At 44.9% G+C, this 144,179-nt stretch overlaps 1 protein-coding gene across 1 annotated transcript; it reads right to left on the bottom strand.

Moving 5' to 3' along the window:
* Positions 1-68,193: 68,193 nt before the first annotated feature.
* Positions 68,194-105,501, bottom strand: TMEM212 (transmembrane protein 212). The gene is made up of 4 exons (XM_073673084.1): positions 105,235-105,501; positions 78,896-78,955; positions 78,252-78,575; positions 68,194-69,481 (listed from the first exon to the last, which is right to left on the bottom strand). Exons 1-4 carry the CDS (start codon positions 105,391-105,393, stop codon positions 69,461-69,463), a joined length of 564 nt encoding a protein of 187 aa, XP_073529185.1. The 5' UTR covers positions 105,394-105,501; the 3' UTR covers positions 68,194-69,460.
* Between the last annotated feature and the right edge of the window lie 38,678 nt (positions 105,502-144,179).

Below are 144,179 nucleotides of genomic sequence, written 5' to 3'. Positions count from 1 at the left end.
CTTCCATAGTTCCTTTTGGGCAAGATGGCACCCAGACACTGTAGTAACTCGGCAACCACCCTTGACATCATCACCCAAGGCTTTTTAAGGCAACTCAGACAACTATTTGCTGTCTGAACATTCAGTAAGCATAATATTTAGTCACCATATATCTACTTCAGGAGTTTGCTTAAAGATTCAATTCACTCAACTGGCTAATCAAAGTCCTGCTTGTTATATCAACTATCTACATTTAATTCTTAGCTCAGACCTGCAGTTAACCATTTAAATGCTGTAAGCATAACAAACTGTCTTCTGATTATACTGGTGCTGTTCAGACAACTCTGCTGCAACAGTGTGCAATCTTTTCTGCAAACAAGTATTCAGTTTGTCTGTACTTGATTGCAACCCTGCAGTTACAATTTATCTGCTTTAAACATAACAAACTCTTCTCTACTAATACTGAAGTTGTTCACAGAACTCTGTTGCAGAAGTTTGTAATCGTCTCAGCAAGCAAGAATCTAGAATTTTACCTGGTCCTGACTGGCTTAGAATCTGAAAAATTGTAACGTAATGGATTTATATCTCTGTAACTGGAGCAGCTATGGTACGGCCTGTTATAAGGTATAAATCAGTGTGCAAAAACATTTTGTAAAATTATGCATCGTCATGTATCCCACTTAATATATTATTGGTTCTGTATACAATAACAATGGATAATAGTAATACAGTATGTGCTAGATGGTATTTTAGTAGTATTTGGGAAAGAACAAAGACATCACAAAGAAAGCTCTTACAAACTACAAAAAAGGTTAACTACCCTTGAAATGTTTTGTGAATATTTTTTTACTTTTTTACTTAGTCCCCCTATAGGACTTTTTGCAGTCTGATCACTGTTAAAGCATGTACGAGCATTGCAATGCTTTATAACTGTCAGTGCTGCACTGATACAAGCTTTGCTAGACCATGCAATGTGCATGATCTAGCAAGCTTGCTAGCCCTGGTGACCTGTACGTCGCCATGACAACGTCGGGTCACCATGACAATGATCGGCCCCTCGCGATGATGTCGTGGGACCACCGATCAGAGGTGATATCGATCACAGCATTTAGGGGGTTAAACTGCTGGAAGCGGTGAGAGCCAAGTTTCAGCTATGACGTTAGCTGAACACCTGGCAGTAGTCCTTCCCAACCTGGACATATGGATACATCTAAGGTCATGAAGAGATTAACCAACCAGAGCTGGATCTCTCATTTTCATCTAAATAACCACTTTTCTAGTTGAAGTTCTTCTACAAGCTTGACCTGTACACTGAATTTATGGCTGCCCTAAAGCCGTATCCAAGCTGTGGTGATGCATTTCAGATTGAGGAGGTTAGTTCATATCTTGAGAGTTTTTCCTTATGCACAGAGGAACCATGACCATGGCCTCAACATGTTTCTGCCACTTGTTGGCTCCAGAAGGCACATGTCTAAGCAATCAGAATGAGATATTCGAAAATCAGCTCTGTACATCCTGTTCTTATGGCGGGACAGGAATGTGATTGGTGGGGGACGCATGCAGCATCAGGAGAGAAGTTGTGGGGAATTGGCAAGTGACTACATTTTTTAAATTTTAGAGCATGCAGGGCCATATTCTAGAAAGTTGGGAACAACTAGAGATGAACGGATCAGGCAGAATTTGAATTCTCCTTTTTGCACAGATCCCTCTTGACCCCAGTGCATAACAAATGAGAGATGCAAAAAATAAAAATTATCCTAACTGTCACCCAACCCATCCTCTACTCATCTTCTTATTAATGCCATGAGTGCTGAAATCCCAGTTCTGCGCAAGCACATGAAAGGTCATGACGTCATGTCCTTACACCCACATGCGTACAGTCACCCCAAACCTTATCATCATCAGAGCTGGAAGTCCTATCCTAGCAGGAGAGGCCTAGAGATTTCAATGTGAGTACGCTGTGATAAGAAGATACGGTGAATACTGGATGGGTGGCAGTGAGGAGTAGAGGGGCCAGAGACGTGAGTATTAGAATTTTCCTTATTTTTAACATTTTGATGGCTCTTTATGGTTCAGACAAATGGTCATGAGCTGCCACCATTTTGCTGAATCCATACGGAAGACAATTATGTGGCACCCCAGGAGTCCGGTTGCCACAGTGGCATTGCCTCCATCACAAGGGGGTGATGCCATGCCTGAAAGCAAGGAGGGGTCCCCTAGTCAGCTTTTGCTAGCATGCAACACTTTCCTGGCTCCAGACCAGCAAGGGGAGCTCCTCCCCTTAGCAACTGGATCTGGAGGCGGGGTTAGTTAATGTGAGGAGAGCAGAGAGGAGTTGAAGTCAGGACATCAACTCGGAAGGACCTAGGGAGTGGAGCTGCACGGCAGTTCGCCCCAGAAGGAAGCGCAGAAGAACCGGACACTGGAGTCTGAGGTGGTGGGGCACCGAAAGCCCAGCAGCAGAAACCGGAGGGCAGGAGACTGCAGGTCTCCTGGCCCCATCAGACGCCCGGAGGCTCAGCAGCACGATAGGGCCCAGCACCGCCACGTGGGAGCGACACTCCAGGAAGGCCCGAGCTACCTGTCATACGGGTGAGCACAAAGACGTTTTACTCAGGGACGAGGACAGTAGCATAGCTATACGCAGCAGGGCCAAATACCACAGGTGGCGTCACGAACTGTATATAAAAACTATAAATCCCCTGTAAATATTCCTTTTTACTGACCGCCCTGGGTCACGGACCGGGTCACCACCACTGTGACATCACCCCTAGCAACGACCGGCCCGGCACCGAGTACCCCACGGCTCAGGGGGCGCGTCAATTACATTGGGCACATTCTACTTATGCAGAACAATGAATCTATCCTTTAAAAGGAAAACAGCCTTACAAATAATAACGGTGCTGCCTCTTTTGATAAATTGGACCAATAAAGTCACTGGGATTATTACTTCCTTTGTGAGCACTACATATGCAATGGCCCAGAAGCTATTAGAAAAACATTTTAGCCCACATTCATGTCTATGTGGATCTTTCCGCTCTATACAGGAAGACCTATGTAAATAAATCTTAACTGCAATCGTGGACTATGAGATCAATGATTTGAGCTGCATTTAGAAGGGTCAATCAGTCATTTATTTAATCTTATTCATATAAATGTCAAAATAATATTGAAGAAAATGTATTTTTGGTCATTAACAGTGACATTTATCTTTATTTAGTGGATATCTTTTCCTGTAGAAAACTTGTTTCCTGTGTGCAAATTCTGTTCTACTAAGCCTAAAGTTTTAGTGACCAGTTGCAATTTAGAACACATGGACTCAATTAGAGTGTAGATTATTCCAGGAATCCTATTATTTATTGCCTTTCCATGTGTTTCTTCCTTGTACAGAATGGAAGAATGGAGAAAAGTTTGTGGCTACAATACACATTTAAGAGCTACATAAGTTATCATGAAGAATGATGGATATAGTATTTCTGTTAAGAGGTAGATAGCATGCAAAAGTCTAGAGCTCCGTTAGCAATTTGCTCTTTCCGCTCTTAAATATTATCCTTGTCTTGCATTGATCAGCCCCCTAAAGTATATAACTGTAGGCCTTTATTTAAACCCTGATTTGAAGGCAATAGTGTTTGGCATAAGGAGTGTTTATAGAAGGCCAAAATATAAGACAACCTCTGTTCTCCTGTCTGACCAGCTGCTCCAGGTAGAGGGAACTTAACACTTGAAGACAACCCTCTAATCAGCACCATCGACTGCTGTTGACATCGCCCCCTGCTATAGTTTATATAGTACCTTCTCAGAAACACACAAATCTATTATTCTGAAAGGAAATCCATTCTGCTCCTTAGAATTCAAGTCATGTCTTTCAACTGTTAATTCTGCATATTAAAGAAAAACAATGCAAAGACAAGGTCGGCATATAAAGTATAGCAGATTTACTGTGAAAAGCCCAGTAGTTTACTTATAAGTGTCAAATCATTTTCCACAGTACATTACATTTATTTTTCTAGTTTTACTGCGTATAGGATATGAGATTTTTAAATTAAAAATATGGTCATTTGCTTAACATTCTACCACAGATTTAGTCCCTTTGACCACTGAATTCATTTATTTTGTGCAAATATAAGTCAAAGAAATAGCTGCACTCAGCAAAGATGCAGTTAAGGAATGGCTGGACTTTTTTGTCAGGGAGATGGGGGGGATCCCAAAACACTGGCCCATGAGTTGCACAGCCCATCCTTAGGCTTGGATCTCATGTTAGAAATTAATCACAACTGGTTTACTTATTGTTAATAGCTGCACAATTTCAACACAATTATGCAGCCACTAAAAATAATCAGGCAATTTTAACTTGATTTCTAATTTTACAATGGGAAGATGATGCGATTTGTGTCACCCATCTCTAATAATAACATAGACCCTTGTAGTAATAACCCCCCTCTGGTATAATAATAAATTATTCACCCCATTATAATTTGATACATCAATGCAGTCATCGCCCGTAGTATAGTAAATCATCCACCCCTCCCAGGTTATAGCACACCCCAACCCTGAAGTAATCCGCTACCCCTTCCCTTGTATTAAAATCACCCCCCCAATGCATAATAATTAGTGATGAGCGAGCATGCTCGTTACTCAAGATTTACGAGCATGCTCGGGTGCTCACTGAGTATCTTCAGCGGTGCTCGGTGTTATGTTTTAGTCACTCATGATTTGTGACTGTTTGACAGCTTTAATACATGTGAGGAATGCCTCAGCCCTTGTATACACAGCCTCCACCTGCAGTACATCACTCCTCAGCCCTTGCATACACAGCCTCCACCTGCAGTATATCACTCCTCGGCCCTTGCATACACAGCCTTCACCGGCAGTACATCACTCCTCGGTCCTTGCATACATAGCCTCCACCTGCACTACATTACTCCTCGGCCCTTGCATACACAGCCTCCACCTGCAGTGCATCACTCCTCGGCCCTTGCATACACAGCCTCCACCTGCAGTACATCACTCCTCAGCCCTTGCATACACAGCCTCCACCTGCAGTACATCACTCCTCAGCCCTTGTATACACAGCCTCCACCTGCAGTACATCACTCCTCAGCCCTTGCATACATAGCCTCCACCTGCACTACATCACTCCTCAGCCCTTGTATACACAGCCTCCACCTGCAGTACATCACTCCTCAGCCCTTGCATACACAGCCTCCACTTACACTACATCACTCCTCAGCCCTGTATACACAGCCTCCACCTGCAGTACTGTAGAGGGGATGGACGCCACCACCCCTTTAAGAAGGACTTTTCCCTGTTATTATTCCCACTTGCAGCAGTAGTTGTCCCTGTGTGAGTGTAATATCTAATGTAACGTTGATGCTTTTATGTGTTCTCCCTGTATTGTACAGTGCAGTAGTTGCCTAGTGACAGCAGCATGACAGAGCTGGCCAGGGGGAGGAGCATAGCAGGGAGGAGCAGAGGCAGTGAGCTTAGAGAAAGGAGACAAGAAGTCATGGAGCAGTGTCCGGGCGGCCATGCCAAGGACAAGGTGTCAGAGAAGAGCTCCAGAGAAAGGGAGCTTGTGTGAAGATGGGGATGTCCCCGCAAAGAAGGAGTCGAAGCAGTGGGGCCCTAAGCCCATGAGTAAGGACCAGTGATGGTGTAAATGCACTCAGAGAAGAGGCCAGTACACGAGACATCAAGGGTCCATGTGAGTACCAGAGCATCCGGCAGCCAGAGACCTGAGCCAGGGTTAGAAGGTGCACGGATCCGAGGACAGAGACTAGGCACTAAGCAGAGTCCTGCAGCCATAGACCCAGGCCAGGGTTAGAAGGTGCGTGGGAGAGAGAGAGTGCCAATTGCCCTCAGCAGGAGCTGAGGACAGAACAGAGGCTGTGGAAAAGGGATGTACATATATATGTCCAAGTAGCACAGCGAGAGAGAACAGGGACTGTGGAAAAGGGATAGGAGCCTTATCCGAGTATCACAGCTTCCCTAGGACAAGCGACAACCAGGACAGAGGGTGTGCTGAAGGTGAAAGTGTGCCTGCTGTGATAAGCTGAGTCGGAAGGTAGAGAAACGGCTTATTGTCCCTGCATAAGATCTGGGCCTGAGAATATCTGCTGCACCTGCCTGTACACTGCAATCTGTCAGTAAAGTTGGTTTATTTAAAAGCACTTACTCTATCCATTTATTCATGTGAAAGGTGCCGGGGTGCTCGCTGAAGGTTGCTCAGTAGACTCGCCCACGACTATCACCCCGTGCCACCTCGTTACAGTACATCACTCCACGTCCCTTGCACACACAGCATCCACCTGCAGTCCATCACTCCTCAGCCCTTATATACACAGCCTCCACCTGCAGTACATCACTCCTCAGCCTCTATTCACAGTCTCCATATGAGGTGCATCACTCCTCATCCCCTGTATATGGTCTACATCTGCAGTACATACTGCTCATCCCCTATATACACAGCCTCTGTCTGCAGTACATTACTCCTCCTCTGCTGTATACACAGCCTCCACCTGCAGTACATCACTCTTCATCCTCTGTATTCACAGTCTCCATATGAAGTACATCACTCCTCATCTCCTGTATACGGTCTACATCTGCAGTACATACTCCTCAGCCTCTATATACACAACCTCTGTCTGCAGTACATCACTCCTCATCCCCTATATGCACAGCCTACATTTGCAGTAAATCACTCCTCATCCTCTATTTGTAGCCAACATCTGCAGTACATCACTTATCAGCTGTCTATATGCAGCCTCTATTTGCGTTAGGCTGTGTGCCCACTATGCGTTTTTCAAGCATTTTCGCTGTGGAATTGGTAATACGTGCCCCATGGTCCCCAATGATAATCCGCATGTGCTGTGCATATGCTGTGGAAACTTCCGCTGCGGATTAAAATTGCGGAAAAATCTGCAGCATGTCCATTCATTTTGCGGAAACACGGCGTAATTGCCGCCATTGACTTGCGTTGAATTGCATAATATCCATATTACTACACGTACACATGCGTATATTAAGAGATTCAATGTGCGGATGTTACCCGGGTCTGGAGAAGCTGACGCCAGCGGTCACGTGACCTGTCACATGTCTAAATGACGTCATGGAAGGTCCTTTTACACCACCGTGAACCGCCCAAGACACCGGACACACCAGAGAAGGAGACCGGGGGCCATCGGAAGGTGAGTATAATTTTTTTTTTATTTTTACCATTTTTATTCTTTTTTTAACTATTAACTTGGTCACATTATATAAATGCATGCCGGTTGCATGGATTTATATAGTGTGACCAAGTTGTCAAGCAGTTTTCCAAGTGATGCTAAAATCGCTTGGAAAAGTGCTTGATAACTTGCATGCAGAAATGCATACAAAAACGCTTCACAAACGCTTCTACCTGGCAGGAAAAACGCATGTAAAATCCGCATGCGTTTTTCCTGCCAGGGAGATACAGAAAAGTTCCAAAGCTTTTCTGCTTCGTTGGCACTTAGCCTTATGCCGCACATCTATATCTTCGATCTTGCTCTCATCTCTGGCAGGCTGCACCTTGCATTACATCAGTTGCATCACAATCTATAAGATGTTAATGGCATGCAACTGCAGATGATTTATCCCCTTCCGGAAATATGACGTACAGTTACGTAATATGTTGGGTCTTTGACTTTGATGCGGGCTTTCCCGGCAGATGATGGCTGAATTATTCAGCCATCATCTGCCTCAAATAGCTGCGGGTGGACCAGTTAACATGTTAAATGCCACGGTCAATCTCTGACACGCACCAGCACGGGGTGTTTCATTCCATGCATCCATCTACCTACCTGTGACATGATCGCGGGGCGCCGATAGGTTTCCATGACAGCTGTGGGTCTGCTGAAGATCTCTGTGCTTGTCATTAGCTAGCGTTTATAGGAGATTGTGATCTTCGCTATACATAGCAGTACTGATGCACTGCTATGTATAGTACAAGCGATTGGATGATCAGAGCTTCAAGTCCCCTAAGGGGACTAACAAAAAAAACAAAAAGTAAAAAAAATGTTTTTAAAAATATGAAAAAAAAAATATATGTATAAACGTTCAAATCAGCCCCCTTTTGCCCCATTAAAAATAAAGCAATTAAAAAAAAAGCTACACGTATTTTGTATCATTGCGTTCGTAAAAGCCCGATCTATCAAAATATACAATAAATTAATCCAAGTAGCAAACCGCGTAATGAGAAAAAAATTGAAATGCCAAAATTATGGGTTTTTGGCTGCTGCAATATTGCAATAAAATGCAATAAGAGGCGATTAAAACATCATACCGACAACAAAATTGTATCAGTAAAAACGTCAACTCAGGGTGCAAAAAATAAACCCTCACACAGCCCCAGATTCTAAAAAATGAAAACAAAACATTATGGGAAAATGGCAATGCAAGGAAAATTTTGTTTTTTTACAAATTTCCAATTTTTTTTTTACCACTTCAATTGTGGAATTGCACTTTTACTGCAATTGATAAAATGACTGGTGTCATTCAAAAGTACAACTTGTCCCACAAAAAAACAAGCCCTCATATTGCTAAGTGGATGGAAAAGTAAAACAAAAATTATAGCTCTTGGAAGAGGGGGGGGGGAATAAAAAACATAAAAACAGAAATTGACTGTGGCGTGAAGGGGTTAATACAAGGTATAGCACAGCTAAAGCACCCAGCGAATGGTCAACCCTAAACAGTTGCTAGGAAACTGGCCTGGATATAAGGCTCATAATCCACTTATTGCATTCAGAATGGTCACAGGATGAGGTTGGAACTGGCAACAATTGTTTCGAGTTCTCTGACATTTCCTCTTGACTGAACATGGAGTTATATTTTGGCGAGTGCTGTTATTTCTTTGCTACATAGCTGAATTATAGAGTCTACATCTTTATCAACTGTAAATGACCATCTAGAGGGGGACAAATCATTGGTACAATCTGTGCAGAGGCCCAGGAGGAAAGGGAGGCAATTTCGACCTGCAGATCAGGTGGAATTGTGCATTATGAGGAGCTATTGGACTGCAAAGGACCCATGTATTGTTCTTGCACAGTGGCCCTCCTCTGTCTGTGTCCGCCAGCGTAACCATCAAGGAACTAAATTGGAGCTATACCATAGTTAAAAGGGTTGTAACAAAATATTGAAGAACTATATATCAAATCAGTAAGGGTGCTGGTATTAGCACCAGCTACGGCCGAATGTAAACAGTGTACAGAGCCAGAACATCACAGCTCCATTCAGTATGTAGCAGCTTCGCCGTATACTTCAGAAAAGCTCTTATTCAAGAGAATAAATGCAGTACCCAGCAGTGGCCACTACACATTGAATAGAGATCCGTATTTAATGCTTACATGCGGCTGCTTCCGGAGCTTGTAGCAGCTGATCAATGGGATATTGGGTGTCAAACCCTGACTGATCTACTATTGATGACCTCTCCTACAGATAATCTTCAAAACAAGTAGAAGTACTTTCTCCTACAGATAGATAATTAATATCTTGTGATCAGAGAACCATAAAATAATTTGGCTACACATTGCAGTCCTGAGTTCAAATCCCAAAAAGGACAGGATCTTGAAAGTGTTTGTATGTTCTTCACATGTTTGTATGGTTTTCCTTTTGGTACTTCTGTTTCCTCCCACACTCCAAATACAAGTGGGGACAGTTCTAATAATGTCTCTAAAAGCCCTCAGAATATGTTGGCCCTATATAAGCTAGCAAAATAATCACAATTTGTAGACTTTCAATCAGGTGGCGACTATTGAAAGAAGCGGATGAGAATCTAGTCGGCATAAGTCCACAAGTATGCAAGTCACATACTCATGGTCACATGCCAACTACTCAAATTGTCATGCAAAGCGAAAATGCTAACACTGTGTAGGTTGCACACTTTTAGGCTGCGTGCACAAGATGCGTTTTTCATGCGCTTCCGCTGCGGAATTTCCGCAGCGGAAACGCATCAATAACGCATGATAATCCGCACCCCATGGTCCCCAATGGCATTCCGCAATGTCAATGCACATGCTGCAGATTTTTCCGCAGCGTTTCTGCAGCGCTCATAAATCCGCAGCATGTTCATTAATTTTGCGGAAGCGCAGCGGAAGCGCCGCCATTGACTTGCATTGAGACGCATAGAATCTGTGTCTGTACATTTGTACAAGCGGATAATATGCGTTTCAATGTGCGGATGGTACCCAGGTCTGGAGGAGAGGACACTCTCATCCAAACCTGGGTACCATTGTACCTGTAAAAAAAAGAATAAAATAAAAAATAAAGTTTATATTCACCTGTCCGGTGGCCCCTGTAGCGCTTCTCCTTCCAGGACCTGAGATGACGTCGCGGTCATGTGACCGTAGCCTGTCTCGCGAGATTCCGGCAAGCCAGGAAGGAACCAGGAAGGAGCGCGACAGCACAAGCGGCGGCATCGGAGGTAAGTATAGCTTTATTTTTTTTATTTTTACGGTCACACTGTATAAATCCATGCCGTTTGCATGGATTTATACAGTGTGACCTACAGTCATGGCCAAAAGTATTGAGAATGAGACAAATAGTAATTTTTCCAAAGTTTACTGCTTCATTTTTTGTAATGGCAATTTGCATATACTCCTGAATGTCAAAGAGTGATCAGCTTAACAGCAATTACTGTACTTGCAAAGTCAATATTTGCCCAGAAAATGAACTTTAACCCCCAAAACACATTTCAACATAATTGCAGTCCTGCCTTAAAAGGAGCAGCTAACATCGTTTTAGTGATTGATCCATTAACACAGGTGTGGGTGTTGATGAGGACAGGGCTGGCGATCAATCAGTCATGATTAAGTAAGAATGACATCACTGGACACTTTAAAAGGAGGCTGGTTCTTGGTATCATTGTTTCTCTTCAGTTAACCATGGCTATCTTTAAAGAAACACGTGCAGCCATCATTGCACTGCACAAAAATGGTCTAACAGGGAAGAGTATCGCAGCTACAAAGATTGCACCTCAGTCAACAATCTATCGCATCATCAAGAACTTCAAGGAGAGAGCTTCCATTGTTGTCGAAAAGGCTCCAGGGCGCCCAAGAAAGACCAGCAAGCGCCAGGACCGTATCTTAAAACTGTTTCAGCTGCGGGATCGGACTACCAGCAGTGCCGAGCTTGCTCAGGAATGGCAGCAGGCTGGTGTGAGTGCTTCTGCACGCACTGTGAGGCGGCGACTCTTTGAGCAAGGGCTGGTTTCAAGGAGGGCAGCAAAGAAGCCACTTCTCTCCAGAAAAAACATCAGGAACCGACTGATATTCTGCAAAAGGTACAGGGAGTGGACTGCTGAGGACTGGGGCAAAGTCATTTTCTCTGATGAATACCCTTTTCGATTGTTTGGGACATCTGGAAAACAGCTTATTCGGAGAAGAAGAGGTGAGCGCTACCACCAGTCTTGTCTCATGCCAACTGTAAAGCATCCTGAAACCATTCATGTGTGGGGTTGCTTCTCAGCCAAGGGAATCGGCTCACTCACAGTCTTGCCTAAAAACACAGCCATGAATAAAGAATGGTACCAGAATGTCCTCCAAGAGCAACTTCTCCCAACCGTCCAAGAGCAGTTTGGCACCCAACAATGCCTTTTCCAGCATGATGGAGCACCTTGCCATAAAGGCTCATGGAACAAAACATAGAGATTTTGGGTCCATGGCCTGGAAACGCCCCAGATCTTAATCCCATTGAGAACTTGTGGTCAATCATCAAGAGACGGGTGGACAAACAAAAACCAACAAATTCTGGCAAAATGCAAGCATTGATTATGCAAGAATGGACTGCTATCAGTCAGGATTTGGTCCAAAAGTTGATTGAGAGCATGCCAGGGAGAATTACAGAGGTCTTGAAGAAGAAGGGGCAACACTGCGAATATTGACTTGCTGCATTAACTCATTCTAACTGTCAATATAACCTATTTGTACTCATAATACGATTGCAATTATATTTCTGTATGTGATATAAACATCAGACAAACACTAATAAAAACCAGAGGCCAGCAGATCATGTGAAAATATAATTTTGGTGTTATTCTCAAAACTTTTGGCCATGACTGTAGTTGTCAAGCACTTTCCAAGTGATGCTATCGCCTGGAAAGTGCTTGTCAGTCCGCATGCGGAAACACATGTGTTAACGCATGTGGATATGCATGTGAATCCGCATGTATTCCGCATGTATTCTGCAGGAAAAACGCATGCACAATCTGCATGCGTTTTTTCTGCCAGGGAGATGCAGAAATGCTGCAGAAATTTTCTGCTTCATTTCTACATCATGGGCACATAGCCTTAAGATTCGTCAAGCTACAGAATGAGCCCTGATCATACATTTAATTTATGTATAAGAAGGATGGTGTACAGATGTCAATATATAAAGGATAGGAAAACCTACAATAGAAAAAAGCCAAAAACAAAGGGAAAAAGCACTATTAAAAATAAATAGGAAAAATGTAAGCATCTAAAAACTAAAGATATTTTGTTAATGACCAACTGACCAACCAAATGTTAAAAACAGCATAAAGATGAAAGACACTGGAAATATTATTTATTGAAGGTATGCTTATAGTCGTTGTCATGCTGAGAAGTGAAATTCTGTCTGCAGCTTTTTAGCAAAGGCAAAAATGTCTTGATGCAAAATTGACTGATATTTGTAATTGTTCCTAATTCCTTCCACCTTGACTAAATCCCCAGCTACAGCTGCTGAAATACAACCACAATGCATATGCTGCCTCTGCTATGCTTCACTGTGGGTATGATGTTCTTTTGGTGATGAACAGTATTAGCTTTGCACAAAACATACCGTTCGGAATTATGCCAAAAAGTTCATGCTGGGTCTCATTAGACCATAACACGTTTTCCAACATGCTTTTGTCAGACTTGATGTAGATTTTGGTAATACACAGCCAAGAAGGAATGTGAGATTTATTTTATTTTTTTTTAGAAAATGTTTCTGTCTTGCCAACCTATCCCACAGGACAGGCACATGAAAAATACGGAAGCTTGTTGTCACATGCAGAACACAAACCAGTACTTGCCAGAAATTCGTTCAGCTCCTTTAATATTACTGTTGTTCTCTTGAAAGCCTCTAGGACCAATTTTCTTCTTGTCTTTTAATCAATTTTTGAGTGATGTCAAGTTATAGGTAATACCACTGTTGTGCCAAATTTAAGCCACTTCTTAATGACCATCTTCACAGTCCTCCATGGTATATCTAATGCCTTAGAAAAAATTTTGTATACTTCTGAGCCGACTGATAACTTTCAGCAATGAAATCCCTTTGCTGTGCTGATGTACAATAAAATATTTATTGTGGTACTGTGTTAGCAGGAAAAATCAATGTAAATACTTTTATGCTCAAAAATTACAAAACTATTCTAGGATTGATACCTTTATTGGCTAACCGGAAAAATTATATTCGCAAGTTCTCAGAACACAGAGGCTCCTTCTTCAGGCAGGTTTACAAATGTGGAAAGGTATCAGTCCTAGAATACTTTTGTCATTTGTGGACATAAAAGTATTTATATTGATCTTTGCTGTGTTGTAAACTGTTTATGGACCATCGTTTTGTCTGTGAAATGCAACTAAGAAAATATCAGGAAAATACTACTAGAACAGCTAAACTTAAGTCAAAATAACTTAATTTAATAATGACAGCTGTGTACTGACAACTATTTAACATGATTGTAAATGTTATTGACTTATTCAACAAAACAACATCCCCATTTATAAAAGAGTGTTCACACTTATGTACCTACATTATTTTAGGTTCGGTATTTTTATTTTCTCCCTCAAAATGATTTGCATTTGTTTCTCAATGGATTTGTACAGATTATTTAAATGTGGAAAAAACTCTGAAATAATTCTTCTTGGTATGACTTTTTTTAACGTGACAAACACCTGACATTTTAAAAGGGAGGTATAGACTTTTTTATATCCACTGTATAGCTGCTTGGAGAGAGTGATGAATAGCAAATACTGAAGAGAGTTGTCATAGAAGTATCATTGTAGATGGGTAGAAACCATGTAGGAATATTAAGCCAGGGGTGAGGTAACAAAAAAGTATGGTCAAAATGCACAACATCTTGTGTCCAGTCCAACATGAAAATTTGGTAAATTTGGTGAAATATCCTCTTTAACCAAATCAGACACCCATCTGTTTCAAGGTTTTCCCTCTCATCAGTACACAAATATGTATACTGATTGCAGTAATTGGCTCTTTGTGTGCTATGCTTAAAATTATGTCCTTGAACACCAGCCCTGCAGTCCATAACTCCTGTCCTGGTTTTATCTACATTTTTCTATCTGAGAAAACTATCTGTTCAGCTCGGGAAGCTAAACTATATGTTCTTGGAAATATTTTTCTTAGTTTATAGGGGCAATTATAAAGTTATGGTTCATTGTGGGCTATATTTTGTGAGGTATACAGTGGACTGAGAGTATACATGTGCTTTTCATGTGGTTTGTGTTTGATAACAGCCTTCAGTAAGAGATGAAAAAGATGAAATTGCCCTTACTGCAGTTTTCAACTTCTTGAAAAGTTCAAGCAGGAAAGCAGGAAGCAGTAAAACATACATTGTTGAAAGATAATGCTCACCATTACAATATACTGAAGGTAAATCATCAGAAAAATAATATGTTTGCAAAGCATTAAGATAATATTTGTTTATAATTAGTCATGAGCGAGCACGAAAATGCTCGGGTACTCGTTGCTCGGGTCGAGCAAATTGGAATATTCGGGTGCTCAACCCGAGCAACGAGCCCAATGTAAGTCTATGGGAAACTCGAGCATTTTTCAGGTGGCTCCCCCCAGCGGTCTGCAGAGGGCCTAAAAATTGCCCAAATCGAAGGGAACAGTGCTCAAATGACATGGGAACAGCATGGGGAAGACCCCTGGAAGCATCTCTGACTCCCAGATCACTGCTGTCAGCAATATGGTCAGAGTATTATGCCGCTTTTACGGACTCACAATAAAACATACAAAAACGAAACCAAAATGCATTTTCCTGGGAAATATGTTAAGGAACATCCTTTCCAGGGTAATGACTTATATATAAGGCAAAATAAATAACCAAGAACAAAAATACTCCTCCACAACTTGGGCTATGTTCACATGTAGCGTTTTTGATGCGTTTTTGCACTTTTGAATTGCTTTCAACCAAGCCAAATGCATTCACCAGGAAATGTCATTTTAACATTTTACAACCTTATCTGGCCATGTGGTGTGTGACACATCATCAGACACATGCATACAGTGCTGAAAAGACATGGGAACAGCATGGGGAAGACCTCTGGAAGCATCTCTGACTCCCAGGTCACTGCCTAAAAGTGTGCCCATCATAAGTGATCCTTGGCGCATGCGAAGATGCCTTCCGCCATGCACCTGTCATTGCAGACTTGCAACAATCACCGTCCACGTCCTTGTCCCACTGCAGCGTTCAGTTGTCCCTACCTCATTCCTTGGAATGCAAGCGCAAGTATGCAGGCAGCCACCCACCCACCCACAGGCTGCAATACTATACTGCCAAATTTTTGACAGCTGCTTGCACTTGAAATGTGGCCTTTTAGTCTCGTGGAGGCGGAAGCTTTTCACAGCCTCATTCCGGCGGCGGCCGGGTGTCCATACTCGGTCCCCAGCTGCCACTATATTTCCCGGTATCGCCTCCCTCTTCCACAAGCACGGGTACCACAACATTACCCCTGCCCTCCCCAGTGCACTTACTGGGAAGGACCGCCTAACCACAAACACGTGGACGGGAGAATGTGGCCAGGGACGGTACGGAGCCAGTCCACAACTTTTTTCGCTGAGAGTTGTATTTAGCTTGGTGAAAGGACTGGCATAGAGGGAAACCGTATCTACCCTGCGTATCATTTCTCCCAGGAAGTCCTCTAAAGCTGCTTGCACTTGAAATGTGGCCTGAACATTACTGCTGCTACTTTTCTGTGGGAATTTGCTTGCCTCCTACCAGCCTGGAATATTTCCAGCAAACTATGGTACGACGCCATGGTATTAGCACTGCCCCCAGTACCAGTAGCGAAGCCATCCCCAATTTCCTTCTCAGGAATTTTATTTGGTAGACTGAGTGACTGCCCAAATACATTTTCTCACAAAGGAGCTGAAGATAGAGTGGCAGTAGGTGCAAGTTTCTCCAGCCTGTTAGATATTAGAGGGTGAACAGCAGCACATTGGATCAGTGGTTAGCACTGAAGCCTTGCAGCGCTGGGATCCTGGGTCCAAATCCCAGCAAGGACAACATCTGCAAGGACTTTGTATGTTCTACCCGTGTTTGCGTGTGTTTCCTCCTCAGTAAAAAAGCAGCCATAGAGTGTCCGGGAACCTTCCCACACACTTTTCTTAGCCAGGACTGCTTCTCGGCAGGGTTTGACGGTCCCACCAGAGAATCCTCTGGTGTGTCTTGGCTTCTACCTCAGGAGAGTTCATGATAGCGCTAACTTTGCAACTGCTATGGGGCTCTTGAACGGGTGAGAAAGGTTATCCCTCAGAATCAAATTCTCTGGTAGGCACAATGTTTTTCAATCTAAAACAGCTTCTCAATGGCAGTTGTATTTCACCACAGCCATATTCTTTAGCTCGGTGAAAGGACTGGCATAGAGGGAAACCGTATCTACCCCGGCTGTCATTTCTCCGTCACCAGATTCCGCCCATTGTCACACACGACCATGCCTGGCTGTAAGTTCAGCGGTGAGAGCCGCAGATCAGGCTGCTGTGTTACAGCTTTCAACAACTCTGCAGCGCTGGGCGGTTTGTCAATTAAGCATTAAGCATGTTATCTTCAGCACAGCCTGTTGCCGCTTGGCCAAGGCAGTGCTGCAGTGCTGTCAGCTTGTGAATGATGTGATCATTTCGGAGATGGAGGAGGAGGTACATGAACTGAACAATGTGATTACATTGAGGTTAAATTGATGACGCTGTTTTTTATACTAAAGAAAGATCCTATTGTTTTGTTATTTTACGTTATTTTTTAAGACAAATGCATTCACCGAGAAATGTCATTTTAACATTTTACAACCTTATCTGGCAATGTGGTGTGTGACACATCATCAGACACATCCTTTTTTATTTACGATGGAGGGACTCTGGAAGTCATAAAGCCTATTTTTACAGGGACATCAGGCGGCCCTTACTATTCTTAAAAGGCCAGCAGTCGGCCCTAGCTATTGTTAGAGAGCCATCAGCCGGCTATGCTTTGTTGTTCCCATTATTAACAAGTGGGTTTCCTATACTGTTATTATGTATCCAGTGACTGCAAGGGCTGCCAAAAATTTGGACGCAACCCAATACCCCTTTGAAGAGACATAGAGGAGGGTCTCAGTAAAATAAATGTTCCCATTATAAAGGAGCGGGTCTCCTATAGTGGTAATGCCCATTCTGTGACTGCAAGGGCTGCCAAAATTTGGGAAAAACCCCACTAAGAATTTAAAGACACATAGAGCAGGGCCACAGTAACAAGGTACGACATGTTTCCATTAGAAAGGAGAGGGTCTGCTATACAGTTATAGGATATGCAGTGAGTCCAACGGCTGACCAATTTTAGGAAAAACACCACTAATAATTTAAAGACACATAGAGCAGGGCCACAGTTTCAAGGTACGACATGTTCCCATTAGAAAGGAGAGGGTCTGCTATACAGTAATAGGGTATGCAGTGAGTCCAACGGCTGACCAATTTTAGGGAAGACCCCACTAAGAATTTAAAGACACACAGAGCAGGGCCACAGTAACAAGGTATGACATGTTCCCATTAGAAAGGAGAGAGTCTCCCATAGTGTTGGCCTATGCTGTGAATGCAAGGGCTGCCAAAAATTTGGAGGCACTTCAATGCCCCTTGGAAGAGACGTGGAGGAGGGCCTCATAAAAAAATGTTCCCATTAGAAAGGAGCGGGCCTCCTATACTTGTAATGCCCATGCACTAAGTATATGGGCTGACAAACATTTACCCCTGGGAGGTATACATGAACATACTGTATAAAAATAATTTTTCACTGGCATCATAAACACCGTTTAAAAAAATTATGTGGGTGTTGCATCATGGACCACGGTGTGAAAAGGTGCATGGGAATACACCTCCCAAGAAAAGACACTGGATTTGAGTTTATGTTACGCTGCTATCATACGGTGGTGTTGAGAAGTCTGGCCCAATCCAGCCTTTGTTAATTTTTATAAGAGTCTGCCTGTCAGCATTTTCAGTTGACAAGAGGATGCACTTATCAGTTATAATTCCACCAGCGGCACTAAAAACCCGCTCTGATAAAACGCTGGCGGCAGGGCAGGCCAGGACCTCCAAGGCATACAGAGCCAGTTCATTCCACGTATCCAGCTTGGATACCCAATAATTATAAGGCACAGAGGAATCACGGAGGACGTTGGTACGGTCGGCAAGGTACTCCCTCAGCATCTTCCCAAACTTTGCACTCCTTCTGAGAGTACCCCGCGCCTCAGGGCCTGTGCGATGGGAGAGTCTGAGAAAACTCTCCCAGAAATTTGACAGTGTTCCCCTGCCTCTGCTGGATTGAAGTTGTGTCTCTCTCGCCTGTACTCCTTGGTTGTCCACCGAAGTGTGCCCTCTGCCGCCAGCATTTTCAGATGGGAATTTTTTTTAACAGTTCCCCAACAAGGGCCTTCTGGTACTGCCCCAATTTTGTAGACCTGTCCACCTCAGGAATAAGAGATATAAAGTTCTCCTTGTAGCGTGGGTCTAGAAGTGTCACCAACCAGTAATGACTGTCACCCAAAATTTTGAGAACGCGAGGGTCATGGGAAAGGCAGCGTAACATAAACTCAGCCATGCGTGCCAGACTACTAACAGGCAAGACTTCCGTGTCCTCACCAAGAGGATGACTGACCATGCTTTCCTCCTCCTCCTCTCTGTCCTCTGGCCATCCACGCTGAACAGACGGTATGACAGCTGTGCAGGTAGTACCGTCTATAGTGCATGAAACTAGCTCCTGTCCTTCCTCCTCCTCCTCTTCCTCATTGTCACCCAATCCACGTTGGGATGAGATCAGGCTTGGCTGTGTGTAATCACCCTGCATGGTTCCTTGCTCCATCTCATCATGCTCCGCCTGCAATGCATCCTCTTTGATTGTGAGCAGAGAGCGTTTCAGAAGACAGAGAAGCGGGATGGTGACGCTAATTATGGCGTCATCGCCGCTCACCATCTTGGCGGAGTCCTCAAAGTTTTGGAGGATGGTACATATGTCTGACATCCATGTCCACTTCAGAGTGTCCAAGTGTGGGATCAGTTGTCTCTGGGTACTCAGCATGGTGGGAGGAAGGAGGATCAGGGTGAGGAATATGCGGTCCTGACTCACGGCTACTGAGACTTGACCGTGTGGAAGACAGGGTGATGGTGGTGGTGGCTAAGTGACTGGAAGCATTATCTGCTATCCAATCAACAACCTTTTGACACTGCTCTGGGTTCAATAGTGGTGTTCTGCGGTCCCCTAGAAATTGGGACAGGAAGGTCAGGCGAGAAGATGTGGGTGTTTGTTGTGCCACAATTTCGGCTTGCCCACGGCCTTGTCCTCGGCCTCTGCATGCACCATTACCATCACGTCCAGTTCCCCATCCCTTGCCACGTGCCTTGCCCATTTTAAATGGAGGACAGTATCTTCCACTCTCACTACAAATGACTGAGTTTGGAGCGAACTTATATGTGATCCGTGTGATAGAGAAAACAGAGTTTTAAATACCTGGCCTGTAGGTAAGTAGTTTGAACAGCAAACTGCGGTGAATTGCTTCAATGACACACTAAAGGAAATTTTTAATGGAGGCCAGAAATGGCAGTATTTTCTGACAACGTATATGTGATCCGTTTGACCGAGAAAACGCAGTTTTAAATAGCTGGATTTCTAGCACTCTAATATGGAAAGGACCTGGCTGTATTCTGCAGTGCTAACAAGCAAATGGCGCAGAAAAAATGGTGTTCTCTGGATTGCTTTTTAAGCAAATAATGAGGATTAAGATCCAAAGAAAAGTATTCCTGGCCCCTGAGACCTGGGCCTTTGTATAGAAATATCTAACAGCTGCAGAAGGCAAAATTGGAATGGAGCCTCTTGTGCTATATGCACTGCAGTCTGCTATATACACTGCCTGCCTGATAACTCTGCAGATGGATTAGTCCTCAGAAGGACTGTTTGTTAAGATGGATATGTGTAATGTACGGTTTTTCTCCCTACACTACCTAATACATGATCAAATCTCTCCCTGACACAGCAGCAGCTCTCCCTACACTGTCTGATCCGGAGTGACTGTGACGAGCATGGCGGCGCCAGGTCTGATATAGACCTGATGACTCTGTGAGGCCAGCCAATCACTGTAATGCCACAACCACCATGGCTGCAGCATTACAATGAGTGGCAGGCAATCCCTGCATGTTGATTGGCACTCTAAAGAGCACCAAACATGCAGGGAGGGGACCCGAGTTCCCACCCAAGCAACCCGTAAATACTCGGCGAGCGCCGAGCATCTCAAGCAGTGAGATGCTCGGGCGAGCACCGAGCAGTAGTGAGCATGCTCGCTCATCACTATTTATAATAAAATGTCTATTAATAGATTGTGATATTATTATGTATACTATGTAATGTGCGATGATGATCAATGATACATTAGACTAGAAACTGAAATAATAAGATAATGTATAATATCTGTAACAAAATTAAGCAGTAAAGGGGTTCTCGAGAAATTGCAATAAAGATAGAAAGGAAATGTCATTATGAATAACTTTTTAAATACCTTTAAAGAGATTGTCCCCTTTCAGAAAAGTTTCTGCTATAAGCTGTGGTTGTTTAGAACACAACCTAAACTCATTGGTTACAAGCCAAGAGATACTGTGCTAAATAATGTAAATTGTATTCTTTCTATTCATTTGGATTCTATGAATTTTTACCAATACAATTAATATCCCTTTACTTATTAATGAATGATCAAATCATTTTTTATGGCTTTTATATTGTTGTGTGATATAATAAAATAACAAATTTATATCTAAAAAAATATTTTTAATCATGATAGATTTCTAAGCCGTCTTTGTTAGAAACAAAAAAACAAATGAGTATTATTTACCCTCCCTGAGCCTAGCGCAGAATCTCCGCCGCTACCCTGGTCTCTGTTTGTTTGCAACACTGACATCTAGTCAACAGTGCTGCTGCTAATCACTGAGCTCAGCGGCTCAAACCGTTTACAGGTGAAAGCTGTAACCACGTGTGACATCAGAACTGCAGAAAAACAAAAGGGTAGTGGCTGATACTCTGCACGGGACCCTGGGAGGGTAATACTTAGGCTGTGTGCCTACTATGCATTTTTTAAGCATTTCCGCAGTGGCAATTCCACTGCAGAAACGCTTAAAAAATGCTTGGTAGAAGGTCTGCCATATTCCCCAGTGATAATCCGCATGTGCTGTGCACATGCTGCAGAAATTTCCACTGCGGATTATCATTGCGGAAAAATCTGCAGCACTACCAATTATTTTGCGGACGAGTGTCGTTTTCGCCGCCATTGACTTGCATTGGAACGCATGGAATCCGCATCACTGCATCTGTACATGTGGATTCCATGCGTTTCAATGTATGGATGGTACCCGGGTCTGTAGGAGAGGAGACTCTCCTCTGGACCTGGGTACCATAGTACCTGTAAAAAAAAGAATAAAATAAAAAATAAATATTATACTTACCTTCTGATGGCCCCCGGTGTCCTTGTCTCGGCTTGCCGGCAGCTCGCGGTGGACTCAAGGACCTGCGGTGACGTCATTTAGTCATGCGACGGGTCACGCGACCGCTGACGTCGGCAGGTCCTTTAGTCTAACGCGAGCTGCCGGCAAGCCGAAACAAGGACACCGGGGCCATCAGTAGGTAAGTATATATTTATTTTTTATTTTTTACCATTCTTTCGGTCACACTATATAAATCCATGCCGTTTGCATGGATTTATACAGTGTGACCAAGTTGTCAAGCACTTTCCAAGTGATGCTAAAATCGCTTGGAAAGCGCTTGTCAACCCGCATGCGGAAATGCATGTGAAGAATGCTTCACATCCACATGTCCCTGGCAGGTAAAACGCATGTAAAATCCGTGTTTTTTCTGCCAGGGAGATGCAGAAACGCTCAGGAAAAATCCTGAGCAACAGTCCTGTGCAACAACAGATGTACATGTGTGTCTGTGATGCCTCTTACTCGAAAGAGCCCTTTTCTTTACCCTGGGAGATGGGGGACTCGGAGTTGGGTCCTGTGATGGAGAGATGGGGTGCAGCCGTGGCCCGGACCCGACCCGTGCTCAGGGCTGTCACAGTTAAAAAAGGATGATATGGGCTTATCCAGGTTGAGTGGCTGATTTACGACTACGCCACCTGTGGCACCTGGTGAAGGCCACCAGCGCCGCTGCAGTCCGCTGAGGCATGGTGGTATGGCGACCAAAGTTATTACTACTCCCCACAGGCGGAGCAGGGCCTCAGGGCAGAGGGACAGGATGGAGGGGGTAGTTGTAGAGGAGTACGGGCTCCGCGTCATGCGGTGTGGCGCAGAATAAACAGTCCGGAGGCCATAGGGCTGAACTTCCAAGGCTTTAATCACTTTAGAGATGGCAGAAGGAAGGCGACTCCCTGCTCCCCGCGGAGTCCTGCGGTCACCGGAGACGGGGGTTCGACAACTTCCGAGTAAGTCCAGCATTCAGTCGGGACCCTACACCAGAGTGTTCCTGAACTACAGACCGAATCTTTTCCTGTCCGTGTGTGTGCAAATAGGCCGGGTCTCCCTCTGAGCTCCTCTCAGAACAAGGGCACGGGTGGCAGCTCCGCTCCGTCCGATACCCGGTGGGATCTTCTGGGCCTACCGGGCTTTCCCGACCAGGACGTGGAGTAACAAGGTCGGGTGTCGGGGGCCGGTACCCCTCTTGCAGCCGGACTCCCTCTGAATATATCAGCATGGCGAGGACAGGTGGCGTACACTGCTCCGTCAGCATCCTGCCTGGGATCCATTTGCTGTGGAGCCACACTCTTAAGCTCCAGGCCTTCTTAGTCCTGGTCCTTGACCGGGTTGAGACATTCCTTGTCTACAACCTACCCCTCGTCCCAAGGCCGGGGCACGAGGGCTGTGTCTCCATCCGGTGCGGGCCCACACAGGATCCACGTTAGGGTGGGAGATCACAGTCCACTCAGCAATTGACAGCATAGAGACAGTCAAAGAGCCATTGAAGGCAGTCAAAGAACCAAAACCAAAGATGGCTTTCTATTAAATATGAAATTTAAAGTGTAACTAACTTGTAAGTCCTCCAACCACACCCACTAACTGGTTCCCCTAACTCTTGGTTCCCCAGTCTCCCTGTAACCAGGAGGGCAGCAGCTAGTGCATACTAGCCCCCTCTGGTGGAGAAATTTGGTGTTGCATGCAAAGGTTGGGTCACGACTATCACACTGTTCTTACCTCAGAGGAGGAACACTACACTCCATTAGAGAAGTGCAGCATCCCTGTGGTGGTCGAACCCTCAGGGGCGCCACATTCCCCCCTGGTAAAACACAGCATATCCGCAGGCTGCAAAAGAAGTAACACCCAGGAAATTTTCTTTTTATATCAACATGAACTATCTTCCCTATATGGGAGGCACATCTTCTTAAACGTTGCATAACAGGTTACACAATACAAAAATATGAAAGTATAAAATTATAAAATTATAAAAGTACTAGCATTCTTCCAGAGACATTTTTGTGCAGACAGGCGGGTTAAGGTGCAAAGGCGCAGAGTCAGTTCAGAAGTGCGAGCTGAGGTGTTGAGGTAGAAAGGTATACACGGTTTTGCATAAAACCAATATGGAGCACCTGAAAAGATGCAAACTATATACAAGGAAAGTCTGCCGCCTGCCATAGTCCACAGGGACCAATGTCTCTGGTAACGGGTAGTAAATCAACTAAAATTATAAAACAACTTAATCTCAACTATAACAGCAGCCAGGGGCTGCTTAGTCCATATATTCCCACCGGGGAAAGGGCTCATTCCTCCCAACAGAGGCTGACCGGCCCTGCACAGGCGGGTGCGCGGGGGCATCACTCCTGGAGACTCTGTGAACATCCAGGGCGTACCATCCCCGCACCCCACTGTGGCTGGTGAAGGACACTACATCACCCGGGGTGAGGTTCCGGCCAGGGTGTCCCTTTTTTGAGCCGGGGCTCGAAGTCGCGACGGTTGAAGAAGACATCCTGCCTCAGCCCAGGACTCCTGATGAAGCCCCATCCTGCCTCCTGGTGGAAGCGGACCAACTGCCCTTCTTCACGGGGACTCGGGTGGAATGCCTCCCTTTGGCGGGCTCTGGACTTCGCAGCTTTGGCCTGAACTTGGAGCTGCTCGCACCGTGCCTCCCGTTCTTGCTGCTCCCGGTTCAGTTGGAGGATTTGTTGGAGGCACTGCTCTCTTCTCTTCGGCCTGGGGCTCCCGGGGGGGAGCCTTCTAGGTTGCCCCCCTGGTTGTCCCAGGCCCTCTCCTCCGCCGGGCAGGTAACTGTGGGGCCCGGAAGCAGCGTTAGGGGGCGCTGCGGCAGGCCCGAGTCCACGGGCTTTTCCTGGTTTGGGCCCATAGATTCCCATGCAGGCCCGGGGTCTTCCGGTAACGGAGGTGGGAGACCACGGAGGTCTCCGGAGATGGCGGCAGCCTGGAGCTCCGGGGCCAGAGCCTGCTCCCAGGTCACTGTGCCAGGCAGCAGGCACTCAGACCAGAAGTCCAGGAGGGGCTCTATTTCCTCAGCGGCCGGGGTAAGGGGTTCTGACTCACCCGTCTCTGGGCCGCAGGCGCCCTCCGAAGCCTCCTCTTCCTGGTCTGCTGCTCCTTGGCGGAGGGCTTCTTTCTCCCGCCGTTGCTCCTCCTGCTGCCGCGCAGCCGCCTCCATGCACCTTCGGGCCAGATTGCTCGGTCCATCGCTGGGAATTTGGGGCGCTCGCAAGTGCGGGTTTCTACTGGCTCTGTCTCCACCGGTACTGGCAGCCGGGCCAGCTGCAGAAGGCTCCTTTTGAGTTCCCTCCGCAGCGTCCATGTCTGCTTCCAGTGGTGGCGATGCTGAGACTGCAATGGCCGCACCTTGTTCCTTCTCTTCTTCCTCCTCTTTCAGGTTTGTTCCTGGGCGGCGTGTTGACAGGCCCGCCTTCGTTCAGCCCATCCGGTTTGACGGGCATTACCCCGCGGACATTCTCTTATGGAAGGGGCAGTCCACATTTTTGGCGCCATACGGGAGCCCAGCCCACGATGGGAGGTGTTCAAAGCCAGTCTTTTCACAGTATTATGGTGCCTGTTCTTCTTGGGCGGGCGCCATTTTAAGTGTAAAAACGACAGTTCAAGGTGTAAGGCACACAGTACACGGTAGCAATGGGCAACTCCTTCCTTTGCTGCGTGCACGCAATCCTGCCGACTACGCCAGGTCTGTGACGCTTCTTACTCGAAAAAGCCCTTTTCTTTACCCTGGGAGATGGGGGACTCGGAGTCGGCTCCTGTGATGGAGAGATGGGGTGCAGCCGTGGCCCGGACCCAACCCGTGCTCAGGGCCGTCACAGTTAAAAAATGATGGTATGGGCTTATCCGGGTTGAGTGGCTGATTTACGACTACGCCACCTGTGGCACCTGGTGAAGGCCACCAGCACCGCTGCCGTCCGCTGAGGCATGGTGTTATGGCAGTTATTACTACTCCCCACTGGCGGAGCAGGGCCTCAGGGCAGAGGGACAGGATGGAGGGGGTAGTAGTAGAGAAGTACGGGCTCCACGTCGTGCGGTGTGGCACAGAATAAACAGTCCGGAGGCCATAGGGGTGAACTTCTAAGGCTTTACTCACTTTAGAGATGGCAGAAGGAAGGCGATTCCCTGCTCCCCGCGGAGTCCTGCGGTCACCGGAGACGGGGGTCCGACAACCTCCGAGTAAGTCCAGCATTCAGTCGGGACGCTACACCAGGGTGTTCCTGAAAGACCGAATCCTTTCCTGTCCGTGTGTGTGCAAATAGGCTGGGTCTCCCTCTGAGCTCCTCTCAGAACAAGGGCATGGGTGGCAGCTCCGCTCCGTCCGATACCCCGTGGGATCCTCTGGGCCTACCGGGCTTTCCCGACCAGGACGTGGAGTAACAAGGTCGGGTGTCGGGGGCCGGTACCCCTCTTGCAGCCGGACTCCCTCTGAATATATCAGCATGGCGAGGACAGGCGGCGTACACCGCTCCGTCTGCATCCTGCCTGGGATCCATTTGCTGTGGAGCCACACTCTTAAGCTCCAGGCCTTCTTAGTCCTGGTCCTTGACCGGGTTGAGACATTCCTTGTCTACAACCTACCCCTCGTCCCAAGGCCGGGGCACGAGGGCTGTGTCTCCATCCGGTGCGGGCCCACACAGGATCCACGTTAGGGTGGGAGATCACAGTCCACATAGAAATTGACAGCATAGAGACAGTCAAAGAGCGATTGAAGGAGGTCAAAGAACCAAAACCAAAGATGGCTTTCTATTAAATATAAAATTTAAAGTGTAACTAACTTTTAAGTCCTCCACTCACACCCACTAACTGGTTCCCCTAACTCTTGGTTCCCCAGTCTCCCTGTAACCAGGAGGGCAGCACCTAGTGCATACTAGCCCCCTCTGGTGGAGAAATCTGGTGTTGCATGCAAAGGTTGGGTCACGACTTTCACACTGTTCTTACCTCAGAGGAGGAACACTACACTCCATTAGAGAAGTGCAGCATCCCTGTGGCGGTCGAACCCTCAGGGGCGCCACATGTCAGCTTATGTATGAGGACATGTGTACAAGGTAATGTATATGCTTCTAGTACTTGAAAAAGGGGCCTGAGAGTCCTGAAACGCTCTGTATGTTAAGGCTTTGAATAAGGCTATGTGCCCACGATGCAGAAAGGCTCTGGATTTTTCCTGAGCATTTCTGCATCTCCCTGGCAGAAAAAATGCGGATTGTACATGCGGATTGTACATGCGGATTGAACATGCGTTTTTCCTGCCAGGGACATGCAGATGTGAAGCGTTCTTCACATGCATTTCCGCATGTGGGTTGACAAGCGCTTTCTAAGCGATTTTAGCATCACTTGGAAAGTGCTTGTCAACTTGGTCACACTATATAAATCCATGCATGGATTTATATAGTGTTACCGAAAGAATGGTTAAAAATTTAAAAATAAATCTATACTTACCTTCCGATGGCCCCCGCAGTCTTGCTTCGCTCCGTTCTCCCTTGCCGGCAGGCCTTCTACCATGCGTTTTTTAAGTGTTTTCTGCAGCGTTTTTGCCTTCGGAAACGCTTAAAAAACGCATCGTGCCCACACAGCCTAAAGATAGTTTTCTTCACCTGACTTTGGTGTTATCTAATGGATTTGAGCACTCATTCCTCAGATGTCCAAAGTCTTATGAAAGTACTAGTATACCCTCGGCAACTAATGTACCCGGCATGTACAGCTGTTTTTATATGATGCCATGTTTAACTACTATTGCAAAATGAAATTTGTGGCTGGTATTTTTATTATATTTTGGTATTTTTTATACTATACAGTGCTAAATTAAATTTAATAAGTAATACAGGGGCAGCACAGTGGCTCAATGGTTAGCACTGCAGCCTTGCAGCACTGAGGTCCTGGGTTCAAATCCCACCAAGGACAACATCTGCAAGGAGTTTGTATGTTCTCCCCGTGTTTGCATGGGTTTCCTCCAGGTTCTCCAGTTTCCTTCCACACTCCAAAGACATACTGATAGGGGATGTAGATTGTGAGCCCCAATGGGGACAGTGATGATAATGTCTGTAGAGTGCTGTGGAATTAATGGCTCTATATAAGTGAGTAAAATAAATAAATAAATAATATCTATCCAGCACAGCATAGTTTAGGATCCTAGCATCCTCCTGTACTACCATTTTTCTATGTTTCTGTCTCAACTCGGTAGCAAGTAGATCTCCTGATACTCTCAAGTTACGTACGATGGTAGAGCTCTATCTCTATAAGATTGCACTCTATAAGATTGCAAACCCGAGGTCTAAATAATTTCCTCATCTTTTCAAACCCTAAAAGGATAAAAAAATATTGTGATGTTGGTCTTCTTTGCAGAATTTTAACCATGAAAAGGACTGCACATTGGAGGCATGTTCTGTCTTTCCCTTAAAACAATCTGGGAGTACAAAGCCCCACTAGATAAAAAGGCTCCAATAGATCTGATGTTAAAGCAGTACTCCCATCAAAGTTTTTATCCTCTTAATATATTGCAATCATAATATCAAACAACACTGTGTATTTACAATTGCTCATTTTGCCCTTCAACTCAATTAATTCTTCTCTTTTCTATGCTCTATGTGGAAACAGGAAGTCTCTTTTCCCTGCATGAATAATCCCCCTCTTCAACTCCTGACCCAGCTGCTCCCTCCTCCCCTCTTCCAGGGTCTTTTGCAGAGAAGACTCAAGCAGGGAAAAGAGACTTCCTGTTTCTACTTAGATCTTAGAAGGACTCAGCTAGTCTGTTTTTAATAATGTGATGTCATAGATCTAATGAAAAAAAGACACATTAACTGGGTTGAAGAGCAAATGAGCAATTGTAAGTACAGAGTGCTATATAATATGATGACTGCAATATAATAATAGGATAAAAATGTTGATGGGGTGCTTCTTTAAGTCACAATAATTTTATGAGACATAAAAATTACCAGTGCACTGAGACTGTACCGCTCTCTTTATCACAATAATGCACCAAGAGACAAGTAAGATGGCTGGGCATGCAATATTTGCCAAATTGGTGCTAAACAAACTTGATCACTGGTTCAAAGTGAATGTGGCCCTTTAAAACAGAGAAAGTAATTCTTTTGTTGTATACAACGCATGCTGTACCTTGTAACGTTAGTGGAATGCCTAAAGGGGTTTTCCCACCAATGAAAGTTAATTTTAATTAATAGACCTTGGAATAATAATAACTTCCACAATTGGATGTGTTTAAATAAAATGTTCCTGTGCCGAGATAATCTTATAAATGTGCCCCTGCTGTGTACTGTGTAATGGCCGTGTCTGACGGTGCTGGAACATGGTGTGATCATACCACAGCTCCTGGGTAGGGGAGGAGGCAAAAGAGAGGATACAGACAGGAGAGCATGAGGTCACAACTGATTTCTTTTGTGAGGTAATATATTTCCCTGCCTGTTTTTAAACAATCTTTTACCTCACAGAAAGAATCAGCTGTGACCTCCTGCTGTAATATCTGTATACTCTTTTCCTTCCTCCCCTGCCCAGGAGATGTGGTATGATCAGACCATGTTCCAGCTCGTTCAGACACCGCCATTACACAGTACACAGCAGGGGCACAATTATCAGATTATCTCAGCACAGGAACATTTTAAACACATCCAATTGTGTAAATTATTATTATTCAAAGATCTATTGATTAAAATTAACTTTTGTTCATGGGAAAACCCCTTTAAAAGAAAGCTGCCAGCAGTTTTGAGCCTTACTTGATGGTCTTGACCATACGTGGTCTTATCTTTTTCTTGAGCCTGGGCATTCCCTTCTACATGTTCATGAAACAGGAAGATAGCACAGTATATGTTGCACAGGCAGAGAGTGGTACAGTACTTATAGTGCAGACAGAGAGCAGTATAGTGTATGTAGTATTGGTAGGGAACAATGCTGAACAATAAGTACAAGTACATTTAGGATAGCGAGAGAGCAGTGCAGTGCATGCTGTGCAGGTAGAGAACAGTACAGAACATGTAGCACAAATATCTAGCTATGTAGTGCAAATAGTGAGTTGTACAGTATATGTAATAAAAAGAAGAAATAGTCAGCTCACCAATAAGGGTGTGTAGTTCCCAATGCAGACCAGAGCCTCGCACGGATCAGGGCAGAGCAGCCACAGGCAAAGAGCAGAAGGATCCAGCGATGCAGGCTGTTAGTCTTGTATTAATAAAATATTGCTTTTATTTAATCCATTAAAAGAGCAAATTTAGAGCATGGTCTGAGACCATGACTAAGACGAAAGTTGAAATGCATAAGCCCTCTTTCTAAGTACCTGCACACATTTGTAACCTAGTGTGCTAACATGTGGACTAAATTTGTTAAAAGGCTCGGATGCCGCACACAGCGCGCAGAGAGTATGTCAGAGGTTTAATTCAAGATTTGGGTTCTCCACACAGGGAGTGTAAATTTAAGTAGCACAACAATAAAACAGTAAAATCGGACAATAAACGATTGTGGTTTAACTATAACACGGAAAGGATGAACAATACGGCGCAGTCCCAAAAGTTCAGGCTGAATAAGAGAAGGTAGATTACTGGAGGCTTGCACTTATCTGTCCTTTAGCGATAACTACGTCCGTCTTCAGACACTCACTCCGGAGGGTGTGCGTCTTCTGGCGGCAGTGGGTGGTCTCGGGTCTCACCCACTGGGCCCCCAGTCCTTTGACCACACGACAGCGGTCACGACTCCTTTAAAAGCCGTAGCAAGCTCCTCCGACGTACAACAAACTGCGTTAGGATCACTAATCCCGGGTGCGTACTCACCCGTAGGTCACCGTCAGATGTCTAGAAAACTGTGGTGATGCAGGTAACTGAACGATCACTTTCTGTAGGCCCGGTACAGACCGCACGTCCTTTGTTTTTGCGGCAAGCTGTGCCACCCATTCGTCCATCACCGCAGACAGGTCAGCACATCTCTATTTCACCGAGGACAGGGCAGCACGTCTCTCTCTCGTTGTCGGCAGGTCCAACTGTTACTCCCCAACTGCCGGTCTGCTCTCCACAACCGTCTCTTTCGCGCGAGCCCAGACACCTGATTTCCTCTCTTCCGTCCCTCTCCTCTGTCCCCCAGCACTGTCCAGGAAGTCCCCCGTGCACTCTTAATCCCGTCCCCTGGCACACTGGGCAGGACCCTGGCAGTTCTGGCGCCGGAGCTCCGCACCTGGCCCAGGCAAGTCTTCCTTCTTACAAACAGAGCAGAACATGTCAAATATCTAGCAATGCAGTACATATAGCATGATAGTAAACTGTACGGTATATGTAGTACATGTACAGAACAGTACAGAATGTGCAGTACAAGTCAGCACAGTACATGTATCACAGATAGTGAGCTGTACAGTAAAGATAGTAAGCAGTACAGATAGAGAACAGTACAGAACATGCAGTACAAGTATCTAGCAGTACAGTATATGTAACACAGTTAGTGAACAGTACAGTACATGTGATACAGGTATAAAACAGTACAGAACATGTAGTACAAATATCTAGCAGTATATGTAGTACAGATAGTGAGCAGTACAGGTACAGAACAGTACAGAGCATGTACAAGTATCTAGCAGTACAGTACATGTAACACAGTTAGTGAGCAATACAGTACAGTACATGTAGTACAAGTAGAGAACTGTGAAGAACATGGAGTCCAAGTATTTAGCGGTGCAGTACAAGTAGTAGAAGTGGAGAGTAGTCCAGGTGGATTGCTTTCCACCACATGCAATATAGTTAGATAGCAGTAAAGCACATTGTAGTGTAGGTGGAGAGCGATAAAGTTAAAGCTGCACAGGGAAGATCAGTACAATACTACTACAACCATAAATGAGAGGAAAGTCTTGTGTGAATGAACATATGACATGATCTCAATTGGTCTTGCAAATTCTTGCAGTTTTCTATATATCCATTCAATATATTATGTTATTTTATAACTTTACACATCTGGAGATAGTAGTGAAATGACTGAGTTTTCTCCTTTTCTGTATATTTTGTTCAGATTTGATAGCATAGTGATTTGTAAGAGGATAAAATGTATTGAAACAAGATGAAAAACGTCATTAAAAACCAGTCGGTTTAGGTAAAAGTATATGCAGAGGAAGTCTGAAAAACTAACAAGGGAATCCCACATTCTTCAATCTTTGATCTTATTCCTTTGAACTGTGTCTGATCTTGAAAACACTCTGCCTCTAAGTTCATTGTAGTGAATACTTAAAAGTCATTTTGGTTAAAAAGCTCATGAATGGTCATGAAAAAATACGATATACTGGCGAGAGAGCTTCTTACAGGCAGATGTGTATTCTGCTGCAGATGTGCAATACTGAGGTCATCATCGGCAATGTCTGAATAAGTTATGTAAAGTGCGACATTACTGACAGGTAATAATCGCTGACTTCATCATTCTGCGATTCACTGTACTAAAGTCATATGGTTCAGGAAAGTCCTGAGGTATATTTAGAACAACATATGTATTTAGTATCAGAAATCTGGGTTGGATGATAGAAATATTATAGTCTAGAATATATAAATGGAATTGTAGAATTATTAAAGGTATATAATTTCTAGCCTGATATTAAAGGGAACCTGCCACCTTAAAAAATGCTATTAACCTGCAGATATGGCGTTAATCTGCAGGTTAATAGCGTTGTGAACCTGCCTTTCACCGGCTTCAGTCATGGGGGTGACGCGCCCCTGGGCCTTCTGTGTCGTGCGGCATCGCGCGCACGGGGGCTTACCCGGAGCCGGATCAGATGGGGGTAGTAGTCTCGTGGCGGTGACCCGGTCCGTGCCCAGGGAGTCAAACTAAGAGGCGAGTCTATTAGCAGTAGATGTTAGAAGGTGTGTCGACTACGCCACCCGTTGATTTGCGGTCACAAGGCCGCCGCTGCAGAACAATCCGCTGAGGCCGGTGGTATGTGTGCAGCAGGGATGGTATAACCCCAACGGGAGGGGTATGGCCTCAGGGCAGCAGGTGCAGATGATGGAGGTTGTGATGGTGCGGTAAGGAGGCACAGAGACGTGGGATGCAGGTTCAGGGTTTTTTACTCACTGGTGTTGCTTTAGTCACTCTGGCCTTGAGTGACCACCCGAGCCGTGCTGCGTCCACCAGGTGCGGGACTCGGCCAACTCCCAGGCAGTCCAGAGCGTGGTCCTGAGCTTCCCTCTCTCTCTCTTTCTGCTGGCCATCCCCACCAGGGATCCACCTTTGTCCGGCTCCCTCGGGTCTCTTGGTGGTTAAACCTTCTCTGGCTTCCCTGACCCTACTCGTGGTGTGCCTTCCTGGTGGATATGGTGAGGGTCGTGGCAAAACTTGACCACGCCTCCGGTTCCTGATTAAGGATGTTTTGCCTTCGTCAGTTTGGGATCCGGTGCCCTCTTCTGCCAACCCTTCACCCTTTTGGCTTAATTCTGGGATCTCAGGGTTCCCTCTGTCTCTGCCTCTCTGGGTCCTTCTTCCGCCTCTCTTCATGCTTCAGGCCTGGCCCTGGAGCTGGGCCCAGCCGGAGCCACAGCTCCCTGTCAGCCCTCCTGGCTGAGCTCCTCTCTGCTCTGCTTCTCAGGCTGACTGACTAAAAAGACTCTGTCTCTAAGATGGTGCCCACCTTATATACTCCCTCTATGTGTGAGCCCAGGTGACCAGCACCCAATGGGCTCCTAGCTTTACCCAGAGTACTCCCCCTATCTGCCCCTACACTACTGGGATGTTCCACCCCCCTCCCACTCCAGCCGGGGACAGACGCTGTCGTACCTGCACATTTACTTGGTGGGAGTACCGTAGTTCTGTCCCCCGGAAATGGGATGTATGTAGTGCATGCAGCCTACTGAGCTCAGTCCCACACTCCATCCTTACCCGGGAGTGGAATACCACACCTCTGGCGTGAGGTGCAATACCCCTGTAGCAGCCGAGTCCTCAGGGTGCTACATTCCCCCCTGGTAAATCACAGCACGTCCTCGGGCTGTAAAAGAATAAACATACCAAAAACATACAATTTTTTTTCAAAACATACAAGAACATATTAAACAGTATAAACATTATCATACTCTCGCAATAAAAACTTCTTCATATTAAACTCTTTCGGATCAATATTCTTGAGCTTCTGGCCACTGTGCAAATTGTGACCAGGTAAAAGTGCAACAGTCACTTGAAGAAAAACAGTTCTTCTATAAAACCAGTAGGGGGCGCTTTAGGAAGCGCAACTATTTACAAGGGGTATGGCCGCGCTCAGTCCTCGGCCAGTGGGGAAAAGGGATGGCTGCTCACAGTCCTCAGCCTGGTAAGGGATAGGGACACACGGGTAACAGTTTGCTGGTCCCAACGGGAACTATACTTTACTTATCAGCAGTACTTGTAACAGTTCTTGTACCCTTACGGGTAACTATGTACAGTTCCACTTTACCGTACTTCAGTAACGGCATCCTCCTGCTCCATCTCGCGGGTGATCTTCAAACCCGTCCGGGTTCTCTTGTTCCTCCTCACACCGCAGCTCTCTCTCGGTCAGTCGGTGTACATGGAGAGCATATGGCCCCTTGGCACATTGATGCCGGGTGAAGGTGACCTCATCACCCAGGTACAGATCTCGTCCTCTGTGTCCCTCCGGCAGGTGGGATTCGACATCTCTGCGGGTCACGAGGACGTCGCCGGGGGTGCGGTGATCCCGGATGAAGCCCCAACCGTGCTGCAGTTGGAATTTAATTACAGTCCCGGTGGCACGGGGACCGTGGGCTGCACGGGGGTTCCGTCGGGTCCGGCTCTTCTGTTCTGCACTCTGCACTTGCAGCCGCTCCTCACGGACCCGCCTTTCTCGCCGCTCCCGGTCGAAGACCTCCAGCTGTTGCCAGCAGCACTCTGCTCGCTGGGCTGCGACCGCCCGGGTCTCTTGGGTGAAGCCGATGAGGTTTTCCCCGGTGGGGTCCCATTCAAATTGGGCCTCCTCCAGCGGGAGCGGGACGATCTTGACAGGCGCCGGAGCCGGAATCAGGGGCTCATCCAGGGGCCTTTCCTTCCGGAGTCGGGGATGGTAGTACTCCGGTGGCCACTCAAAGGGCTGCCCATCCGGGCAAGTATGTTGGGCGAACAAGTCTTCACCCAGGGGTAGGACTTTGTGGGTTGAGGGCGCGGTGGTGGCAGCGGCGCCCGGGTTCACCAGGCCTTGCGACCAGGCCGGTGGCACCCTGAAGGTAAAGGGCACAGCGGGGACGGCGGCGCCTGGGGGTACTCGACCTTGCGACCAGGCCGGTGACGTCTCCTGCTTGGTCGCGCTCGGAGTTGAGGCGCGTGACATCACAGGGGGCGTGGTCGCGGCTCCTGCTTGAGGCCTAGTTTGGAGCGGTGGCGGTGCAGCGACGGGCATGGCAGGGGGAATTTCGGGCTCTGCGACGGGGAGCTGGGGCAGGCTCACGGTTTCTCGGCTTGGGGTAGTGACGTCCCCTTTACCTGCCTCCGTTTCTTCAGCTCCTTCCTCTGCGTCGTCTCCGGCCTTCATTCCTCCTGCACCATCCTCAGAGGCGGTCAGACTCCTCGTCTCGGGTGGGGTGCTCCGCTGGCGGGCTCCAGCCTGCTGGGCCATCTCCCTGCTCCACTCATCCAGCGTTTCTTGCTGCACCTGGGCCATCCTCCGTGCGAGGCCCTCCAGCGCGGTCTGTGCACGCTCCCGGTCTCGGGGGAGCTGTGCCAGGATCCCCACCAGGTCTTGTGGGGTGGTAGCTTGCAACAGGCTCCTGACCACAGGGTCGGTGCTGCCTGACTCTCCCTCCATCTCCGGGTACGGCTTCTCCAGACTCCTCCAGGCTGCACCCATCCTCACTCTTTTGTTCTGTATCCGCCCCCTTTCTGGGTGGTCCTGGGGCAACTTGGTGATTGTCAGTTCCAGGGGCAGACCCACCACGCTGATGGACATCTCTACCATTGCAGTCTCTGCTGGTGGGGGCGGTTTCCGCTTTTGGCGCCATTCCTGGACCTGGCCCACGATGGGAGGTGGCCTCTTGCCACCCTCTGGCACGCCCATAATGGCGTCCGCTCTGCCAGGGCGGGAAACTGTCCAAGATCGCGGGAATCGTCTCCTTATGGCGGGAAACTCCGTGGATGGCGGGAAAAGGCTGCAGATGGCGGGCAAACGGCAGGAAACGACTCCGGACGACGTCCGATGGCGGGGACCCTCCGGAATCGGCGGGAGACTTCTTTTTACGGTAAATATGAACTTTTCTTCAGGCACGCAGTACCCGGTGATTGCGGGCACGTGATCCTGCCGACTACGCCAAAGTTGACGCGCCCCTGGGCCTTCTGTGTCGTGCGGCATCGCGCGCACGGGGGCTTACCCGGAGCCGGATCAGATGGGGGTAGTAGTCTCGTGGCGGTGACCCGGTCCGTGCCCAGGGAGTCAAACTAAGAGGCGAGTCTATTAGCAGTAGATGTTAGAAGGTGTGTCGACTACGCCACCCGTTGATTTGCGGTCACACGGCCGCCGCTGCAGAACAGTCCGCTGAGGCCGGTGGTATGTGTGCAGCAGGGATGGTATAACCCCCAACGGGAGGGGTATGGCCTCAGGGCAGCAGGTGCAGATGATGGAGGTTGTGATGGTGCGGTAAGGAGGCACAGAGATGTGGGATGCAGGTTCAGGGTTTTTTACTCACTGGTGTTGCTTTAGTCACTCTGGCCTTGAGTGACCACCCGAGCCGTGCTGCGTCCACCAGGTGCGGGACTCGGCCAACTCCCAGGCAGTCCAGAGCGTGGTCCTGAGCTTCCCTCTCTCTCTCTTTCTGCTGGCCATCCCCACCAGGGATCCACCTTTGTCCGGCTCCCTCGGGTCTCTTGGTGGTTAAACCTTCTCTGGCTTCCCTGACCCTACTCGTGGTGTGCCTTCCTGGTGGATATGGTGAGGGTCGTGGCAAAACTTGACCACGACCTCCGGTTCCTGATTAAGGATGTTTTGCCTCCGTCAGTTTGGGATCCGGTGCCCTCTTCTGCCAACCCTTCACCCTTTTGGCTTAATTCTGGGATCTCAGGGTTCCCTCTGTCTCTGCCTCTCTGGGTCCTTCTTCCTCCTCTCTTCATGCTTCAGGCCTGGCCCTGGAGCTGGGCCCAGCCGGAGCCACAGCTCCCTGTCAGCCCTCCTGGCTGAGCTCCTCTCTGCTCTGCTTCTCAGGCTGACTGACTAAAAAGACCCTGTCTCTAAGATGGTGCCCACCTTATATACTCCCTCTATGTGTGAGCCCAGGTGACCAGCACCCAATGGGCTCCTAGCTTTACCCAGAGTACTCCCCCTATCTGCCCCTACACTACTGGGATGTTCCACCCCCCTCCCACTCCAGCCGGGGACAGACGCTGTCGTACCTGCACATTTACTTGGTGGGAGTACCGTAGTTCTGTCCCCCGGAAATGGGATGTATGTAGTGCATGCAGCCTACTGAGCTCAGTCCCACACTCCATCCTTACCCGGGAGTGGAATACCACACCTCTGGCGTGAGGTGCAATACCCCTGTAGCAGCCGAGTCCTCAGGGTGCTACAGGGGCGACACCGGAACGGGTTTATCCAACGCTCTGTGTACAGAGAGCTGCAGCTGTAACAGTGCCCCCGACACTGACTGACAGCAGTCAGTCTGATGCTGAGCTGCTGTCAGTCAGTGCTGGGGACACAGTTACGGACACCGAGCTCTATACACAGACCGGTGACTGAAGTTGTGCAGGCGCCGCCTCCGCGACTGAAACCAGAATGCTGCTGGTGGGGGAATAAAGTTCATTTATTCATGGGTCTAAATGCTTGTGCCGAGCAGGTTCACAGCGCTATCAGCCTGCAGATTAACCTTACATCTGCAGGATAAAAGCGTTTTTTTAGGTGACAAGTTCTCTTTAAGGCAAAATTTACCTATTATATGTAGAGCACAAAGTAACACAACCACAAGAGAGACCAAGCATTTAGGAGGTGGACCAACAAATGACATTTATCACTTATCCACACCGCAGATCTCAAAGCCTCATTCATAGCTGCTTTCAGGATTGATCAGAGAGTGTCAGGATCTCTGTTGCCTTCTACAGTTTGACCACTAGTAAAAGCTATTGTTCACTTTAATAATTGTGCTGCAGTTTCACTCCTTACCACTGGAGGCTGCTGTTGTGTTTTACTGTTGCCCTTTACCAAGATGGTGGATTCTGAATCTATGGAATCCATCTTATTTCCTGTTTAGGCCTACTTAAAGCCGCATGGATCTCTCAATCATTGCTTGAGTATTGTGTCTAGCTGTTAGCCAAGTTTCAGTCTCCAGCTTCTGATCATTCTTACCCAGACTATTCTAATTTATCTACGGATTGTTTCCTACAACTCCTTGCTATTTCCAACTTCTACTACCGCTTGCTGTTCCTGCTTGTGCTCCTTCAGCCACTGGTTTCCAGCAGTACTACAACAGTATCGTAACAGAGAGTCATGTTTATGCACGTATGCAGCTGCTCCATTCATTGTCTATGGGGTCAATGAACATAGCCAAGCACTGCACTATCATCTCGGCCAGTCAAGACAATGAATTTAGCATGAACTTGCCATTCCATTCAATCCAGACTGCAGTTGGAAGGACTGCGGACTACGGACTCCTGTTGAAAATCTTATTGGGTTCTTAACATTGGGATCCAGAGTGATGAGACATTTATCACCTATTGAGTAAATAGGTGAAAAATGTCACTCATGGCAAAAATCCCTTTAAACAGTTATATCATTTGGCTGTATGTGTGTTGCCTGGTCATGGTGGATGCTCCAGTAGCAAAAGATGCTCTTCACTATCCACTGGCAGCTATCACTCATAACTTTTACTTCCAAATTCACTGATATATTATTTGAAATTGGGTTTTCTAAATGGGCATTCACTTTAAAGCTACTGTATAGTATACGTTGTGGAGGGAGAGCCCAGAACAAAATAGAATTAAAATCTCCTTGCTGGTCTTCACATAAGTAACTGTCCCTCACCATGCCCTTAGCTGCTTCCCAGTGTCACCCAGGCTGCACATTATTGCATGTCCTGTTAGGTAGTTGAAAATATTGTAGTTTTACAATCTAACTTAGCATCTGTTACTTTGCCACCATGATAGTCACAGTAGTGATTTGTTATTTTCTCATGTATATCATAACATTAACAATGCCTTGGTAATCAATGTTTTTCTTATTATTATTATTAAATTATCTTATTATTCTATTATTATTTGTCTTATTATTAATCTTTTATTCTGTTGAAAATATATAAAACACTAACCACTAGTAACCGCTATTGTTCACTTTAATAATTGTGCTGCAGTTTCACTCCTTACCACTGGTGGCTGCTGTTGTGTTTTGCAGTTGCCCTTTACCAAGATGGTGGATTCTGAATTTATGGAATCCATCTTGTTTCCTGTTTGAGAGATCCATGCGGCTTTAAGTAGGCCCAATCATTGCTTGAGTATTGTGTCTAGCTGTTAGCCTAGTTTCAGTCTCCAGCTTCTGAACATTCTTTTCCCAGACTATTCTAATTTATCTACGGATTGTTTACTACAACTCCTTGCTATTTCCAAGAACTTCTACTACCGCTTGCTGTTCCTGCTTGTGCTCCTTCAGCCACTGGTTTCCAGCAGTATTATGCCAGTATCATAACAGAGAGTCATGTTTATGCACATATGCAGCTGCTCCATTCATTGTCTATATGGGATCAATGGACATAGCCAAGCCCTGCACTGTCATCTCGGCCAGTCAAGACAATGAATTTAGCATGAACTTGCCATTCCATTCAATCCAGACTGCAGTTGGAAGGACTGCCGACTCTGGACCCCTGTTGAAAATCTTATTGGGTTCTTAACATTGGGATCCAGAGTGATGAGACATTTATCACCTATTGCGTGAATAGGTGAAAAATGTCACTCATGGCAAAAATCCCTTTAAACAGTTATATCAATTGGCTGTATGTGTTGCCTGGACATGGTGGATGCTCCAGTAGCAAAAGATGCTCTTCACTATCCACTGGCAGCTATCACTCATAACTTTTACTTCCAAATTCACTGATATATTATTTGAAATTGGGTTTTCTAATGGTGATCTACCCAAAAACTTTCCATTGTAAATAGTTTGCACTTCTTAAAGTGCTTCTTGTTGGTTTTATATAAAAAGACCACCGAACAAAAACCCATTTGGCGCGGCCGAAGACGTGGTCCAACAGCTGGATCACCTATGCCCTGCAGCCATATCCAGGGCCTACGTTGAGGGTTTTCGGACGGGTCCCTCATGTTGCTCATGTTGCACCTTCTCCAGTGAGATGGACACCCGGTTATGGATCTCACTGTAGATTTAAGAAAAATGTTTTATATATGTGAAGAATATTTTATTGAAGAAGGTTTTATAATGTTTTGTAAGCTGATAAGAAAAATGTAACGTTTAAGAAAAGAGCCTCCCATAAAGGGAAGAAAAAGTTGTGTGTTATTCTTCTAAGTGACGCATCTAAAAATTTTGTATGTCTAAAACATCTGTGTTTTTGCTCTGTTCCAGCCCGCGGATGTGCTGTGTTTTACCAGGGAGGTATGTGGCGCCCCTGCGGGTTCAGTCGCCACAGAGGTACTGCATCTCACCCAGAGGTGTGGTGCCCCACTCTCAGGTAAGGAGGGAATACTGCCCGGGACCCACCTACCGGCATCCAACACGCAATGTACATCCTTTTAACAGCGAAGACTATTCATTTCAGCTGCTAAATACCACCATGTAAACAACCAAAACGCCATTGCAGACCAGCTGGCGGGGCAAGATGCACGTGTACAAAGCTGAGCCCTGTCCCTGGTTGGAAGGGGGGGAACCAAGAGAAGGGGAACCATGTAGTGGGTGTGGGTGGAGGAAGTAGTTCAGGGGAGCACCTTCAGTAGGAGTTTAAGAAGGGAACCATCTAGAAGAAATTAGGTCAGTCTGTGGAGAGAGTTCAGAGGAGAGAGAGTTGGGAGCAGGAGCTCTGGAGGAGGAGTGGAGAAAGGAGCAGGGCCTACTCTGAGAGGCCCAGGAGGAAAGATTGAGAGAAGAGGACGGGAGAAGAGGGAAGGCTCCAGAGACAGAGGGGATCCCAGGGGCATGGCGAGTGTGGAAGCCACCCGTGCGCCCGAATGTACACGGATGTGGAGGGATCAGGCCGCAGAGGGGACCGGCCCCTAAACTAGTGGAGAAGAATCAGGTTCAGCTAGATAACCGGAGGCTACTGTACTTTCAAAGTGCAGCTGCCCACTACCACAATTATATCGCCGAAAAGGTGGCCGCATAGGGTCCAGGGGACTGCAGGTCTCCCGACAAGATCCGAGGCTACCAGCTTGGGACACTGATTGTGAGGGGCAGGAGGGTGAGAGCCAGCGCAGGAAGGCGACCGAGGAAGGAACATAGAACGGGGTCCCATTTAAGTACTCCTGAAATACCTGAGAGCTGCTGAACCCCTTTCTTTGTGAACGCAGGACGACGTGGGCAGTTATAAGCTGGCAGTTGTAACCTGGAGCAGCGTGATAACTGTGAGTAAAATCTGAAGACTGCACCCCACTGTGTCCTAGAATTATTGCTGCGCCATCACCAGCCCTGCACTACACAGCACCAGCAACATCTACCTCATAACATCACTATATCCTGCCCTGGAGCTAAGCTCTGCCTGTGGAGAGCTGAACCAACTCTGCTGCGTCACCATCAGCTCCAGAGGATCTGCACCGCAGCGGTGGCCCCAAATAGCCGCATACCACAGGTGGCGTCACGAACATTATCTCTATAAAAACTTTATTCCCCTTTTACCTTTTCCTTTAATTGACCGCCCTGGGTCACGGACCGGGTCACTGCCACCGTGACATCCCCCAGCATCGACCAGCCCAGCTACTGAGTACCCCACGGCCCAGGGGGTGCGTCAACTGTATAGTATAAGTTGTGGAGGGAGAGCCCAGAACAAAATAAAATTAAGATCTCCTTGCTGGTCTTCACAGAAGTAACTGTCCCTCACCATGCCCTTAGCTGCTCCCCAGTTTCACCCAGGCTGCACATTATTGCATGTCCTGTTAGGTAGTTGAAAATACTATAGCTTTACAATCTCACTATCGCTGACTGGTCAGCCCGCATCACGTGACCCCCAGGCTGTAGCCGCCGCTGACATCTGCTGTTAACACATCAACTTCTGGACTTCCTTGATTCCCTCAGGCGTGACCCAGTGGCATGCACCCCCTGTTACGTGCAGTGAAGCACTGCCCACAGCCCAGTATCCAGCGCACGCTTTCCTTCTCTCCTCTGCTTTCATTGGCCGCCAGAGCGTGCTGTATACTGGTCTGTGACGTGCGGTGAAACGGCGCCCACAGCCCAGTCAATCAGGGGGGTGCGAGCTACTGGGTCACGCCTGGGGGAAACAAGGAAGTCCGGAAGTTAATGTGACATCAGCGGATGTCAGTGGTGTCTGCAGCCGGGGTCTCATAATGCTGGGGAAGCGGTGTGGGCCCCAATGGCGAGTGAGCCCCTCTGATGGTCCAGGGCCTGTGATGGCCATCAGACAAGCCGGCGGCCCTGCACAGCTGAACCGGACAGAGGCCAAGGGGCAGGTGAATGAAGCTTGTCGACAGATTCTCCAATCCACATATTAAATATATTTCTAATGTGTCTTGTGTGTATGTCAGTGTGTATGACTGTGTATATATATATTTATGTCTGTTTTATGTGTTTTTAAGAATATGTTCAAATGTGTGTATGTGTACTTATCTGTGTATCTGTTTGTGTATGTACATATCTGTATACCATGTGCATGTCTGCTTACCATGTGTTTGCATGTCTGCTTACCGAGTGCGTGCATGTCTGCGTACCAAGTGCGTGCATGCCTGCGTACCATATGCGTGCATGTCTGTGTACCGTGTGTGTGCATGTCTGCGTACTGTGTGTGCGCATGTCTGCATACTGTGTGTGCATGTCTGCGTACTGTGTGTGTGTGCATGTCTGCGTTCTGTGTGTGTGCGCATGTCTGCGTACTGTGTGTGTGCGCATATCTGCGTACTGTGTGTGTGCGCGTGTCTGTACTGTGTGTGCGCATGTCTGTACTGTGTGTGTGCATGTCTGCATACTGTGTGTGTGTGCGTGTCTGCGTACTGTGTGTGTGCATTTCTGCGTACTGTGTGTGTGCGCATGTCTGCGTACTGTGTGCGCATGTCTGCGTACTGTGTGTGTGCGCGTCTCTGCGTACTGTGTGTGTGCATGTCTGCGTACTGTGTGTGTGCGCATGTCTGTATACTGTGTGTGCGCGCGTGTCTGCGTACTGTGTGTGCGTGTCTGCATACTGTGTGTGCATGTCTGCGTACTGTGTGTGTGCGTGTCTGTGTAATGTGTGTCTGTGTGCGTGTCTGCGTATTGTGTGTGTGTGTGTGCATGTCTGCATATATGAAGGATGAGGGGACAGCCTGGGCCCTGTGTACTATACCTATATTTCTCTCCCGTATCTGTGCATCATGAATGTTGGTATGTATTAAAGGGCCCACTGAGACTCTTTCGCCCGGGGTCCACGAAAGCCTGGAGTCGGCCCTGGTTGATAGCAATGATGGAGGAGGGAACGTCATGTGACACTCTCTCTCCCATCATTCCTCCTCTGCGTCTGATGCAGCGGCGTGTTGACGCTCCACGCTCTGTCAGACAGTGGAGCTGGCTGCTGCTGAGGTGATGACAGAAAAGCGCTGCAGAGACTGAAGCAGCGGGGAACGAGGAGCGGTAAGTATGTATTTATTTATAAATCAATGAGTACTGATAAAACTGGAGGACTGGGGGCTGCATTTTACCCTATGGTGGGGGGAAGCTGCCTTTTACTCTATGGGGGGCTGCATTATACTGCGTACAGGACCATGGGGTGCATTATACTGTGTTGAGGACCATTGAGAGTGCATTATACTGCGTGGAGGACCATGGGGAGTGCATTATACTGTGTGGAGGACCATGGGTAGTTCATTATACTGTGTGGAGGACCATGGCGAATGCATTATACTGCATACAGGACCATGGAGAGAGCATTATACTGTGTAGACGACCATGGCGAGTGCATTATACTGTGTGGAGGACCATGGCGAGTGCATTATACTGTATGGAGGACCATGGCGAGTGCATTATACTGTGTGGAGGACCATGGCGAGTGTCTTATACTGTGTTGAGGACCATGACGAGTGTCTTATACCGTGTGGAGGACCATGATGCGTGTCTTATACCATGTGGAGGACCATGGCGAGTGTCTTATACCATGTGGAGGACCATGGCGAGTGCATTATATTGTGTGGAGGACCATGGCGAGTGCATTATACTGCATACAGGACCATGGAGAGAGCATTATACTGCGTGGAGGACCATGGTGAGTACATTATACTGCGTGGAGGACCATGGCGAGTGCATTATACTGTGTGGAAGACCATGGCGAGTGCATTATACTGTGTGGAAGACCATGGCGAGTGCATTATACTGTGTGGAGGGCCATGGCGAGTGTCTTATAGTGTGTTGAGGACCATGGCGAGTGTCTTATACTGTGTGGAGGACCATGGCGAGTGTCTTATACTGTGTGGAGGACCATGGCGAGTGCATTATACTGTGTGGAGGACCATGGCGAGTGTCTTATAGTGTGTGGAGGACCATGGCGAGTGCATTATACTGAGTGGAGGACCATGGTGAGTGCATTATACTGAGTGGAGGACCATGGTGAGTGCATTATACTGTATGGAGGATCATGGCGAGTGCATTATACTGTATGGAGGATCATGGCGAGTGCATTATACTGTATGGAGGATCATGGCGAGTGCATTATACTGTGTGGAGGACCATGGCGAGTGCATTATACTCTGTGAAGTGTGGAGAGGTGTGGGGCCATTATATTGTATGGAGGGCTGTGTGGGGGTCACAGTTGGGGGATCATACTGTGTTGGGGTCACCATACTTTGCCTTGGGAGTTGAGGTGGGGTACAATAGGGTCATTATACTGTGAATGTGGAGGAATTCACCATGGGAGTATCATACTGTGTTTGGGGGACACTTTTGTTGGCATTACACTTTATGGGGCAATGAAAAAGGAATCTAGGACTTCAGCAGGAGGAAAATTACTATGTAAAGGCTGGAAAGTTGTGAGATCTGCTTTTCTGTGACCTCGACAATTATTTACTCTTTTTTTGGGGGGGGGAGGCCCAATTAGAACTTCTGCTATGGGGCCCCATGATTCCTATGTATGCCCCTGTATGGCAACATAAGGTATTTACAAAAATACTTAGTTAAAAGGTGTAAATCGATGGGGCATTATAATGGATTGGACCACCTTCTATATAAAAAGTCCTACCTATATTGTGCCCATATACAGCTAAACCAAAAGGTGCAATTGCATCCTCAATTACTTGAAGGAAATACTGACTAGAGAACTTGAAGTGCAGTCTGGCACGTCTGCTGGATTTATGTCCTGTCAACAAAATTTTTTTACAGTGTTAAAAATGTGGTCTACTGAACTTTCTAAAAAAAAAAGACATAGAACAAAATACATAATACGGGCTCATTCAGACATCAGAGTTTGGTCCACGTTTCATCAGTTTTTTTCGGACGACGAACAAAAAAAGTTTCTCCATCTTTTCCTATCTATGAAAAATGAACACCACTGATGGCATCCAAGTGACACCTGATTTTTTTATGGCCCCGAGCACTTGCATTGTTGATTTTCATCCAGCACTCGGATAAATATTTTGGGTAGGTCTCTGCAATTTTGTGTTGACAGCTCGGTGTGCGAAAATCCACTTACATGTGAGCAGTCTCATTCACTATTATAGGTACGAATGTTTGCATCTCCCTAAGAAATTAAAAAGTAATTGTATTCATTTAACTTACATATGTCCAAATGTAAAAGAGCTAACGTATTTTCTTTCATTTACTTGCGGCAATGTCTAATTTATTGGAACTTTGCGGCACATTTACTGCTGTACCTGAATTCTGCCATGTGCCATATTTTTAAGATTATGTTCCTATAATGAGTATTTGGAGTATTTTTGATGCTGAAGAATCTCTGCAGCATTCCTGCATCTATTAGCTTAACCAGGTTACTTGCGTTTATTCATTGCGTTTGTTTTTTAGTGCATTTCTACATGTGTTTTTCTCGCATTTTTGACGCTGCGTTTTTTGTCTCTTTTTGTTATGTCATGTTATAATTAAAGCTGCTTTGTTTTTGATGCTTCTTGGCATTTTGCTTTGACAAAACGTCTTTGATACATTCGTGTTAGGCTGTGTGCTACGATGTAGATTTAATGCATTTCCGCGGTGCCATTTCCACCTCAAAAACGCATTAAAAACGCTTGTTAAGTTGTCTGCCGTGTTTCCCAATGATAATCCGCATGTGCTGTGAACATGCTGCGGAAATTTCCGCTGCGGATTATCATTGTGGAAAAATCTGCAGCACAACCATTTCTTGTGCGTAAAGGCGGCTAAATAGCCGCCATTGAATTGCACTGAACCACATAACATCCACATGTACACCGCGTGCAGAATTATTAGGCAAATGCGTATTTTGATCACTTCGATACTTTTTATACATGTTGTCCTACTCCAAGCTGCATAGGCTTGAGAGCCAACTACCAATTAAGTAAATCTGGTGATGTGCATCTCTGTAATGAGGAGGGGTGTTGTCTAATGACATCAACACCCTATATAAGGTGTGCTTAATTATTAGGCAACTTCCTTTCCTTTGGCAAAATGCGTCAGAAGAGAGATTTGACGGTCTCTGAAAAGTCCAAAATTGTGAGATGTCTAGCAGAGGGATGCAGCAGTCTTGAAATTTCCAAACTTTTGAAGCGTGATCACCGAACAATCAAGCGTTTCTTGGCAAATAGCCAACAGGGTCGCAAGAAGCGTGTTGGCCAAAAAAGGCGCAAAATAACTGCCCATGAACTGAGGAAAATCAAGCGTGAAGCTGCCAAGATGCCATTCGCCACCAGTTTTGCTATATTTCAGAGCTGCAGCGTTACTGGAGTATCAAAAAGCACAAGGTGTGCGATACTCAGGAACATGGCCAAGGTAAGGAAGGCTGAAAAACGACCACCTTTGAACAAGAAACATAAGATAAAACGTCAAGAATGGGCCAAGAAATATCTTAAGACTGATTTTTCAAAGGTTTTATGGACTGATGAAATGAGGGTGACTCTTGATGGGCCAGATGGATGGGACAGAGGCTGGACCAATAAAGGGCAGAGAGCTCCACTCCGACTCAGACGCCAGCAAGGTGGAGGTGGGATACTGGTATGGGCTGGTATCATCAAAGATGAACTTGTGGGACCTTTTCGGGTTGAAGATGGAGTGAAGCTCAACTCCCAGACCTACTGCCAGTTTCTGGAAGACAACTTCTTCAAGCAGTGGTACAGGAAGAAGTCGGTATCGTTCAAGAAAAACATGATTTTCATGCGGGACAATGCTCCATCACATGCATCCAACTACTCCACAGTGTGGCTGGCCAGTAAAGGTCTAAAAGAAGAAAAAGTAATGACATGGCCCCCTTGTTCACCTGATCTGAACCCCATAGTGAACCTGTGGGCCATCATAAAATGTGAGATCTACAGGGAGGGAAAACAGTAAACCTCTCGGAACAGTGTCTGGGAGGCTGTGGTGGCTGCTGCACGCAATGTTGATCGAAAACAGATCAAGCAACTGACAGAATCTATGGATGGAAGGCTGTTGAGTGTCATCATAAAGAAAGGTGGCTATATTGATCACTAATTTTTTGGGTGTTTGTTTTTGCATGTCAGAAATGTTTATTTCTAAATGTTGTGCACTGATGTTGGTTTATCTGGTGAAAATAAATAAGTGAGATGGGATTATATTTGGTTTTTATTAAGTTGCCTAATAATTCTGCACAGTAATAGTTACCTGCACAAACAGATATTCTCCTAAAATAGCCAAATCTAAAAAAACCCCACTCCAACTTCCAAAAATATTAAGCTTGGATATTTATGAGTCTTTTGGGTTGATTGAGAACATAGTTGTTGATCAATAATAAAAATAATCCTCTAAAATGCAACTTGCCTAATAATTCTGCACACAGTGTATACATGTATGCATGCAGATGTTATGCGGTTCAATGCGCGGATGGTACACCGATCTGGAGAAGAAGAGACTCTCATCCGACCTGGGTACCATTAGTAAAAAAAGAATTAACACTTAAAAAAAAAAAAAAAATCATTATACTTACCTCTCCGGTGGCCCCCGGTCTCCTTCTCTGGTGGCGTCCTCTGTCCTCGGCGTCCCACGGTGTTCTGAAAGTACCTGCACTGACGTCATTTAGTCATGTGATGGTCACGCGACCGCTGATGTCGGCAGTCGGGTGACCTGTCAGCTGACTAAATGACGTCAACACATTGAATGATCTGAAGAATGAAGGCACAGAACACAGGTGTAAGTATGCTCAGTACAAAGGACTTGACTGACGGATACATCTGCACCACATAGGTATGTGTCTCTTTTTGTAATAGGGATGTTAAACACAATTATAGTTGTCAGCCTTTACCACTTCAGAGTACATCAATGGGATTAGTTCAACATGTTATGGTATCACGTAGGTAAAGAAACTCCAAATGTTCTTGTCTTTTGCTCCTCCAAAGCATATCCTCGGGCAGCTGCAGATAAAGACATACAAATATGCATGGGACATACTTATATCTTTGGGTCCCATCAGTTTCCCGCTGTTACTTTAATTCTGTTCAGTCTTCATTTTTTACTGTATGTAGGTAATTAACTGAAAGAAAAGTTTATCAAAAGCGACCAGTTAATAGCTGAGTCACTGATTTACAATGTGTAGTACCTGGATCAATCATCAATTGTACTATAAATACAGGGGTAAAGGTGTTAATATCAGACAAATAAAGGGAAGTTGACGCGCCCCCCTGGGCCATATTCTTTAGGGGAATACCCGGAGCCGGATCAGATGGGGGTTGTAGTCTCCGAGTGGCTGTGACCCGGTCCGTGCCCAGGGTGTCAAGCTCAGTGTGTGTGGCAGTCCTACAGATGTTACAAAGTTCGTTATGTCGACTACGCCACCCGTTGGATTGCGGTCACTACGGCCGCCGCTGCAGCAGGGTCCGCTGAGGCTGATGGTGTTGGTGCAGCTTTAGATAGTATAACCCCCAACGGGAGGGGTATGGCCTCAGGGGGTCAGGTGCAGAGGATGGGGGTTGTGGTGGTGCAGCGTAGATGATAAGTAAAGACAGAGTCGGGTTGTGCAGTTCAGGGTGTTTACTTACTGCAGATATTCCGGTCACTCCGGCCTTCAGTGACCACCCGAGCCGTGCTGCGTCCACCAGGTCCTGGATTCAGCCAACCCCCAAGCAAGTCCGGAGCGTGTCCCTGAGCCCTCCTTCTTGTCCTTTCTTCTGGCCGTCCCCACCAGGGATCCACCTAGGTCCAGCTCCCTCGGGCCTTCTGTTGGGAGACCCTTGGCCTTGGGTTCCCTGACCCTCCTCGTGGTATGCCTTCGTGGTGGATGTGGTGGGTGACCGTGACAAACGCTGCCCACGGTCTCCGGTCTCTGGCTGGGGAGTGTTTTTGCCCCCACCAGCTTGGGTTCCGGTACCCTGTGCCGACTCTTCACCCGGGGATTTAATTTGGGTTCTTGGAGTCCTTTTCTTCTGTTTCCCCCTCTGGGTCTCTCTCTCTCCTCTCTCACTCTGGGTCTCTCTTCTCCTCCGCTCGCTGACTTTCTCTCTGCAACTGACCCTGTCCTTAGTTGGTGCCCACCTTATATACACCCTCTATGTGTGAGCTCAGGTGACCAGCACCCAATGAGCTCCTATCTTTACCCAGGCTGCTCCCCCTATCTGCCCCTACACTACTTGGGATGTACCACCCCCCTCCCACTCCAGCCAGGAACAGACTCGGTCGTACGTGCACATTTCTAAGTGGGAGTACCGTCGGCCTGTTCCTCGGAAATGGGATGTGTGTAGTGCATGCAGCCTACCGAGCTCAGTTTCACACTCCTTCCTTACCCGGGAGTGGAATATCACACCTCTGGGTTGAGGTGCAATACCCCTGTAGCAGCCGAATCCTCAGGGTGCTACATTCCCCCCTGGTAAATCACAGCACGTCCTCGGGCTGTAAGACATAAACACCAAAAACATACATTTTTTTTTTTTTTTTCATAAACATATAAAACATATAAAACATCATATAAATTAGCAGCATCAATAAAACTTTTTATAATAAACATTCTCGTCGCCTCTGGCTCCTCCTCCGGTCACTGTGCAACGTGTGACCGGGTAAAGTGCGACAGTCTCTCTGGAAAACTGGTTTTCCTATAAAACCGGTAGGGGGCGCTTTAGGACGCGCAACTATATACAGGGATATGGCCGCTCTCAGTCCTCGGCCAGTTAAGGAGGGAAAGGGAATGGCTGCTCACAGTCCTCAGCCTGTGGGATTAAGGGTAAACGGGTAAACAGTTCACTCAGCTGGTCCCAATGGGGACTATATTAGCAGTAACAGTTTCAGTTTCAGTTCACGGTTTCAGTTTACTGTGCCCCGACGGGCAACTATATACAGCTTCTGCTTCGCTGTCCTTAGCGACGGCGTCCTCCTGCTCTTGCTTTTTGGTTACCTTTGGCTCTAGTTTCAGACCCGTCCGGGTCCTCTTGTTCTTCCTCCTCACACCGCAGCTCTTCCTCCGTCAGGCGATGCACATGGAGGGCGTAGGGACCTTTGGCACACTTGTGCCGGGTGAAGGTGACCTCGTCCCCGATGTAAAGGTCACGACCTCTGTGTCCCTCCGGTAGGTGGGACTCAACGTCTCTTCTGGTCACAAAGACGTCGCTTAGGGTGTGGTGGTCTCGGATGAAGCCCCACCCATGCTGCAGGTTAAACTTTATCACAGTCCCGGTGGTGCGGGGACTATGCGCTGCACGGGGGTCTCTCCTGGTTCGGCTCTTCTGCTCGGCGCTCCTTATTTGGGCCTGTTGTTCCCGGACCCGCCTCTCTCTCCGCTCCCTCGCAAACTCCTCGAGCTGCTGTCGGCAGCACTCAGCACGCTCCGCTGCAGCTGCCCTGGTTTCCTGAGTGAACCCCATTAGGTCTTCTCCGGTGGGGTCCCACTCAAATTGGGTCTCTTCAAGCGGGGGCGAGATCCTTATCACGGGCTTCGGAGCCGGAATCAGGGGTGCACACATGGCCCCAACTCTCCTCTGGTGCTCCAGTTCATAATATTTCTGGGGCCAGATGAAAGGCTGCCCGTCCGGCCACGTGTGCTGGGCAAACAAGTCCTCTCCCAGACGCGGCACCCTTGGTTTTACGGGTGCGGGCGCGGTGGTGGTGGCGCCCGGGTTGCCCAGGCCTTGCGGCCAGGCCTGGGGCACCTGGAAGGTGAAGGGCACCGTTAGGACGGCGGCACCCTGGGCTACCTGGCCTTGCGGCCAGGCCGGAGGCTCCGCGGAGGTAGGGGGCGCTGTTGGTGATGCGACGCCCGGAAATTCTAGGCCCTGCAACCAGGCTGGTGTTACTTCCTGTTTTGCCACGCTCGGGGTCGGTGCGCATGGCGTCACAGGGGTCGCGGCGGCGGCTTCCGGTTGGGGCCTAGTCTGCGTCGGTGACATGGCGTTTTCGGGCACAGCAGGGGGACTTTCGGGCTCTGCGACGGGGAGCTGGGGCAGGTAAGCGGTGTCCCGGTTTGGGGTATAGACGTCCCCTTTACCTGCCTCCATGCGTTCGGCTCCCTTCTCGGAGCCGTCTCCGGCCTTGGGTCCTCCCGCGCCATCCTCAGAGGCGGTCTGTCTCCTCATCTTGGCTGGCGTGCTCCGGGTCTTGGTTTGCTGGGCCATCTCTCGGCTCCACTCCGCCAATGTCTCTCGCTGTACCCGGGCCATCCTCCGTGCGAGGCCCTCCAGGGCAGTCTGTGCACACTCCCGGTCTCGGGGGAGCTGTGCAAGGACCTCCACTAGGCCTAGTGGGGTCGTGGTTTCCAGCAGGCTCCTGACCATCGGGTCGGTGCTGCTCTGCTTTTCTTCCAGCAGGCTCCTGGCCAGCGGGCCGGTGCTGCTCTGCTCTCTCGCCATCTCCGGGTGAGCTTCTCTGCTATTCTTCTCCAGGCTTCCTGCCTCCGGGTGCGCTCGCTCCAGACTGCTCCAGGCGGCACCCATCTTCGTTCTTTTCTTTCGTCTCCTCCCACTTCGAGGGCGGTCCCGGGGCCACTGGGTGACTGTCAGCTCCAGGGGCGGTTCTTTCACGCTGACAGACACCTCTAGCATCACAGTCTCTGTTGGTGGGGGCGGTTTCCACTTTTGGCGCCATTTTCGGTCCTGGCCCACGATGGGAGGTGGCCTCTCGCCACCCTCTGGCACGCCCATAATGGCGTCCGCTCTGGCAAGGCGGGAAATCCTTGGAAATGGCGGGAACCGCTTCCCAGTGGCGGGAAACTCTGCAGATGGCGGGAAAAAGCTGTTAATGGCGGACAACCGGCTGGAATCGACTGGTGATGGGGTCCGATGGCGGGGACCCTCCGGAACCGGCAGGAGACTTCTTTTTGAGGTAAACTCATTCTTTTCTTCAGGCACGCAGTACCCGGGTGTTGCGGGCACGTAATCCTGCCGACTACGCCAAAGTTGACGCGCCCCCTGGGCCATATTCTTTAGGGGGAATATCCGGAGCCGGATCAGATGGGGGTTGTAGTCTTCCGAGTGGCTGTGACCCGGTCCGTGCCCAGGGTGTCAAACTGAGTTGTATGTGGCAGTCCTACAGATGTTACTAAGTTCTTAATGTCGACTACGCCACCCGTTGTGTTGCGGTCACTGTGGCCGCCGCTGCAGCAGGGTCCGCTGAGGCTGGTGGTGTAGGTGCAGCTTTGGGGATATAACCCCCAACGGGTGGGGTATAGCCTCAGGGGGATCAGGTGCAGAGGATGGGAGTTGTGGTGATGCAGTGTAGACGGCAATCAGAGACAGAGTCGGGTTATGCAGTTTAGGATGTTTACTCACTGCTGATGTTCTGGTCACTCCAGCTTCGAGTGACCTCCCGAGCCGTGCTGCGTCCACCAGGTTCTGGATCCAGCCAACCCCCAAATAAGTCCGGAGCGTGACCCTGAGCTCTCCTTCTGTCCTTTCTCTGGCCGTCCCCACTATTGATCCACCCAGGTCCAGCTCCCTCGGGCCTTCTGTTGGGAGACCCTTGGCCTTGGGTTCCCTGACCCTCCTCGTGGTATGCCTTCGTGGTGGATGTGGTGGGTGACCGTGACAAACGCTGCCCACGGTCTCCGGTCTCTGGCTGGGGAGTGTTTTTGCCCCCACCAGCTTGGGTTCCGGTACCCTGTGCCGACTCTTCACCCGGGGATTTAATTTGGGTTCTTGGAGTCCTTTTCTTCTGTTTCCCCCTCTGGGTCTCTCTCTACTCTCTCACTCTGGGTCTCTCTTCTCCTCCGCTCGCTGACTTTCTCTCAGACTGACTGACTTCTCACAGACTGACCCTGTTCTTAGATGGTGCCCACCTTAAATACTCCCTCTATGTGTGAGCTCAGGTGACCAGCACCCAATGAGCTCCTAACTTTACCCAGGCTGCTCCCCCTATCTGACCCTACACTACTGGGATGTACCACCCCCCTCCCACTCCAGCCAGGAACAGACTCGGTCGTACCTGCACATTTCTAAGTGGGAGTACCGTTGGTCTGCTCCTCGGAAATGGGATGTGTGTAGTGCATGCAGCTTACTGAGCTCAGTTCCACACTCCATCCTTACCCGGGAGTGGAATACCACACCTCTGGGTTGAGGTGCAATACCCCTGTAGCAGCCGAATCCTCAGGGTGCTACAAATCCATTACTGTTTTTTTCTCCAGAATGCGGAATGCGATTCATATATCATACAGTTTTTTTCATTTATACATACAGTTGGGAAAATAAGTACGTTTTGCAAGTTTTCCCACCTACAAAGAATGGAGAGGTCTGTAATTTTTATCATAAGTATACGTCAACTGTGAGAGACAAAATTTTTATAAAAAATACAGAAAATCACATTGTATGTGTAACGGGTCCGGGTGGTGGAACCTCTGTGCCGAGGTGCAAGGAGGGACCCAGAGGGGAGTGACTAAGTATCAACCCGAACCGACCCTGTTCGGATGGCAGCAAACGACACCGTGACCAGGGAGGATCCGGGCCGAGGGATCAGGTGCTACCCTGGGGACGACCTTGTAAGAGAGCAGGTGACTCCCACGGGTCAGATGGCTGGGACTGACCGGTATGACGGATGGACACGGCAAGCGGGCAGAAGTCTCTGGTAGCTGACAGGTGGTCACGGTATGTGACAGCAGAGCAGGTAGTAGTCTCTAGGGTTACCAGGCAGGTGGTCACAGCAAGTGAGGGGAGAGCCTCCAGGCAGGCTGGCAGGAAACAGGCGGGCGCTCCCAGGTGAGCGGGCAGACCGACAAGGCAGGTAACAGGCAGGTAACTGGTGAGCGATCCCAGGTGAGCTGGCTGACGGACTCTGCAGGTAACAGATGGGTGCTCCCAGGTGAGCGGACTGACAGACTGGGCAGGTAACAGGCGTATGCTTCCAGGTGAGCGGACTGGCAGACAGGGCAGGTAACAGGCAGTTAACAGGTGAGCGCTCCAGGTGAGCAGGCTGGCAGGCTCGGCAGGTAACAGGCAGATAACGGGCTGGCAGGCAGGACGAAGAGTCAGGCGAGCAGCGGGACCTGAGGGCTGAAGCAGAGATCAGAACTGTGCAACAACTTTGCTCGGGCACCTCCATTTTGGAGGAGGTGCCCTATATATGGGAGGACCCTCGGCTATTGGCCGGGGACTCCTTAGGACGGCGCGCGCGGCCCATTTAAGAGGGGGGGGAGCGCGCGCACGTCCTAAGCACAGTGCCCGGGGGACTGCGCGTGCAGACAGCAGGCTGAGAAGGCGAGAGGGGAGCGTGGTGAGTGGGACGGCGTCTCTGCCCCGCAGGAGGCAGAGACACCAAAGCTACAGGGCTGCGCGCGCTGACAGCAAGCTGGGAAGGAGAGCGGGGAGCGAGGAGGTGAGAGGGACGGCGTCTCTGCCTGGAAGAAGGCAGAGACGCCGATGCTACAGTATGTTTTTTACATAATTAATCTGCATTTTATTGCTTGAAAGCAATATTTGATACAATAGAAAAACAGAACTTAATATCTGGTACAGAAGCCTTTGTTTGCAATTACAGAGGTCAGACGTTTCCTGTAGTTCTTGACCAAGTTTGCACACACTGCAGCAGGGATTTTGGCCCACTCCTCCATACAGATCTTCTCCAGATCTTTCAGGTCTTGGGGCTGTCGCTGAGCAACATTAAGTTTCAGCTCCCTCCAAAGACTTTCTATTCGGTTCAGGTCTGGAGACTGGCTAGGCCACTCCAGGACCTTGAAATGCTTCTTACTGAGCCACTCCTTTGTTGCCCTGGCTGTGTGTTTCAGGTCTTTGTCATGCTGGAAGACTCAGCCACAACCCATCTTCAATGCTCTTACTGAGAGAAGGAAGATTTTGGCCAAAATCTCGCGATATATGACCCCATCCATCCTTTCTTAAATACGGTGCAATCGTCCTGTCCCCTTTGCAGAAAAGCACCCCCAAAGTATGATGTTTCCCCCACCATGCTTCATGGTTGGGATGATGTTCTTTGGGTTGTACTCATCGTTCTTCTTCCTCCAAACACAGTGAGTGGAGTTGATAGCAAAAAGTTCTGTTTTGGTCTCAACTGTCCACATGACCTTCTCCCATGCCTCATCTGGATCATCCACATGGTCATTGGCGAATTTCAAAAGGGCCTGGACATGTTTTGGCATGAGCAGGGGGACCTTGTGACGCGCCCCTGGGCCTGTGTCGCGCTGCGTTGCGCACGCGGGAGCCTACCCGGAGCCGGATCAGTGGAGGGTTGTAGTCTCGTGGCGGTGACCCGGTCCGTGCCCAGGGAGTCAAACTAGACGGCAGTCTATTAGTAGTAAATAGTTGAGGACTACGCCACCCGTTGAGTGCAGCCAGGGAGCTGCTGCTGCAGGGCAGACCGCTGAGGCCGGTGGTAGGATTGTGCAGCGTGATAGTATAACCCCCAACGGGAGGGGTATGGCCTCAGGGCAGCCGACGTGGATGATGGGGGTAGCAGGAACCACTCAGAGACGGTACGGTGTAGTTCAGGGTCTTTACTGGTAACAACGACAGACCCTCCCGGAGTACTTGCTAGCAAACGGGGCCTGGTCAGTCTTTGAGCAGATGGGATCTCCCCTGGCCAGGCGTAGTTGTAGGCCTCCCAAACTGACTGTACTCTTCTGGCTACCTTGCTAGAAGCTGATGTAAGTAGCCCACGTCCCTGAGTGTACCGTGTGGTGCTCACCCGTATGGCCGGTGACTCGGGGCCTTCTAATGGCTTCCGCTCCACGATGGCGGTGCTGGTCCCACGCGTGTGACCGTGCCTTCGGGCTTCTGGGCCAGAGGACCTGAAATCCCCTGCCTGACGGATTCTGCTGCTGGGTAGGAGTTAGTCCCCACAGCCTCGGACTCCGGGTCCGGATGCCAGCTGGATCTTCCCTGGGGTGGAAACCTGTAAAGACTGCACAGTTCGGGTTAGCGCAGCAACGCTCTTAGCTAGCTCTTGGACCTGATGGTGTAGGTCTGGAGCCGGGTCATTGTCCAAAGCCTGCGCATCAGCTCCCACAGGCCCTGCTGACAAGGGCGCCGCCTCCTGGTAGTAAGTGGTAGTGGGGCGTCTGTGGGTCACAACGCCACCTGGTGCCGGTTCTCGGAGCACCCGGATGGCTCTGTCCTTGAACTGTGCAAAGTCCAGATGGGGATCCTGTAAGGCCATTGCCCGCAACTGGGTTCGGTGGGCATTGCAATATAAACCCTCTATAAATTGTTCAGTCAACAGCCTGTCCTCGTTTCCCACCCCATCAGGGTCGGTCTGCTTTATGGCCCTCAGGGCCTCTTGTAGGTTTAGTGCATAGTCCCTTATACTCTCATGCGCTCGCTGCTTGCACCCGTAGAATCTAAGCTTAATCTCGGCTGAGGTGCGGGTATCAAAGGTGTCCTTCAGCCGGGTTAGTATCCCTGCGACAGTCTTCCTCCCAGGTGGCCAGGATTTTACTTCCCTTTTGGCTGCCCCGGTTAGTTGGGCCACCAGGATGCTCACTTTTTGCTCTTCTGTGAGGGGGTACACCTGGAAGAGGCTATCCAGCTTTTCTCTAAAGTCATGCAGGGTATGTGACTCCCCTGAGTACTGGGGTAGCCAGGCTGCTCCCGGGATATAGGGCATGGTGAAGGGCATAACTGCAGCAGCGGTAGCGCTGGCGGGGGTTGGGGCAGTGAAGCTCTCCTCCGTATCCGACATCTTCCTCCCCCCTAGTGGACCGTGGCCTACCTTGCGATGATCCTCTTCTGTAGGCCGCGGCTCCGCAGTGGATCGTCAGGGTTGAGGACCTTCCGTCGCGCTCCTGTGACGTCGGCGTCTGCTGGGCTCCTTCCAGGACCTTACGCAACGTCCGGACGTGAGGCGGGGCTTCAGTTCTCGCGCGCTTTCAGAGTCCACGCCCCTCTTCTTCCCGCGCGGCGTCCCCAAGATGGCGTCCAACGGCGGGAAAACTCCACGGATGGCGGGAAGAAGGCCGAAGATGGCGCCGGATGGCGGGAAACTTCACCGCTGGTAAGTTTGAACAGTCTTTGCTTTTCAGGCACGCAGTACCCGGTGGTTGCGGGCACGAGATCCTGCCGACTACGCCAAAGTTGACGCGCCCCTGGGCCTGTGTCGCGCTGCGTTGCGCATGCGGGAGCCTACCCGGAGCCGGATCAGTGGAGGGCTGTAGTCTCGTGGCGGTGACCCGGTCCGTGCCCAGGGAGTCAAACTAGACGGCAGTCTATTAGTAGTAAATAGTTGATGACTACGCCACCCGTTGAGTGCAGCCAGGGAGCTGCTGCTGCAGGGCAGACCGCTGAGGCCGGTGGTAGGATTGTGCAGCGTGATAGTATAACCCCCAACGGGAGGGGTATGGCCTCAGGGCAGCCGACGTGGATGATGGGGGTAGCAGGAACCACTCAGAGACGGTACGGTGTAGTTCAGGGTCTTTACTGGTAACAACGATAGACCCTCCCGGAGTACTTGCTAGCAAACGGGGCCTGGTCAGTCTTTGAGCAGATGGGATCTCCCCTGGCCAGGCGTAGTTGTAGGCCTCACAAACTGACTGTACTCTTCTGGCTACCTTGCTAGAAGCTGATGTAAGTAGCCCACGTCCCTGAGTGTACCGTGTGGTGCTCACCCGTATGGCCGGTGAGTCGGGGCCTTCTATTGGCTTCCGCTCCACGATGGCGGTGCTGGTCCCACGCGTGTGACCGTGCCTTCGGGCTTCTGGGCCAGAGGACCTGAAATCCCCTGCCTGACGGATTCTGCTGCTGGGTAGAAGTTAGTCCCCACAGCCTCGGACTCCGGGTCCGGTAAAGAATCTTCTTAGTCAGGGCGAGCGCTGCAGCTGCCAGCCCCTGACTCCTTGGAACTCTCCTGTTTCCTATGCTGCTTCTTGTCTCCACTCTCCTTGTCTGACTCACCCTGCCTCAGCCCCGGGTTTATACAGGGGAAGTTCTTCCCCTCCCAAGACTGGGCAGGAGGTGTGGCATGCACAGGATCCCTGACCAAAGGACCTCCCACCTGCTCTCAGACATAACATTACATTACTGTGGAAAACCAGACCCCTGGGGTGCCACACTTGCGTACCCTGCTGAATTTTATTTCATGACGACGTAGAATGTTGCTAATGGTAATGTTTGAGACTGTGGTCCCAGCTCTTCAGGTCCTCCTGTGTAGTTCTGGGCTGATTCCTGACTTTTCTCAGTATCATCCTTATACCACGAGGTGAGATCTTGCATGGAGCCCCAGACCGAGGAAGATTGACAGTCATCTTGTGTTTCTTAAATTTTCTAATAATTGCACAAACAGTTGTTGCCTTCTCACCAAGCTGTTTGCCCTTAGACAGCTCTTTGACTTGGCTATGGTGGAAAGGTGTGATTGATTGAGTTTGTAGACAGGTGTCATTTATACATGTAATGAGTTCAAACAGGTGAAATTAATACAGGTAATGAATGGAGAGTAGGAGGGCTTCTTAAAGAAGTAGTAACAAGTCTCTGAGAGCCAGAATTCTTGCAGGTTGATAGGTGATCAAATACTTATTTCATGGAATAAATTGCAATTTAATTGTTTAAAATCATACAATGTTATTTTCTGTTTTTTTATTTTTAGATTCTGTTTCTCACAGTTGAATGGTACCTACGATAAAAATTACAGACCTCTCCATTCTTTATAAGTGGGAAAACTTTCAAAATCGGCAGTGTATCAAATACTTATTTTCCCCACTGTGTCATATCTAAGGCAGCATCACATTTCATAATGTAGGATGTGCATCAAATGTTCAACATGACGTTTTTGTTGTGAATATGATTTATGTGTCTTTATAGGAATGGAATGATTCATTTTCTAGAACAAAAGTTTTAGTCCATGTTCCCAGACACGGAAACCCTGCATTTTCCTGCCGCATTTTTTCTAAGTATTTTCCACAGGTATCCACATGAAAATAGGCAATAGTAATATTCTCGATTGTACTTTTGTTGCTTTTTTTAAATTCTTTTTTTACATTTTGGATGCATTTTTGGTACATATTTAACACAACATTTTAATGAATTTAAAGTGCACAAATACTGGGATTCCACATTTAAAAATGCAATTATATTTTGTACATATGAAACGTGGATGAGGGACGGCCACAGGACAAGGGGTACAGAAACAATCAGCAGAAACGAACAAAGATTAGATAATATAATATGAATGTTTACTAACCAGTTTATAAAACAAAGGAAAGGATGGTAGGTAAACAGTGTATAAATAACAAATACAATGACAGGAATTACTCTCAATAACACCAAATAAGAGTATACACAGGTACACTTAACAGAATTAACAGTTACATGAAAGCAAAAATACAACGCGATTAACCCTTTCTATGCATAAATAAATAAAACTACAGTGTTGTGGCAGCATTTTAGTAATCACCTACTCACAGCAGTTTTTGAAGTGTCTCTTACAGAAGAGGCCTTTTCTTCTAACTAATTGGACCTCTATAAGGCCATTTATATATGCGCATATATATTCAGTTGTAAGATGGTACCGGTACGTCCTGAGACTGAAGTTTAAAGGTCATTGCTGGGCTGAGGCCCGAATAATCAGAAACGCCGTCTTGAAGCTTTTAGGGAACGCCGATCTCTCCAACGTAGGGATTCCTTAAATTTTTAGAGAAAGGGCCCCACGTGGCCTAGCCCAAGATGCTGCGTCCTTGGTTGTCCTCACCAAGTCGCTTCATGTGAAGCTGAACAACGCGTCCCAGAGTTACCAACAACAGATCCAAAGTTGCACCGCTTTATCCAGACTTTCTCCAAGGGTCCGAAGCTTTTCTTCCCCCTGGACTCGCCATTCACTCCTCCCAATTGCCCACCAACCGCCAAAACTGTCGTGCTCCAACTCTGGCCTCTCTTTGCTGCCCTCTACTGGACAGATCATATATTACATCACAAATCTCCAACAATACAGTAAACTGTGATTAACCCTTACATTCCACTTCACTAGCATTTTGATGTCTAGGCAAAAACAGCATCAACTGAGATCTGGCCCCACTCAAAGTCGTTTTGGAGGTACCTTTGTTGACGGACGCCAGCTGTTGGACGCTCTGACCTACGCAAGCCAGCAGGTTCCAAGGACTCTATAAGGCCCTCAGTTTTTCTCTCTCTCTGTAGTTGCGGCTCTAGCTAATTATAGTAAACTGTGATTAACCCTTACACATATGTTTTTCAGGCTCCTCATAGAAGTTTTTTGGAAAAATGTACAAAAGAATATACAATTCTACAGAGTTTTTATGAAAGCACTTTGAATGAAATGTTAAATGCAGTAGATTTTCTGCACAAAAAAATGCAGCAGAAAAAAACACAACATTTATGCTATTTTGGAACATGGCATGTGAACATGGCATGTATATAATTGAATTTGCACATTTTTTCCAACACAAGTAGCACCAATATGAAACCTTTTTTAAAAAGTGTTCCCTAATTGATGCAGTAAAATATTTGATTAGGTGTAAAATACTGAATGCATGTGGAAATAGAGAGCACCAGCCAATCATCACACAATAGCATTGAATATTTAATATAATATTTAATAAAAATAAAAGCAAAATCATAAAAACAAAACAAGAATACAGAGCTTACACAAGTTTGCTTGGAATAAATCTTTTAAGGGGTTTTCCACCTAAAAATTACCTTCTTTGCCATGTTCAATATTGGTCAGTATTTTATCTCAGTAATAATAATAATGATAATAATCTTTATTTATATAGCGCCAACATATTCCGCAGCACTTTACAATTCAGAAATTCATATTCAACAGTCATAAGTAACATAGCTAAAGATAATACAATAATTAAAGCAAAAATAATGACGTCCCTGCTCGTAAGAACTTACAATCTAGAATGAGGTGGGGGTGACACAAAGTACAATAGCTTATTTACAATGATGGTCTGGCCATCTTGAGGGGATGAGGGATAGATAAAGGCTGCATGAGCTCATCACCAACCAGTATCTGTAGTGCTTTTGGGTTTGGTGAAGACTTATGTTTGGAGAAATAAGGGATGGGCTATAAGAATATAAAAGGATTTCAATTAGGGAACGTGATAGGCAGCCCTAAACAGGTGTGTTTTTAGGTAGTGCCTAAAACTGTAAGTTGTGGTTCATCCTAAATTCTTGGGGTAGAGCATTCAAAGAATAGGTGCGGCTCGGAAGAAGTCTTGAAGCTGGAAGTGGGACGTACGGATTAGTGCGGATGTTAGTAGAAAGTCGCTTGCGGAGCGTAGAGAACCGGTAGGCCGATAAACAGAAATGAGGGAAGAGATAAAGGGGGGTGCCGCACTGTGGAGAGCTTTGTGGGTGAAAACAAGCAATTTAAATTGGATCCTATAATTCATGGGCAGCCAGTGCAATGACTACCACAGAGCAGAGGAGTCTGAGTAACGATTAGCCAAATAAATGACCCTGGCTGCAGCATTAAGGATGGACTGGAGAGGGGAAAGTCAAGTGAGGGGGAGGCCAACTAATATAGAGTTACAGTAGTCAAGGCGGGAGTGGATCAGGGCAACAGTGAGGGTTTTTGTTGTTTGCAAGGTGAGAAAGGGGCGGATTCTAGAGATGTTTTTCAGGTGCAAGCGACAAGAGCGGGCAAGAGATTTTGTATATAAGAAGGTGAAGGAAAGATTGGTGTCAAACAGTATTTGTAAGGCAAAATCAGGTGAGGAACAATCAGAGGAAAAATATAATAGAAACATGTCACCACTTCTGCATTTTTCACCCACTCCTGGTTTTGGATTACAAATACCGATGTAAAATACTGACCTAATACTGAACGTGTGAACATGGCCTAAAAATTCCACATTTAGGCCTCATTCAGACTTCCATGATTTTGCTTCTCTTCATAAAAACATGGACTGTCGTTCATCAGTGTTTTGGATCCGCGTTTCATCAGTATTTCATCAGTGTAAGTTTTTACCAACAGTGCTTCATCAGTGATTTTTCAAAAAAACTGGAAAGCTTCTCCCCATTACATTTTCAACCATGGACATCATATGGACTGCACACTGATGCCATCCATGTGCTGCCTTGCTGCTATGGTTTTCAAGGATCCATAAACTTGCTTTGGTACTTTTCATTCATGACTCAAATCAAAAACGGACATGTTGGTAAAAAAATCAGGGACATGTGAACTGAACCATAGACTATAATGGTACGTATTCTATCTGTGACAAACGTGGATAGAACTCATACATGACTCACGGGTATCTGAATGAGACCTAAGTGTTGTAGTTGCTGCCTCCGTTCTGCAGAAACTGAAGTTTAATCAAATATTATATCTAACAGATCTAACAGAATAACCTCAGAAATAAAGTGCTGTGCTTTAAAATATGTGTTCATACTGTTATTTACTCTAGCGCACACTATGAAAATAGTCATCTGATTTCTGTGAGCATCACATCAACATTTAATGGGGTTGGTCACCTTTATTAATTTAAATCCATATATTTTGGGCTAAAAATAATTTTTGCTATTGTTTTTTTTTTTTTTTTTTTACAAATTTTCCCCCGATTGGCTTTTACACTCTCTTTGTTTCCCTGCACATACAAATTTAATGTAAGGCCCCCCTCTTTAATATTTAGTATTGCAAATACTGTTATGTTTTTCAGTCAATTGTGCGCAGATATAAAAGATGGCTGATCATTTGCATAGCAAATATTCATAAATAGGCTGAGTTGACATGTTCAGCTTGTAGTGTAAATCTTAATACAATACAAGTTGTGACCTAAAAATCAGTGCAATAAAACAATGTAACAATTATGTGTGCATTTATATATAATAAATATATATATATACACACACACACTATGTATATATATACACAGTATATGTGTACATATATATATATACATATATATACATATACAGTACAGACCAAAAGTTTGGACACACCTTCTCATTTAAAGATTTTTCTGTATTTTCATGACTATGAAAATTGTACATTCACACTGAAGGCATCAAAACTATGAATTACCACATGTGGAATTATATACTTAACAAAAAAGTGTGAAACAACTGAAAATATGTCTTATATTCTAGGTTCTTCAAAGTAGCCACCTTTTGCTTTGATGACTGCTTTGCACACTCTTGGCATTCTCTTGATGAGCTTCAAGAGGTAGTCACCGGAAATGGTCTTCCAACAATCTTGAAGGAGTTCCCAGAGATGCTTAGCACTTGTTGGCCCTTTTGCCTTCACTCTGCGGTCCAGCTCACCCCAAACCATCTCAATTGGGTTCAGGTCTGGTGACTGTGGAGGCCAGATCATCTGGCGTAGCCCCCCATCACTCTCCTTCTTGGTCAAATAGCCCTTACACAGCCTGGAGGTGTGTTTGGTGTCATTGTCCTGTTGAAAAATAAATGATGGTCCAGCTAAACGCAAACCGGATGGAATAGCATGCCGCTGCAAGATGCTGTGGTAGCCATGCTGGTTCAGTATGCCTTCAATTTTGAATAAATCCCCAACAGTGTCACCAGCAAAGCACCCCCACACCATCACACCTCCTTCTCCATGCTTTACGGTGGGAACCAGGCATGTAGAGTCCATCCGTTCACCTTTTCTGCATCGCACAAAGACACGGTGGTTGGAACCAAAGATCTCAAATTTGGACTCATCAGACGAAAGCACAGATTTCCACTGGTCTATTGTCCATTCCTTGTGTTCTTTAGCCCAAACAAGTCTCTTCTGCTTGTTGCCTGTCCTTAGCAGTGGTTTCCTATCAGCTATATTACCATGAAAGCCTGCTGCACAAAGTCTCCTCTTAACAGTTGTTGTAGCGATGTGTCTGCTGCTAGAACTCTGTGTGGCATTGACCTGGTCTCTAATCTGAGCTGCTGTTAACCTGCGATTTCTGAGGCTGGTGACTCGGATAAACTTAGCCTCAGAAGCAGAGGTGACTCTTGGTCTTCCTTTCCTGGGGCGGTCCTCATGTGAGCCAGTTTCTTTGTAGTGCTTGATGGTTTTTGCAACTGCACTTTGGGACACTTTCAAAGTTTTCCCAATTTTTCGCACTGACTGACCTTCATTTCTTAAAGTAATGATGGCCACTTGTTTTTCTTTACTTAGAATCTGTATTATGGCAAGAAAAAAGCAGCTAACAGTCTATTCAGTAGGACTATCAGCTGTGTATCCACCAGACTTCTGCACAACACAACTGATGGTCCCAACCCCATTTATAAGGCAAGAAATCCCACTTATTAAACCTGACAGGGCACACCTGTGTAGTGAAAACCATTTCCGGTGACTACCTCTTGAAGCTCATCAAGAGAATGCCAAGAGTGTGCAAAGCAGTCATCAAAGCAAAAGGTGGCTACTTTGAAGAACCTAGAATATAAGACATATTTTCAGTTGTTTCACACTTTTTTGTTAAGTATATAATTCCACATGTGTTAATTCATAGTTTTGATGCCTTCAGTGTGAATGTACAATTTTCATAGTCATGAAAATACAGAAAAATCTTTATATGAGGTGTGTCCAAACTTTTGGTCTGTACTGTATATGCGTGGTCAACATTGTTGGTACCCCTCGTTTAATGAAAGAAAAACCCACAATGGTCACAGAAATAACTTGAATCTGACAAAAGTAATAATAAATTAAAAATCTATGAAAATGAACAAATAAAAGTCAGTCATTGCTTTTCAACCCTGCTTCCACAAAATTTAAAAAAAAATTTAACTCATGAAATAGGCCTGGACAGAAATGATGGTACCCCTGAAAATAATGTGACAAAAGGGACATGTTAAATCAAGTTGTGTCCACTAATTATCATCACAGGTGTCTACAATCTTGTAATCAGTCACTGGGCCTGTATATAAGATAAGATAAGATAAGATATACTTTATTTTATCCCGGAGGAAATTGCGGTATCACAGCAGCAGAACACAGATCTCGAACATGACACATATAATAACATAACATTTGGAATGCTTTAGACATTGCTTTTCAGACATTTGTTAAACACCGCCATAGCTGTTGGAACTATATAGGGCTACAGATACTCACTGTGCTGTTTGGTGACATGGTGTGTACCACACTCAACATGGACCTGAGGAAGCAAATGAAAGAGTTGTCTCAGGAGATTAGAAAGAAAATTATAGACAAGCATGTTAAAGGTAAAGGTTATAAGACCATCTCCAAGCAGCTTGACGTTCCTATGACTACAGTTGCACATATTATTCAGAAATTTAAGATCCATGGGACTGTAGCCAATCTCCCTGGACATGGCCGCAGGAGGAAAATTGATGACAAATCAAAGAGACGGATAATATGAATGGTAACAAAAGAGCCCAGGATAACTTCTAAAGAGATTAAAGGTGAACTTCAAGCTCAAGGAACATCAGTGTCAGATCGCACCATCGGTCGTTGTTTGATCCAAAGTGGACTTCATGGGAGACAACCAAGGAGAGCACAATTGTTGAAAAAAAATCATAAAAAAGCCAGACTGGAATTTGCCAAGCTACATGTTGACAAGCTACAAAGCTTCTGGGAGAATGTCCTATGGACAGATGAGATAAAAATGGAAGTTAGTTTTTGGCAAGGCACATCAGCTCTATGCTCACAGATGGAAAAATGAAGCATATCAAGAAAAGTACTCTGTCCCTACTGTGAAACATGGAAGAGGCTCTGTTATGTTCTAGGGCTGCTTTGCTGCATCTGGCACAAGGTGTCTTGAATCTGTGCAGGGTACAGTGAAATCTCAAGACTATCAAGGTATTCTAGAGAGAAATGTGCTGCCCAGTGTCAGAAAGCTTTGTCTCAATTGCAGGTCATGGGTCTTGCAACAGGATAATGACCCAAAACACAGAGTTAAAAAGACCCAAGAATGGCTAAGAGGAAAACATTGGACTATTCTGAGGTGGCCTTCTATGAGCCCTGACCTAAATCCTATTGAGCATCTTTGGAAAGAGCTGAAACATGACGTCTGGAGAAGGCAACCTTCAAACACGAGACAACTGGAGTAGTTTGCTCATGAGGAGTGGGCCAAAATACCTGCCGAGAGGTGCGAAGTCTCATTGACAGTTACAGGAATCGTTTGATTGCAGTTATTGCCTCAAAAGGTTGTTCAACAAAATATTAAGTTAAGAGTACTATCATTTCTGTACAGGCCTATTTCATGAGTTTAATTTTTTTAAAAAATCAGTGGAAGCAGGGTTGAAAAGCAATGACTGACTTTCATTTGTTCATTTTCACAGAGTTTTCATTTATTATTACTTTTGTCAGATTCAAGTTATTTCTGTGACCATTGTGGGTTTTTCTTTCATTAAACGAGGAATAACAACAATTTTGACTAAGTGTTTGTGTATATATATATATATATATATATATATATATATATATATATATATGTACTTTATATATATATATATATGCTACTAAACTGTCAAAGGTGGATACAGTGGCATGTAAAAGTTTGGGCACTCCTGGTCAAAATTACTGCTATTGTGAACTGTTAAGCAAGTTGAAGATGAAATGATCTCTAAAAGGCCTAAAGTTAAAGATGACACATTTCCTTAGCATTTAAGCAAAGAAAGATATATATATTTAAAAAATTACAAAAATGAAAATGGGTAGATGCAAACCTTTTAGCACCCTGCATTGTTAGTACCTAGTAGAACCCCTTTTGAGAGTATCACAGCTTGTAAACGCTTTATGTAGCCAGACATGAATCTTTCAGTTCTTGTTTAAGGGATTTTCATCCATTCTTCCTTGGAAAATTCTTCCAGTTCTGTGAGAATCCTGGGTCGTCTTGCATACACTGCTATTTTGAGGTCTAGCCGCAGATTTTAAATGATGTTCAGATCAGGGGACTGTGAGGGCCATTGTAACAACTTCAGTTTGTGCCTTTTGAGGTAGTCTGTTGTGGATTTTGACATGTGTTTAGGATCATTATCCATTTGTAGAAGCCATCCTCTTTTCAACTTCAGTTTTTTTACTGATGGTGCTATGTTTGCATCAAGAATTTGTTGAAAATTCATTGAATCCATTCTTCCCTCTACCCATGAAATGTTTCCCGTGCCATTGGCTGCAACACAACCCTAAAGCATGATTGATCCACCTCCATGCTTAATGGTTGGCGAGATGTTCTTTTCCCGAAATTCTGTGCCGTTTTTTCTCCACACATACCTTTGATCATTGTGGCGAAAGAGTTCTATATTAACCTCATCGGTCCACAGGACTTGTTTCCAAAATGCATCAGGCTTGTTTAGCTGTTCTTTTGCATACTTCTGACACTGAATTTTATGGTGAGGACGCAGGAGAGGTTCTCTTCTCATGACTCTTCTATGAAGACCATATTTGTGCGGCTGTCTCTGAACAGTAGAACAATGTATCACAACTCCAGAGTCTGCTAAATCTTTGTGAAGGTCTTTTCCAGTCAAGCAGGGGTTCTGATTTGCCTCTTTAGCAATCCTACAAGCAGCTCTCACTGAAATTTTGCTTGGTCTTCCAGACCTTACCTTGACCTCCACAGTTCCTGTTAACTGTCATTTTTTAATTACATTTCAAACTGAGGAAAGGTCAACTTGAAAACGCTTTGCTATCGTCTTGCAGCCTACTTCTGCTTTTGGGGCCTTCACCATTTTCATTTTCAGAGAACTAGTTTATAAAGCTGGAAATTTGCAAACTGGCCTTTCCTAATAATGATAGTGAATAAGCCATAAACCTAACAGGTCTGAAACTTTGGTCAAAGTTATCTGAGCACATAAATCTTCAAGGGTGCCAAACTTTTGTATCGGCCCACTTTCCTTTTTGTAATTTTTAAAATGAAAAAATGTACAATATATATATTTTTATGCCTAAAATACAAAGGAAATGTGTCATCTTTAACTTTAGGCCTTTTAGAGATCATTTCATCTTCAACTTGGTTAACTGTTTACAATAACAGTAATTTTGACCAAGGGTGCCTACATTTTTACATGCCACAATGTCAGTACTGTTTACCTATAGATAAAAGTTTTCAATTTCATAAAGAGATGGCATTTTGGTAGAGGTTCCAACTAGAGATGAGTAAATCTGACGAGATTTAAATTGGCCAAATTTTGCGGATTTCACCGTAAAAATTGATTTGCAGTACATTTATTCTTCGTCGATTGAATGTTTCTTAATATTTTATGGGGTCTGGAGAGATCCCAGAGCATAGTAAAAAAAAGAAGAAATAATACTCACTGCTCAGCTCTCCAGCCACCACCACTGCATGCTGTCCCTTGTACATTGCCTCTTCTTACCGCTTCCACAAGCTGAAACCCCAGGCATCTTCACGCTAGGCCTAGAAGTAATTGCACATGGGTTTAGTAAGATTGCGATGCATGCTGCGACATCACAACCTTACGACTCACATGTGCAAGAACGTTCCAAGCCTAGTCGCGGATTGAAGTTCCAACTTAGAGTCTGCGTTGTAAGGACTCGGTACATGTCACCATTTCAACTTCATGACCTTATGAAACCTCCTGTGCCTGATTGAGGCCAAAAGTCCTGAAATAATATGATGAGGACTGGAGTTTCACTGCACAGAGGCAATAAGAAGAGGCTTTGAAGACCTACAGGGAAAGGCGAGCGTGAGGTAGCCATAGAGGTGAGCATTAGTCTTTTTCTGTTTTTTAACCTTTTGCCAGACCTCAGAAAAACTGTGGAACAAAGTACAAAACAATCATATTCTATAAAATATGAATTTTTTAAAAATGTTAGTAGCATTCAATTTCACTCAAATAAATGTGTTCATCTCTAGTTCCAATCTATGGGACCCCTTCCAGTTTTCCATTTGTGCATTGGTGCTCCCTGTCACATGACTGTGCAAGGATCTTCACTTTATTGAGACCGTGCAGCAGGCCTCTGTACAGCCGGGTGGCCAGGGGCTCCTTTGTCTGACTGACTGGTGGTATGAAAGCAATATGCAATCACATTATGTGATAGGAAAAATCCTTTAACCGGGAGAATAATATTCAAAATTGAGAGTCCTCGGTGCGTAATATCTTTTAATGGCTAACAAAGAGGAACTTCCAAGACTAATCAGGTCTCTTCATCAGGTATAGTATAAACAAAAGCAGGAGACACACCATTGTTGTATGCAGATCCAAATTGCTCTATTGCGACACAAACATGAGTGCATTATTCTTTCAGCTTTTAATGCTGCCAATTCTTCACGATATGTTCACATTACCAAACATTTTTTCTTCCCTAGAAAGTCAAAAGAAAATGATAGTCAATGTATAACAATTGTCTACTTTGTGATTGCTTACGGAAACAAAATATGCAAATACACACTTTGCTAATTCTAAGATGTCTGTGTAACATCCCTGGCGGTGTGCTTGCATAGTGCACCACCTCCCACTATGCAAGACCGCAATCTTACCTGTCTGTCCAGTCTGCTATTCCTGCTCCAGTTCATGATGTGTGCATGTCCCTTGACTGACTGCTTAGGGCGGCAGCCCGGTTACTTCCTGATTCTTATAGCTGCTGTCGGCGCACCCCTAATGTGTTTCCAGCCTATTGCTGTGAGTCACTGGATATTTAAACCCCCTCCACCCAGTAGGAGGTGCCTGAGCAACACCTTCACTCAGTTTGTCCTTGCAACTGAATTGCCAGGTCCTGTCCTGTTATCTCTGACTTCTAGTCTGTTTCTGCCTCTCTGGGGGCTGCATTCCCAGACCTGTTACTTGTGACTTCTAGTCTGTTTCCGCCTCTCTGGAGGCTGCATTCCCAGACCTGTTACCTGTGACTTCTAGCCTGTTTGTCTGCCATTCTGGGGGCCGTATACCCAGACTCGCTCCTGTGTCTTGTTACAGTGTCAGTTTCTGCCTGAACACTCTCCTAGCCTGTTTGTCTCTGAGTCCGTACCTTCCCTGCAGTATCTGGACCTGCACCTAACTCCTACTCGTTGTCTCTGTACTTCTGTTGTGAGTTTAGAGTCCACTTGCTACTTCATTGCAAGTACCTTGTGTGTATCTGGTTCTGCTCTGCCTTGCTCATCGCTCTGGCGGTTCCTCTCTGCTCTGCCTTGCTCACCGCTCCAGCGGTTCCTTCCTGCTCTGCCTTGCTCACCGCTCCGGCGGTTCCTTCCTGCTCTGCCTTGCTCACCGCTCCGGCGGTTCCGCTCTGCTCTGTCTTGCTCACCTCTCCGGCTGTTCCTCTCTGCTCTGCCTTGCTCACTGCTCCGGCAGTTCCTCTCTGCTCTGCCTTGCTCACCGCTCCAGCGGTTTCCCCCTGCTCTGCCTTGCTCACCGCTCCGGCGGTATCTCTCTGCTCTGCCTTGCCCACTGCTCCAGCAGTTCCTCTCTGCTCTGCTTGTCTACTGCATCTGCGGTTCTGTTCCTGAATCCCAGTCTGTACTGGACCCTATCCTGCCTGCGCTCCAACCTGCTAGTACCCCCCCGTCTGCATACCAGCCTTGCTTGCCAGTATCCTCCTGTCTGCACTCCAGCCGTGCCTGCCAATACCCACCTGTCTGTATGCCAGCCTAACCTGCTTGTTCCTGCATTCCCCGGTGTGGGTCAACAGCTGTGACCGGGGTCTGACCTGGAGTAGCACCTGGTCCCTCTGCTCGGTTCCTCCTTGGTTCACGGTGTCGTTAGCCGCCGTGCGACCTTGGTCGGATCGGGTAGATACTTAGTTACACCCCTCCAGGCACTCCTCGGTTCATGGTACAGTGGGATCACTAATCACGCTCACGCCAGTCAGTCCGGGCGTGAGCGTAACAGTCTGGAGTATTATACCTCTGCACATGCACCTGCCCCTTAAATTATGTGGGGAAAAGAAAGCGACAATTGATGACTTGGATTAATGAATGTCTAGGTGACATGAGGAATAAGAGTCACATGCCACTTGAACATCATGTAAATTGCAAACACAGGGGATGATTTAGATGCAATCTCCTTCTGTGTGAAGTGATACTCTCACATGTTAGATTGAGCGATAACAGAATCATTTGGGGAGACTAGGTGGATCTTCTGGATGGAGGGTAGACTCAATGAGCAACTTAGTTTTGTTAGTTACATTTGAGTAGTTTTTATGTCTTAAGGCCCTATGTATAGACTATCATCTTTTAGCGTATAGGTCTATACTTGACTATGCTGCTTTTGTTCTGTATAAAAGGGGTTGTCTGGTCAAAAGTGATAAGTCTGCAATCACTCTGTGTGACTGCAGACTTATGAATGCCCCCTGTTCACGCACTGTGCGCTGCGGGGATTCGCCGGTATGAGACTCGGGACCGGAGGCTATGTATGCTTTATACATACCCCCACCCTGTGGGCGTGGCCTCGCTCTCCATACACTTGTAGTTAGACGCACCCACTGGCCGTCCTCATCACTAGGCGGGGCGTGGCCTCGCTCCATACAAGTGTATTGACAGAGGCAGCTTTGAATGGCCTGGGGTATGTATAACTTACACATACATTCCGTTACCGGGTCTACAGAGTGACTGCAGATTTATCACTTTTGACCGGACAACCCCTTTTAGGAGTAAGAGATTGATCCTTACTTATTTCACCAGATATCTAGTATTCATATATTTTGGTGCACTTCGTATTATTACAGGGCATGCATATTGTTATACACTGTGTTCCAAATTATTATGCAAATAATATTTTCTCAGATTTTCCCAAATTACCTATATGAATTGCAGTCATTGTAATTTTCCAGTCAAATAACTATTAGAGTACAATTGAAAGGTTTTTGTACAAACTGCCTATGCTAACAGTATATTTTAAAAAAAATAAAACACTCAAACTGCACTCAAAATACATGTTCCAAATTATTATGCACAGCAGAGTTTTCAACCTTTTCATTTTAATAAAGAACAAAAAAATTGTCATTTTTTAAATTATAAGCATTAGCAGGTTATTACAAACTGAAATCAAACAGTTTTCAACTCAAAACTTGATTCTAGGTGATGTCACATTTGCACATAGGACCCCTTGTCCGAAAGAAGTTTCTGAACTCTCTCGTCCATTGAATTTGTCCAAAAACCTTTCAATTGTACTGTAATAGTTATTTGACTGGAAAATTACAATGACTGCAATTCATATAGGTAATTTGGGAAAATCTGAGAAAATATTATTTGCATAATAATTTGGAACACAGTGTATACTTGTATTTTTTTCCTGTGGCCTTTAATTCCTTCTTAGTGCATCAAGTTAGTAGAAGTATATCCATGTGTACATAGGTGATGCTATCCTGGAGCGCTTTTTGCATTTCAAATTATCCACTTCCCGATATTTACTTTACCTGTGGAGTGCACATGCGTTCCAACACTAAATTTTTGTTGCTTCTGGTGACATATTTCTGATTTTGTCAAATGAAACGCATGTTGCATTCTAACAGGGCATCAACATAATTTCTGGTGATGCGCTTCCGGCATTATTCCGGAAGCGCGAACACTTATGTATTTCAAGAGGGGGATTGTGTCCCAGTAATTATATCCTAGGGGAACGCCCACATTATGATTTATGTTGGGTGCATTTCCGGTGACATGCACGCAGCTTCATTCTGCTCGTGGCCTGGAGAGTGGTAGTGCTTAGAGCCCCTCCTTTCTAGTTACCCATTGAGGGATTTCCCCTTACGAAACCCTGGATGATATAAGAGGGGGGGGGGGGAATGTGTTGAGATTATCCTGCAACTATCAAGCCAAGTACTCTTTTAAGACAGGCCATTTGAGGATCCACAGGGGTGTTCTGTATTAATGAGAATTGGTTACTTATGATATATATATACATATGTACAGTGGGTACGGAAAGTATTCAGACCCCTTTACATTTTTCACTGTTTGTTTCATTGCAGCCATTTGGTAAATTCTAAAAAGTTCATTTTTTTTTCTCATCAAAGTACACTCTGCACCCCATCTTGACTGAAAAAAAACAGAAATGTAGAAAGTTTTTCAAATTTATTAAAAAAGAAAAACTGAAATATCACATGGTCATAAGTATTCAGACCCTTTGCTCAGACACTCATATTTAAGTCACATGCTGTCCATTTCCTTGTGATCCTCCTTGAGATGGTTCTACTCCTTCATTGGAGTCCAGCTGTGTTTAATTAAACTGATAGGACTTGATTTGGTAAGACACACACCTGTCTATATAAGATCTCACAGTGCATGTCAGACCAAATGAGAATCATGAGCAAAAAGGAACTGCCCAAGGAGCTCAGTGACAGAATTGTGGCAAGGCACAGATCTGACCAAGGTTACAAAAGAATTTCTGCATTACTCAATGTTCCTAAGAACACAGTGGCCGCCATAATCCTTAAATGAAAGAAGTTTGGGACCACCAGAAGTCTTCCTACACCTAGCCATCCAGGCAAACTGAGCAATTGTGGGAGAAGAGCCTTTGTGAGAGAGGTAAAGAAGAACCCCAAGATCACTATGGCTGAGCTCCAGAGATGCAGTAGGGAGATGGGAGAAAGTTCCAGAAAGTCAACTATCACTGCAGCCCTCCACCAGTCATGCCTTTAATGCAGAGTGGCCCGATGGAAGCCTCTCCTCAGTGCAAGACATATGAAAGCCCGCATAGAGTTTGCTCAAAAACATATGAAGGATTCCCAGACTATGAGAAATAAGATTCTCTGGTCTGATGAGACGGAGATAGAACTTTTTTGTAAGAGAAAACCAGGCACTGCTCATCACCTGCCCAATACAATCCCAACAGTGAAATATGGTGGTGGCAGCATCATGCTATGGGGGGTTTTTCAACTGAAGGGACAGGACGACTGGTTGCAATTGAATGAAACATGAATGCGGCCAAGTACAGAGATATACTGGATGAAAACCTCTTCCAGAGTGCTCTGGACCTCAGACTTGGCCAAAGGTTCACCTTCCAACAATACAATGACCCTAAGCACACAGCTAAAATAACAAAGGAGTGGCTTCAGAACAGCTCTGTGACCATTCTTTACTGGCCCAGCCAGAGCCCTGACCTACACCCAATTGAGCATCTCTGGAGAGACCTGAAAATGGCTGTCCACCAACATTCACCATCCAACCTGACGGAACTGGAGAGGATCTGCAGGAAGAATGGCAGAGGATCCCCAAATCCAGGTGTGAAAAACTTGTTGCATAATTCCCAAGAAGACTCATGGCTGTGCTAGCTCAAAAGGGGGCTTCTACTCAATACTGAGCGAAAGGTCTGAATACTTATGAGCATGTGATATTTCAGTTTTTCTTTTTTAATAAATCTGCAAAAATTTCTACATTTCTGTTTTTTTCAGTCAAGATGGGGTGCAGAGTGTACTTTAATGAGAAAAAAAATGAACTTTTTAGAATTTACCAAATGTCTGCAATGAAACAAAGAGTGAAAAATTTAAAGGGGTCTGAATACTTTCCATACCCACTGTATATATATATATATACAGTACAGACCAAAAGTTTGGACACACCTTCTCATTTAAAGATTTTTCTGTATTTTCTTGACTATGAAAATTGTACATTCACACTGAAGGCATCAAAACTATGAATTAACACATGTGGAATTATATACTTAACAAAAAAGTGTGAAACAACTGAAAATATGTCTTATATTCTAGGTTCTTCAAAGTAGCCACCTTTTGCTTTGATGACTGCTTTGCACACTCTTGGCATTCTCTTGATGAGCTTCAAGAGATAGTCACTGGAAATGGTCTTCCAACAATCTTGAAGGAGTTCCCAGAGATGCTTAGCACTTGTTGGCCCTTTTGCCTTCACTTTGCGGTCCAGCTCACCCCAAACCATCTCGATTGGGTTCAGGTCTGGTGACTGTGGAGGCCAGGTCATCTGGCGTAGCACCCCATCACTCTCCTTCTTGGTCAAATAGCCCTTACACAGCCTGTAGGTGTGTTTGGGGTCATTGTCCTGTTGAAAAATAAATGATGGTCCAACGAAACGCAAACTGGATGGAATAGCATGCCGCTGCAAGATGCTGTGGTAGCCATGCTGGTTCAGTATGCCTTCAATTTTGAATAAATCCCCAACAGTGTCACCAGCAAAGCACCCCCACACCATCACACCTCCTCCTCCTTGCTTCACGGTGGGAACCAGACATGTAGAGTCCATCCGTTCACCTTTTCTGCGTCGCACAAAGACACGGTGGTTGGAACCAAAGATCTCAAATTTGGACTCATAAAACCAAAGCACAGATTTCCACTGGTCTAATATCCATTCCTTGTGTTGTTTAGCCCAAACAAGTCTCTTCTGCTTGTTGCCTGTCCTTAGCAGTGGTTTCCTAGCAGCTATTTTACCATGAAGGCCTGCTGCACAAAGTCTCCTCTTAACAGTTATTGAAGAGATGTGTCTGCTGCTAGAACTCTGTGTTGCATTGACCTGGTCTCTAATCTGAGCTGCTGTTAACCTGCGATTTCTGAGGCTGGTGACTTGGATAAACTTATCCTCAGGAGCAGAGGTGACTCTCGGTCTTCCTTTCCTGGGGCGGTCCTCATGTGAGCCAGTTTCTTTGTAGTGCTTGATGGTTTTTGCAACTGCACTTGGGGACACTTTCAAAGTTTGCCCAATTTTTAGGATCGACTGACCTTCATTTCTTAAAGTAATGATGGCCACTCATTTTTCTTTACTTAGCAGCTTTTTTCTTGCCATAATACAAATTCTAACAGTCTATTCAGTAGGACTATCAGCTGTGTATCCACCTGTCTTCTGCACAACACAACTGATGGTCCCAACCCCATTTATAAGGCAAGAAATCCCACTTATTAAACCTGACAGGGCACACCTGTGAAGTGAAAACCATTTCCGGTTACTACCTCTTGAAGCTTATCAAGAGAATGCCAAGAGTGTGCAAAGCAGTCATCAAAGCAAAAGGTGGCTACTTTGAAGAACCTAGAATATAAGACATATTTTCAGTTGTTTCACACTTTTTTGTTAAGTATATAATTCCACATGTGTTAATTCATAGTTTTGATGCCTTCAGTGTGATTGTACAGTTTTCATAGTCATGAAAATACAGAAATATCTTTAAATGAGAAGGTGTGTCCAAACTTTTGGTCTATACTATATATATAGCACTTGTTCATCCATTCTGTGGGTTTATGCATTTACTGTATTTCTCTATACAGACAGCTCATATTCATTTGAACACACCCATCTAGTTGATGTGTGTGTAGTGGCTTTCATTATTTTGTATGTCCACCTATGAGTTCTCTTGGTCATCGTAGGGATGTATCATAGGGTCTCTATCCCTTGTGTGCAGCCATTATTCTGCACTCTTCTGGACACTTGGGATGTACTTCCTGGTCAGCAGGCAAGACAATTTTTAGAAAGGGTCAAATTACTAGGGTCATGGTCAGGAAGGGAATTGTCTAGGGTAAATTTAGTCCCCATTTTTGCCCCTTTGCCCCAATTTGTACTGTTATTTTGTATCCATGATGATTATGAGTGCCCATTTTTAATATACTATTTAGTAAAGATATTGTATTCAGGGTTTTTTTGTTTTTCAGTTGTACATGTATAAGGGCCCCACATACAGTATATATATCCTTGTTGGTTGTTCTCCTGAAAGTAGCAATATCTTATATGTGCTCAAAAACTGCTGTTTGAGCACACGGCAGGGCTCAAACAAGATAAAGTTCTATTTGGTGTGTAAATTTGTCTGGAATAGATTTCAGACACCATGTTGCATTTGCAGAACTCCTGGGTTATGAAAACAGCAGACACTTCAAAAAGAGACCCAATTTTTGGAAACTGTATGCCTCAAGGAATTCATGTAGGGATGTGCTGAGTATTTTGAACCCACCGTAGTATACTACCCACTGTAGTAGTATAAATACGGTCCCGAGGATTAAGGCCACCTAGTGACCACTGTGAAAAGGCATATCAACAGTTGTTATGGAATTTTTAAAAAAAAGTAAAATAAATGCAAAAATTGTTATTGCTTATGTCTTTTCCTTCTCCAAAGCCTGGAAGCACACTTTCTCTGACAACAAAGCCTTGGTTTCAGTATTTTTCTTCAGTATTTGAATTAGGACTGAAGGGACTTAAACTGCTCTTGTTACGGGTCCGGGTGGTGGAGTCTCTGTGCTTTGATGTAAGGAGGGACCAGAGGGGTGTAACTAAGTGCCTACTTGGACCGACCCAGGTCACACGGCGGCTTAGTCGACTCCGTGAACCAAGGAGGGACCAAGCAGGTAAACCAGGTGCAGGCGGGTACAGCAGGTAACCTGGCAGGTGCTCCAGGTTGGTAGGCTGACGAGCACGGCAGGTAATCTGGCAGGTGCTCTGGGTAGGCAGGCTGGCGGACACAGCGGGTAACTGGCAGGTGATCCGGGTAGGCAGGCTGGTGGGCATGGCTGATAGACAGACTGGCGGGCAGGACTGTTAGACAGACTGACGGGCAATGAGCCAGAGGGCTGAGGAGAGTGTTAGCACACAAACAACAGGAGGTGCTTAATATAGGAGCAGTCCTCCGGCCATTGGCCGGGGACTCTTTAGGACGGCCCCTTTAAGAGGGAGGGAGCATGCGCGCACGCGCCCTAAACACAGTGCCCGGGAAGCTGTGCGCAGTGCGCACCTTAGCAGCAGGGGAACAGGAAGACGCCGGACCGGGACCGCGGCGGTGAGGGGAACTGCTACAGCTCTCCTTGTTTGTAGTGTGTCAAGCATAAAAAATGGTGTTATTAAAGTGCTGTACTGCAGCACATCAAATATCAATCAATTCATAGTCACAGACTCTGCAGGTCCTGAACCTCCCTATCACTTGAATCCATGTATTATCATTCACGTACTGTGACTATCTCAATTCCACTGTCTATGTTCTTCAGTGCTGCAGTAGATCACCACACTCTCATTTAGGCTTTTCTATTCTTATATGCACACACTGACTTAGGTCTTTCTATCCTTATAGGAATCAAATTGCAAATTGTTTGAATTTTGTGAAATTAGACTTGAAGTCGATTTGCAGCGGATTGATTAGATCATCTCTACTTTAAGTACTGCAAGAAAACTAAGCTTTGCAAAAACCAGATCCAAACTACTTACATTTAAAGTGCCTGTTCGCAGAATCCTTGCTGATAGCTTGATCAACAAACCTAATGATGAGCACATAATGCAAACACTTGAGATCAGGTCTAAGATTTGTAAAGCAAGATGATACCATTCATAGTGGAGAGGTTCTTGGCATATATTCTGAAACTTGGCATAAGGAAAAGGATATTTGATTGCATGGCCAATGTAGTTGGTTGATGACATCCCGGCAAAAGTATAGTAACAGTATGGGCCAATAAGTATGGATGCAATGGCCACTGTAAACTGAACTGGAGATCCGATGATACTTAGAAGGCTCAATGTAAATGTGGATTCCCACTGCAAAACATATCAAGCATAAAGTCAACTTTTATAAAATCAGCCAACTGCTTTTCTGCATATAGACACCCAACAGAAACTTAGCTAAGGGTGTTGAGTGACAGAGTATCGGTCAGGGTGTTTCAATACAGATCTTGAGCAAGAAATTGTACCTTGCTTTGGCTTTGCCTCCCAATAACAGATATTATTTATGTAACGTTGAGGTTTTTTTTAAGCTATTGGGTATTGCAGCTTACTTTTTTAAATTGTGAATAACATAAATTACATTCTAATATGTTGGATTAGTATAAAATATTGAATTAAGTTAAATGAAAACTTACCAGCGATCTCTGAGTCCATTCACTATAAGCTAGGAGTGCAAGAATGCCAACTGACAGTGCCTGTGAGAGAAAAGGATATTTAACATATTAAGATCATCTTAACTGTCTGAATAACCTTAATAATGGTAATTGTTCACACATTATCATTATCTACAATGAATATTAGAGATGAGCAGATAAATATGCAGAGGATAGAGTTCGAGGCAAATTTCCTTAGATGTTTAGTTTTATGCGAATTCGAACACCGTGGGTTTCGATTCTCGGTTTGTAAAAATAGAAACTTGCCTGGCACAATTTTCCACAATGCTGAAGCATCAGAGATTGGGCTAACATCATTTTGCATTGCCACACAGACTTCCCCATAATACCCTACAGCTATGACATATAGCGGATTATCAAACCTTGTACAGTGGTGGTCAGAGAATGGGCCATCACAGAACAGCGGTTCCTAGGGGAGCCCAGCAAAGTCATATTCCATCTCTAAAGTCATTGGGTAAGTCTCTCTCTCATCTGCAGATTGTAAGCTCTTACTGTATGATCAGAGGGGTTCTCTCTCTCTCTCCTCTCCCCCTCGTGTATTTTCTGAGCAATTACAAGCTATCCAGTATTGAGGTTCGAGCAAATTTATTCGCCGAAAAACACATTTTTGGGGGAAATTTCTCGAAGTTGTCGAATTCGAAAAGATTTGGTCATCAAAATTCTTATTTTTTAGTCCCAATTGCAATAAAATAATAATCAAAATGTTGTTTGTATAAAGCCTACCATTAAAAATTATAGCTCGACATGCAAAAAACAAGCCCTCACACAGCTCTTTTGATGGAAGCATACAAAAGTTAAAGGTCTCAAAAATGGCAACACAAACTAATTTTTTCTTTCAAAGTTCAGATTTTTATAAATTGATTAAAATAATAATAATAATAATAATGATTAAAACAAACTATATAAGTAATCGTAATGATATGGACACTTGAGAATCATATTGCCAAGTAAGTTTTGCCGCACATTGATCATAGTGAAACAAAATTGAGAATACATCTCATCCCGCAATTATCTATGTTGACAGAAAAGTTATAGAGTTAAAGTGAAGAAGTACAAAAAATGAAAAACAAAAAGGAAGCAAACGGCAAATTTAAAATGTAAATGTGATAAATGTCAATGATAGTTGAACTCTACAGTGACAGATCAGAAGAGAGGTCTGGATACATTCCTATTCAAAGATCTGTGAAGCCATAAACCCTTGTGGAGCTAGCAAGAGATTTCTACTAATTAGTATTGCAGTAATAAGAAAATGTAATAGACTTTACATGATTTTCAGAGACCTGTAGCCTTTTGTACAGTTTATAGTCACAAATCCCAGGATATGCAAATGATGTGAAGATATGCAATCAGTATGAATACTAAATCATAGTAGTACACAGATGAACATAGAAATCATGGGACTCCATTGCAATTGTCCTAATTGGGCACCTGTACTCTCACATAATAATTATATTAACCCCTTCAAGCCACGGTCATTTTCCATTTTTTTGTTTTCGTTTTTACCTCCCCTTCTTCCAAGAGCCATAACTTTTTTATTTTTTCCCTCCAATATAGCCATATGAGGGCTTGTGTTTTGCAGGACAAGTTGTACTTTTCAATGGCACCATTGATTTTACCATATAGTGTACTGGAAAATGGGAAAAAATTCCAAGTGCGGTAGAATTGAAAGAAAAGTGCAATTCCACAATTGTCTTTTAGATTTTTTTTATTTACCATGTTCATTATATGGTAAAATTGATCTGGCAATATGATTCTCCAGGTCAGTATGAGTACGCAGATACCAAACATGTATAGTTTATTTTTTATTTTAGTGGTGAAAAAAAAATTCAGAAATTTATATGAAAAAAAAAGGTTTCCTGTTTGTCATCATTTTCGGGATCTAGGGCTGTGTGAGGGTTTATTTTTTGCGCCCTGAGCTGATGTTTTTATTGATACTATTTTGGGGTAGCTATGATTTTTTGATCGCCTCTTATTGCATTTTATTGCAATGTTGCAGCGGCCAAAATAACGTAATTCTGGCGTTTCGGTCTTTTTTCTTGTTACACTGTTTCTGATTAATTTACTTTATATTTTGATAGCTTGGATATTTTTGAACGCAGCAATACCAAATATGTGTATTTTTTTTAATTGTTTTATTTTCATTGGGGAAAAACTTGAACTTTAATGTTTTTTTATTTCATATTTTTAAAAACTATTTTTTTAACTTTATTTAATAGTCCCCTTGGGAGACTTGAAGCTGTGATCGTCTGATCGCCTCTGCTATACATGGCAGTGCTTCAGCACTTGGCATACAAAGCCATCCACAACCTGTCTCCTCCATATATCTGTGATCTAGTCTCCCGGAACATACCTGCACGCAACCTCCAATCCTCACAAGATCTCCTTCTCTACTCCCTTCTTATCTCCTCTTTCGACAATCGCATACAAGATTTCTTCCGTGCATCCCCCTACTCTGGAACTCTCTACCTCAACATATCAGACTCTCTTGCCTACCGTGGAAACCTTCAAAAGGAACCTGAAGACCCACCTCTTCCGACAAGCATACAACCTACTGTAACTACCATTCCACCATACCGTGCACGACCAGCTCTACTCTCACCTACTGTATCCTCACCCATCCCTTGTAGATTGTGACCCTTCGCGGGCAGGGTCCTCTCTCCTCCTGTACCAGTCACTGACTCATTTTTGTTCAAGATTATTGTAATTGTCTTTGCTATGTATACCTCTATCACATGTAAAGCGCCATGGAATAAATAGCGCTATAATAATAAATAACAATATCATAATGCCAGTCTTCTGCAGTCCCCTGGCTGTCATGACAATTCATCGGCACCCCCCAATCACATGACAGGGGCGACTTTGGGTGGGATTTGTGACGCACTTCCAGCTGGCTCCAATTAAATCCCACTGTTAGAGATTGACAGCAGAAATTAACTGACTAACAGCCGTGAGGGGAGTTCCGATCCACCCGCGACTGTTGAAGGCACATGACATCTGATTAAATCAGTTATCATGTGCGGGCAAAGATGTGAACCCGGCACCGTAGCATGCATCTAAGTCAGGGACACCACATATGACATAAATATACTTCATATGTTGTGAAGGGGTTAAGTGGAGAAGATGGGGTCACGGCACATAGGCTTTTTATTTATTTATTTTCGTAATTTTTTTATTTTGGATTTGGCACATAGGCTCAGTCACAGAAGGCATACCTCTCAACTTTTGAAGGCAGGGAGAGGGACATGTATTGTGACACTTCTATGGTAATCATGCTCCTATTAAAGCCTGTTAGTGTTCTAGTGTATGATACCTTTTTCATAATATAATAGTATAATAATGATATAATAATAGTATAATCCCCACAAAAATGCCCTCCACACACAGAATAATTTCCACAGTGATTTCCACCACAGTATCTCTTACACACATAGTATGATGACCTCACAGTGCCCCCAAAGTATGATGCAGCACAGTGCCCCCAAAGTGGTATGATGTCCCTACAATGAGACTCCCCACAATAAGATGATGCCATAGTGCCTCCAAAACTGTATGATGTGTTCAAAGTGCCCCCAACACAGTATAATGCTCACATAGCCACTCAACACAGTAATGATGCTCCTTCATTGTCCCCCACACAGTATGATGTCTTCACTGTTACCCCACACACAGTATAAGACTTACACAGTGAACGCCAACATAGTATGATGCCCCCACAACTCCCACCAAAAATATGATGCCCCCACACACAGTATGATGGCCCATCAGAGTCCCCCCATACATAGTAGGATGCCTCCAGAGCCTCCACTAGAAAATATAAGGCCCCAACAGCCCCTTTCAAGTACTATATGATAAAAAAACACACCTAGAGCTATTTTTCAAACAGAAATGCTTTAGGATACAACATATTGCTATTTTTCCACTTAGGAAAAAAACCTGTGAAAAAACACAACGTGTACTTTCCCATTTGAATGATTAGGGAAGCCTATTCAAAGAGTATTTGTAGTAGATTTATGTGGATTTTGGAATGGAATCTGCATGATTAAATCAGTGACTAGTAGATTCTAAAGCATTGTTTCCTAAACTCTAGTCCTCATGGCCCCCAACACGTCATGTTTTCAGGAGTACTTTAGTGTTGTACAGGGGATCAAATTATTATTAAGGCATCAAAAACTGCCACAGGTTATCTCACCTGTGCAATACTAAGGGAATCCTAAAAACATGATGCGTTGGGGGTCGTGATGATGGAGTTTGGGAAAAACTATTCTAAAGTGTCTCCAAAAACTCAAATAATAATTCACTATCTAATCCAATTGGAGTAAAATAGAACTTATAATAATAATAATCTCATTAAAATTAAAAAACACACCATACAAGAATCTGATATAAATTATATACAATGACTAAATTAAAAAGCTCCCAGAGCATGAAGTAATGGACAATGATTGTAGCCTGAACATATATGATTATAATGTGGTTAACAGTCCACCAAACATTGGTTATGGCGTAACTATAGGTTAAGCTAGCATTATTGAACTATTTTTTTCTGCTATGTGGCCCATCATTAACATAGTCTCACAAAAACTCACTAAATAACTCAATTACAAGCCTGACTAGGTGTAATTCACTACTTTAATCAACAGGAGCCGCAGCCAACAAACTTGCCGATATGTGATTACATCAAGCACATTTTATTTATGTAATATACTTCTAGCCCCTGATGTATCAAGGGGTGAATTACATTGAAGAAACGTGACCCAAAAAATTACTCCTCCACCTCAATGCTGCCATCGCAGCCTTGTTGGGATATGGTGTTCATCCACCAACCGTCCACTGCTTCATCCATCTGGACCATCCAGTGTTGCACGGCAGTCATGAATAAACAAGACTATTTTAAAATCAGTCTACATGTACAGTATGTCTGGGCCCGCTGCAACCATTTCTAATTGTGAGCACTGTTTAGGGGTGGCCGAATAGTAGGTTTATGCAAAACTCCAAGCATCTAGAGGATTCTACACCTTGAGGTTCGCAGGACTTCAGAGCCATCAGCAGTTTCAAATTTGCTGCTCTATAATGGTATTTTAGCAGCTGCTCTCTTAATGAATGATGAATTTGTCTGGCAGAAACTTTCCTTATTATGCCTTTATCTGCACAAACCCGTCTGTGCTCTGTATCAGCCACAAATCTCTTCACATGATGATTACTCTTAAGTTTTTGTGAAATATCTAATGTTTTCATACCTTGTCCAAGACATTTCACTATTTGATGCTTTTCTGTAGCAGAGAGATCCTTTTTCTTTTCCATATTGCTGTGTCCTGCTTAATAATGTGGAATGTCCTTTTTAAGTAGTGTTCTATTAATTGGGCTCACCTGGCAAACTAATTATCACAGGTGTTTGAGATTGATTTCAGTGATCCAAAGAGCCCTGAGACAGAACACTATCCATGAATGTATTTCAAAAACAAAAAATTATATCTTTATGACACAAATCAAATTTGCAAAATAATTTGGAACTCGGTGTATTGATATAGACGTGCGAATTACATGCGTTTTTGATGCATTTCTTCATTTTAAACGGACTAAAAATGCTTGTGCATTTTTTCCCTGCGGATATTCCGCATCTAATGCAAGTCTATGGGGAAATTCTGTACAGAAAACTCACCAGAGAAATTGACATGTTATGGTTTTGAAATACGCACTACAGGTCAGTTTGCGTTGAACTTAAAAAGAAACAATGTGGGCTTGAGATTTCTATAAATCCCATCCATCCACTCTGCTAGAACTGTAAGACGCTACATTTTTGATGCAGCGAAAATATGCAGCGTCAAAATCTCACCAAAAAGTCATCGTGCGCACTCAGCCTAAAATATAACATACCAACAAGAGACAAAAATTGCGATATCGCAGGTAACAAAATGCATTCAAAAACGCTGTGAAAAATTGCAAATAGCCTAAATTACTTAATAAGTGTAGAAATGGAGCTGAAAATCTGCAACATCAAAAACTCACTAAAAGCTCATCCTGGGAACGTTGCTTAAGGGTCCATTTACATTAGTCGATGTGTAACACTTAAAAATTGGCAATCAGCAACTTGTTTACTTGTAGCTTGACGTTTAATTGCCCATTTACAGAGGTGGGCCGCATTAAACAATGTGCACTGAACAATCAATAATAGATCTTTCAGTGCACATTGGCTGCCATTGTTCTTGGCAGCGCAAGTTCTGATCATTTGCTTGAAAGTACTATTATTTGTAAGACTGCTTATAAATAATTTTATCCAACATATGAGGGTTTTACTTGCTCATTGGTTGATCAGCAGCCTGATTAGGCTACAAGTTTATACTGAAATGACCATTCCTGGGAACATTCATGCATGATAATCTTTCAATGTAAATACTCCTTAATAATAGCACTCGTATGTCACTACTGCTGATAATACAGGTAAGAAAAATGAAGCACTGTCAATTATGGCAAACTTGTCTACTCTTTACTGTATGTATCACAGAAGCTTGAATTTACATGTCAGTAAGGAACATGGATCAGCTAAGTGAATATTGGCTGCAGATAAGTGCATAGTTAAACACAATATCATAGTTTAACACAAGAACATAGTTTGGTGTTTTCCTTACTAGCCTTCTATTAGTTTTTCTGCTTCTACCTGTATTCTTTATCCCCATTTAATATGTGTTCCATGGACAATACTACGAGATGTGCGTCTTGTGAGATGTATGCATGCCTTCAATAACCATTTGAGGGAGAATATGTCTGCGCTCAATGTTACCGAGTTACATGTTTGGAAGCCCAGATACTGGATCTAAATGTGAAGCTTGCAGCACTCATGAGCATTGTAAACCTGGAGAGGAGTTTAAAGCTCACTGAGCTTGCGCTGGCTGGGGCCAGTGATATGGAGGAGGGTGGAGGTGGGGAAGATCAGGACCCAGAAGTAAGTAGCTGGGTAACAGAAGAAGGGGTAGGGGAAAGAGTGTCAGGGAGCCCAATTCAGATCTGGCACAACCTAGTAAATATGCCTGTTTGGCTGATATTAGGATTGCAAGCCCAGGATTAGGATCACTACTGCAGGACTTTGCTCCCAGCAACTAGGAAAATGACTGCTGTGGTAAGGAGGGAAATAGGGGTGCAGCAAAGGCCAGCCAGATGTTGGTGGTAGGGGGCTTTATCATTAGGTGGACAGACAGAGTTGTCTGCTGTCGAGACCGCGAATGCCGAACAGTATGTTGTCTGCCGGGTGGTCGGGTTCAGAATATTGCGGATCGGATAAACAGATTAACGGGTGGGGTTGGGGAAAACCCAGCGTTCATGGTACACATTGGTACTAATGACAAAGTTAGAGGGAGGTGGAATGTCCTTAAAAATGATTACTGGAAACTCGGAGAGAAGCTGAAGTCTTGTACTTCCAAGGTGGTGTTTTCAGAAATACTGCTGGTGCCACGTGCATCACTAAAAAGACAGCGGGAGCTTAGGGAGATAAATAAGTGGCTTCGAAATTGGGGCAGGAAGGAAGGGTTTTGGTTCATGGAGAACTGGGCTGACTTCTCTGTCTGCTACAGGTTCTACGGTAGGGACCGGCAGCACCTCAATGGGGAGAGTGCAGCTGTGCTTGGGGAAAAAATGGTCATGGAGGAGCTTTTAAACTGGGATCTGGGGGGAGAGAGGGTAGTTGTGCAAACAAGGGGTAGACAGACAGAGTGAGACAGTAGGGGTCAATGAGGATTTAGGGGGGGCTGGGAAATGCAAGAAAAGTAGGGAGGTATCATGGGTGTATCAGGTGTTATAGACAGTCACTCTGGATCTAGCTGTAGAAGGTCACTGCGCTTGGCATTGCAGACACCTTTTTAATCCTTCTTCCTTTAAGACCCAGCAGCGAACTCTCACCTGCTGCTGTTTGACACAAGCTCTAGGGTCATCCAGGGTTTAGGGTCCTGCTCGGCGATAGGTGTGGAACCTATATAGGGACAGTAGGGTAGCGAGGTTGATATTAGATCTGCCAAGGGGTCTCCACTCCCCTTTTCCTTACTGTTTGGGCTTCCTCTCCCTCTTCCCTTCATGTTGCACTTAGTCTTTCCCACACCTTGCGTGACAGAAAGTGAGTTGGAGAAATAAATGCACTAATAGATTAAATGTCTGCTGGCAAATGCAATTAGTCTTGCAAACTAAATGAATGAATTGGAGACTCTTATGTCAGCCAAAGATTACGATGTGGAGGGTATTACGGAAACCTAACTGGACAACAGCCATAACTGGATGACAAATGTAGAAGGTTACAATACATTTAGGAAAGGAAAAAAAGGTGGGGGAGTGTGTATTTTCGTTAAATCCAACTTAATACCCAGCGACAATCAGTATGAGTAAAGCCTCCTAACATAGCTGAACAGGTAGAAGATGAACTGCTGCAACAAACTAAAAAGGCAGCAAATAATAATAATAAGGTCCTTATTATTGGGTATTTTAACTATCCAGACATTCAATGGGATATAGAATCTTCTGGTTGTGCTAAAAGATGCAAGTTCTTATTCACAGTTCAAGACAATTACCTCTCTCAGCTGATAGATGAACCAACCAGGGGAGGTAATCTGCTGGATCTGGTTCTGTCAAATAGACCAGATACAATTTCAGATCTACAGTTCCAGAAATCAAATAGAGAGAATACGGATGGATGATGGTTAGCGCTGCCCAGGAATCAATGTTTCAACTGATTATTCCAAAATAAATATTTATTTCCAGGCAACATACACTAGGAATTGCACTAGGGGCGCTTCCCCTTTCTTCTTTTTGTAGATCTACAGGTCCAGAAGCATTTGGGAAGCAGTGACCATAATATGGTAAGTTTCATATGTAACATTTCAATGTAGTATTTAATAAAACATTTCAAAGAAAAAATGCAAAAGCCTGCAACTTTAGGAAAGCTGATTTCAACAAATTAAGGGAAATGCTTAATCGGGTAGACTGGGAGCATGTCATGGTAACTGAGGATACCGAACGTAAATGGGGCATGTTTAAGGAAATACTACTAGAATTTTGTAGAAAACTTATTCCCTCTGGTTATAAAATGTCCAGGAATAAAAAGAAACCATTATGGATAAATAAGACAGTACAAAGTTTAATAAGACAGGAACAAAGGGCATTCAAAATCTTGAAGGCCAAGAGCAAAGAAATATCATTTCAGGAGTTTAAAGACCTAAATAATAAATGTAAAAAAGAAATCAAGCTAGCAAAATTATCTACAGAGAAACAAATCACGAACGACATTAAAATAAATCCAAAAAAAATTTATAATTACATCAATGCCAAAAAGAAAAAAACGAACGGCATCGGCCCTTTAAAAGATGATAATAAGATAATTATAGACGACAAAGAAAAGGCTGAGATATTAAACTAGCATCTGTGTTCACCAATAAACTGACTATACCAGGGATCATTCAACAAGGCAAAAATTAAAGTTCACCACCTGATATAACTAGTTTAACACAAATAGAAGTACGCCTGCATCTGATCAAATTAAACATTGACAAATCCCCTGGCCTAGATGGAATTCATCCACGGATACTGAGGGAATTGAGATCAGTAATTGACAGACCGCAGGATCTCATATTCTTAGACTCTCTTGTAACATGGGTAGCGCCACAGGGTTGGGAAATGGCTGATGTGGTACCGATATTTAAGGAAGGCAAGAAGGTAGACCAGGTAACTACCGTCCAGTAAATCTGACATCGGTAGTGTGCAAAGTTTTTGAGGGCATCATAAGAGATGACTTACAGAGTTATATAGCAGAGAATAATATAATAAATGATAATCAACATGGATTCATAAAAAATAGGTAGTGACTAACCAACATGTTGGGGTTCTATGAGGAGGTAAATACAAATCTGAATGTTGGTAATGCGGCTAATGTGATTTATCTGGACTTTGTAAAGGCATTTGATATTGTACCACAAAACAGCCTTATACTGAAGCTACAGAAGCAAGGACTGGGTAAACTATATGCAGATGGATAAGGAATTGGCTAAATGACAGGCAACAAAGAGTTGTCGTAAATAGTATGTTTTCTAAATGGGATATAGTCAGCATTGGGGACCGCAGGGATCGGTACTAGGACCGATTCTTTGTAACCTCTTTATTAATGACCTTGTGGATGGGATTGAGAGTAAAGTGTCAGTCTTTGCTGACGACACCAAACTATGTAGGATATTAAAAGCTGACCTTGACATTACAATATTGCAGAATGATCTGGATAAGATGACTGAATGGAAAACACTTGGCAGATGAGGTTTAATGTTGATAAATGTAAAGTAATGCACCTAGGACGGAGTAATCCTATTGCTGCATATAGATTAAATGGGATTATACTCGGGACTACAGAACAGGTGAAGGACTTGGGTATTCTGGTTACAAGTAAGCTGGGCAGCAGTACTCAATGTCAAGCAGCAACCGCAAAAGCAAACAAGATTTTAGGGTGTATAAAAAGAGAGATAAAATTCCGTGATTCCTCTATAAATCACTGGTGAGGCCACATCTAGAATATGGGATCAAGTTTTGAGCTCCACATTTTAAAAAGGATATTCAGAAGTTAGAGTCAGTTCAAAGGCGGGCAGCTAGATTATTACAAGGGATGGGAGGCCTCTCATATGAAGAGAGGTTGTAAAAGTTGGGCTTGTTTAGCATAAAAAAAAGACATCTCAGCGGAGATCTCATTTATATGTATAAATACATGTGTGGTCAATACAAAGAACTGGGACACGACGTATTCCTTCCAAAGACCATACTAAAGACCAAGGGACTCATTGCGGGTGGAAGAAAGGCGATTCCAGCACCTAAACAGGAAAGGGTTCTTTTCAGTCAGAGCAGTCAGACTGTGGAATGCCCTACAGCAAGAGATAGTAATGGCAGACACTATAACAGCTTTTAAAAAAGGTCTGGATAATTTCCTCGATACACATAACATTATGGGTTATAGATAATTTAGTGACAAAATGTATAATTGGTGAAGAACAGTTGAACTTGATGGACCTAGGTCTTTTGAACCTATGTAACAATGAATGGTGCTTATACAGTAAGCGTAATCTATGATATACCATAGCGCAACATAGTCTGGCAATTTGACTTTAAGGCTGAGGTCACACAAGCGTATATTTTCTCCTCAGAGAGAATCGGATCAATTATATAATCAGAGTTCCGAATGTCAGCTTAGTGTGATCTGATTCTCTTGGATGATAGAATCGTAGCACAGGTGAAGAGAAGATGGTGAACAAGATTTCTCTATGTTCTTAATTGTGTGAGTCCACGGAAATCGGATTGCACTCGGATGTCATCGGAGTGCATTCCGATGTTTTCCACGCACACATAGACTTTAGTGAGTGAGTGCCATCCGATTTGCACAGCAACTCGTAGCATGATGGGATTTTTTTCTTATGCGGAATCAGCATGAGAAAAAAAATGCTGATTAGCCCTGCTCTATACTATAATATTGGTCCAAGTGCTATACGACAAAACAGATAGCACACGGCCCAAGTATACACTCGTGTGAGCGAGCCCTATTTCTTATACCGCTTCACCTTAATTGCCAAAGAGCTTGTCATTCATTTGATTGGCACTGATTGGTTTCTTTTGTCACATCCCTTGTAGGACAAAAGGATTAAATGGTCTTGTGGCCACTTTCCCTCCATTGTGAGGCACGGCATATCCTAAACAGACTTGCACTACCCTCAGTATTATGACATCTCTCAAGACTTTTGTTATTATTGAAATTAATTTAAAATATATGTCTGCACAAATATTTTCAAGCATAATTAAAAGATGGAAACAGAATTGCAGAGATATTTGTTAATTTATATAAAACTGTAGAAGCAGATATTAGAAGTGGGGAAGTAATAAGATATTGTAAGATATTGCAAGTGATAAGCAGTATATTACGTTGTATAATTCTTCATTTTATAAGTATGATCTTTGACTTCTGGCATAAAAGTGTGGGTTTCACATTTTTCTTAGAACAGGGTGTGAGGTGTACACATTCTCAGTAATAAATCTGGATACACTTATAAATCATATGTTTACAGTTCGGTCTATACAGATATGTCAAGAATGTGCTGATTTACTGTAGAGAGTCATATATGCTGATGTACTGTGCAGAACACCGCAACCTCTTTATCAGTCCACACCAGTCACCCAGGGCACTGCAACCTCTCCTCTTCCTCCAGCTGGTATACTGTAGCACTCAACATGGTCTACAAGCTGCTGAGTTAATGCCTCCTCGGCAGAAATCTAGTAACATCAGGACAGATTTCATAACAGCTTGAACATCAGAAAAAGATTCTGTCATACTGACAGATAAAATGGCGCAGCATGCGGAGGTATGGTTTCTCGTGAAATTACAGACTACTCGGAGGAACCTTTTGGACCCGATTATAAATTAATGGGTTCCATATTGTGCAATTGGTATCTGTCATGTTATGGATTTGTCACAGCTTTAATTCTGGTTTTCTGCTTTCACTGAAAAGGAAAATGAAATTCAAGATTCAGATGTAACCTTAATATTAGGACCTACCAATATTCTTGGAACCAAAAGTAATTGGCTGGGTAAGAGAGATGCACCGAAGTGTCATGAGATAAACCAAAATAAAAAGAAAATGGTGCTACAAAATATCTCACAAATATATCAACTTTAATAAATATAAAATATTGTAACTGATTTTGTTAAGAGAAAACAGAGTAGCTCAATAGAGGGCTAAAGACAAGCCTACCAAGGCTCTAAGCATGATATAGTTAGTATGCACACATATCTATTGCAGTACAGTCCCTAGTAGTCAACATTATATATCAAGTGTAGGATGTAAACTTACATAGTGGTGATTTGGAGCTCTGTTAGGTGTGTAGCCCTGAGCTCCAACGCACCTTTCATCCAGCTTTGTCAGGGAATGTGTCCTTGCAAAGGTGGGTGAAACGTGCGCTGGGGTGCAGGATTACACACCTAACAGGGATCTACATCACCACATGTAAGTTTACATCCTACACTTTTCTCTTTTTATAATGTTGACCCCTAGAGAATGTACTGCAATAGATATGTGGGCAAAATTTTTAGATTTAAGAAAGTTATGTTAGTGAGATATTTTGTAACACCATTTTTCTTTTGGTTTATCTTCAGATGTAACCTCAGCCTTATACTGTATATACATTGTATAAGTATGTCAATTGTAGATATTGTATGTTGATCACTTTCATACTCAAGCACATTGTCATCTGAACTTTATAATATACTAAGAAACACAAAATCCAAACCGTTTTAGCATAGAAGATCACATCCCTAAGAGGGAAACAGATTCTTAAGCTGTCCCAAAATGACATTGAATATGCCAAACTCAAATTCTCTCTCCCAGAAAGGCATACATAGAAGTTCAAGAATGGAAATGATTAACAATTGCTTAAATAGAGTCTTTCATGACATGAGATGTAATAATCAGTCTTATTTTCAGAACTGACTGCAGGTAAATATTTACATGAGGTGTCTTTCTATTCCAGTTTGTTGTAAATGTGGTTTTCGGTAAAGCACATGCGATGGAAAATAAGAATATTTGCACCAATGAAAGAAAGACAAAAAAGTTCTTTATGGCTATTCAGTATATGAGTCAAAGAATCAAGGGACAAACATGAAAGACTTATCAGTTTAGTGCACTAAAGCGCCCCCTAGTGGATGTTGCCAATTACTTATACCTGAATAGGCACTAAACTGACTGTGACCTTTACCACTAACATCTGAGGTTGGTGAATGTCAGCTGATTTTATAATAATGGTCAGAAAATGTGATTAATGTCTCAGGCAGCCAATATGTTTCTATCGTTATTAGAAACAATGCATCCAGTGTGTATGGATATTATTCATGTCATTATTCCACTTCTGCTAAGTTACAATGAAAAGGGGGCATGCTGCAGGAATTTTTTTTACACCTAGCTTAACTCAATAACTATTCTGTATTCATTAAACAGCAAGCAAAGCGCTGATGAATGAGGCACAAACGAAAGTATTTCTCTGCTGTGCATATCAGTGTATCAATGTTTGAGCCCAAAAAACATGTACCACTTTTTCAGACACATACAAATATATCTGAAAAAGTGAAAGTGACTCAATCCCTTCACTGACTCCCCATTAGAGATGAGCGGTGTTCGACTAGAACTGTCCGCCAATCTCAAATTCGAGCTGTTTTGGGCGGTGTTCGAGTTGTTCGACGAACCCGAACGATTTGCAAAAAATTCGGCTGTTCGATGTTATGTTCGATAACTGTTCGTGCACCAAAAGCGTGTCCTGCATGTCTGGCGCTATTTAGAGCACCAATCATGCAGGGATTGTCTGCCACTCACTGTAATGCCACAGCCATGGTGGTTGTGGCATTACAGTGATTGCCCAAATCGATGGGAACAGTGCTCACAGTGAAACATGAAAAGCCGGCAATTCAGCAGCGGCATACACCGGTACCCGACAATTTATAACAGACAGAATAGAGCTTCACACATAGATTAGATAGATAGAAACATGTCAGTCACATATATATGAAGTACAGTGACAGTGTTGCTTACTGTACTTGTCATTTAGTGTAAAGGATTTATTAAAAAATATAATAGTGTTTTCGTGCACCGTCTCTTTAAAAAAGCCGGCCGGCAATTCAGCAGCGGTACCCGACAATTTATAACAGACAGAATAGAGCTTCACACATAGATTAGATAGATAGAAACATGTCAGTCACATATATATGAAGTACTGTGACAGTGTTGCTTACTGTACTTGTCATTTACTGCAAAGGATTTATTAAAAAAAATAATAGTGTTTTCATGCACCGTCTCTTTAAAAAAGCCGGCCGGCAATTCAGCATCTGTACCCGACAATTTATAACAGAAAGAATAGAGAATCACACATAGATTAGGTAGATAGAAACATGTCAGTCACATATATATGAAGTACTGTGACAGTTTTGCTTACTGTACTTGTCATTTACTGCAAAGGATTTATTAAAAAAAATAATAGTGTTTTCATGCACCGTCTCTTTAAAAAAGCCGGCCGGCAATTCAGCATCTGTACCCAACAATTTATAACAGACAGAATAGAGCTTCACACATAGATTAGATAGATAGAAACATGTCAGTCACATATATAATAAGTACAGTGACAGTGTTGGTTACTGTACTTGTCATTTAGTATTAAAATAAAGGATTTATTATTCAAAAAAATTGGCGTGGGGTTCCCCGTAATTTTAGTCTCTAGCGGAGGTTAAGCAGACAGCTGGGGCAGATGTTTGAAGCCTGGGAAGGGGGTAATACCCACGGAGCTTCCCAGGCTACTAATATCAGCCCCCAGCTGAATACCTAGCCTTTACTAGCTATTAAAATGGAGGACCCCCCCAAAAAAAATGACGTGGGGTCCCCCCTAATTTAATAGCTAGCAAAGGCTAGGCAGACAGCTGGGGGCTGATATTAATAGCCCAGGAAGGGAGCCATGAATATTGGCCCCCTCCCAGGCTAGAAACACCAGCCGTCAGCCGCCCCAGAAATGGCGCATCCATAGGATGTGCCAATTCTGGCACTTAGCCTCGCTCTTCCACACTGCCCTGGTGCGGTGGCAGGGGGTAATAGGGTTGGGGTTGATGTCAGCTTATAATGCCAGCTGACATCAAGCCCAGGTTAGTAATGGAGAGGCGTCTATAAGACACCCCCATTACTAACCCCATAGTCAAAGTTAAAAGAAAACACAAACACCCAGAATAAAGTCCTTTAATTAAAAATAAAGACACATTCCTTTATTGTTCTAAATTAAACCATACTTACCGTCACGCCCATTCCAGCTGAAGCCAACGATCTCCTGCAATAAAAGAAAAATAATAAAGCAACCTCATCCTTACCTTTCCATGGTTCCCACGACAGCTTCAGCTCTGCTACATTGAGATAACAGGCTGGACCGCAGCAGAACGCTGCCATCCAGCCTATCATCCCGCAGACACTGAGAAGCGCAGGCATGCTTGCGCTCTGCAGTGTCTGGCTGTGACGGCATAAAGATGAGACGAGTTCATGTCCAATGAACTCGGCGCACCTCATGCACGTCACTGACAGCGTGGGAGAATTCTCCTGCACTCAGCACTTCAGCGTGAGAATTCTCCCACGCTGTCAGTGACGTGCATGAGGTCAGCTGAGTTCATTGGACATGAATGAGCTCACCTCATGCACGTCACTGACAGCGTGGGAGAATTCTCACGCTGTAGCGCTGAGTGCAGGAGAATTTTCCCACTCTGTCAGTGACGTGCATGAGGTGAGCTGAGATCATTGGACATGACCTCGGCTCATCTGGATGCCGTCACAGAGAGACACTGAGGAGCGCAAGCATGCCTGCCCTTCTCAGTGTCTGCGGGATGACAGGCTGGATGGCAGCTTTCTGCTGCGGTCCAGCCTGTCATCTCGATGTAGCAGAGCTGAAGCTGTCGTGGGAACCATGGAAAGGTAAGGATGATGTTGCTTTATTATTTTACTTTTATTGCAGGAGATCATTGGCTTCAGCTGGAATGGGCGTGACGGTAAGTGTAGCACCCTGAGGACTCGGCTGCTACAGGGGTATTACACCTCAAGCCAGAGGTGTGGTATTCCACTCCCGGGTAAGGATGGAGTGTGGAACTGAGCTTAGTAGGCTGCATGCACTACATACATCCCATTTCCGGGGGACAGAACAACGGTACTCCCACTAAGTATATGTGCAGGTACGACAGCGTCTGTCCCTGGCTGGAGTGGGAGGGGGGTGGAACATCCCAGTAGTGTAGGGGCAGATAGGGGGAGTAGTCTGGGTTAAGCTAGGAGCCCATTGGGTGCTGGTCACCTGGGTTCACACATAGAGGGAGTATATAAGGTGGGCACCATCTTAGGACAGGGTCTTGTCTTGTAGTAGGGTAGTGGAGTGCAGAGGAGCTCAGCCAGGAGGGCTGACAGGGAGCTGTGGCTCCGGCTGGGCCCAGCTCCAGAGCAAGGCCTGCAGAGAGAGAGAGAGGAGTAAGAAGGACCCAGAGAGAAAGACAGAGGGAACCCCAAGAACCCAGAATCAGACCAGAAAGGGTGAAGGGTTGGCGGACACGGGTACCGGAACCCGAACTGGTGGAGGCCACTAATCCTCAGCCAGAAACCGGAGGTCGTGGTCAAGATTTGCCACGACCCTCACCAAATCCACCAGAAAGGCACACCAAGCATAGGGTCAGGGAACCCAGAGGAGGTTTGACCACCAAGAGACCCGAGGGAGCCGGCCAAAGGTGGATCCCTGGTGGGAACGGCCAGGAGGAAGAGAGAGAGACAGGGAAGCTCAGGACCACGCTCCGGACTGCCTGGGGGTTGGCCGAGTCCAGGACCTGGTGGACGCAGCACGGCTCGGGTGGTCACTCAAGGCCAGAGTGACTGAGAGAACACCTGTGAGTAAAAACCCTGAAACTGCACCTCAAGTCTCTGACTCTCCTTTCTATAACATAACTACACCCATCATCTACACCTGCTGCCCTGAGGCCATACCCCTCCCGTTGGGGGTTATACCATCACTGCTGCACATATACCACCGGCCTCAGCGGACTGCTCTGCAGCGGCGGCTTCAAAGCCGCACTCAACGGGTGGCGTAGTCGATCAAATTAACATCTACTGCCATAGACTGCCACTTAGTTTGACACCCTGGGCACGGACCGGGTCACCGCCACAAGGACTACTACCCCCATCGAGATCCGGCTCCGGGTATCCCTTGCACACGGCCCAGGGGGCGCGTCAACTTTTGGCGTATTCGGCAGGATCTCGTGCCCGCAACCACCGGGTACTGCGTGCCTGAAAAAGAGACTTTTAAAACTTACCATCCGTGAGGTTTTCCCGCCATCGGTGAAGATTCCCGCCATCCGGCGCCATCTTCAGCCTTCTTCCCGCAATCGGTGAAGATTCCCGCCATCCACGGAGTTTCCCGCCACTGGGAGAAGATTCCCGCCATTTCAGAAGACTTCCCGCCCTGGCAGAGCGGACGCCATTATGGGCGTGCCAGAGGGTGGCAAGAGGCCACCTCCCATCGTGGGCCAGGTCCAAGAATGGCGCCAAAAGCGGAAACCGCCCCCACCAGCAGAGACTGTGATGCTTGAGATGTCCATCAGCGTGAGGGGACTGCCCCTGGAACTGACAATCACCAAGTTGCCCCGGGACCACCCTCAGGGTGGGTGGACCAAGAACAAAAGAGAGAAGATGGGTGCAGCCTGGAGGAGTCTGGAGAGGAGTCCGGAGAAGTCGCACCCGGAGATGGAGGGAGAGGCAGGCAGCACCGACCCTGTGGTCAGGAGCCTGCTGCAAGCAACCACCCCACTAGGCCTGGTGGAGATCCTGGCACAGCTCCCCCGAGACCGGGAGTGTGCGCAGACCGCGCTGGAGGGCCTCGCACGGAGGATGGCCCAGGTGTAGCAAGAAACGCTGGATGAGTGGAGCAGGGAGATGGCCCAGCAGGCTGGAGCCCGCCAGCGGAGCACGCCACCCGAGACGAGGAGTCTGACCGCCTCTGAGGATGGTGCAGGAGGAATGAAGGCCGGAGACGACGCAGAGGAAGGAGCTGAAGAAACGGAGGATGGTAAAGGGGACGTCACTACCCCAAGCCCAGTCACCGTAAGCCTACCCCAGCTCCCCGTCACAGAGCCCGAAATTCCCCCTACCGTGCCCGTCGCTGCACCGCCACCGCTCCAAACTAGGCCTCAAGCAGGAGCCGCGACCACGCCCCCTGTGACGTCACGCGCCTCAACCCTGAGCGCGGCCAAGCAGGAGACGCCACCGGCCTGGTCGCAAGGCCGAGTGCCCCCGGGCGCCGCAGTACCAACAGCGCCCTCTACCTCCACTGAGCCACCGGCCTGGTCGCAAGGTCAAGTAACCCCGGGCGCCGCCGTCTTCACGGTGCCCTTTACGTTCAGGGTGCCCCAAGCCTGGTCGCAAGGCCTGGTAAACCTGGGCGCCGCTACCACCACCGCGCCCTCAACTTCCACTGTGCCGCACCTGGGTGAGGACTTGTTTGCCCAGCACACTTGCCCGGATGGGCAGCCCTTTGTGTGGCCACCGGAGTACCACCATCCCCGACTCCGGAAAGAAAGACCCCTGTGCGAACCCCTGATCCCGGCTCCGGCGCCCGTCAAGATGACCCCGCTCTCGTTAGAGGAGGCGCAGTTTGAGTGGGACCCCGCAGGAGGAGACCTCATCGGGTTCACTCAGGAGACCCGGGCGGCCGCAGCTGAGCGTGCGGAGTGCTGCCGCCAGCAGTTGGAAGTCTTTGAGCGAGAACGGAGAGAGAGACGGGTCCGCGAGGAGCGGCTGCAAGTAAAGAGTGCAGAACAAAAGAGCCAGACCCGAAGGAACCCCCGTGCAGCCCACGGTCCCCGTGCCACCGGGACTGTAATTAAATTCCAACTGCAGCACGGTTGGGGCTTCATCAGAGATCATCACACCCCCGGCGACGTCTTCGTGACCAGAAGAGATGTCGAGTCCCACCTACCGGAGGGACACAGAGGTCGTGACCTTTACCTGGGTGATGAGGTCACCTTTACCCGGCACCAATGTGCCAAAGGACCCTATGCCCTTCATGTACACCGGCTGACAGAGGAAGAGCTGAGGTGTCAGGAGGAGCAAGAGGACCCGGACGGGTCTGAAGGGTACACGGAGGAAGTATTAGGAGGACGTCACTACTAAAGTACGGTAAATGGAACTGTAAAATAGTTACCCGTCAGGGTACAGGAACTGTTACCATTATAGTCCCCGTTGGGACCAGCAAATTAAACTGTTACCCGTATGTCCCTTAATCCCACTGGCCGAGGACTGAGAGCGGTCATTCTTTCCTAATCCCACTGGCCAAGGACTGAGAGCGGCCACCTCCCCTTGTATATAGTTGCGCTTTCTAAAGCGCCCCCTACTGGTTTTATAAGGAACTGTGTTTTTTCCAGAAGAGACTGTTGCACTTTACCCGGTCACAAGTTGCACCGTGGCCGGAGGAACAAGAATGTTTATAATGAAAAGTTTTATATGAAGAGTTTTATGCTGCTGATAATATATATAGTGTTTTATATGTTTATGATGTTTTGAAAAAAAAAAAAAATTGTATGTTTTTGGATATTTTATTCTTTTACAGCCCGAGGACGTGCTGTGATTTACCAGGGGGGAATGTAGCACCCTGAGGACTCGGCTGCTACAGGGGTATTACACCTCAAGCCAGAGGTGTGGTATTCCACTCCCGGGTAAGGATGGAGTGTGGAACTGAGCTAGTAGGCTGCATGCACTACATACATCCCATTTCCGGGGGACAGAACAACGGTACTCCCACTAAGTATATGTGCAGGTACGACAGCGTCTGTCCCTGGCTGGAGTGGGAGGGGGGTGGAACATCCCAGTAGTGTAGGGGCAGATAGGGGGAGTAGTCTGGGTAAAGCTAGGAGCCCATTGGGTGCTGGTCACCTGGGTTCACACATAGAGGGAGTATATAAGGTGGGCACCATCTTAGGACAGGGTCTTGTCTTGTAGTAGGGGAGTGGAGTGCAGAGGAGCTCAGCCAGGAGGGCTGACAGGGAGCTGTGGCTCCGGCTGGGCCCAGCTCCAGAGCAAGGCCTGCAGAGAGAGAGAGAGGAGTAAGAAGGACCCAGAGAGAAAGACAGAGGGAACCCCAAGAACCCAGAATCAGACCAGAAAGGGTGAAGGGTTGGCGGACACGGGTACCGGAACCCGAACTGGTGGAGGCCACTAATCCTCAGCCAGAAACCGGAGGTCGTGGTCAAGATTTGCCACGACCCTCACCAAATCCACCAGAAAGGCACACCAAGCATAGGGTCAGGGAACCCAGAGGAGGTTTGACCACCAAGAGACCCGAGGGAGCCGGCCAAAGGTGGATCCCTGGTGGGAACGGCCAGGAGGAAGAGAGAGAGACAGGGAAGCTCAGGACCACGCTCCGGACTGCCTGGGGGTTGGCCGAGTCCAGGACCTGGTGGACGCAGCACGGCTCGGGTGGTCACTCAAGGCCAGAGTGACTGAGAGAACACCTGTGAGTAAAAACCCTGAAACTGCACCTCAAGTCTCTGACTCTCCTTTCTATAACATAACTACACCCATCATCTACACCTGCTGCCCTGAGGCCATACCCCTCCCGTTGGGGGTTATACCATCACTGCTGCACATATACCACCGGCCTCAGCGGACTGCTCTGCAGCGGCGGCTTCAAAGCCGCACTCAACGGGTGGCGTAGTCGATCAAATTAACATCTACTGCCATAGACTGCCACTTAGTTTGACACCCTGGGCACGGACCGGGTCACCGCCACAAGGACTACTACCCCCATCGAGATCCGGCTCCGGGTATCCCTTGCACACGGCCCAGGGGGCGCGTCATAAGTATGGTTTAATTTAGAACAATAAAGAATTGTGTGTTTATTTCAATTAAAGGACTTTTTTCTGGGTGTTGTGTTTTTTTAAATACTTTACTAGAAATTCATGGTGGTCATGTCTAATATTGGCGTGACCCCATGAATTTCGGGCTTAGGGCCAGCTGATAATGCCAAGCTGGCCTTAACCCCTTTATTACCCAGTGAGCCACCACACCAGGGCCCTGGATGAGTTGGGTACAGCGCCAGAAGATGGCGCTTCTATGAACGCGCCATTTTCCGGGGCGGCTGCGGACTGCAATTTGCAGCGGGTGGGGCCCAGAAAGCTTGGGCCTCCCTGCGCTGCGGATTGCAGCTCCCAGCTGCCTAGTTGTACCTGGCTGGGCACAAAAATAGGGCGAAGCCCCACGCATTTTTTTTTTAAATTATTTCATGAAATTCATGGAATAATTAAGAAAAAAAGGGCTTCCCTATATTGTTGTGTCCAACCAGGTACAAATAGGCAGCTGGTGGTTGGGGGCAGCCCGTCCCTGCCTGCTGTACCTGGCTGGACACAAATATAGTGCGAAGCCCCACGTCAATTTTTTTTTAATTATTTCATGAAATAATTTTTTTAAAAAAGGGCTTCCTTATATTGTTGTGTCTGGCCAGGTACAAATAGGCAGCTGGTGGTTGGGGGCAGCCCGTTCCTGCCTGCTGTACCTGACTGGACACAAATATAGGGCGAAGCCCCACGTCAATTTTTTTTAAATTATTTCAGGAAATTCATGAAATAATGAAAAAAAAATTGATGTGGGGCTTCGCCCTATATTTGTGTCCAGTCAGGTACAGCAGGCAGGAACGGGCTGCTCCCAACCACTAGCTGCCTATTTGTACCTAGCCGGACACAACAATATAGGGAAGCCCTTTTTTTCTTAATTATTCCATGAATTTCATGAATTTAAAAAAAAAATACGTGGAGCTTCGCCCTATTTTTGTGTCCAGCCAGGTACAACTAGGCAGCTGGGGGCTGGAATCTGCAGCGCAGGGAGGCCCAAGCTTTCTGGGCCCCACCCGCTGCAAATTGCAGTCCGCAGCCGCCCCGGAAAATGGCGCGTTCATAGAAGCGCCATCTTCTGGCGCTGTACCCAACTCATCCAGGGCCCTGGTGCGGTGGCTCACTGGGTAATAAAGGGGTTAAGGCCAGCTTGGCATTATCAGCTGGCCCTAAGCCCGAAATTCATGGGGTCACGCCAATATTAGACATGACCACCATGAATTTCTAGTAAAGTATTTAAAAAAAACACAAACACCCAGAAAAAAGTCCTTTAATTGAAATAAACACACAATTCTTTATTGTTCTAAATTAAACCATACTTACCGCCACGCCCATTCCAGCTGAAGCCAATGATCTCCTGCAATAAAAGTAAAATAATAAAGCAACATCATCCTTACCTTTCCATGGCTCCCACGACAGCTTCAGCTCTGCTACATCGAGATGACAGGCTGGACCGCAGCAGAACGCTGCCATCCAGCCTGTCATCCCGCAGACACTGAGAAGCGCAGGCTTGCTTGCGCTACTCAGTGTCTGGCTGTGATGGCATCCAGATGAGCCGAGGTCATGTCCAATGAACTCGGCTCACCTCATGCACGTCACTGACAGCGTGGGAAAATTCTCACGCTGAAGCGCTGAGTGCAGGAGAATTTTCCCACGCTGTCAGTGACGTACATGAGGTGAGCCGAGTTCATTGTCGGCTCATCTGGATGCCGTCACAGTCAGACACTGAGGAGCGCAAGCATGCCTGCGCTTCTCAGTGTCTGCGGGATGACAGGCTGGATGGCAGCGTTCTGCTGCGGTCCAGCCTGTCATCTCGATGTAGCAGAGCTGAAGCTGTCCTGGGAACCATGGAAAGGTAAGGATGAGGTTGCTTTATTATTTTACTTTTATTGCAGGAGATCGTTGGCTTCAGCTGGAATGGGCGTGATGGTAAGTATGGTTTAATTTAGAACAATAAAGAATTGTGTCTTTATTTCAATTAAAGGACTTTATTCTGGGTGTTTGTGTTTTTTTTTTTAACTTTGACTATGGGGTTAGTAATGGGGGTGTCTTATAGACGCCTCTCCATTACTAACCTGGGCTTGATGTCAGCTGGCATTATAAGCTGACATCAACCCCAACCCTATTACCCCCTGCCACCGCACCAGGGCAGCGTGGAAGAGCGAGGCTAAGTGCCAGAATTGGCGCATCCTATGGATGCGCCATTTCTGGGGCGGCTGACGGCTGGTGTTTCTAGCCTGGGAGGAGGCCAATATTCATGGCTCCCTTCCTGGGCTATTAATATCAGCCCCCAGCTGTCTGCCTAGCCTTTGCTAGCTATTAAATTAGGGGGGACCCCACGTCATTTTTTTGGGGGGGGTCCTCCATTTTAATAGCTAGTAAAGGCTAGGTATTCAGCTGGGGGCTGATATTAGTAGCCTGGGAAGCTCCGTGGGTATTACCCCCTTCCCAGGCTTCAAACATCTGCCCCAGCTGTCTGCTTAACTTCCGCTAGAGACTAAAATTACGGGGAACCCCACGCCAATTTTTTTTAATAATAAATCCTTTATTTTAATACTAAATGACAAGTACAGTAACCAACACTGTCACTGTACTTATTATATATGTGACTGACATGTTTCTATCTATCTAATCTATGTGTGAAGCTCTATTCTGTCTGTTATAAATTGTCGGGTACCGATGCTGAATTGCCGGCCGGCTTTTTTAAAGAGACGGTGCATGAAAACACTATTATTTTTTTTAATAAATCCTTTGCAGTAAATGACAAGTACAGTAAGCAACACTGTCACAGTACTTCATATATATGTGACTGACATGTTTCTATCTATCTAATCTATGTGTGAAGCTCTATTCTGTCTGTTATAAATTGTCGGGTACCGCTGCTGAATTGTCGGCCGGCTTTTTTAAAGAGACGGTGCACGAAAACACTATTATATTTTTTAATAAATCCTTTACACTAAATGACAAGTACAGTAAGCAACACTGTCACTGTACTTCGTATATATGTGGCTGACATGTTTCTATCTATCTAATCTATGTGTGATTCTCTATTCCTTCTATTCTAAATTGTCGGGTACAGATGCTGAATTGCCAGCCGGCTTTTTTAAAGAGACGGTGCATGAAAACACTATTATTTTTTTTAATAAATCCTTTGCAGTAAATGACAAGTACAGTAAGCAACACTGTCACAGTACTTCATATATATGTGACTGACATGTTTCTATCTATCTAATCTATGTGTGAAGCTCTATTCTTTCTGTTATAAATTGTCGGGTACCGCTGCTGAATTGCCGGCCGGCTTTTTTAAAGAGACGGTGCACGAAAACACTATTATATTTTTTAATAAATCCTTTACACTAAATGACAAGTACAGTAAGCAACACTGTCACTGTACTTCATATATATGTGACTGACATGTTTCTATCTATCTAATCTATGTGTGATGCTCTATTCCTTCATGTCTAAATTGTCGGGTACCGGTGTATGCCGCTGCTGAATTGCCGGCCGGCTTTTTTAAAGAAAGCGTCTTCTGAGCAGTTTGTCAGCTTTTGGACACCTTTGAAGGTGTTTTCTATGTGTTCCTATGTGTTTTTGTTTGCCTGCCATTGGTTTTAACGGTGTTCGACGGTGTTCTAAGGTGTTCGACGAACAGTTCGACGAACAGTTCCTCGAACATCCCGGTGTTCGACGAACCGAACCGAACCCGAACACTACGGGGGTGGCTCAACACTACTCCCCATTGCTCGGACTCCAGTTCAAAACCTTGACTTTGGTATACAAAGCCATTCACAACCTGTTTCCTTCATACATCTGTGATCTAGTCTCCTGGTACATACCTGCACGCTACCTCCGATCCTCACAAGATCTCCTTCTCTACTCCCCTCTTATCTCCTCTTTCCACAATTGTATACAAGATTTCTCCTGTGCATCCCCCCTACTCTGGAACTCTCTACACCAACACATCAGACTCTCGCCTACCGTGGAAACCTTCAAAAAGAATCTGAAGACCTACCTCTTCCGACTAGCCTACAACCTGCAGTAACCCTCGTTTCACCATACCTCTGCATGACCAGCTGTACATTGACCTACTGTTTCCTCACCCATCCCCTGTATATTGTGAGTCCTCGCAGGCAGGGTCCTCGCTCCTTCTGTACCAGTCAGTGACCTGTATTGTTCCAGATTATTGTACTTGTTTTTATAATGTATACCACTTTTCACATATACAGTGTCATGGAATAAATAATAATAATAATTTTACAGAAGAGCAACACATTTAACCAGGATTTTCGAGCCATTTTTAATTGTCAATGAATCTATTGCACGTTGTACTTGGAAGAGATTGTTCATATAATGTACTAGCATTAGTAAATCTTCCCTAATATCTTTGCTTTAGTCCATCCATTGCTGAGCAAACTGTCCCACATTAATGTCCCTATAGTACATGGTATATGACAAATTTACCATATATAGACACCTTTTACAATAACTACAAGAGGTGTGAAAAGGGACTGTGATTGACAGCAATTGTAAAATAAGGAATGTATATTAAAAGCATGAGGTGGTGAAAAACAACTATAGAGAGCTAAAACCAAATGTATCATACTGAGTACGCCATGTCAAAAAATGTGATACAATTTGCACCATTTTTCTCACATGTTCAGAATGTATTTTATCACACTATTGATAAATCTTTCCCAACTCCCCATAATATGTGGCATTATCTGTACTGATCCGTGAAATATATTGGTGCTATATAAAGAACAGGGTGCAAATAAATAAATTTTGACCCATGATAATAAAATTGAATTCCTATTGTGAACCTAACCCAGATATGACATACAATAAAAACCAGAGTCTGCTTTTATTCTCTTACCAGTGCTCCATTCCAGATAGGACAAGCAATCCGAGTATTCCAACCAATAAACAATGGATTGTAGCTAAAGACAGGAAAAAATGCTATAACCCCTGAAATAATGCTTAGGGTGCCAAAAGCGGTCAGGATTCCTCCAGTAATCTGATAGAGGCTCGTCATTTTCCATAAAGTGCTGCTTTTCACGGTCAGGCAGGCTGGAACGAATGGTGTTTTCCAAGCACTTTCTGTAAACTTTTGTTTCTTAGAAACTGTAGTCAGGACACAAATCCATTGTTTACATGTGTCAGCCCAACCTGCTGGGCTTTTAATTGTTTCCGGATATACTAGGACATGGCCTCCAAATAAACAAGCTTGTATAGGGATAGGAATACTATTAACCCCTGGGGTATGTGACACATTTTTGTGTCAGTTCCTTTTTCTCTAAAAGAATGTGTTACATCATCTCAGAGCTGTGTGGGGTAAATCATCCACACCAAGAATTTAGGAGGCTGGAATAGAGTCTTTAACACATTCCTGGGTAATTTGAGAAATAGATGCAAATGAAGGAAAACAAACCAAAAATGTAAGTCATTCTATTTAACCCTTAAAATTCCCAGTGCTTGTTACTACAACAGATCAGGCTTCTGGATTGAACCTCTTTGTTCACATCAAGCTCACACTTTAATGAGGATCTTTCATCAAATTTTTCGTGTTGAACTGGACGCACGATGCAATAGAGGCTGCAGCGTGGAATAAAACATTTTTGTTTTTATATCTCTGTTGTGGAGATATTAGCAATAAATATATTTGGCATCTAACGAGTTTATTTTTGTTAAGTCCAAGTGGGTGTTATTAGAGTTTTCACTGGGGGTGTGTACTTGTTCTTCTTATATGATGTTGCCTAATCATTAGCAGGTCTTAGGGCCCCTTCACACTAAGCGAGATCGCAAGCGAGATCGCTGCTGAGTCACAAGTTTTGTGACGCAACAGCGACCTCAGTAGCGATCTCGCTACGTTTGACACTTAGCAGCGACCAGTAGAGATGAGCGGTGTTCGACTAGAACTGTTCGCCAATCTAAAATTCGAGCTGTTTTGGGCAGTGTTCGAGTCGTTCGCTATTTAGAGCACCAATCATGCAGGGATTGTCTGCCACTCACTGTAATGCCACAGCCATGGTGGTTGAGGCATTACAGTGGTTGCCCAAATCGATGGGAACCGTGCTCACAGTGAAACATGAAAAGCCGGCAATTCAGCAGCGGCATACACCAGTACCCGACAATTTAGAACCGAAAGAATAGAGTATCACACATAGATTAGATAGATAGAAACATGTCAGTCACATATATAAGAAGTACAGTGACAGTGTTGGTTACTGTACTTGTCATTTAGTGTTAAAAGATTTATTAAAAAAAATATTAGTGTTTTCATGCACCGTCTCTTTAAAAAAGCCGGCCGGCAATTCAGCAGCGGTACCCGACAATTTATAACAGAAAGAATAGAGACTCACACATAGATTAGATACATAGAAACATGTCAGTCACATATATAAGAAGTACAGTGATAGTGTTGATTATTGTACTTTTCATTTAGTGTTAAAATAAAGGATTTATTAAAAAAAAAATTGGCGTGGGGTTCCCAGTAATTTTAGCCTCTAGCGGAGGTTAAGCAGATGGCTGGGGCAGATGTTTGAAGCCTGGGAAGGGGGTAACACCCACGGAGCTTCCCAGGCTACTAATATCAGCCCCCAGCTGAATACCTAGCCTTTACTAGCTATTAAAATGGGGACCCCCGAAAAAATGACGTGCGGTCCCCCCTATTTTAATAGCTAGCAAAGGCTAGGCAGACAGCTGGGGGCTGATATTAATAGCCCAGGAAGGGTGCCATGAATATTGGCCCCCTCCCAGGCTAGCGTTCTGCTGTGGTCCAGCCTGTCATGTGAATGTAGCAGAGCTGAAGCTGTCGTGGGAACCATGGAAAGGTAAGGATGATGTTGGTTTATTATTTTAATTTTTTTGCAGGATTTCGTTGGCTTCAGCTGGAATGGGCGTGATGGTAAGTATGGTTTAATTTAGAACAATAAAGAATTGTGTCTTTATTTCAATTAAAGGACTTTATTCTGGGTGTTTGTGTTTTTTTTTAACTTTGACTATGGGGTTAGTAATGGGGGTGTCTTATAGACGCCTCTCCATTACTAACCCGGGCTTGATGTCAGCTGGCATTATAAGCTGACATCAACCCCAGCCCTATTACCCCACTGCCACCGCTACAGGGCAGTGGGAAGAGCGAGGCTAAGTGCCAGAATTGGCGCATCCTATGGATGCGCCATTTCTGGGGCGGCTGACGGCTGGTGTTTCTAGCCTGGGAGGGAGCCAATATTCATGGCACCCTTCCTGGGCTATTAATATCAGCCCCCAGCTGTCTGCCTAGCCTTTGCTAGCTATTAAAATAGGGGGGACCCCACGTCATTTTTTGGGGGTCCCCCATTTTAATAGCTAGTAAAGGCTAGGTATTCAGCTGGGGGCTGATATTAGTAGCCTGGGAAGCTCCGTGGGTATTACCCCCTTCCCAGGCTTCAAACATCTGCCTCAGCCATCTGCTTAACCTCCGCTAGAGACTAAAATTATGGGGAACCCCACGCCAATTTTTTTTTTAATAAATCCTTTATTTTAACACTAAATGACAAGTACAATAATCAACACTATCACTGTACTTCTTATATATGTGACTGACATGTTTCTATCTATCTAATCTATGTGTGATGCTCTATTCTTTCTGTTATAAATTGTCGGGTACCGCTGCTGAATTGCCGGCCGGCTTTTTTAAAGAGACGGTGCATGAAAACACTATTATTTTTTTTAATAAATCCTTTAACACTAAATGACAAGTACAGTAACCAACACTGTCACTGTACTTCTTATATATGTGACTGACATGTTTCTATCTATCTAATCTATGTGTGATGCTCTATTCCTTCTTGTCTAAATTGCCGGGTACTGGTGTATGCCGCTGCGGAATTGCCGGCCGGTTTTTTAAAAGAGAGTGTCTTCTGAGCAGATTGTCAGCTTTTGGACACCTTTGAAGGTGTTTTCTATGTGTTTCTATGTGTTTTTGTTTGCCTGCCATTGGTTTTAACGCTGTTCGACGGTGTTCGACGGTGTTCTAAGGTGTTTGACGAACAGTTCCTCGAACATCCCGGTGTTCGACGAACCGAACCGAACCCGAACACTATGGGGGTGGCTCAACACTAGCGACCAGGCCCCTGCTGTGAGATCGCTGGTCGTGTTGGAATGGTCTGGACATTTCTTTGATCGTTGAAGCCCCGCTGGGTAGCATGCATCTCTGTGTTTGACACCTTACCAAAGACCTTGTTGACGACTCAGGCACAGAAACACATAGGCGTGCATTGTTATACAGGTCGCTACGGGTCGCCGCATCGTTGCTGCGTTGTTGGGAAGATCTGACTGTTTGATATCTCACCAGCGACCACATAGCGATGCAGCAATGATCCGTGACAGGTCGTATCGTTGTCGGGATCGCTGTAGCGTCGCTTAGTGTGACGGGGCCTTTAGAGCAGGTTCTCAGTGTGTGAGATGGAAAGATAGACAGCCCTGATCTCCTGATCTAACCTCCTACATGATTAGAAAGTGAGCATAGATGATTAACACCTTTCAGATAAGGTCCTGGTTTTGTGGGGGGAGGGCTAGCATATCTGAGCTGTATTACATTACAAACACTGCTATCAGCTCTCATCCTCTCATAGCACTGTCACTTCTGCTGTGCTGCTTCTCTCCCACATTGCATATTCAGAGATGAGAGCACAAAGGTTTCAGTAATCACACATGCCTATTGTGCTCAAGACAACTTGTAATTGTTCTCCAATAAGAGCAGATCAGGCTGACATTACCTCTCACACAGAAGTAGCCTGCTCTAGGCTATTGTTGGGGAACTGTTCTTTTAATGCTGTGTGTTGCTACTTGCACATGGTTGAGCTTATGATTTGGCAGCATCATACAGGAGGAAAAAGTGCACAAACCCAGTGAAAGTTCTCTGATAATGCCTACTTGGATTTGATTGATAATATCTAGTTTGCAAAATAAAAAAGATAAAACACCTTTATATCCTGCTATTACATCATGTGTCCTGTCACAATTCATCCAGTCAGTGTGGTGAGTGGCAGCTCAGTATTGAGAAAGACAGCTCGGCAGTCCAATTTTAGACTTGGTCGTGCTGTCAGTGTTGTGAGTGACTGTCCAGTTGCCAATCAGGGCCAGGGCGTGCTGGGTTTCCTTCAGGTGTCTCCTGTTTGGAGTGATTCCCAGGTAATTTAGCTGGCTGTCTGCCTCTATTCTCTGCCAGTTGTAGCTTTCAGCTCTGTGTGTATTGTCCTATGTGCCTTGATCTCTGACTTCTGATATTTTGTTGCCAGACCCTGGATTTTCCTATTGACTACCCGTTTGTATTCCTCCTCTTGTCTTGACGCACTATGACCTTCGAATACTGACTCTGAACTGTTACCTGACTACGCCTTTTTCCTTACCACTTTGTATATTACAAGCCCTCTTGGTATCTGACCCCGGACCTCTTGACTACCCTAGCCTCACGGCTTGCTCGTGAATAGTGACTAGCGTCACAGTCCTGTATAACATGAAAAATGTGGCTTAAAGTCCTTTTAAAGGTATTTATTCAGACATTTTTTTTTTTTTTTTTTGTGTGTGTGTGGGTGTGTGTGGAAAATGCCAGAAAAAAGCTCAGTGAAAACAGTCAAAAGAATGGTCCTTTTCTTTGTTTTTTAAATTTAAAAATGACTTGCTGTTCATATGTTACATTTTTACAGGGTATTTTAAAAGCTTCAGGCTTTTAAAGATTCTGAGAAAATAAAGTGAAATGTCCATTCCTCTGGTGTTTTCTACCACGAAGACACTCAGTACTTTACAATACAAGTAAATGGGAAGCCTAAAAAGACGCCTGGCCATCTTTTGGTGCATTTTGTCTGTGTTTTCGGATCTGGAAATTCTAGTGGTAGAAACAAATGAAAATAATTTAGTATATTTCCCTAAAAAATGGCGTGTTTGTCAACTTTTGGAATTTTAGCCTCAGAGCTTGCTCACTTGACCGTAGAATCTATCTTCCGAGAGAATTGGATCGATTGAATGACAACCGGAACAAACTCTGATCTGAGTTTGATCTGAGTGTCAGCTTAGTGTGATCCAATTCTCTTGCATGAGAGAATTGGAGCACACTGTCAGGAGAATATGGAGAACAAAATTTTTCCATCTTCTCCATTCTGTGAGCCCACGGAAATCGGACTGCACTCAGATGTCATCTGAGTGCAGTCGGATGTTTTCCACACACCCATAGACTTTTCATTTTAAACTTTATTTTTATTTATTAAATTTATAAAGAGAAGAAAAGGTACAAACACAAGGCACTAGCCGTGCCGAGAAATAGAAACAATCATTGAGAGAGGTGAAATAACAATAGAAATAATCAACTAGATACTCAAATTCTGAAAGAACAATAACGCAAAATGAACATTAAGGAGCAGGATGACAAAATACATAGCCATAATCGCCCAGGCTGAGTGGAGTAATCCAGTCAAAAGAGTAGACGAAAAAGAAAGAAGAATATAGAAGAAAGGGAAAGGAGAGAAAGCAGAAGAAGCAAGAAGAGAAGACGAGAGGGGAGGGGGAGGTAAGGAAGGCAATAGGGAAAGGGGTTCATAGGTGGGGCCCAAAGAATGTAAATTCAGATCTAAACTTCCCCGATTAAGTACAGTTAGTCAGCCGAAGATCTAAATTCTAGCCAATAATACCAGGTTTTGTAAAACTGATCATAAGAGGTATTAATTGTAGAAGTGAGCTCCTCTTTTAACATCACCTGATTTATTTTAGTAAACCAGAGGGGAATTGTCGGGGCGGTATTTTTTTTCCATAGTAGAGGGATACTTTTCAAAGTGAAATTGCAGCAAAAATCATGTATCAGCACAGCCCCATTGAGTAACATTAGTCCGAGTGCTATCCATATACTCTAGTGAGCAGGCCATTAGAGAAGCCTCTGGGCGGACTATAAGGAGCAGAATGGCAGCCGCAGAACGACTTATCAGTCAATGGGTATTGAAGTTTCGTCACTCAAATCAGAGGTAAGTGTCATTGCACTTTCATGTAATGTTGATAATCATACAAATGTTTAAGCTGTTGAATTTGTGTTCTGGTGCTTCATGTAGATCCACTTGTGATGTGCATGTCTTCTTTAGCTGTTTTCATTTTTTCTGCAAACTGAGCATATCCTGTTTTGATTTCTCTAAACAATATGCAACTACGGTATATAAATGTATGTACGTGCATTATTAAAATGTGCACGAATCGTGATTGTTGTATGTTTGTTATGTGCAAAATGACGCAGTTGCAGCAGTTACAATTTTTGGTAATTCGATTTTTCATAACAATACCAGTTTTTATATTGTAAACCATTTTATGTGTTCAAGCATTGTAGCATGCTGCCGATAATAGTTTGAACATATACAGATGTCAAATGCCCATCGACAGATTGTGATCCTCAGCTAACCTCAATCCTTTTTTTGTCGGTTGTGCTATAGTGTTATATTGTTGTGGCTCACAAGGCAAAAGTCCTCTTTTGTGTAATTTTCATTATGAAATGCTGCTAAAAAAATGTCCTGTTGGTCTAATACTTCAATATTTGTAATTTATTTTTTCAATATTTTAACAACATATTTAATTGTGTTTTATCTTATTTGTTGGGGCAACTTTTAGTTAAATTGCACTTCTCGCCGTCTTTCTAGGTGCATGTCCGACCCAGTATATGGGACAAAAGGACGTCGGGGTCCCGTGACCGGTCAAAATAAAAATGATACCTGGCTAGAGTTGGGCTCTGCACTGTACCCAGACCGGGACCGGTACGCAGCAGAGTCCAGTGGTTCATTTCTAAGTTTACATTTCTTTTTTGCTTTAGTTCAAAGAAAGACATGATTAAATCATTCTGCTAAATGAATTTAGTGTTTATTATCACGGGTCCCATATTTAGTTTTGCTGTGATGTGGACATATGTGTCTATCGCATGCATACACAGCAAAGTTTATTAGTAATACATTTGCATATTCTTCACTGTGGTACATTTAATTTTACAGTAATGAAATGATGACACAATGTTTGACAGTCACGAAGATAAGCTGACATTGTTTTCTTCAAATGCAGTCATTATTATTAACACATTCCAGATTATATCAAAATAAGGTGGAAATCAGTTTGGCTTTATACAAAGACTTCGAGAGGAGGGGCTACTCTCCCTATCAAAGACCACTCATCACCCACTTTGAGAAGCTCCTCTTTATGTTGCCTGTGTCTATAAGTATTTCTACATATGTTGAGAATTTTTGTGTTGAACATCATATAGAAGTTTAATTTTTTTGCAGTATCCTGCTCCTCTGGCAAAAGAATACTAAAGTATCGACTGGAGAAGGCGCCTGGAAATCGATTCCATCATCTGACGGATACAGATTTTTAGCGATTGTATATTTAAAATTTTCATCATTACTTGTGATGACAGGTAGTTGCACGATTATTTTAGTATGTTTAAAAATGTAATTTAATCTTTGAACTCTTTTTAGCATTTAGATCATCTGGAAACTTTCAGGAGACTCATATTCAGGAAGTTGAGCAGCAACCCAGGAAAAGGGAGGCCACACTTGTATCGACGGTGCATGAAATGGTATCAGGTGGGGCTATTATTGCCTGAAAATCCCAGGAGGAACCACCATCAGCATCTGAGTCTGCTGCTGCTCTGGTTTGCCCCCCATCTCATCCCGCCTCCCCTGATCAATCCGATTATCATCATGGGCATTCTCAAAGAGCAGGACAGACAACAGTTTCTGTCTGATGTTGCGTCTTTTCTTCAGAGACAATGACGACAATGACTTATTTGGCACCTTGTTGGCATCTTCCTACCGTGAGATGATAACAGCCCTAAGAAACAATTGTCAAGGCTTTTTTATTGCCATGGCATTAATCTTCGAGAACGTCAGCTTCCTGCCTGACATGGGTGCCATCCTGAACCATGTCCGATAAGTCTGTGTTTTTTGTTCCGCTCCTCCTGCCTTTTCTCCCAGGCTAGTGGTGATAACCAGCACCCAGACTGAGCCCTCCTCTGCTCATGTACCCATTCCCCCTTCCCAACCCACTGCGGCTTTCCATTTTTTAAAAAATTGTTTTATCAGTATCCCCATTCTCATACCCCAGCAACTTTGGAGCCACAGCTAGTCTGAGCAGAATCAGCATCTGTGGGCACCAGGTGGGCCACAGCCTGTTATTTTTTCCCTCCAAAGTCTAATTGGGTTAGTGATATAGGGCCTATGTGATGCATATACAGCAGAGTCTGGGTGTATCACATGTGATGCATAAACAGCAGAGTGTCTGTGCATCCTATATGATGTATAGAGCAGTGTCTCAGTGTATCATATGCGATATACAGTACAGACCAAAAGTTTGGACACACCTTCTCATTTAAAGTTTTTTCTGTATTTTCATGACTATGAAAATTGTACATTCACACTGAAGGCATCAAAACTATGAATTAACACATGTGGAATTATATACTTAGCAAAAAAGTGTGAAACAACTGAAAATATGTCTTATATTCTAGGTTCTTCAAAGTAGCCACCTTTTGCTTTGATGACTGCTTTGCACACTCTTGGCATTCTCTTGATGAGCTTCAAGAGGTAGTCACCGGAAATGGTTTTCACTTCACAGCTGTGCCCTGTCAGGTTTAATAAGTGGGATTTCTTGCCTTATAAATGGGGTTGGGGCCATCAGTTGTGTTGTGCAGAAGTCAGGTGGATACACAGCTGATAGTCCTACTGAATAGACTGTTAGAATTTGTATTATGGCAAGAAATAAGCAGCTAAGTAAAGAAAAACGAGTGGCCATCATTACTTTAACAAATGAAGGTCAGTCAGTGCGAAAAATTGGGAAAACTTTGAAAGTGTCCCCAATTGCAGTTGCAAAAACCATCAAGCGCTGCAAAGAAACTGGCTCACATGAGGACCGCCCCAGGAAAGGAAGACCAAGAGTCACCTCTGCTTCTGAGGATAAGTTTATCCGAGTCACCAGCCTCAGAAATCGCAGGTTAACAGCAGCTCAGATTAGAGACCAGGTCAATGCCACACAGAGTTCTAGCAGCAGACACATCTCTTCAACAACTGTTAAGAGGAAACTTTGTGCAGCAGGCCTTCATGGTAAAATAGCTGCTAGGAAACCACTGCTAAGGAAAGGTAACAAGAAGAAGACACTTGTTTGGGCTAAAGAACACAAGGAATGGACATTAGACCAGTGGAAATCTGTGCTTTGGTCTGATGAGTCCAAATTTGAGATCTTTGGTTCCAACCACAGTGTCTTTGTGCGACACAGAAAAGGTGAACGGATGGACTCTACATGCCTGGTTCCCACCGTGAAGCATGGAGGAGGAGGTGTGATGGTGTGGTGGTGCTTTGCTGGTGACACTGTTGGGGATTTATTCAAAATTGAAGGCATACTGAACCAGTATGGCTACCACAGCATCTTGCAGCGGCATGCTATTCCATCCTGTTTGCGTTTAGTTGGACCATCATTTATTTTTCAACAGGACAATGACTCCAAACACACCTCCAGGCTGTGTAAGGGCTATTTGACCAAGAAGGAGAGTGATGGGGTGCTACGCCATATGACCTGGGCTCCAGAGTCACCAGACCTGAACCCAATCGAGATGGTTTGGGGTGAGCTGGACCGCAGAGTGAAGGCAAAAGGGCCAACAAGTGCTAAGCATCTCTGGGAACTCCTTCAAGATTGTTGGAAGACCATTTCCGGTGACTACCTCTTGAAGCTCATCAAGAGAATGCCAAGAGTGTGCAAAGCAGTCATCAAAGCAAAAGGTGGCTACTTTGAAGAACCTAGAATATAAGACATATTTTCAGTTGTTTCACACTTTTTTGTTAAGTATATAATTCCACATGTGTTAATTAATAGTTTTGATGCCTTCAGTGTGAATGTACAATTTACATAGTCATGAAAATACAGAAAAATCTTTAAATGAGAAGGTGTGTCCAAACTTTTGGTCTGTACTGTATATACAGCAAATCACAGTGTAACCTATGTGATGTGTATACTGCAATCTTCTTTGAACATAACATGAGCAGTGATCCATTTCCCACTTTGAGGAGACATGCAATGTAATATATATCTCTGTGTCTGGAACAACGTATTGTTGCAAACAGTTCTTTTGAAACTTACCATTGCAAACAGTAGACTGCGGTCCAGACTGAAATCTGGAAAAGCAGTTGCAAGTACCAATGTTATCAGTACCACCTAACATCACACGCCTCATTATAGAGAAGCAGTTTCATCTATCACATTAGGTGTGAGTTAATTAAATGTTTGACCAAATAAAGCAAGATAATATTCAAGTTGATAATTTTGGATGATCTTTGGATGATGTGGTAAATATCCAAATGACCCTTGGCAGAAAAAAAAGGTTCCCCACCCCTGTGTAAAGCAAAAGCCAAACAAAGGCCACACATTTTGTATATTCAAAAATATATTCACTCAGGTCATGATTGTGTAATATTTACATTCGCATGATAAAAAATTGGAAATAAAGAAGGCCATGGCATAAATGTATTCCAACAAGAAAAAAACATATTTACAAGTCAATAACACGAGTGGAGGACACCACACATCTGTCAGGCCTGGGTGGGCTGCTGTACATTCATATTAGTTTGAGATTGGCTGGGCACGGCCCCTTCAGAACACATAAAAAAGTCAGAAGACATTTCTTGTACAGCACGGTTGTATGGCCTAGTGTCATGCTTTCAAAATGAGAAACACTGTCGACATCAGTGTGTCATCAGTGTATGGTCCGCGTGTCCAGTCTTACAATCAGTGTTTTTCACGAATGGATAAATAAATACAACTCTTATTATATCCATTACAATGTTAAATATGGACAGTACATTGATGGCACATGCATGCCATCCGTGTGCCATCGCGTTTTTCACGGACCCAGATACTTGTATTGGCCTTTTTCATCAGTGATATCAGAGAAAAATGGACATGTCTCTGTGAGTTTTGCATAGACAAACAGTCTGTGAAAAAAACATGGACATGTGAACAGCCCCACAGACTATAATGGGTACATATTGTATGAAAAACACACGCAGAACACGTTCATACGACATGGACGTCTGAATGAAGCCTCAGTCACTGCTCACTACACAGTCAGTGTGCTGCAATTACTATCCGGCATATTGATTGACATTCTGCTCTGCACACACTGCACACATATGTTGCAAAGAAAGGAATAAATCAAAATGTCCCCAGGCGTGATTATAGCACACTCACTGTGTAGTGAGCGGTGACTGTAAGAGCTCCCTGCACCGCTCCTATGACTGAAAGCGAGTGGCTGCAGGGAGAATAAAACGCAATTTTCTCCCTGTAGCTGCTGTTTCAGTTGCAAAACAAGATTTAAAAGCTACTTACCTGCAGATATAGCGATATATGTGCAGGTAAATAGTGTTTCTGAATGGTACACGTTTCCTTTAAATATTGAATTCCTGCAGAAATAGATTGCTATTGCTAAAGAAAAGGTCCAAGTGAGTGAAAACAGACTAAGGGATTTGTTGGATACACCTTATAATTTATGCAGAGATCTTATCTAACATCTTATTTAAGTTTCAGCAAGAAAAGAGGAAATCAAACGTCAGAAATGATTTTGAGACAGACAAAATTATTCCACTGGCTTGGTCTATTGTTGGCAGCATGAGGAAATGCAGGAGGAAAAAAAAGGTTGTAGAGATCAAGTTAAAAAGAAAAACACGAAGAAACACATATTACAATTTCATCTCTTGGAATCCCCTTACTTTTTTGGATCTCAAAAGACAGACCTAGATTAAAACAGTGCAAAAGGAGGGGTGGCTGAAAATATAATTGACACCTCAAAGAAAAATTCATGAGACAACATCATAGAGGAAGAAGGCCAAAAACAACGGGACCTTCTAGTAAATATTTCCTCAATTAACAACTTTGAATCAGATAACGATTCTTAATAAAAGATTGTCTTTCTCCTACCAATTAATTTATTTTCTAATTGTTCAGAGAGGGTTTGGGTATATCTGGTCACTAAACACAGGGCCTGTGTTCTTGCAAATGGTTCCATAGAGGAACTGAAGAGATGAATGATCTTTGTATCTTAACCCTTGAGTGACCGAGCTAATTTTAATCTTAATGACCAGACCAAATTTTAGAAATCTGACCAGTGTCACTTTATGTGGTAATAAATCTGGAACGCTTCAACATATCCCATTGATTCTTTGAGATGATATTTTTTGCATTTCTTTGCAAAAATATCGCAATTTTGGTGAAAAGTTTGAAAAAAATCGCAATTTTCAAACTTCAATTTTAACATCCTTAGACCAGTTAGTCATGCCTAAACACCCCACAAATGACCTCATTTTGAAAACTATACCCCTCAAGGATTTTATTTAGGGATATAGTGATCATTTGGAACCCCTAGGTACTACACAGAATTTAATAACATTAGGTCATCATATTGAAATTTTAATTTTTTTTTCACAAAAATGTTGCTTTAGCCCCAAAGTTCTCACTTTTATAAGGGCTAATACCAAAAACTGGATGGCCCAGCTTATTACCCACCTTCTTATGAGCGCGGCGATACCCCACATGTGGTCAAAAAGATCTGGTTGGACAATCGGTAGGGCTTGGAAGGGAGGGGCATAACTTGAATTTTGGAACAGAAATTTGGCTATATTCGGAATATATTGTCATATTTGTAGAGCCTGTGTGGTTCAAGAACAACAGAAAACCCCCATAAATGTCTGTTTTGTAAATTATACCCTCCTATGTATTTATCTAGAGAGGTAGTGAGTAGTTTGATACCACCATTTTTATGCAGTTGATGCAACACAAGGTTGAAAATTTACCATTTGCATTTTTTTCACTGTCACTTTTATGAATCTTTTTTGTACATTCGGAGGAACACACCTCAAATTTCATTGCAGTAGTTTTTCAGTGTTCAGGAATACATCCAATATGGCACCAATGTGAGTACTGTACACACGGCTGTGCCCATAATAATTTATGGCGCACCATTTGATATTTAGGGTAAAACTGATGGAATTCTAGAAGCTATTGACAGCTTACAGAGACATTGGGCTACCAAACAAGAAAATCCTTCTAGGAGTTAATACTCACAGAGGGAGGCATGCACCTAAAAACACATTTGCTGATTATAAAACTTGGTCTTGCTAACAAAACAGTTGTCCCACAATTGCTTATATTGTAGCAGGAAGAATAAACTGTATTGGAGTGAAGGGCGAAATGTGGAGGAAACTGCAGCCAACTATGTGGCAAACCTGAGTTTGTTCTAAGATGAAAGAACACCAGCAGGGCTAGAATGACAGGTTTGTCTTTCAGAGACTGGTCGTACAACTTCTGTTTGACCCCATCAATCCCTATATGAGGGATGAATGTGCCAATCAATGTGGTTCACCATAACAATCTCCTGCCCGCCAAGGTAGGAACTGGTATGTACACAAAACAACCAATGCTCCACAGAATCCTGAAAGTATTGTCTGGTACAGGAAGTTCGACACAAACAATGCAATAAAGCCCAAACTGTATAAGTACAGAACAGCCTCATTATTAGAGATCGCCCAATACAATAATCATGCCCTATCACCTATATAAGTAATATAAATGCAAAAATGTAGTCGTAAAAATAGTCAAACTAAGATAAATAGTCAAAAATGTTTATGTGATTGATCAAGTCCTGGAATTAATTGTCAGATGACCTGACTTTTCAAGAACATTTGTGGGGTCCACATTCTGGAGCATACAGACTGTTGTAGAGTCGGCATCTCTGCCTCCTGCCGGGCAGAGATGGCGATCCCCTCACTGCCGCGGTCCTGGTCCGGCGTCCTCCGACTCCCTTCTTGCGTCTGCCCGTGGTGCGAGCACCGCGCGCAGTTCCCCGGGCACTGTACTTAGAGGGACCGAGCGCGCCGTCCTAAAGAGTCCCCAGCCAATGGCCGGAGGACTGCCCTCATATAAGGCACCTCCTCCAAAATGGAGGTGCCTGTGCAAGATTGTTATTTGTGTGCTAATACTTCTCCAGCCCTCAGGTTCCAGTGCCTGCCAGCCTGTCTATCAGCCGTTCCCCTCCAGCCTGTCTATCAGCCGTGCCCGCCTGCCTGTCAATCAGCCGTGCCCGCCAGCCTGTCTATCAGCCGTGCCCGCCAGCTTGTCTACCCACATCACCTGCCTGTCTATCAGCCATGCTCATCTGCTGTGCCTGTCGGCCTTGGCCATCAGTCCCGTGGGAGTCGCCTGCTCTCACACAAGGTCGGTCCCAGAGTGGTACCTGGTTCACCTTCCCGGTCCCTCCTTGGTTCACGGATTCGACTAAACTGCCGTGTGGCCAGGGTCGGTCCGAGTAGGCACTTACAGTAGTTACGCCCCTCTGGTCCCTCCTTGTATCACAGAGCTGAGGTTCCACCACCCGAATCCGTAACAACTGTTATGCAGACTAGTTTTTGCTTGTCCCTGGTTGCGCCGCTGTCTCTTACCGTCACAGTGGTGTCCGCATGCAGCGTGGTCAGCATGTACACGTCTTTCCTGCCATTCCATTTCACTGAAAGAAGTTGGTCACTTTCCAGTGAGAAAGATGCCCCTTTCGTCAAACGTCTGGACACCAATTGCAACGGAAAACCTACTCATTTTTTCTGACTCTCCCACAGGCCCCTGTATTTGTAGTGTGGAGGAATTTGTATAGGGTGATACTTGTGCAATAATAATTATCGGTGTACACATGGAAATCTTGATGTAAAAATGGCGTCATTAGCTCCCAGACAATTTTACCTGGGATGCCAATTGTCTGGGGGCAGTTTGGTGGGTTTATTTGGTGGTCCCTACCTTTACATATTAGAAAGGTGCACGTGAACCCTGCTGTGCTCTGGCACATTTTTGTAGTATTTGACACTGTATTTTTTGCGCTTGAAGGAGATGAATTGTAGGAATGAGTGACGGCCCTTGAAACTCACCAAGGACTCGTCAACTGCAACATTTGCTATGGGGTATAGGATTTAAAAATGAATCTTTTGGGAGGGAAATTAGAGGGCTCAGTTCGTTAAGGCGAGCATAGTTGGGGTCATTTCTTAGGGGGGCTTGAGAATTAGCACTAAAATGAAGGAATCCCATAAGGGTTTCAAAATGGGCTCGGGACATGACAGCTGCAAATAAAGGGGTACTATGGACAGATTTTGTTGTGTTTTTTTTTATTAAACTCATGTTCAGAGTAATACCTAAAAATTTGGAAATATAAATTTGTTTGGTGGGCAATTAATTGTAAAAATTCTGGGGTAACAAAAATTTTGAAAAAATCAAAAGGGGGTAAAATTAGTTACATCAACTTTTATACCAGGGGCTGCTATAAAAGGGGGAATTTGAGAGGAAAATTTATTTTTGGGATACCATAATTGAGGGGGGGGGTGGCTGTGGAACTTAGCCCTGCCTCTGACGTTTTCAGCAGTGATGACTGACTCCGCTACCATCGGGCTGAGGGATCCCATGGAGGAAGAGGAGTCGTCACTGCGTCACTGTCTGAAAACTGTTCTGCTTCAGAAGCAGATTCTGTATCAATCCCAGAACTTTTGGAGCAAAGCAGGATGAACGCTTGCTCGGAGGGTCATTTGAATGGGATCCCCTTCTTTATGATATCTGTACACCTTGATAATGACTATGGATAGAAATCATTTTTATGAGGCAGACTATTTAAGTTCCTTGATATGGACAGTTGTGAACATTCATTGAAAATCAATTTTCAATTCTTTTAAACCATCATCGCATCTGTTTTGTTCTCTAATTAAAAAGTTATAAATGTTCTGGATAGAACGATGGGTGCTAAATATTATTCAGTATGGTGGGTGATGTTCAGTTAAAGTTGTTTTTTTCTCTTTTACAATTTTTAATTAATCTTCATCCCAGAGATGCAATATTTTCATTTCTATGTCTTTGTGTGTGATTGTTTGATGTGCAGCTTGAATTCCTTCCTACAGTGACAGTTATAATTGCTAACTTCCTCTGTTTACGTGGTAATGGAAGGAATAAGAGACTGGGATTGAAAGAGCCCTCCAGATCATAGCCTTAAGGGCTGTTAAAATATGAAGGAATCTATTTGATCTTATAATGACTCCTCTTCTTAAAGAAACACTAAACACGGAATGGAAGAAAGAATTTTAAAATATCCCAAAAATATGTTATTTTGTCTCACATTACAATTAAAACTAAATTGTATATATATAAATATATATATATATATATATATGTAAATATACTGTACATATATATAAGAAATCTTCTGGCTGTGACTTAGGAACTCCACCATGCACCCTTCTCTATTCTGTGTATGACTGCAAGACCACGGCCCCACTATCAGTATATGATCAGTATTTTTTCTCAGGAGTAGGAGACAAAACCAGGAGTGGGTGATAAATGCAGAATTGGTGACTTGTTTTTATTATACCTTTTCTCTGATTGTTCCTCACCTGGTTTTGGCTCACACTCCTGAGAAAAAAATAATGGCCGAATACTGACCAAATACTGATAGTGGGGCCGTGGCCTTAGACAACTGTCTGCAGGCAGTAAGACTAAAGATTGCTTAGAGAGTGGGGCATCAGTGAATAGCAATTTACTACTAGATGCATTGGTTTTAGGGAAGAATATTTTTGTTATATCTCACCATATGGAGCCCTATATAGTGACAAATGCAAGGTTGGACTAGCCCACCAGAGAACTGGAGAATCCTCCTCCCAATGTTCTTCAGTCTGACACTGGACATATGGAGTGCCTACTGCTATAGGGCCTCAGGTGCTTAGTGTGCTTTAGTTCAGTCTAAGGTGTAAGACATTTGAAAGAAAGTCAGAGCCATCCACAATGGGAACTCATTCATTATTACCCATAGACAGTTTTCTCAGGCATAATCAGTGTTCAGACTAGTACAGCCACGTAATTTGCTACTTTTAACTTTAGATTTTATTTGGTTCCATGGAAATAATATTTACACTTTGTTATGCAGCTTATACTTTCTGTCTTTCTCCCGATTTCCTCATTAATGTACACATTCATATTGCTAATGTGCATATGTATTAAAAGAAGAACATTCAACAGATGCCAAACACCTCTGGCATCTGCTCTGCTGGTTCGTCTCAAACATAGCAATTGCTTAGGTTAGTGTAGAATGGAAAGAGGCCTAATGACCTTTCAACCAGACACAGAACAACAAGTGAAACAAGAATATCAGCCACCGTGGTGTCTAGCAACCGCTCTCCCTTTACCTTCTGTATGACTGAGAATTCTCATTTGTCCATATTAATGTACATGTTAATATGGAAATTAGTTGTAATAACTGATGTACAAACCACTTTTCTATTCATATTTAGGGTGTGTTGAAACTGAGTTTTTTTGCTGAGTTTCTGGAGCAGAAATTCCAAGTTCTTGAGGAGGATTTTGGAGATTGTACACTCCAAACAGTCCACAAAAAGACTCGGTGTGTGTGACGATGGTGGATGTGGACCCACTATGCCACTGTCCGGGCTTACCCTAGAGGGGCATAACTAAGTGACTACCTGGTCTTTACTAGAGCCTCTGATGGTGAGGATAGGCTTGGGCCGTTTGGGTGATCACCATTCACAAGGTGCCACTCCAGAGCAGTTCCTGGACCTGCAGTAGCTGACCAAAGGGTCAGAGGCACAACACGAAGAGCTGAGGGCAAAGACAGAGAGGTAGTCAGACAGTCCGAGGCGAGGGCAGGCAGCACACAATCAAAATACGAAGCCAGGGTCAGGAGCGAAGAGATCAGACAAAACGAGTGAACAAGCCGGGTCGGTAACAGAAGAGTCAAAACAAACATGCACTTTGACAGATTACTAGAAACAGACTGAAACTAGGAACCTAAGTACAGGCAAGGTGTGGAGGAAGGAGCTGCCTAATATATCTCCTGCTGGCAAGGGATAGGCTAGGGAAGCAGAACTCTACAGATCACAGCAGGTTAAATTTTTGCAGAGTCTGGCTGCGCCTCCCTGTAGCTAAGTGGAGATTCTCCAGCATCAGGGGAATGCAGCAGTGTTACAAGATGCAGTTCAACATAATGGCCTGACACTGGGAGGAGCAGAGCAGTGAATGCAGTGAGTAGGATGGCGCCGAGAAAGCGTTCAAGTTATTGATGTGACAGTGGGAATACACCATTAGAGGGATTTTCCATCAAAGTAAATGTATTGATTTCCCCAGAACATATAATATCAGCCTTAAACCTTACATTACTCAAAGTAACGCCCCTTTAACTCTGATAGTAGTTTTATATCCCCTTGGTATTCTCTTAAGCAGCTTCATCAGATAGTCACCTGGAATGGCTTTCAAGAAACAAATATGCCTTCTCAAGAGTTAACTTGTGGAGTAACTGGCCTTCAGAAAGTGTTTGCCACCATCAGGTTAGTGTTGGCACATAGTTCCACACAGTGCTGAGCCCTATTCCACAATTGGAGTAAGCTAGAATATGTCAGGAATCACTCAACTAAGTAAAGGTAAAGAACAATCAAAGCTGAAAATTGCAAGGACCCTGAAGTTATCTTCAAGTGGAGTCATGAAAACCATCAATCGTTATGATCAACTTGACTCTCATGATGACTACTCCAAGGAAGGAAGACCAAGAATTACCTCTGCTGCAAAGGATAAGTTCATCACAGTTATCAACCTCAGAAAATGCAAAATGACAGCACCTCAGATAGACCTCATAATTGACATACAGTCATCAATTAGCAGACAGACCATAGCATCAACTTCGAGAAGCAGGCCTTTATAGTTGAATTGCTTAAAAGAAGCCATTACGTAGGACTGCAAATAAGAGGGGCCAAGCAACACAAGGATTGGACATTAGATAAGTGAAAATCTGTACTGTGGTCTGATTAGTCAAAATTTGAGATTGTTGGCACCGACCGCCATGTCTTTATGAGATGCAGAAAAGGTGAGCAGATGGTTTCTACATCTGTGATGCCCACCAGGAAGCATGTAGTAGGTGTGATGGTATGGATTTGCTGGTTACACTGTTTGTGATTTATTCCAAATTTTAGGCACATGTGACGCGCCCCCTGGGCCAGTGTTGTTTGGGGATACCCGGAGCCGGATCAGATGGGGGTTGTAGTCTCCGAGTGGCTGTGACCCGGTCCGTGCCCAGGGTGTCAAGCTCAGTGTGTGGCAGTCCTTATGATGTTACTAGATGTTCTTTTGTGTCGACTACGCCACCCGTTGAATTGCGGTCAGTACGGCCGCCGCTGCAGCAGGGTCCGCTGAGGCTGGTGATGTATGTGCAGCTCAGGTAGTATAACCCCCAACGGGAGGGGTATAGCCTCAGGGGGTCAGTTGCAGAGGATGGGGGTTGTGGTGGTGCAGCGAGGATGGAAATGAGACTCAGAGTCGGGCTGTGCAGTTCAGGGTTTGTTTACTTACTGCAGTTGTTCTGGTCACTCCGGCCTTGAGTGACCACCCGAGCCGTGCTGCGTCCACCAGGTCCTGGACTCAGCCAACCCCCAGGTGATTCTGGAGCGTGGTCCTGGGCTCCCTTTCTGTCCTGTCCTCTTCTCTGGCCTTCCCCACCAGGGATCCACCTATGTCCGGCTCCCTCGGGCCTCTTGGTGGTAAACCCTTGTCTCTGGGTTCCCTGACCCTATTCCTGGTCTGCCTTCCGGGTGGATTTAGTGGGTGATCGTGGCAGATCGATCCTGCCCACGACCTCCGGTTCCTGGCTAAGGTGTGCTGTAGCCTCTGCCAGCTTGGGATCCGGTACCCTGTTGCCAACTCTTCACCCTCTGGTCTAATTTGGGCTCTTGGAGTTCCTTCTTTCTCCCCCTCTGGGTCTTTCTTTCTCCTCTCTCTCTCTCTTGGCCTTGGAGCTGCTCTTCTCCTCTGCTCTGCTTCTCTGACTCAACTCTGACAGACTGACCCTGATCTAAGATGGTTCCCACCTTATATACTCCCTCTATGTGTGAGCTCAGGTGACCAGCACCCAATGAGCTCCTAGCACTACCCAGACTGCTCCCCCTATCTGCCCCTACACTACTGGGATGTTCCACCCCCCTCCCACTCCAGCCAGGAACAGACTCTGTTGTACCTGCACATTTCTCTAGTGGGAGTACCATCGGTCTGTTCCTCGGAAATGGGATGTGTGTAGTGCATGCAGCTAACTGAGCTCAGTTCCACACTCCATCCTTACCCGGGAGTGAAATACCACACCTCTGGGTTGAGGTGCAATACCCCTGTAGCAGCCGAATCCTCAGGGTGCTACATTCCCCCCTGGTAAATCACAGCACGTCCTCGGGCTGTAAGATAACAAAACATCAAAACATACAATTTTTTTCATAAAACATAAACATATAAAACATATAAAACACCATATACATCATCAGCAGCAATAAACTTTTCATATAAACATTCTTGTTTCTGGTTCCTCCGGTCACGGTGCAACTTGTGACCGGGTAAAGTGCGACAGTCTCTTGTAGTAAAAACAACAGTTTCCTATAAAACCGGTAGGGGGCGCTTTAGGAAGCGCAACTATATACAAGGGGATATGGCCGCTCTCAGTCCTCGGTCAGTGGGAATAGGGACACACGGGGTTAACAGTTCACTCTTGTCCCAACGGGGACATATTTTAAGCAGCAACAGTTCTTATACCCTGATGGGTAACTATTTTACAGTCTCCCTCTACCGTACTTCAACGACGGCGTCCTCCTGCTCCTTCTTTAGATTCTTCAGACCCGTCCGGGTCCTCTTGCTCCTCCTCACACCGCAGCTCCTCCTCCGTCAGGCGATGCACATGGAGGGCGTAGGGTCCTTTGGCACACTTGTGCCGGGTGAAGGTGACCTCGTCCCCTACATACAGGTCACGACCTCTGTGTCCCTCCGGCAGATGGCTTTCTACGTCTCTGCGGGTGACAAAGACGTCGCCGGGGGTGTGATGATCCCTAATAAAGCCCCATCCGTGCTGCATGTTGAATTTTATCACAGTCCCGGTGGAAGGGGGACCATGAGCTGCACGGGGATTCCTCCTGGTCCGGCTCTTCTGCTCCGCGCTCCTTATCTGCGCTTGCTGTTCCCGGACCCGCCTCTCTCTCCGCTCCCTCTCGAAGACCTCGAGCTGCTGCCGGCAGCACTCTGCACGCTCTGCTGCGGCCGCCCGAGTCTCCTGAGTGAACCCCATGAGGTCTTCTCCAGTGGGGTCCCACTCGAACTGTGCCTCCTCTAGCGGGGGCGAGGTCCTGTTTACGGGCTTCGGAGCCGGAATCAGGGGCTCGCACATGGGCCTTGCTCTCTGGAGTTCCAGCTGAATGTACTCCTGGGGCCATATGAAGGGCTGCCCATCCGGGCACGTATGCTGGGCGAATAGATCTTCACCCAGGTGCGGCACTCTAGATGCTGAGGGCGCGTTGATGGTAGCGGCGCCCGGGTTAACCAGGCCTTGCGACCAGGCCTGGGGCACCTTAAAGGCAAAGGGCACCGTAAGAACGGCGGCGCCCTGGGTTATTCGGCCCTGCGACCAGGCCGGTGGCTCCGCGGAGGTAGGGGGCGCTGTTGGTATTGCGGCGCCCGGGGCTACTAGGCCTTGCGACCAGGCCGGTGGTATTTCCTGCTTGGCCACGCTCGAGGTCGAGGCGTGTGACGTCACAGGGGTCGCGGCCGCGGTTTCCGGTTGAGGCCTAGTCGGCGGCGGTGACGATGCAGCGACGGGCACGGCAGGGGGAATTTCGGGCTCTGCGACGGGGAGCTGGGGCAGGCACGCGGTTTCCCGGTTCGGGGTAGAGACGTCCCCTTTACCTGCCTCCGTCCGTTCAGCTCCCTTCTCGGCGCCGTCTCCTGCCTTCATTCCTCCTGCGCCATCCTCAGAGGCGGTCTGTCTCCTCGTCTCGGGTGGCGTGCTCCGCTGACGGATTCCGGTCTGCTGGGCCATCTCTCGGCTCCACTCCGCCAATGTCTCTCGCTGCACCCGGGCCATCCTCCGTGCGAGGCCCTCCAGCGCGGTCTGTGCACACTCCCGGTCTCGGGGGAGCTGTGCCAGGATCTCCACTAAGCCTAGTGGGGTTGTTGCTTGCAGCAGGCTCCTGACCACTGGGTCGGTGCTGCCCGTCTCTCCCTCCATCTCCGGGTACGCTCTCTCTGGACTCTCCTCCAGACGTCTTGTCTCCGGGTGCGCTCTCTCCAGACTGCTCCAGGCGACACCCATCTTTGCTCTCTTCTTCTGTCTCCGCCCACATCGAGGGTGGTCCCGGGGCAACTTCAGTTCCAGGGGCCGTTCTCTCACGCTGATGGACACTTCCAGCATCACAGTCTCTGTTGGTGGGCGCGGTTTCCGCTTTTGGCGCCATTCTTCGACCTGGCCCACGATGGGAGGTGGCCTCTTGCCACCCTCTGGCACGCCCATAATGGCGTCCGCTCTTTCAAGGCGGGAAATCTTTGGAAATGGCGGGAATCGTCTCCCAGTGGCGGGAAACTCCATGGATGGCGGGAAAAAACTGCAAATGGCGGACAACCGGCGGGAAACGACCTGTGATGGGGCCCGATGGCGGGGACCCTCCGGAACCGGCGGGAGACTTCTTTTTGAGGTAACGGTGAACTTTTCTTCAGGCACGCAGTACCCGGTTGTTGCGGGCACGTAATCCTGCCGACTACGCCAAAGTTGACGCGCCCCCTGGGCCAGTGTTGTTTGGGGATACCCGGAGCCGGATCAGATGGGGGTTGTAGTCTCCGAGTGGCTGTGACCCGGTCCGTGCCCAGGGTGTCAAGCTCAGTGTGTGGCAGTCCTTATGATGTTACTAGATGTTCTTTTGTGTCGACTACGCCACCCGTTGAATTGCGGTCAGTACGGCCGCCGCTGCAGCAGGGTCCGCTGAGGCTGGTGATGTATGTGCAGCTCAGGTAGTATAACCCCCAACGGGAGGGGTATAGCCTCAGGGGGTCAGTTGCAGAGGATGGGGGTTGTGGTGGTGCAGCGAGGATGGAAATGAGACTCAGAGTCGGGCTGTGCAGTTCAGGGTTTGTTTACTTACTGCAGTTGTTCTGGTCACTCCGGCCTTGAGTGACCACCCGAGCCGTGCTGCGTCCACCAGGTCCTGGACCCCCAGGTGATTCTGGAGCGTGGTCCTGGGCTCCCTTTCTGTCCTGTCCTCTTCTCTGGCCTTCCCCACCAGGGATCCACCTATGTCCGGCTCCCTCGGGCCTCTTGGTGGTAAACCCTTGTCTCTGGGTTCCCTGACCCTATTCCTGGTCTGCCTTCCGGGTGGATTTAGTGGGTGATCGTGGCAGATCGATCCTGCCCACGACCTCCGGTTCCTGGCTAAGGTGTGCTGTAGCCTCTGCCAGCTTGGGATCCGGTACCCTGTTGCCAACTCTTCACCCTCTGGTCTAATTTGGGCTCTTGGAGTTCCTTCTTTCTCCCCCTCTGGGTCTTTCTTTCTCCTCTCTCTCTCTCTTGGCCTTGGAGCTGCTCTTCTCCTCTGCTCTGCTTCTCTGACTCAACTCTGACAGACTGACCCTGATCTAAGATGGTTCCCACCTTATATACTCCCTCTATGTGTGAGCTCAGGTGACCAGCACCCAATGAGCTCCTAGCACTACCCAGACTGCTCCCCCTATCTGCCCCTACACTACTGGGATGTTCCACCCCCCTCCCACTCCAGCCAGGAACAGACTCTGTTGTACCTGCACATTTCTCTAGTGGGAGTACCATCGGTCTGTTCCTCGGAAATGGGATGTGTGTAGTGCATGCAGCTAACTGAGCTCAGTTCCACACTCCATCCTTACCCGGGAGTGGAATACCACACCTCTGGGTTGAGGTGCAATACCCCTGTAGCAGCCGAATCCTCAGGGTGCTACACATGTAACCAACATGGCTACCAAACCATTCTGCAATGACATGCCTTCCCATCTGGTCTGCACTTAGTGTAACCTCATCATTTCATTGTTGCAACAGGACAATGACCTCAAACACATGTACAGGCTATTTAATGGTCATATGACTAAGTAGGAAAGGGATATGGTGAGGTATCAGATGAAGTGGTCTCTACAATGACCCAACGTCAACCCAATCAAAAATTTTTTTTACATGAATTTAAACTAATGAGCGAAGATAAATGCTCAGTACCTCTGGGAATGCCTTCAAGACAGTTGTAAAGCCATTCCAGGTGACTGCCTGATAAAGCCACTTGAGATAATGCAATGGGTGTGTAAAGATGTCAACAGAATAAAAGGGGGGGTACTTTGAGGAATCTACGGTTTAATGCATATTATGGTTTGTTCCAATTGTGTTTCTTTACTCCATGTTTCAATATATGTTTGTGCATGGTTTTGCTGCCTTCAGTATGACAATGTGCACATTCCAATAAGAACAAGAAAAACAATTGCATGAACATGTGTGTCCAGAGTTTTGACTGGTCTTGTATAATTATTGGGTGCTTCACCTCTGTGACTCCAATTGATCATTATAGTTGCTTCTTACCAGCAGAGGTGTGGAGTTTGAATGGAGAGCCTATAAAGCTTGTGTGATACTGCTCCAAACACAAGTATGACTGACAAGAATAGATGGACTTACTCTTTGCTAGTAGGTTGAGTTTCTAAAGAAACAGATAGGAAGTGTAGACAGAGAATCAACAATTTAAGATTATCTGCTTGGCAATAGGGATGATCCTTGGCCATTTTTCAGACTTATCCATGGTCAACTTCTATTTTCTCTTTTGTGGAAAATTATTTTTTCTTTCTTGTGGAGCAGCAGAAGCATAGCAAGAGGGGAAAAAGAACAACGCCAGTGGCTTGGGTTGCAAAATTTCAATAGAAGAAAAAAGAAAGAAAATAGTGTTGCTAGAGTTGAAGATCTGGGGTAGGTGCTGATCTTTGATCTTATGATAGAGCCTATGGCTACCAATGTAAGTCATGTGGGCCACTGGTTGGTGTAGGCCAAGGCCTACAAAATATCATCGTCCTGGCTCAGATGACAAAATTATGTCACTGCATTGCTCCGTCTGTGCCTGCCTGCTCTTTACGTAGGGGAAAAGAGGAATCGGTTGCTCAGATCAGGTAAATGTAGACTTTATTTTATGTGGGGCTTGGCACAAAGGTGGCATTATTACTTTTGGATGGGGCACTAAGGCAGCAATAATGCTTTCCAAATGGGGCACTTAAGGGGAATGATTATATTTAAGTAGGGGCGTTATTTTTAGCATAATGGGGTCAATTCTTGTCTTGACCTAGATTTTGGCCACCCATGCAACACCAGTGTGCAATAAATATAACAAATGTCTGTCAGAGTATCAAACTGCATATGCCCACGGATGGAAGTGCAAACTAAGCTTTACATATGGACAAAATGAAGAACAAGGAAATAGCATATCTGACATTTAAAAAATCCTGTAACAATGAGGATATATGTGAAATAAACCAAAGCTTTTATTTATGAGCTTTGTAGTCTCTGTCAAATCCTCAAATCATTGTTTCATTTCATTTAGTATTGGGACTGAGAACAATCTTCCCCAAACATTGCAAATATGGTATTTAAAAGAATTTCATACAGCTGCTGCACAGGAATGTTCTCACGAAAAAAAATCCCCAATACATCCATGTAATTGCTTCATCCAATGTTGTTAACAGAGCTTTTCAGCCCTGCAAAAAAAAACAGGCCATAAACTGGATTCACACCAAACATGTGAAGGGCGTTGTTCTGTGAGGACAGCTGATTGTAGCACTGGTCAGCTTGTTAGCTACTCACATTAGTTAAGCATTCTTGGTGCACTAATGCCCAGGAAGGACTCATCATCTTTGCCAGAACATTTTCTTCCGCCCATGCCCAGATGTATACAAAGAAAACAACCAAACCCTTACACAGAGCAAGTTCTGCTGATTTAGGCTCATGTGCACTTGTCATTTCCGAGAGAAGTTCCCATGTGTTTACATGACAAGGATAAATTGTCTAACCTGAACATATTGATTTTTCATGCTTGGCCCCGTAGTCTGTGGGAACCTGTGCTGTGGGTATACACTCATACAATAAAAATAGAAGGCTTGTTATATTAATACAATGATGACAAAAACGAGTCAAAGCCATGTTACACATCTAATGGCCTGAACAAAGGAAGAAGTTATACTAGCGTGACCTAGTAGAGCACAAAATCTGTTATGCGCAGTTGAAGACTAACACGTCATTTTAAAGGATCATGCTACTTTTTGGGCTAAAAAGGCGCAAAAAAGATAAAAAACAAAAATTAGAGCATCTTTGATTGTGTGCAAAGTTCATCATCCCCTGTGTGCCATTGGCATAAGAAAAATAAACGAACGTCACAAGACAAAAAATTACAGTCTTTTTACAAAGTAAGCCTATGATGTTAAAATGCTCATCCTTCTAATCTGTGCTGGTGAAAAGAAAATGAAATCAGAAAATTGTCCCTTTAATATAGCCTTAAGAACATCTTCTGAAAGACGGCAACTCTCCTTTGAAATCCCTTAAGGAAAAGATTGAAAGTCTGTTGACAAATCATATTTGATATTGAAAGAAGACAAATGTATATTTTTGAAGGGAAAGACAATTCACAGTTTTTGGCTGCACTAACCGAAATGATGATCCTTGATCCAATATATGTAGAAGTGTTTTTTAATCAACAACGCGTTTCCATGTTGTACTGGTGCCTTTCTAAAGTGTAAAAACCAACTGAGTTGGTATAGTTGGCTTTTTCACTTGAGAAAGACGCTTGTCCGCCATGGAAACAGGTGGTGGAATAAAAAACGCTTCTTTATATATTGGATGAAGGATCATCATTTTGGTTAGTGCAGCCCAAAACCGTGAATTGTCTTTTCCTTCAATCATCCTGATGGCGTTCATCCCCCAACCACGGGCAGCAGCAACCGTTATTGAGATTTCACAGAAGTTGAGCAGATTACCTGGTTTTAATATATCTTTTTATAAATGTATCACCTTATGCGAGGAATTACCACACTCTTTTTTTGTCTCCAAAAGAGCCCACAGTCAATAACGTCAGGTACGCAGGGCGGCAGTTTTTTACTTTTCAAACAAGTGTTTGAGCGAGTGGACAGACCGGAATGCCACCGACACTGTTTGTAGTACACAGCACTTATTCAGAGCACAAGATACACAAATCACAGCTGACATCAACCCCAAGCAATATTACCCCGATTGCCACCGTGCCAGGGCAATCAGGAAGAAGGAAGACAAAGTGCCAACATCTAATGTGATGCGTCACTTCTGGGCGGCTGTGGGCAGGTATTTTTAGGCTGTGAAGGGCCCAATAACCACGGACCTTCCCAGCCTGATAATATCAGCCCACAGCTGTCTGCTTTACCTTTTCTGGTTATCAAACCCCACGTCATTTTTTTCATTTATTTATTAGCTTAATACATGTACAGTAAACTACACATGCACGGCAAAATTATATATCTCAAGGATAATAATAATAATTCAATTCATGTAGTGCCAACATATTCCACAGCACTTTACAATTAAACAATGACATGTACAGACAATAAATTCAATACAGGTAAGACAGGTTAAACAGTTACATTAGGAGTGGAGCGAGGGCCCTGCTCGCAAGCTTCAAATCTAGAAAGGATATCTATCTATCTATCTATCTATCTATCTATCTATGTATGTATCTATCTATCTATCAATCATTTATTTGCATCATATCTAACTATCTATCTTTATCTTTGCACAACTTTAACACCTAAACATCTGTCATTTCTATTCTGCACTCTATTCCAGTACGTGTCACCCAGATGGTGCATACGGACAACACACGTACACATGGATGGCACACGGATGATACACATGGACACAGGGACACGAATAACACCATTACTGTTTTTTCCAGTACCTGAAATATCAGAACGTGTGAAGGAGGCCTTAAACAGTATGCTGACAAAAATCCATTAGGCTGTGCCTTTGGTCATGAAAGGCCAGGTGTAACAGCAGGTAGAGGTCTAACAAAGGACAACTGTCAGCACTCCACAATCACATTACAGGCCACCAGTGGAGCGACAGGAGACCCCTCTTTCTATCAACCACTTAGATGCCTGGGCAACTATTGACTCTGGCATGTGAGTGGTTGACAGAGAAGGAGGCTAATGCAGCAGAAGCATTCAATGCTTTGTGCCACCACAGTAAGGCCACATTCACATGTTCAGTATTTGGTCAGTAGTTTACATCAGTATTTGTAAGCCAAAATCAGGAGTGGAACAATCAGAGGAAAAGTATAATAGAAACACGTCACCACTTCTGTATTTTTTCATCCACTCCTGGCTTTGGCTTACAAATACTGATGTCAAATATTGACCAAATACTGAACGTCTGAACGTGGACTACATCTGAGCTATTTACAACAAGCGGTAAACAGTTAACAGGAGAACACACCATCTTTGAAAGACTTTTAGCGTTTCCCAAATAAGAATTAGTGCTTGCTGTGGGTTATTTTGGATTAATAATAAATTTGGTCCTTATACCTGGAAAGTCTGTGAAATTGCCACCACCAAGTGCACCCCAAATGTACAGATCTACATACTTATATTGTTTAGTGCTCAAACTGTTTGTCTGCTACCATAAGTTCATACATTGGTGTGAATGATGGCAGGTAACAAAAGAACTATAAATAAATATATATTTTTGCCTACTGTTTAACCCCTTAACGACCTATGGTGTATATTTTCGTCATAGATTGATATAGAATGTATCAAACCGTCTCAGGAGCCGAGTCTTCTACATGCCAGGTACATGTGGGCTAGGCTACATAGTATCTGCTTATAACTTCAGTGATTGGAGGTTGCTCAGATTGCTGCAGTTTAACAACTTAAAGAGGTTGTCCACTACTTTAACCTCTTGCCAATATGGCAAATTTCCATTTTTTCATTTATGTTTTTTCCTTTTTTCCTCCCCTTCTTCAAAGAGCCATAACTTTTTAATTTTTCTGTCTACATAGACATACGAGGGCTTGTTTATTGCAGGACAAGTTGTATTTTTCAATGATAGCTTTCATTTTACCACATACTGTACTGCAAAAATGGAAAAAATACAAATGCAGTGAAAATGCAAAAAAAATGCAATTCGGAATTATATTTTTTTTCGGGAATTCTTTTTATGGTGTACATTGTGTGGTAAAAATTACCTGACAATATGATTCTCCTCATCAGTATGATTACAGTGATATCAAACATGTCCAGTTGCTTATTATTTTAGTGGTGAAAAAAAAAACAGAAATGAAAAAAATAAAGTTTTTGATTGTGCCACCATTCTACAAGACCCATAAAATTTTTATTTTTTGATCAATATAGCTGTGTGAGTGTCACGCTTAGTTTGGGGAGAACCCAGCGTAAAACAACAGGAAAAGGGAAGGGTGCCCTACAAGTGGGGAAAGGGGGAGTGGAGACCCTAAACAGCTCAAACGACAAACCCTGACTCCCATATAGACCCTATACAGGTTCTACACCTATCGCCAAGCAGGAAACCTGGCCCTAGCTGACCCTAAAGCTAGGCCCTAGGTAGGGAAGTGGAGGGGTGAGCACTAGTCAGCCCCACTGCAAACTAAAGTACACACAAAGGAAACAAACAAGGGAATACACTTAGCTTAAAGATGACACCTGGGAAAACAAGGCAACAATCCATGAAGAAACTCCAAGAAAATTCTAGTCGACTACTAGAATTCCAAGCCTGAATAGATAAGAACACTCTATCACCAGCAAGTCTCTAAAGAAACTGAGTGTATTTAAGGATACAGCAAGGGTGTGGTAATTAGCAGCAGAAGGTGAGGATCGCCGCAGGGTCCTAAAGGTATAATCCCAAAGGAAGGTGAGGATCACCATTGGGTCCTAGAGAGAGAGGGATCATGAAAGGATCAGGAAGATATTTGCAAGGCCAAACGCAGCGACCTTCTACAGCTGGACCCTGTATGACTGTCTGTAAAACCTGAAACACCCGTGACAGTGAGGGATTATTTTTTTAAGGAGGAGACAACATTTTTTTATTGATTCCATTTTGGAATTGATAGGACATTTTAATCACTTCTTACTGCATTTTTACGGTATTGTGCCGACCAAAAAAATGCAATTTTGACGATCTAAAATTTTTATTGTTTTTCTGCTGCTTTCTCACTTCCTCCGGATGTACAGTACAGACCAAAAGTTTGGACACACCTTCTCATTTAAAGATTTTTCTGTATTTTCATGACTATGAAAATTTTACATTCACATTGAAGGCATCAAAACTATGAATTAACACATGTGGAATTATATACTTAACAAAAAAGTGTGAAACAACTGAAAATATGTCTTATATTCTAGGTTCTTCAAAGTAGCCACCTTTTGCTTTGATGACTGCTTTGCACACTCTTGGCATTCTATTGATGAGCTTCAAGAGGTAGTCACCGGAAATGGTCTTCCAAAAATCTTGAAGGAGTTCCCAGAGATGCTTAGCACTTGTTGGCCCTTTTGCCTTCACTCTGCGGTCCAGCTCACCCCAAACCATCTCAATTGGGTTCAGGTCTGGTGACTGTGGAGGCCAGGTCATCTGGCGTAGCACTTCATCACTCTCCTTCTTGGTCAAATAGCCTTTACACAGCCTGGAGGTGTGTTTGTGGTCATTGTCCTGTTGAAAAATAAATGATGGTCCAACTTAACGCAAACCGGATGGAATAGCATGCCGCTGCAAGATGCTGTGGTAGCCATGCTGGTTCAGTATGCCTTCAATTTTGAATAAATCCCCAACAGTGTCACCAGCAAAGCACCCCCACACCATCACACCTCCTCCTCCAAGCTTCACGGTGGGAACCAGGCATGTAGAGTCCATCCGTTCACCTTTTCTGCATCGCACAAAGACACGGTGGTTGGAACCAAAGATCTCAAATTTGGACTCATCAGACCAAAGCACAGATTTCCACTGGTCTAATGTCCATTCCTTGTGTTCTTTAGTCCAAACAAGTCTCTTCTGCTTGTTGCCTGTCCTTAGCAGTGGTTTCTTAGCAGCTATTTTACCATGAAGGCCTGCTGCACAAAGTCTCCTCTTAACAGTTGTTGAAGAGATGTGTCTGCTGCTAGAACTCTGTGTGGCATTGACCTGGTCTCTAATCTGAGCTGCTGTTAACCTGCGATTTCTGAGGCTGGTGACTCGGATAAACTTATCCTCAGAAGCAGAGGTGACTCTTGGTTTTCCTTTCCTGGGGGGGTCCTCATGTGAGCCAGTTTCTTTGTAGTGCTTGATGGTTTTTGCAACTGCACTTGGGGACACTTTCAAAGTTTTCCCAATTTTTCGCACTGACTGACCTTCATTTCTTAAAGTAATGATGGCCACTCGTTTTTCTTTACTTAGCTGCTTTTTTCTTGCCATAATACAAATTCTAACAGTCTATTCAGTAGGACTATCAGCTGTGTATCCACCAGACTTCTGCACAACACAACTGATGGTCCCAACTTCATTTATAAGGCAAGAAATCCCACTTATTAAACCTGACAGGACACACCTGTGAAGTGAAAACAATTCCGGTGACTACCTCTTGAAGCTCATCAAGAGAATGCAAGAGTGTACAAAGCAGTCATCAAAGCAAAAGGTGGTTACTTTGAAGAACCTAGAATATAAGACATATTTTCAGTTGTTTCACACTTTTTTGTTAAGTATATAATTCCACATGTGTTAATTCATAGTTTTGATGCCTTCAGTGTGAATGTACAATTTACATAGTCATGAAAATACAGAAAAATCTTTAAATGAGACGGTGTGTCCAAACTTTTGATCTGTACTGTATGTGATATATCCGAATGTGGAGAGAGTGAAACAGCTGTTGATTAACAGCGGGAACTGCGCCAGCACTGGGGATGACTATTAGGCCACAGCCCCACTATCAGTATTTGATCAGTATTCGGTCAGTATTTTTTCTCAGGAGTGGGAGCCAAAATCAGGAGTGGGTCATAAATGCAGAATTATTGCACTTGTTTCTATTATACCTTTTCTCTGATTGTTTCTCACCTGGTTTTGGCTCCCACTCCTGAGAAAAAATGCTGACCGAATACTGACCAAATACTGATAGAGGGGTCGTGGCCTAAGTGTTATTATTTTACTGGGTGCTAGCATACAGATTGAGACGTGGTTATCCAAATAGTGGACAACACTTTTAAAGAAAATAGATAGTGAAAGCTCTAGAGATTATTCAATAAATACAAATACTCTTTTAATCCAGTGCTCCGATGAAGGGTACCTCTGGAAGCACTTTACTTACTAATGAAAAATCCATCTAAAAAAATATATATGAAGAACTTATCTTCAATATCTATATACTTAGTTATCTTCTGGGATTAGTAATAAACAGAAGGCGAGCAGGACAGTACTCAACCACAAAAAACCTTGAAGTCTATCATACAAGAGAGGTCAAGTATGGTCTAACAAAAAACACCTAACAGTTAAAACTGTATTAAAAAAATAACTGAATTAAATATTATGTAACTTGTTAAACCATCTAATAAACACAATAACACCTAGAATCAGGCCCTAAGGATAAGCCAAGGTAGATGGCAATCAGTGATAGGGTAGCCATCAGGTGCCACTCCAGGGCGGTTCCCGGACCTGCAACACCTAATCTGCATCCTGTCAGCTATCTAGAGCTGCACAGTCTGTACCAGTACCAAGTGGTCGTCCTGTCTACTATCCTGAGCCGCATAGTCTGTAGCTGTACCTAGTGGCTGTCCTGTCTACTATCCTGAGCTTCATAGTCTGTAGCTGTACCAAGTGGCTGTCCTGTCTACTATCCTAAGCCACATAGTATGTAGCTGTACCAAGTGTCTGTCCTGTCTGCTATCCAGAGCTGCACAATTTGTATCTGTTCCAAGTGGCAATCCTTCCCTGTCTTGGAATTTCTATCCGAATTAACATCTCTGACCCTTGGGTCAGCTGCTACTGCTGGTCACTGCCCTGGAGGAGTACCTAGCAGCCGCCTGCTACACAAGCCTGACCTCATCATCAGTGTCTCCAGTGAACACCAGGTAGCTGCTTAGTTACGCCCCTCCAGGGTAATCCCGGTCCGCAGCGTAGTGGGTCCACTATCCACTAGCGTTACAACATGCCTCCCTTTAGTCAGGTGGAAACAGCAGGAAGATGCAGCAGTGCTGGGAGTGCTGCAAGAGGCAATTCAGCGAGATGGCCTGACGCGAGGAAACGCAGAGTGGCAAACGCAGTGATTAGGAAAGCACCCACTAACCGTGCAAATCACCGGCATGACAATTGGTTATGGTGGTGATGCATGCTGTTGATTTGATGTCATTGCTGCAGCCACAACACAGAGTCCTGAGCAGTGGTGACGAGGTATTAATGCTGGATCTGGGTGTGTGTTGGGGGAGGAGTACCTACTCTGTTATTTTAGAGCGTTTGGTGTCCAAGTTTAAGATCAAGATCTGAACCTGAAATTAGCCATATTCTATTGTCAACAGCAGAACATATTCTAATCTTAAAAGTACCAATTAGTTTTAACAAGAACTCCCATTTGATTAGAAATATCCACTCCATGCCATCAAGTGTAGATTGAGATCTAAAGGCTGAAAAGACCAGTATTCCCAAAGTGCCTAAGTGATTTTTAACTAGACTTTTAATGGACAAAGTGATGTAAGGATCTTAAAGGGGTTATCCGGTCAAAACCGATAAGTCTGCTGTAACTCTGTCACTGCAGACTTATGAATCCCCCCAGTGCACAGATTGTGCACTGTGGGGATTCGCTGGTTTCAGACCCGTAACAGAGGGTATGTATGAGTTATACATACCCCCGGCCAGTGGGCGGGGACTCGCTCTCCATACACGTGTATGAAGCAAGGTCGCGCCTTCTAGTCGGCCACACCCACTGGCCGGCCTTGTTACTAGATGGGGCGCAGCCTCGGCTCAATACAAGTGTATGGAGCGAGGCTGTGCCCACTGGCTGGGGATACGTATAACCGATTCATACCCTCTGTTCTCGGGTCTGAAACCGGCGAATCCCCGCAGCGCACAGTGCGTGCGCTGGGGATATTCATAACTCTGCAGTCACACGGAGTGACTGCAGACTTATCGGTTTTGACTGGACAACCCCTTTAATTATTGTTTTCTTCTTTATTCGGTGTGTCACATTAGGGTACAAGCTTAATAAATACTTCTGAGAAAATTAAATGGTGCTTTACAGGCAATGTATTTAAATGATTAAATCTATAAGAACTTCTTGTCACTGCTTCCCAGATCCAATGCTCTCAAGAAATAAACCTAGCAAAGCTCAAGTCAAGTTCATACATTCTTATAGAGAAATATAGAAATTTCCCATTTCCCATTCCCTACGATGACATCTCTCCAAATGTAAAACACCCTACAACCATGGAAAATGGTATCAAAAAATGTAATTCAGATTTGGTGACTGGCAATTAGACTGAGAAACCAAAGCAATAACTATTACACATATCGGTTAAGAACAAAAAGGGACTTTTTTCATTGGGGAACATGGCAGGCCTTCTACCATGCGTTTTTTAAGCATTTCTGCAGCGTTTTTGCCGCTGCGGAAACGCTTAAAAAACGCATCGTGGGCACGCAGCCTAAATTGACTTTTTCTATTGTACATTTACTGCCTTACTGGTATGGACTATACTTTATTAATTGATACTACATTACACCAATATGGGACTTACCTTTTCTCACATTGCCTTTCTGGGGTTTTTCTGGGGTGTTTTTAATATATTTTCTTGAGTAAAAGTGGATTTTTTTCTGTATCTAATAAAATGTATATATTTGATTATGGTTATTGTAAATTATATTTTCATTTTTTTTATTTTATTTAGGAGTAAATTATAGGATTTTGTTATTATTTTGGTACTCTTAAAATGTCTTTTATATTTAGGAATTTATTATGGGTCTTTTTGTGCAGATTTGGTTACTAGTCATTTAAACAATGTTTCCGTTGTCCTCTTCATATAGATGTATAGCATTCCTCTAGATTTATGGTTATGTTTCAAACAAATTTACCAAGTACATTTTTTGCATTGGTAATACTGTTGCAATCTGAATACAGTCACAACAGGAAATTGTATTAAAATGTGTAGTTAATGTTAATTTAAGTTATTGCCAATGTAAAACACTGATCTGTTTTATCTGCATTCTATCATTTCAGTACTGTATCTTGCTTTTTACTTTTTTTTCACTTTTTTTCGAAGAGCTGAATGTAAATAATGCTTTGGTGCGACAATCATGACACTTTCCCCATTTCACCAGCAGAGCTCAGTATAGACTTGCTAGAGTTTTGCAGACTTCATTTGCTGACAGTTACAGCGGATGTGTAGGAAGGAGATTGCTTTATGGCTTCCTGTGTTTTGCATACTGAGCTCATAAAGACAATAAGTCATAGGCTATGTGCCCACGATGCAGAAATGCTCCGGATTTTTTCCTGACGTTTCTGCATCTCCCTGGCAGAAAAAACGCATGCGGATTGTACATGCGGATTGTACATGCGTTTTTCCTGCCAGGGACAAGCGGATGTGAAGCGTTCGTCACATGCATTTCCGCATGCGGGTTGTCAAGCGCTTTCCAAGTGATTTTAGCATCACTTGGAAAGTGCTTGACAACTTGGCCACACTATATAAATCCATGCAAATGGCATGGATTTATATACTGTGACCTTAAAGAATGTTAAAAAATAAAATCTAATACTTAAAAAAATAAATCTATACTTACCTTCCGATGGCCCCGGAGTCTTGCTTCGCTCCGTCCTGGCTTGCCGGCAGCTCGCGGTACACTGAAGGACCTGCCATTACATGATTATGACGTCAGAGCAGGTCCTTTAGCTCACCGCGATCTGTCGGCAAGTGAAGACAAGGAGACTGGGGGCCATCAGAAGATAAATATCATATTTATTTTTTATTTTATTCTTTTTTTTACAGGTTCTATGGTACCCAGGTCCGGAGGAGAGTCTCCTCTTCTCCACACCCGAGTACCATCCGCACATTGAAGCGCATGGATTCCGCATGTACAGATACAGTGATGTGGAATCCAAGCGTTCCAATGAAAGTCAATGGCAGCAAAAATGCAGCGCTTCCGCAAAATAATTGGTAGTGCTGCGTTTTTTTCCGCAATGATAACCTGCAGCGTAAATTTCCGCAGCATGTGCACAGCACATGCAGATTATCATTAGGGAGGGAACATGGCAGGCTTTCTACCATGCGTTTTTTAAGCGTTTCTGCAGCGTTTTTGCCGCTGTGGAAACGCTTAAAAAATGCATTGTGGGCACACAGCCATACAGTAATTAGCATACAGGATTAGGCCTGTCTGGATTAATTCCCCACAGTTTTTTTTACATCTGCCATAATATCGCAAAAGATACTATGTTAACTTATAGTAATATTTACATTTAGAGTGTTTGTTTCATACCTATAAAGCTCTTTATAAATACCCATCTTTAAACCCTTGTAATTAGCTTTATTACTACTGTACATTTCTCACACTTCTCCCTATCCTGTTATTTCCTATATGTGTTTTTTTTTACTTTACCTGTGACATTTCATTTGAGAGGAGTCTCAAACATGATGTAATAGGAGGCTGGGGCTGCGCTCACTTCTCTACACCGTCTATCACCCCTCCTGAAACAGACCCTCATTAGGGGGTGGCGCTTTGGCAACATAACACAGCTTCTGTCACCACCACACGCTGATGACATCTTGGTTCAGTAGAACTGATCGAGAAGTCACCACATCTTCAGTTTCCGCCATCACAGTCAGTGATCCTAACTCCGCAGTCTCTTTCCTTGAAAATAGTCATCAGGTGCGTTGATAGAAGCTATGGAAGTGACACTAGCGCCACCCCCTGATGTTGATTCATCTGAGGGTGGAGATAGAAGCAGCTTGAGTGACAACAGCACTGACCCACAGCTTATTTCACCACCCAGACTACAGGGGGCTGAATACAAATGCACATCACAATTTTCAGGTTTACATTTTTAAAATAATTAGAAAACTATGTATCATTTCCTTTACACTTAAATACTTGCTACTTTGTTTTGGAATATATATCACATAAAATCCCAATAAAACACATTTAAGTTTGTGGGTGTAATGTGAAGAAATGTGGAAAAGTTCATAGGGTATGCATACTTTTTCAAGGCACTGTATATAAATTTACATAAATATATATTTTTCTCTTTCTAATCGAGACAGAGAGAAAGAGATATCACTCAGTGATAGGTGTACAGTGGGGAAAATAAGTACTTGATACACTGCTGATTTTGCAAGTTTTCCCACCTACAAAGAATGGAGAGATCTGTATTTTTTATCATAGGTACACTTCACCTGTGACCGATAGAATCTAAAAATGAAAAACAGAAAATCACATTCTATGATGTTTACATAATTAATTTGCATTTTATTGCATGTAATAAGTATTTGATACAATAGAAAAACAGAACTCAATAGTTGGTACATAAACCCTTGTTTGCAATTACAGAGGTCAGACGTTTCCTATAGTTCTTGACCAAGTTTGCACACACTGCAGCAGGGATTTTGGCCCACTCCTCCATACAGATCTTCTCCAGATTTTGTGTCTGTCGCTTGGCAATATTGAGTTTCAGTTCCCTCCAAAGATTTTCTATTGGGTTCAGGTCTGGAGGCTGGCTAGGCCACTCCAGGACCTTGAAGTGCTTCTTACAAAGCCACTCCTTAGTTGCCCTGGCTGTGTTTTTCGGGTCATTGTCATGCTGGAAGACCCAGCCATGACCCATCTTCAATGCTCTTACTGAGGGAAGGAGGTTTTGGGCCAAAATCTCACAATACATGACCCCATCCATCTTCCCTTCAATACAGTGCAGTCATCCTGTCCCCTTAGCAGAAAAGCACCCCCAATGTATGATGTTTCCCCCACCATGCTTTACGGTTGGGACGTTGTTCTTGGGGTTGTACTCATCCTTCTTCTTCCTCCAAACACAGCTAGTGGAGTTGATACCAAAAAGTTCTATTTTGGTCTCATCTGATCACATGACCTTCTCCCATGCCTCTTCTGTCATCCAGATGGTCAGTAGCAAACTTAAAATGGGCCTGGACATGTGCTGGCATCAGCAGGAGAACCTTACGTGCCCTGCAGGATTTTAATCCATGACGGCGTAGTGTGTTACTAACATTAATGTTAGCGACTGTGGTCCCAGCACTCTTCAGGTCTTTGACCAGGTCCTCCCATGTAGTTCTGGGCTGATTCCTGACCTTTCTCAAAATCATCCTTTCCCCACGAGGCGAGATCTTGCATGGAGCCCCAGTCCGAGGAACATTGACAGTCATCTTGTGTTTCTTCCATTGCCTAATAATTGTGCCAACAGTTGTTGCCTTCTCACCAAGCTGCTTGCCTATTGTCCTGTAGCCCATCCCAGCCTTGTGCGGATCTACAATTTTGTCCCTGGTGTGCTTAGACAGCTCTTTAGTCTTGGCCATGGTGGAGAGGTTGGAGTGTGATTGATTGAGTGTGTGGATAGGTGTCTTTTAGTGTTGAGCGAGCACTAAAATTCTCGGGTGCTCGAAACTCGGGCCAAGCTTGCCGTGATACTCGGGTGCTCGTCCCAAGCAACGAGCCCAATGTTAGTCTATGGGAGACCCGAGCATTTTTGCAGAGGCACCCCCGGCAGTCTTTTAAAAGCCTAACAAGTGCCTAAAACGATAGTGACAGTGCTCAAATGATATGGGGACAGCATGGGGATCGCCCCAGGAAGCATTTTTGCCCCCCAGGTCACTGCTGTCAACAACGTGGTCAGAGGTATTAAGCCACTTTTAAGGGCTCATAATAAAACGTTCAAAAACGAAACTGAAACTGCTTTTTAACATTTTACAACCTTAACTGGCCATGTGCTGTGT

This window comes from Phyllobates terribilis, unplaced genomic scaffold (assembly GCF_046119375.1).
Source record: "Phyllobates terribilis strain yellow unplaced genomic scaffold, ASM4611937v1 Scaffold_3__8_contigs__length_932513732, whole genome shotgun sequence".
NCBI classification, from domain to species: domain Eukaryota; kingdom Metazoa; phylum Chordata; class Amphibia; order Anura; family Dendrobatidae; genus Phyllobates; species Phyllobates terribilis.
This window is presented reverse-complemented; position numbering and strand designations above follow the sequence as displayed.

Bases quoted from the DNA above. Each gene is read 5' to 3' on its own strand.
- TMEM212 (XM_073673084.1), bottom strand. From the start codon at position 105,393: ATGACGAGCCTCTATCAGATTACTGGAGGAATCCTGACCGCTTTTGGC. The intron at 78,956-105,234 runs GTAAGAGAATAA...TTTCTCTCACAG, and splicing joins CTATCTGGAATGGAGCACTG to GCACTGTCAGTTGGCATTCT. The intron at 78,576-78,895 runs GTAAGTTTTCAT...TATGTTTTGCAG, and splicing joins AATGGACTCAGAGATCGCTG to TGGGAATCCACATTTACATT.